The 127,693-nt window shown below is 40.7% G+C and overlaps 2 protein-coding genes across 3 annotated transcripts; one reads left to right on the top strand and one right to left on the bottom strand.

Annotated features, from left to right (window-relative positions):
- Positions 1–3,321: 3,321 nt before the first annotated feature.
- Positions 3,322–89,848, bottom strand: knl1 (kinetochore scaffold 1). 2 transcript variants are annotated; one of them, XM_080203000.1, is made up of 26 exons: positions 89,786–89,848; positions 75,073–75,130; positions 73,498–73,540; positions 71,824–71,883; positions 71,236–71,303; positions 71,066–71,115; positions 68,769–68,811; positions 67,511–67,548; positions 65,167–65,219; positions 59,787–64,832; positions 54,610–54,751; positions 50,782–50,840; positions 49,654–49,752; positions 45,844–45,959; positions 42,717–42,807; positions 42,260–42,376; positions 31,596–31,683; positions 29,723–29,818; positions 28,368–28,407; positions 22,303–22,383; positions 20,151–20,251; positions 17,737–17,805; positions 15,197–15,306; positions 13,077–13,195; positions 11,557–11,679; positions 3,322–4,054 (listed from the first exon to the last, which is right to left on the bottom strand). In XM_080203000.1, exons 2-26 carry the CDS (start codon positions 75,105–75,107, stop codon positions 3,916–3,918), a joined length of 7,026 nt encoding a protein of 2,341 aa, XP_080059126.1. In that variant the 5' UTR covers positions 75,108–75,130; positions 89,786–89,848; the 3' UTR covers positions 3,322–3,915. The 2 variants fall into 2 exon arrangements, with proteins under 2 accessions (XP_080059126.1, XP_080059125.1); XM_080202999.1 differs by lacking the exons at positions 68,769–68,811; positions 71,066–71,115; positions 71,236–71,303; ... (2 more) ...; positions 75,073–75,130; positions 89,786–89,848 and having other exon boundaries at positions 17,737–17,808; positions 67,511–67,551.
- Positions 89,849–90,100: 252 nt separating this feature from the next.
- On the top strand, positions 90,101–119,842 carry knstrn (kinetochore localized astrin (SPAG5) binding protein). The gene is made up of 9 exons (XM_080202036.1): positions 90,101–90,174; positions 94,413–94,524; positions 99,421–99,583; positions 111,878–111,925; positions 113,063–113,162; positions 115,585–115,699; positions 116,566–116,627; positions 117,227–117,301; positions 119,634–119,842. Exons 2-9 carry the CDS (start codon positions 94,431–94,433, stop codon positions 119,790–119,792), a joined length of 816 nt encoding a protein of 271 aa, XP_080058162.1. The 5' UTR covers positions 90,101–90,174; positions 94,413–94,430; the 3' UTR covers positions 119,793–119,842.
- Positions 119,843–127,693: the final 7,851 nt, after the last annotated feature.

Genomic DNA, 127,693 nt, shown 5'->3' on the forward strand with positions numbered 1-127,693 from the left:
CGGAGTTGAGGAAGAACTTCTTCACTCAAAGGGTGGTGACTCTCTGGAATTTTCTGCCCATTGAAGTGGTGGAGGCTACCTCACTAAATATATTTAAGACACAGGTAGATAGGTTTTTGGTAGACAAGGGAATTAAGGGTTATGGGGAGAAAGCGGGAAAGTGGAACTGAGCCACTTCAGATCGGCCATGATCTTATTGAATGGCGGGGCAGACTTGAAGGGCTAGATGGCCTACTCCTGCTCCTACTTCTTATGTTCTTATTTATGTTCTTAGTGTTGCTATCATTGCCCCAGGAACTGAATGGAAGAGATATGGTAATAGCGCAGAAAGGAATTGATGTAGAACTTCAACCCTGGTCGTCCTGAATGATATAGTAGTTATGAGCTTATGGACTTTTCTCCCACACATTTCTTACATTCAATGTAAATCAGATTGACCTAGGTTGATGCCTGGGCTGGATTTGAAAATATTAAATATTGTAGGGCACAGAGAGAGGTAGGGAGATTCACATTTAGGAAGCCCTGGAAAATTGGATTCAGAGGTAATTGCAGTGAATCTTTATTTCCACATAGTTAAGGAGGCTGATATACACCGGGAAAATCCCAGGTAAGATTCAGTATGTTCCAGGATAAAGATCGAAGTACTATTTTGGCCACTGTTCCTGTCAGGAATGAGTCAGAATTTCCACTCTTCATTATTTGTTGATGCCTCCCAGAAGTATGTGTACACATGGCAATTAATGTACAAAGGATTAACTTGGCTGTGATGCTCCTCACTGTTCATCACTGTGGCACAATAGACCAGCAGAGTGGTTAGCACTGCTACCTCAGTGCTAGGGACCCAGGTTCAATTCCCAGCTTGGGTCACTGTCTGTGCTGAGTTTGCATGCTCTCTCCATGTCTGCATGGGTTTTCTCCAGGTGCTCCACTTTCCTCTCATAGTCTGAAAGAAATGCTGGTTAGGTGCATTGGCTATGCTAAATTCTCCCTCAGTGTACCCAAATAGGCACTGGAGTGTGACTACAGATTTTCACAGTAACTTCATTGCAATGTAAGCCTATGTGTGACTAATAAATAAACTTTATTGAGGATGGCTTCTTGGACAACATATCTGTACAATTCTCCTCCAGCAAAATAAAATCAGGAAGAGGGGAATAAAACAGAAAATTTGTGAAACAGCAAAATGAAAACCTAGTTTCATTGTCGCTTGATATGGTAATTGTTGAATTACAGTTTACCCATCAAAAAGCATCAAAACCAAGAACTGCTGGAAGTGTCACCATTCAGAGCAAGTGTTCAGCTAGAAGTCAAGTATCTCAAGATACTATTGAATAAAGTGTAGGGAGCCTGACTGCTGTCCTGTTGGACAATATTTTTCTTTTAACCGATACCAAAAACAAATTTCAACAGCCATTTACAGATTGTGATTCTTTGCTGTACTCAAACTGGCCGGTGCATTTGCCAAATGTAACAATGCCATTTCAAAATTAATTCATTGGATGTGAAATATTTTGAAACATCCTAATAATGTGTCATGGTGCTGAGTGCAATTTCCATTCATAAAATGCATGCTGTTACCAGGATGCAAAGCCATATATAAACAAAAAATATTAAAACAATAAACTGAATTCCAATCAAGGTAAATCTTCTGCTGCCAACTTGAATTCACATCACAAGCTGTGAATTCAAGTTGACAGCAACAGACTTACCTTGATTGGGTTGAATGGGCTTTGAATAGGAAATTGATGGCAGAGTATTCAATTAGTTCATACAGTTAAGTAATAGCTAGTTATCTATGAATACTGGCCTCCTTTTGCACTGTAGGGTTTCTATGAAACCTTATATGAAATTAGAAATGCAAGAAGAAAGGAATGAAGTGCAGTCATTAATGTTTATGCAATGTTTTACACAATGTAGAGTGAGGAAAGCTCCATTTGGTTTTACAGTCTCTGCTAGTGTCTATACTCGACAAATCACCCTACCAGCTTATTTCTTTCATGTATTATCTATCTTTCATAGAATCCTACAGTGCAGGAGGAGGTCATTCAGCCCATCAACCCTGCATCAACAATGGTCCCACCCCAGCTCTAACCCCATAATTATTTTCCCCAGTAATCCCCCTACACTACACATCTTGGGACATCTGAGGGGCATGGCCAATTGACCTAACCTGCACATCATTGGAAAGCTTGCATCGGCACACCATCTTCTCTTGTACAAAATTAACCACGAAAGACATTTCAGCCAAGAATAAGAACAGATCACAACAGAACAGAAATTGAAGCCACCAATGTAAAAGACACCAAGTGAAAATTACCCAAGAAGGAGATATGAAAATAACCAATCACAAAATCAACAACAAGCCTACAACTATTGAAACCAATGGCATGATTCAAGTTCTCGCTTGATAATCGATTTGGTCACCATTTTGTTTTGCCTTTCACTCGACGGTATAGCATCATATCATCCCAGTGTCCATTTGGTTCGATTGGCAGCAACCTTACCAACTCAAAAGTCATGGGTTCAAACATCATTCCAGGACTTTCACAAGGAATTGCAGCAGATACCACTGCGGTGTTGCACAATCACTGATTGAGATATTAAACAGAATCTGCTGTGAAGTTGCATGAATGAAGTAGTGGCATGATGGGAAAATTTGTCAAGTACTGGTACAAAATAAAGAAAACTGACTCTGCATAACCTAAGGCATGAATAAGACTGGAAAAGGTCAAGATCTGATCAGGCTGACTCTGCATAACCTAGGTGTACAGGTATGACAAACGTCAGGGATGAAGGAGTCATCAACCTTCTTCTGTTCCATCAAAAGACAAGATAAAGGTATGACTGATAGACAGAGTTCTAGAAGGTCTGCAGGCTGTACCATGATTTATGACATTGCTTATGATGTTATTACTGATAATGATTATGTATAAATATTGAACTGATTCTTTATGCAAGGGCGGACTTGAGGAAGAATTAGCATGTCGTAACGACGGCTCTCTGAACTCAAGTTTTTGCCAATACTGAATGCAGTATTTTGTAAATAAAGACAAGTTATTTTGTTGGAACAAGCTTTGTTGAGTCTTTCTACCACAGTCAAGAAGCAGGAAAATTTCCACTTCAACACTACCAGTTCATTTTGTTATAAAAAATGTGACAATGGAGGAAAAAGGAATTTCTGCCTGTGCAACTGGGCAACATTCACTGAAACACTATAACATACAGATTAAGTGGCCATTTATATCAATGTCTACATGAGATGAATTTAAAAACACAAGTATCAGAATCAGTAGTTGATATAAAAATTCTTTAATTACAATGAAAGATACAAATTACTGCACAAATACTTCACACACACAATTCCAGAAAAAAAGTATATACTTTGTGCTAGTCTAGGTGAAAGAATCAAGTGCTGAGGAATAGCATATGTTCCACCCACTTCGGTAGTTTGGTCACCAAGGCAAATCTCCCTTTGTGTTGTGTGTAATAAAAAAAAAATACATGTCATTTATATCAGCATTCCAGGGGAAAATAGCTAATTAGCCCCATGGCAGAAGAACACCCATTTCACCAGTGTCATCAAATCTATTCTTGCAGCTTTTCAGAACAAAATGGCCAACTTTGTGAGCAAAATTTGTTCTACAGGCCCATGGCTACTCAGAATTGCCCAAACTCAAACTTATGTAGGCTTCTTGCAGCCAGGGGAGGAAGGTTTTCATTTGTTCAGTCTGAGCCATTCAAAAACAGCTCCCGACTCTCTGAAGATGTTAATTCATGGCAATTTCAAGTTCCCATCCATTGTTGTCTTATATGTACAAAACTCATTGACTCAATAGTACTGACAGAAATGGCAGCTGATGTTGCTCCTGATTGGATCTGGGAAAGATGGCTGAACGCTCAGTCTTTCTTTCCTCGTTAGGGAGATGAATGCTGTAGCTGGAATCGGTGAGCACCGGGAATGATGAGCAGCATCCGGAACAGACTTTTCACAATCCTGGTGAGATACTTGGGTCCTGGTTTTATTGTCAGCAGGACTTCATTAATATGTTCACCACTACAATTTAAAAAAAACAGTTAAAATATCAAATTTATCAGCGGCATTAAATAAGTTAACTTTTACTATAATGAGTTCTTTAATAGATATATTTTATCTGGTTGTCATCACATTGCTGTTCATGGAAGATTGCTGTGCATATTTTTGCTACCATGTTTCAAACACTACAATGATGACTTATCCATCAAAAGTACTTAATCAGCTTTAACACGCTTTGGGACAGCTTCAGACCATGAAAGATGTTGTATAAATGTAAGATCTACATTTATTTTATAATAGCACTATTTTCTATGCTGATTTTCATAAATAAAATGTTGTACAATATGTTTGAAAGTTACAGACATAGGAACTTAAGAAATGAGAGTAGGCTGAACAGGCCCTTAAGCAATTTAGCCATTCAACCAGGCCATGGCTGCTTTGCAACCTCAACTTACTCCTATAAACCTCATTCTTTGATTCCCATAGCAGCCAAAATTCTGATTAATCTTAAATTTAAAAAATACTCAACAACTGAAGTTTTTTCATAGAATCCCTGCAGTGCAGAAGGAGGCCATTCAGCCCATCGAGTCCGCACCCACACCAATCCCATCCAGACCCTATCCCTGCTTAGTTACCCTACTAATCCCTCTAACCTATCACATCCCAGGACACTAAGGGGCAATTTAGCATGTCCGATAAACCCAACCCACACGTCCCTGGACTGTGGGAGGAAACCCACGCAGACATGGGGAGAACATGCAAACTCCACACAGACAGCGACCCAAGCTGGGAACCGAACCCAGGCCCCTGGAGCTGCGAGGCAGCAGCGCCAACCACCGCGCCACTGTGCCGCCTGAAGTTGTCAAGTAAAGTGAATGTAAAAGAGGAGAAAGAGTCATCATCTTTGGGCCTCAGTAAGGGTCACACTCGGGAACAGAGGCCACATGGGAATTTAAAACAGGAACACTGCATTGGAAATAGGGAAAAGAATAACCGCCACAATAACTCTATTTTCCCATTCTGTTAGAAATCAATAGTGAATCAGACCATTGCCTTCAAGCTTAAAGGGATAGGAGATGGTGAAATAAATTCTACTCTTAATTGCAAAATCTATGTACAATCACCTATTGGAACATATTTTGAACCTGTGCCTCTGTACCTGACACATGGCTGAGTTTGAGACTATAAGCTAATCAAGTTGTTCTGATGACACCATGAATTCATTTCCAAATTACAGAAATCTGTTCTTAGTTAATATTTAAGATGTAAGAACATAAGAACATAAGAAATAGGAGCAGGAGTATATAGGAGTAAATAGGAGCCCTCTCCCCATAACCCATAACTGAGCATCTACAATCCTTTAGCCTCTCAGCATTTGCCTTATCAGACCTCCTCAGAATATGTTTCAATGAGATCATCTCTCATTCTTCTACACTTCAAGGGTTGAAGATCCATTCTGCCCACAATCACTTTTCATCATTGTCATTGGCTGTCCCTTGATGCAAGGATATGTACTCAGGGTCATGAGTTTCTGCCATGGGTCTTAATGTGACCAAGCAGGCTTATTCTCAACCTGCAGACCTCCCTTTAGGCAAATAAGAAAGTATATACCACAATATAGTGGAAGTCAGAGTGCAGGCTTTGCTTTGATTTCTTTTATTTGACACCATGGCTCTGCCTTAGTAAGACTCTGGGAATCAAGTATTAGCCATTCTGTACGACTGGTAGCAAGTTCCTCCCAGTCATTATGGTCAATGCCACGTGCTTCAACGGAGCCTCAGATTGTCTTTGAAATGTTTGCTCCCCTGGAAAATTTTCCCCTGGAAAATTAGTTGCAAGAGAAAACAGGACATGGCAGGGGAAGACAGTTTTCAGCCATTCAAGCACAATAGCCAGTCTTGGACTTCTGACTTGTCGAGTTTTCTGGTGCCAAACACTCAATGCAATAGTTTGTCGGAGTATAAACTGGCACAGTTGAGCCAGTATTAAAGTTAAAAAAAAGTTTATTAGTAACAAATAAGGCTTACATTAACACTGCAATGAAGTTACTGTGAAATTCCCATAGTCACTACACTTCGGCACCTGTTCAGGTCAATGCACCCAACCAGCACATTTTTCAAATTGTGGGAGGAAACCTGAGCATCTGGAGGAAACCCACAAAGACACAGGGAGAATGTGCAAACTCCACACAGACAGTGACCCAAGCCAGAATTGAACCAGGGTCCCTGTGAAGCAGCAGTGCTAACCACTGTGGAGGCTTTTTGAGAGAGGTCACAGCTGAGGTATGGAAATGCTTTCAACATATTCCAAGGGACCACCTTCTACATATATGGAAGATGGAACATTTGGCTGACGAGGTGTGGCTTGATATGAATTTTGCTTTGGCAATGTATAAGGATAGACTGAGTTTTTTTGTAAGCAGAATTGGGGCAGTCAAGAGTGGCTTACAAATCTGATGCAGAGTGGGCAACAACTGCTGTCATCCACAAACTGCAGATCAATATATCTATGGTGATCAGTTTACAGTCAACAGAAGCTGAAGAGTTTTCCAACTAAAGAGAATGTAATACCAGAACTAGAGGAATAGCCGCTGTCAGATAATTTGTAAATAACATGGGAACTACTACAGCCTTGCTAAATCCCGGTCTAGATTTTAAAGGCATCAGTTTCAGATCTCCCACTCAAGATAGTTGCAGTCATTTCATCATGAAGCAATTGCAGAATCGTGAGAAGTTTCTTGGACATCCAAATCGTTGGAACACAATCCACAGAGTTCGGTAAGTCACTGAGTCAAATACTTTGTTCAGGTTGATGTTCACAATCTTTATCTTGAATCTGCCTGGCGATATAGACCTCATCAGAAGTTTATTTGAAAGTTCTAAAGTCACACCACCTCTGGGAAGATTTCTTCAGCCACAAGAAGTAGACGATTCAGGAGCGTGCATATCAGGACATTTCCAGTTATGGACAAGAGAGAAATTTGCTAGGAGGGCGGGGGAATGGGAAGAAAGTTATTTTCCTCCAAAATTCATTGGCTAAGTGCCTGGAATATTGATAGGAGCAAAAGTTCACCAGCTTTGAAGACCTCAACTGGAGTACTTTTGGGGCTGAATGCTTTGTTGCTTCTTACATGTTTGCTTGTTACAGCTCTTTCAATGGTGGTTAACCCACAGTTTCTACCAGAGTACTCGGGAGATAGCATTGGACGGTATCAGCTGTCACTCTGAATTTATGGCTGAGTACTTGTTCAAAATATTCTTTCCTGCATTTACAGACGGCATTGTCATTTTTAAGAAGAAAGATGGCATCCTGTGAATGAGGGAATTTTGTCCATTTGACTTGCTCTACTGTTGGTTTGTGGCTTTTGCATGTCATGATGATCAGTTGGATCTCTTGGGCTTTCATTTCTATCATTGTCCTTTATCTTCCAGATTCATCTTTGAGGGACAGCCTCAAGCAGCTGGAATGCTGCCTTCTTGAGGTAAAACCTCGGGTTCTTTTGCTAGCCAATGAAGACTGCTAATTTTTATTGCTGGGGGAGGGGGGGGCCATCACAAATTTGAGCATTATTTTCATCTGAACCAGTTCTGGTGGGAACAATGCACAAACCCAATGGTCTAGGCACAGAAGTCTAACACAACTGACTTTATTTGATTGAGTTACATGTGTGAAGCTTTTCCCAGTTGGCCCTGAGCTGAACTTGAAACTCTTCTCATAGGGCAGGCTGCTTTAGAGCTGAGACATAGGAACACATGAAATACAAGGAGCAGGTCGTTCTGCCCCTGGAGCCTGCTTTGCCATTCAATTAGTCATAGCTCATAGTCTTCCTCAATACTATTTTCCCACACTACCCACACATTCCTTGATGTCTTTACAAGCTAACAGTTTATCACACTCTGTCTTGAGCACACACAATGATTAAGCTCCATAACAATCTTGAGATAGAAAATTAAAGATTCACCACTCAATGAAGCAATTCCTCCTCATCTCAGTCCTAAATGGCTTTCCCTTATTTTGAGACTGTGTTCTCTGGTTCATTGAGCTGGACCTCTTTCCAGGTCAATGTTTATCCACAATTGAAATCTATAAAGTGTCCAACAGGCATCAATCCCCTGCATGAATTGAGTCATACAGACACCATTTGCATTTTTGACATGGACATTCATTAACTCCACAGAGTGCCAATGTTTTGGTCTAGGTTACTTATATATTTTTTTATTTGTCCTTCCAGCAGAAGAGGGTGTTTGTTGTATTGAAGTCATGCTAAGCACACTGCCAGCAGGAGGATGTTTGCACTACTCACCCCATTTTTCTAAAGGTTTCATCCCAGATTTAGAAGTCCCAGTCAACCCTTGCATTAGAATCCACAAGAGAATTATTTTTCTTTGGGGTGACAGTGAGGACTTCATCAAGATCAGAATAGAACTTTTTCTTAACATCTTCAGTGGAGTCAAGGATTGGGGAATAAGTGCTGATGACGATGCGGCTGAGCTGTGGTTGACATGTCATGAGTTTTTCATTTATACAATTGGGTAATTCCAGCCATACAGCCAAGATCCTAATCTGGATAGCAAAGCAAACTTGTCAACACAAGGATCTCTGACGGCCTTTCCTTTCTGGTAGCAAGTACATCCTCCTTCTACTTGTTCCAACAGCTCCAGGACGGTGGGTCTCACTCAGAGTGGTGATATCAGTTTGGAGCTCACACTGGACAATTGCAGCTAGTCATTCTTGAGATTATCCATGAGTTTTCTAACATGCCAAGTTGTAAAAGTTAATATTTTTTCTTTGACTACAAAGATGGCAATCCCACAGGGTGCTTTTTTTCATCCAGGACAAAGTGGGACAGCCTATTTTTATGGCTACTTTTCTAGTTCCCTCCCCTTATGGGGTGGCCGGATGGTATCCTTAAGATGGCTGCTCAGTTACTGTTGCCCAACTCAGCTGCCCAGTGACATTCATGCATCTGTTGCCCATGTGCAGGTTCTTGACCAGGTGCTCCCAAGTTCTCAGATCTGTCCTGTTACCAATTTGCCATCACCACAGGATTTGAGAGATGAACTGTGGTAGAAGCTAATGTGTGACTTTGTTTAATATGGGGACCTTGGGGCTCCATTATCCACATGATCTTGATGGATTGGTGATTGATGTGTCACTGCCGTTGCCTTCTACTTTTGCAGCTGGTGGCAGTTTTCCTTCACCTATTCTACCATTTAGAACTTTTGACTCCTCCTAGGACAATCCTCTAATCTAGGAATCCACCTTTTCACTCCTCTAAATGCAAGTAACGTCCTCCTTGGATAGAATCAAAAACCATACACAATACTCCAGGTACGGTCTCAAAGACCTGTACAACTTCAGTATGACTTTCTTACTCGAGCTCTCCAATCCCTGCCTTTAAGATCAGCATAACATTCAGCTTCCTAACTACTTCTGTACCTACATGTTAATGCTGTTTCAAAGACACATATAAGTGACATTTAATAGTTTCTCACCATTTAAAAATCTCACGTTTTTCTGTATTATAATTAGCTGCCACCTCTTGCCCACTTCTTTAACTTGTTTTATTTTTCTTTGCAGCTTGTGTCCTCCCCACAGCTTACTTTCCCACCTAATTTTGAGCAAATGTGGATACATTACATTCAGTTCCTTCATTCAAGTCATTAATAGCTTACTCCAAACATCTTTGCAGCATCCCAACAGTTAATAACCTGCCAATTTGAAAATGATCAATTTATTCCTATTTTCTGTCCTTTTGTCAATCCTCTATCCATGCTAATACATTACTTACCAAATCCATAAGCCCTTACTTTGCATAACATTTCGATGTATAAACTTTACCTTCTGAAAATCCAAATATATTGAAATCTATTGCTTTCCCTTCATCTACCCTGGTACTTAACATCCTCAGGAATCTCTAATAAATCTGTCAAATGCAATTTACCTTTCATCAAACCATTATGATTCTGTAAATGAGTGATTTTCTAAATACCCGATTACCACTTGCTTCTTGGATTCCATCATTTTACTGATGACAGATTAACTGACGTTCCTGAATAATTGTATTGGACTTACTATCTTCCAATCTACTGGGACCATTCTTGTACTGGAAATTTTGGAAGATCACAACCAATGCATTCTTCATCTCTGCAGCCATCTCTTTAAGAACTCTAAAGTTGTAGGCCATTAGGCTAGGTGGTGTGTTGGTTTTCTCCACTGTTTTTCTTTACTCATTAATTATTTATCCCCCCTCTCTTTAGATCCTTGATTCCCAACAATTTCTGGTAGTGATTTTGAGAGTTTGACTCAACAACTTAAAACCTTTTCTTTTAATTCAATGCCAACCTTACTCTCTTTAGTTAAACATGGATGGATGCCTTTTCCTCTGGAGTTTTTTTTACCACTCAATGGAATATGCATTCATTCGGAATTATTAAATACTTCCAGACAAGTTTGTCATTGTTTATCTCTCATACTTCAGCATTTAGATTCCAATCTGTCCCTTTCACAAGAAGTTATGTTTCCTATTTAAACATTAGAATGTTTACAACACTGTTTACAAGAACTGCAGAAATTAACTTAAGATCACTGTCTGGTCATGTTTTTCATTTTTCTCCTCCTCTCCTAAAGGCACTAATTCTGCTGGAGTATAGTTCCTCAGTTTTCAGCCACCTTGAAATACCTAAAACAAATTGACTATTTTTATTTGGAAAGTGGGACAGCGAATGCAGGAAAGCTAACTACAGGAGGCACACAAAACTCAATTCTGTCCTTGAGCGCGCTTTTCAGCAGGAGATGCAGAGTCAGAAAATCTTGACTGATTGGTCACACTGGATACGATGTTTTCTTGATATGTGGAACATTTTATGGCCATTGCCATATAAACCTAGAACATACAGGCATATGAATCACTGAGCCACACATCCCTGGAGATCCTCTGATTCCTCAATTGGAACAATAGTACAGGTACATTCTAAATGTACCCCAAGTGAAATAAGTCAACATTCCCATGTCTGAGCATTTTTTTCAAGTGACCTTCTGCTGTAAAATGTACATATCATAGAAACCCGACAGTGCAAGAGGCCTGTCGACCCATTGAGCCTGACCAACTGTTTGATGGAGTTTCTTACCCAGGTCCTCCTCCCCACATACCATTGGGTATGGTTACAATTATACTCAGCAATACAGTTCTCAAACTTCATGCAGCTACAAAATCTCTCAGTTATTAAATAATGACCATGAGGTGTAACCCTGATAGCCCAACGAGTTTCCCCAGGTAAGCCACAGTCCAGATTTAATCCTTGGTCTGTGGTCAGAGTGTGAATTTGGAGAGGGAAAGAAAAACATCACAGGCCTTCTGCACCAATACTATTGATATTTTCTCTTGGTCCTGTGGAAAGTCTATGCAGCCTTCTTCCAAGAGCTGCATTCCTATTTCAGGTGTTTAGTTCTACTTGAAAGGCGACACTATTCCAAAGCAAAGCCTAGAACATTAGAAATTGCTACAAAGTACATGAACGCACCTGATGTTTCCGAACCAAGAGTTAAATGTGAACTGCAGAGGGCCCCATGGATAGCTTGGCTTTAAATGAAACGCAAGTTCAAATTTTGACAGTGCATCATAACTCGTGAAAAGAAACTTCACGCTGCAAAAGAGAAACAATGATCATGGAGTGAGACCAATGCAACCATAGCCACAGGACAGACAGACATTAAAATTATCATACAGGATTGTGATCAATTCCTTAATAGTAAACTCAATTTCAAGGTGATTTCTGTGTTTAAGGAGGTGAATTGGATCCAGAACTGATATAACAACCACTTAAACTCAAGGCACTTCACAGAAGCATTGAAAAACAATGCTTCTCAATCTTTTGGCCAAGATCAAGTGTAGTATTGACATGCCTATCTTGGTTAAAGTCATCAGGTTATACTTCACCTTCATTTGAAGCAATTTTAAAAGCAACATCTTGGCCTTTTGGCTAAGATGCAAATGCGATCAAGTGCAATGCCTACTCCAATCAGCTTGGATCGTGTGGATCGGGCCCAAGACGGGAGGTGAGAGCCCGGTCTTGTCAGCCTGAATCGGGAATGTCTCAACTTGTTGAGACTCTGAATTGGACTTGATTTGACTGAATTGGATTACAAAAAACAATAAAGTATGACAATGAGCCATGTGAGGAGGTAGGTTTAAAGGAATGTTAAAGGAGGAAAGTGAGGAGAGCAGTGAAGGCATGGCCACCAATGGTAGAGGAATTATAATGGGGAATGCAAGACGCTAGAATTAGAGCAGGGCAGGTATTGTGGAGGGTTGAGAGGGGGGAGCAGACAATAGAGGTATGAGGGCCACAGCCATGGAGGGATTTGAAAGCAAGGATCAGGATTTTAAAGTCAAGATGTAGCTTGACCAAGAACCAGTGTAGGTTAGTGAGATTGGGGAAAAGAAAGAATAAATCGGCCTCCGAACTGAGAATACTGACCCGACGTATTATGGTCCCACCATGGGGGGCACAGTGGCAAGCACTGCTGCCTCACAGTGCCAGAGACCTGGGTTCAATTCCCGGCTTGGGTCACTGTCTGTGTGGAGTTTGCACATTCTCCCCATGTCTACACGGGTTTCTTCCGGGTGCTCCGGTTTCCTCCCATCAATCCAAGAATGTGCTAGTTAGGTGAATTGGTCATGCTAAATTCTCCCTCAGTGTACCCGAACAGGCACCGGAGTGTGGCGACTTGGGGATTTTCACAATAACTGCATTGCAGAGTTAAGGTAAGCCTACTTGTGATTAATAAATAAAACTTTATCTTCGACTTTAATCGCGTATAATGTTAAAGGCAGACTTAGACCGCACATGGATACAAATTAATCATGTTATAGTCCAGAGCGGCAGATATAAATACAATGCCTGATCACTTTGGAAACAGTGGTTTGAAGATATATAAAAGAAAGGTTACACCGACTTCAAAATCTGGACTCTTACACTCCCATTTCTCCCAGCAGTTCAATACTGGATAATTACAAGCAGTTTTCTATCACTATACTTACTCCGTTGGTTGAATCTCGGTCTTCAGAATGCCAAATTTTGATCCCCAGTTCAGGAAATATTCCAGTTCATCCCCAAGCAATCGGTATCGACTCACCGCTATTGAGACATCTAGTAAAAGCTGGAATGGCAAAGAGAGAATTGGAATTTTATACAAACAGAAAGGACTGCTCAAGCCTTTCAATCTCCAAGAGCATATAATCCTTTACATGCCTAGAAGACCTCAGGAAGTATCTGCTGTATACTGTATTAAAACATATAGACAACTGAAGACAAATCAGTAATATAACAGTTATACTGCAGATTATAGTTTTCCATCTGTATATGGTACTGTGAATCAGATAGTTTCCACTGTTCTGCTGGTCAAGGTTTTCTAACACATAGCTGAAGAAAAAACACGTATGCGGCAACCTGTTCTTGATTAAATTGGATTACATACAAGACTTTCCATCCATATTACAGTTTACAGTACAAATTTTTATTTAACTTGAGAAATCAAGTTAAAGGCTCTGGTGTTTAATTCAAGTAATTTGCTCAATTCGTAATATGATATAAACAGGATTGAGAAATTTCAGAATCACCAAATGTTATATCACAAGAAGAGACCATTTGTCCCATCGTGCCTGAGTCAACTCTCTGAAATAGCTAAACTAAAAGCAGGAAATGCTAGAAAAACTCAGCCAGTCTGGCAGCATCTGTGGAGACATAAATAAAGTTAAATGGGCAGGACTTTTGCCACAAAACATGCCACAAAGTGTGAGAGTGGGAGACAGCTTGCTGCCCACTGGGACCTTATGGTTCTGCTGTTGTCAATGGGATTTCCCATTGAGTGCTTCCCTCACCACTGGGAAACTCACAGGGGGTGCACCACTAGCTGGACCGCAAGATACCATTGGCATGAACGGCAGCAAGATTTTGGTGATAGCTTTGAGTCCCTATGACTTTAAAAGCTCTGAAAAAGCTATTCACTTAGTCTTATTCCATGCCCTTTCTCCATATCTTTAAAGAAACATTCAGTATTTACTCATTTCATTTATAGATAATGCAAGATACATTCAGTTTCTGCTACTGCAGTATACCAGGTTCTAAAATCCTTCATCAAAAGTCACACCTTATTTTGATGAATTTACAAATTATGAACTCCAGTAGGCTCTCTAAAGCATCTCTTTACATCAACACCCATCAGATAATGTAGGACAGTTCAGGGACAGACATCACTGTGCCGGCTAACATGTCACTCTTGTTAGCTGACACCAGGTACGCTTTCACACCAACATTCCAATTGGAACAGTTTTTCTTTCTGCTTGACCAGCAGGACAGTGGAAACTGTCTGATTCACAGCATAGTATACTATTGACAAATTTAAACCAACAACTCTGTCAACAAGCCTGCCCAAGAACTGGGAAAACTCATCCAAAGGAGGTAGTTTAAGGATGAAAATAAGACCACACTGCAATTTCAACCATCAAGCCTGTGCAATTAATTAACAAATTATTCCACTTATTTCATAGAATCCCTGTAGTGCATAAAGAGGTCATTTGGCCCATCAAGTCTGCACCAAGCCTCCGAAGTGCATCCCACTCATGTCCATTTGCGGTTCCAGCCCTGCCATACATCCACTATAGCAAAACCACCTAATCTACACTCCTGGGATAATTTATTATGGCCAGTCCATCAAATCTGTACATCTTTGGGCTGTGGAAGGAAGCCGGAGCACCTGGAAAAAACCTACACAGACATGGGGAGAACCTGCATTTGTCACAGAATTGTACCCACTTCCTGCTCTCGAAAAAAAGGAAGCGATACGTGGTGGTTGTGTCAAAAAGCAGGCGTTAAACTGTAGAACAAAAGCAAAATACTACAGGTGCTGGAAATGTGAAATAAAAACAAAAATACGGGAAGAATTTATGGAGAGAGAAAAAGAGTTGATATTTCAATCAACAACCTTTCATCAAAAATGAAAATTAGGGTAGTCGCTTGGTGATCTATACTCAAGTTTATTCGTAGATACAAAGCCAAGGAAAGAACAAAGAGGAAGACCTGTGATTGGGGGGGCGCGAGGGCAGGTGTGGGGGGGGTGGTGGTTGACATGACGGAAGGAATAATGGTGCAATAAACATACCATGGGGAGCTGCGATTCATTTCTGTAAACATCATGCCAAGTGCCTGGACTCTTCCAGTATGTCATAATCAGGTTATGAACAAGCTTGGAGTGTAAGGGAGCCTCATCCTCTGAAAAATAAAATGAAAACACTTGTGTGTTATATCAGGAAACACTCTTGAATGCAGATCTGACTGGAAATACTGTGTTTAGTTTAAAACTAAGATTAACTGGACAAAGGAATTTAATAAAATTTATCAACTGAATTAACTTGTTTGTTGATTCTTCCCCCTTCCCCCACTTTACAAACTAGGAGTAAATCTAGATTACTGATAAACATTGGAATTTTATTTTGTAATAATTTAAAGATTATTTAAACAGCTCGTATTACTTACATTTCTACTGGAGGTGGTAGGTTGCTAACTGTAAATTGATTCTGTGCTTTTAGAGCAGTGATATTTATCTTTTTTCAATCTTTTATGTATACAGAACATACAGCACAGAAACAACATTTGGACTAATGTTTATGCTCAAAATAAATACATTATAAAGCATGTCAATAACTGGACATTTAGAAGAGTGCTAAAGTTGGACAGAATCAACGTGATTTATGATAGGGAAATCATGTTTGACAAACTTATTTTTGTTACTTGCATCATAGATGCAGGAGAACCAGTGGATGTGGTGTATTTGGATTTTCCAAAGGTTTCTAATTAAGTTCCACACAGGAAGTTAGTAAACAAAATTAGAGCACATGGGATTGAGGGTAATATACTGGTATGGATTGAAAATTGGTTAACAGACAGAAAGCAGAGTGTAGGATCATTCTCAGGATGGCAAGCTGTTATGAATGGGGTATCGCAAGGATCTGTGCTGGGTCCAAAGCTGTTCACAACATAAAATGATTTGGACGTGGGGACAATTGTAATTTCTATAGATTTGATGACACAAAACTAGGTGGGAATGTGTAAATTGTGAGGAGGATGGAAGCAGGCTTCAAGAGGATTTGGATAGGCTAAGTGAATGGGCAGATGGAATAACTTTGAAAGAAAAAACGGAAAGGCAGAATATTTCTTAAATGATTAAACGTTGAGAAATGCAGGTGTCCAAAACAGACCTGGATGTCCTTGCTCATGAGTCACTAAATGCTGGCATGCAGGTACAGCAAGCAATTAGGAAGGCAAACAGTAGATATAAGGAAGGATATACATGCCAAACAGCGATTGCAACAGAGGTTCAACTAATTAACCCCTGGGATTGCCTTTTGAGGAGAGATCCCTAAAGTTGCAATGCGGTCACCCCTTCAAAACTTACAAAATTCTTACAGATGTGACGGATTGGATTTAGATGAGATGTTTCCCCGGTTGGTGAATTTAAAACCACGGACATGATCTCAGGACAAGGAGGTGGCCATTTAAGACTTGAAAGAGAATTTCTTCGCTCAGTGTATGGTGAATCTTTGGAATTTTCTACATCAGAGGGCTGTGGAAGCTCAGGCATTATGTTCAAGACAAAAGTTTCTAGACAATAATAGCATCAAGAAATATGGAGATAGTGCAGGAAAGCAGCATCTTGATAGATGATCAGACATGATCTAATTAAATGGTGGACAGGCCTATTGGCCTACTCCTGTTCCTATGTTCCACACAAGCATATTTGTCTAACCTTAACATAAGTTTCCATTCCTTTCTGCCTCATACGGTTATCTGGCTTCTTCTCAACTCTGTCTGTGCTTTCATTTCAACCACACCTTGTGGTTTGATGACACAAAACTAGGTGGGAATGTGTAAATTGTGAGGAGGATGCAAGCAGGCTTCAAGAGGATTTGGATAGGCTAAGTGGATGGGCAGAAAGAATAACTTTGAAAGAAAAAACGGAAAGGCAGAATATTTCTTAAATGATTAAAGGTTGAGAAATGTAAGTGTCCAAAAGGGACCTAAATGTCCTTGCTCATGAGTCACTAAATGCTGGTAACAAGTTTCACCGTGCCAGTCTTTGGGCAAGAAGTTTCTTCTGAATTCCTTATTAGTAACTATTAATCGCCTTAAGTTTTGGTCTTTCTCTACAATTGGATTTTTTTTCTCTACACCCACACTAGCAAACTCCTTATGACCACTATCCTACTCTGTCCTCAATACAAAATCTGCCAATTGGATCAAAAAGTATATATAACCGTTCCAAATTGTTTCAGCTAAGGTTTTAAAACCAGCTGTATTAGATTCCTACAGTAAATTCTGCAGCCATATCCAAGAACAACTTTCAACTGATGGCAGAATTTCAATGCATCAGCTCTATTTCCATTTTAACCACCAATCTTCTTGTGCTTTTAGTAACCTTCGGTTCTTTTGTCTCAAGCCAACATAGGCATTCTTGAAAAACTAGCCGTTTGTGGCAAATGAAATTTTTTTAATGAAAATAAAACCTGATATTCTTTTAACTGGGTGCCAAGGCACACATTTACATTTATTTTTAAACTAATCAATTTATAGAGAAGTGTTAATAGCAAAAAAAAATCTTTGGGTTGTTAATTCAAGGCCCATATATAGGATCTTTTAACTCACCATCCAAGAGGGATTCAAGATTAATGTCAAGGATTTTCCTGCACTTCTCACCAAGAGAGACACCACTACCTGCTAAAACAAAATTAGATTAGAATTAACAGATCTGGAAATAAACTTATCAGTTAACTTATTAAATAACCCACTGAAAACAATGATCATAAGAAATAAAATTAGGCCTATCAAGCCTGCTCCATCATTCATGATGGTGGATGATTGGACTATAACCTCCATTCAATTTTCCTCCATGCCTTCCATAATCCTGGATTCCCTAGCAGATCAAAAAATCCGTCTAGTTCAAACTGCTCTTGACAGAAAAGAATTCCAAAGACTGATGACTCTCAGAAGAAATTCCTCCTCATCTGCATCTAAAATAGAAGACCCCCTTAGACCCTTTAGTTCTAGACTGCCCCATAAGGGGAAAACATCTTCTCAGTATCTACCCTGTCAAGCTCTTTCTGAAATTTATACATGTGAATAAGATCATTCCTTATTTTCCTATTTTAATGAGTGTAAGCCCAATCTGGTCTATTTTCCTTGGAAGACAAACTCCTTCATTCCAGGAATCAGCTAGGAGAACCTCTTGCTTCTCATGCAAGTATATCCTTCCATAAGTAAGACCAACTCTGCACATGGTACTCAAAACGTGATCTCACCAATACTCTATATGGTTGTAGCAAAACTTTCCTAAAATTATAAAACTTGATATACATTCCCCTACAATAAAGACTAGTAATCCATTGGCCTTCCTAATTACTTGCTTTATCTACAGGCTAACTTTGAGATTCATTTCCAACAGGTTTGCCCAACCTTAGAGTGGGGGCAGGTGTCCACAGCATTTACGTGGCTTGTCCTGTTAAGCTTCTATTCAATGTATGCATCTAAGATATTGATGGTTGAATATCTATGGAAGGTGATTAGACTGGTTTCTTGCTGGAGATAGTCACTGCCTGGGTGCAAACGTTATGTCCATTTTTCAGCCCAAATCTGAACCTTGTCTAAGTCTTGTTGTACGAGGCATGATTCGCTTCATTATTTGAGGAAACGCAAATGGAACTGAAAACCATGTAGTGAGCACTCCCACTTCTGAATTTATCCTGCATTATGTGCATAAATACACCTGAGCAATTTTCCACTTCTTCAGATATATGCCTGTGTTGTAGAAGAAATTAGACAGATACATATGAGTAAGATTTTTAACCATTATGATGTCATCAATATCAAACCTATTACTTCCCATGACACAGATTTATCAATGGACAGATGAAGTTCCACTGCAGAGCTTTGGCACAAAAATCAAGATTGACATTCAGTGTAGCAGAGCGAATGCAACAGTTTCAAGGTTGTCATCTTTCAGATGAGGCTCAAAACCATGCGTCATAGAATCACAGAATCCCTACAGTGCAGAAGGAGGCCATTTGGCCCACTGAGGTCTGCACTGACCACAATCCCACCTAGGCCCTATTCCCATAACCCCACATATTTATCCTGCTAATCCCCCTGACACTATGGTTAATTTAGCATGGCCAATCAACCTAACCTGCACATCTTTGATGTTCTCATCATCTATGTTCTCAGGTGGATACAAAAAATTCTATGGCACTATTTCAAAACAAAGTAGGGGATGTATCACTGGTATTCTAGCCAATATTTATCCCTCAATCAATATCACTGAGAAAACAAATTACACCTCTAACTGCAGATGATCTTATCATTAACACATTACTTTGTTTGTGGTGGACAGATTGGCTGCCGCATTTCCAGAGTGATTGCATTTCAAAGGTACTTTTTTTAAGCGCTAAAGTGCTTTGAGAAGTCTGTCATTGTGAAAGGTGATATATTGAATAGAAAATCTGCCATTTTTATTGCTCTACAGATCAGGCATGAAGCACAACTCTACAACCTTCAGATTCATGAAGGCACGTATGATCAACTAAGCTAAGATGACAACAGAAAACCCCCAATGCTGCTTCTATGCACTTTGGATCAAGAGTCAAATATTGGCACAAAGAAGAAAGTTTTCCTGCAAGTTTCCAATAGCAATTTCAGGGAAAGTACACGAGAGACGATTGGAGAGATTTACCATAGGATTATGTGGAGGTGGCTGGAAGCTCGTACAACAGAAGCCAGTTTGGACAAGTGGCCAGCTTCTTCCTTCCTGTACATTATGTAACAGCAGTACAATTATAGAATTTAACTTTCCAATCTCATATAACATAAATTTGAGGAACTGCTGTTATCTACCTGCAACTGGTAGTACTAAATTGAGATGATAAACTCTGTCACTCAGCATTGTACCTGACACGTTAAATCATAATGGTTTCTGGTAAAATTATACCACAGTAATTACTAATGCACTGGTAAAAGACTAATGCATTTATATTTTGTACCACCAGGCAATTAAATAACACTCTTACATTCAGGCTCTCCAAACTTCAAGGTGAGCTCCAGGGACTCGTACAGAAACTGGTAGACAGCCTGCTCATCCTGGTAGAGAAATAATGTCCATTCTAACAGCCTTAGAAGAGAAATCAAAATGAGTCCATGAAAACAAATATAAATATTCCAAGTTATATTAGCATCATGGTCCCCCCTTGGTACATTATAAAATGCTTCCAAAAGCCTCTCATTTACTATTATTTCTGGCAGCTTCATGAGCCTTTTAAATCCTAACTTCCAGTGAGTCAGTTAAGTGACTTTCATTTTTTGGGTTTTGTACCTTGAAAGAATCTACGTTTTCTGTAAACTAAGTAATAATTCTTTAAAAAGAGTGTCCTTTCAAATGTATTTTCCCAATCCACCTCAGGCAATTTGCCTCTCATACCTTCATAATTTCCTTTATTCAAATTTAACATTCTGGCTTCAGATTGAACTACCTCATTTTCAAATAGAACATAAAATTCTACCATATTATGATCACTCATCCCCAAGATTAATTCATACTTTCTTGTTACATGATACTGGGTTTGTCTGTTTCCCAGTCAGTTCCTCAACATACTGATCTAGAAAATCATTCCTAATACACTCCAGAAACTCATCCTCTGCAACATTACTTCTAATTAGATTCACCCAGTCTACACTTTCCGCTGCCTCAGCAAAGCGGACAGCATAAAGAAGTTATTGGAGATGATTCTTCAAGACAGGACCTACTTCCACTTGGAAATAAGCAGACGTATTAGCAAGAGGCAACATGGTTTTGTGAAGCAGAGGTCGTGTCTCACTAACATGATTAAGCTTTTTGAGAAAGAGATGAAGATGATTGATGAGAGTAGGACAGTGGATGTTGTCTACATGGACTTCAGTAAGACCATTGACAAGGTCCCTCATGGCAGACTAGTACAGAAGGTGAAGTCACTTGGGACCAGAGATGAGCTGGTAAGATACAGAACTGGCTTGGTCTTAGAAGACAGAGGGTAGCAATGGAAGGGTGCATTTCTCAATGGAGGGCTGTGACAAGTGGTGTTCCTCAGGGATCAGTGCTGGAACCTTTGCTGTTTGACTTGGGGGAAAATGTAACTGGTTTGATTAGTAAGTTTGTGGATGACACAAAGGTTGGTGGATTTGCAGATAGTAATGAAGAACATCAGAGGATACAGCAGGATATAGATCGGTAAGAGACTTGGGCGGAGAGATGGCAGATGGAGTTCAATCGGACAAATGTGAGGTAATGCATTTTGGAAGGTCTAATTAAGGCAGGAAATATCCAGTAAGTGGCAGAGCCCTTAAGAGTATTGATAGGCAGAGGGATCTGGGGGTATAGGTACATGGGTCACTGAAAGTGGCAATGCCGGTGGAGAAGGTAGTCAAGAAGGCAAACAGCATGCTTGCCTTCATTGGCCAGGGCACTGATTTTAACAATTGGCAAGTCAAGTTGCAGCTTTACAGAACCTTGGTTAGGCTGCACTTGGAATATGGTGTTCAATTCTGGTCGCCACACTGTCAGAAGGATGTGGAGGCTTTGGAGAGGGTACAGAAAAGATTTACCAAGATGTTGCCTGGTATGGAGGACATTAGATACGAGGAGAGATTGGAGAAACTTGGATTCTTTTCACTGAAATGGCTAATTTGCAACAATTGGTGAAGGTGGGTTTTCAATTTATACTGGGGGAGGGGGAAGGGGAAAGGGGGGGGCGGTCGGGGAAAAGGGGGAGATGGGTACAAGAGGTAGAAGCAAAAAGAGAAGAGAGTTGAAGAGAGAAATGTTATGGAAAGATGCTGACAGCTGTTTTTAATCTTTTTTGGAGTTGTCGCCTGTGTGATGAGAAATCTGCTCAATTGCTAGCAAAGACCCCAATCTCATTTGAAACTTTCTGCAAGTTATTCAACAACAATGCCGCACCCCCCCACCCTTCTGTATCAAACAGCAAGAGGGGTAGCTACACTGGTTTTCTGCCCCACAGCTAGAGGAAAGTGCTCCTCGGATATTTTTCTACCAGTGTGGATAGCTGCCACTCTGTTGTGCTGCCAGAGCGGGGGACACAAGCCTTTGTACCTCGCTATCTAGAACCCCATACTGTTCAGTGCAAAATCAACATCTGAAATGTTCAATTTGCATGCTTCAATACTCACTCCTGGAATTCATCCTTCAAATCCCGCAAGTTGGCAGCTTTTTCCTTCAGCTCTTTTTCAGCAAGAATTTTGGCGAGTTGACTGAGAAAGAAAAAAACTGTGTTAATAAAAACTCAATTTTAGAATGAAAATTAACTGAATTTCTCGATAAACTAAGTTGGAGGTTAACATGAAGTCAGAAAATTAGCAAACATGCAATGGGAACATTTTTATATTCACAATGATCTCTATTTAGGGTATGATCGGCTGAGAAATAACATTTATTTCACATTTCCTTTGGTTTTAGATCCTGCTCCATCTTTGGTTTGGGCTTCGGAGGAGGCTCAAGATCCTGTCTGAGACAAGAACACCTTCACTTGTAGAACAGGGCAGAGAAAAGTGTTGTTGCATTTTCTGTCCAATAATCAGGCCTTCAAATGGCCCATGGGTTTTAAAAGGCCTTTTAAAATATTTCAGATTACCGTTTATGGTCCTCATTTTCTGCCCTGCCCCCCCACCCCACCAACCCAAACTAATATATAGATTCTCTTTTTGCCTTTGAGCTTCTACTGGCACCAGATGGTTTTCCATCAGGAATCCTCAATGTGCTGATACCCAAAAAGGGGAGGTGATGCAGTCAGGTCAAACTGCCCAAAAATTCTCTATGCTTTCCTTGGCACCCAAAATATATCTGCAGAGACAGGTACATACCTTACTGTAGCAAACATTAGTGTTGGTGGAGGCTTTCCCCCTGTGACATTACAATGGGATGAATATTGGAATAATTCTGGAAGAGTCTTTGGAGACACCCCAGTCATAACATTTAATGCTGCACATAAGAAAGCAAGCCAAGATGATCAGTAAGCATCACCACCCTTTTGGTTGCATCAATTAGATGTCACCAATCATTTTTTTAATTTGATTTATTATTGTCACACAAATTGGTATACAATGAAAAGTATTGTTTCTTGCACACTATACAAAGCTTACAGCATAGGGGAGAAGGAAAGACGAGGGCGCAGAATATAGCGTTACAGTCATAGCTAGGGTGTAGAGAAAGATCAACTTAATGTAAGACAGGTCCATTCAAAAGTCTGATGGCAGCAGGGAAGAAGCTATTCTTCAGTTGGTTGGTATATGACCTGAGGCTTTTGTATCTTTTCCTCATGTCAGGAAAGATTATGTCCGGGGGGGGATTGGGGTCCTTGATTATGCTGACTGCTTTTCCAAGGCAACGGGAAATGTAGACAGAGTCAATGGATGAGAGGCTGGTTTGTGTGGTGGACTGGGCTATGTTCACACCCTTTAGTTTCTTGCGGTCTTGGTCAGAACAGGAGCCATAAAAAGCTGTGATACATCCAGAAAGAATTCTTTCTATGGTGCATGTCTGATCTCTGAAGCTTATGACCACGGTAGCCTTGAGCAAATACAACTACAGCTACAATGTAGCATGGTTCTTGTACATGTGCAGGAACATCAAGAGTCAGTTTTGGCCAAAAAAAAGCTCTCTTGCGGGCATGCTCAGTATTGACTTATGCTGCAAAATATCATAAGCAAAATCCTTCTTGCATGTATGCCCTGCATTATTTCAACTTCATCATCTAGGAAATAGAAAATGAGGTGTGGAGATATAGAACACAGAACACAGCGCAGAACAGGCCCTTCGGCCCACGATGTTGCGCCGACCAGTTAAAAAGCAATGACCCTCTAACCTAAACCAAACCCTTTCCATCCATAAACCTATCCACGGATCTCTTAAATGCCCCCAAACTAGGCGCATTTACAACTGCAGCAGGCAGGGCATTCCAATCCCTTACCACCCTCTGGGTAAAGAACCTACCCCTGACATCCGTCCTATAACTACCACCCCTTAATTTAAAGCTATGCCCCCTCGTGCTAGCTTTCTCCATCCGAGGAAAAAGGCTATCACTGTCCACCCTATCTAAACCTCTAATCATCTTATATGTTTCAATAAGGTCCCGTCTTAGCCGCCTTCTTTCTAACAAAAACAACCTCAAATCCCTCAGTCTCTCCTCATAGGACCTCCCCTCCATACCAGGCAACATCCTGGCAAACCTCCTCTGCACCCTCTCCAAAGCCTCCACATCCTTCCTATAATGTGGGGACCAAAACTGCACACAATACTCCAAGTGCGGCCGCACCAGAGTCTTGTACAGTTGCAACATGACGCTGCGGCTCCTAAATTCAATCCCCCTACCAATAAACGCCAAGACACCGTATGCCTTCCTAACAACCCTATCTACTTGATTCCCAACTTTCAGGGATCTATGTACACATACACCTAGATCCCTCAGTTCATCCACACTATTCAGAGTCCTACCATTAGCCCTATACTCTACACATCTGTTATTCCTGCCAAAGTGAATTACCTCACACTTTTCCACATTAAACTCCATCCGCCACCTCTCGGCCCAGCTCTGCAACTTGTCCAAGCCCCCTGTAAACTAAGACACCCTTCCTCACTATCTACCACACCTCCGACTTTGGTGTCATCAGCAAATTTACTAATCCACCCAACTATACCCTCATCCAGATCATTTATAAAAATTACAAACAGCAGTGGCCCCAAAACAGATCCCTGAGGCACACCACTCGTAACTGAACTCCATGACGAATACTTACCATCAACCACCACCCTCTGTCTCCTATCCGCCAGCCAATTCCTGATCCAATTACCTAAATCACCCTCAATCCCATACATCTGCATTTTCTGCAGAAGCCTTCCATGGTGAACCTTATCAAACGCCTTACTAAAGTCCATATATACCACGTCAACTGCCTTACCCCCATCCACCTCTTTGGTCACTTTCTCAAAAAACTCAATAAGGTTAGTAAGGCACAACCTACCCTCCACAAAACCATGCTGACTATCTCCAATCAATTCATTACTCTCCAAATAACTATAAATCCTATCCCTAATAATTTTTTCTAAAACCTTACCCACAACAGAAGTAAGACTCACCGGTCTATAATTCCCGGGGAAGTCTCTGTTCCCCTTCTTAAACAATGGGACAACATTCGCTATCCTCCAATCTTCTGGCACTATACCTGTGACCAACGACGACGTGAAGATCAGAGCCAGAGGCTCTGCAATCGCCTCTCTTGCCTCCCAGAGAATCCTAGGGTAAATCCCGTCTGGCCCAGGGGACTTATCTATTTTCAAACCCTCAAGAATATCTAGCACATCCTCCTTATCAACTGCAATACTGTCCAGTTTACAACCCTGTAACCCAGTGTTCTCCACAGCTACATTTATGTCCCCCTACGTGAACACCGAAGAGAAATATTGGTTCAATGCCTCTCCAATCTCTTCCGGCTCCACACACAAATTCCCACTGCTGTCTCTAACTGGCCCCAATCTTGCCCTAACCAACCTTCTGTTCTTAATGTATCTATAGAACGCCTTAGGATTCTCCTTAATCCTACCAGCCAAAGTCTTCTCATGTCCTCTTTTAGCCCTTCTTAACTCACTCTTTAACTCTCTCCTAGCCAATCTAAAGCTTTCTCGTGCACTACCTGAGCCCTCAAGTCTCATCCGGACATAAGCCTCCTTTTTCTTTTTAACCAGTGAACCAACTTTCTTAGTGCACCACGGTTCCCTAGCTTGACCAATTCCTCCTTGCCTGACAGGGACATGCATTTCAAGGACTCGCAGTAGCTGCTCCTTGAAAAAACTCCACATTTCGGACGTTCTGAGACCCTGTAGTCTCCTAGTCCAACCTATGCTTCCTAATTCTCTCCTAATAGCCTCATAATTACCCTTCCCCCAGCTAAAACTACTGACCCGAGGTTCATGCCTATCCCTTTCCATCACTAAGGTGAACGTAACCGAATTGTGGTCACTATCACCAAAATGCATCCCAACTTCCAAGTCTAGCACCTGGTCTGGCTCATTTCCCAGCACCAAATCCAATATAGCCTCACCTCTAGTTGGCCTATCAACATACTGAGTCAAAAAACCTTCCTGCACGCTTTGCACAAAAACTGACCCCTCTAATGAGCTAGAGCTATAGCTATTCCAATCAATATTAGTAAAGTTAAAGTCCCCCATAACACTTACCCTATTACTTTCACTCCTATCCAGGATCGTCTTCGCAATCCTTTCCTCAACCTCTCTAGAACTTTTAGGAGGTCTATAAAAGACTCCCAACAGGGTGACCTCCCCTCTCCTATTTCTAATCTCAGCCCATACTACCTCAACAGACAAGTCCTCATCAAACTTCCCCTCTGACACTGTGATAAAATCCTTGACTAATAATGCTACCCCTCCCCCCCCCCCACCTCCTTCTCTGTTACCATTTGACTGCAGAGTGGTGCTTCAGAACTAGCTGTGTCCCTAACCAAGCTGTTCCAAGACAGCAACAGCACAAGCATTTACCTGATGAGGTGTAAAATTGTCCAGGTACATCCTGCCACAAAAAGCAGGAAAAATTTAACCTGGCCAACTACCACCCCTACTCTCAATCGTCAGAATGACGGAAGATATCATCAACAATGTTATCAAGCAACACTCATTCCAGCAATAACCTGCTCACTAACCCTCAGTATAGGTTCCAAACCTCATTAAAGTCTTGGTCCAAACATGAATCAAGGAACTGAATTCAAGATAGAAAGTGACTCCATTGACATTACAGCAGCATTTGACAAAGTATTGCATCAGGTAGCCCTACTAAAATTGAAACCAGTCAGGAAGGGTCTCCACTGTTGGAGTCTACCTATCATTAAAGATAGATATTTGTGGCTGTTGGAGGCCAATTATATCAACTATTGGACATTGCTGCAGGAGTTCATCAGGATAATGTTCCAAGTCCAACTGGCTTCAGCTATTTCATCAATGACCTTTCCTCCAACATGAAAGTAGGGATATTCACTGATAATCATAGTGTTCGTTACCATTTACAGCTCCTCAATGAAGCAGTTCATGCCTGCATGCAACAAGATCTGGGCAACATTCAGGCTTCGGTTGATAAGTGGCAAGAAACACGCCACACAAATGCCAGGCAATGCCGATTGCCAACAAGAGAATTTAACCACCACCCCTTGACATTCAAAGACATTACTATTGCAGAATTTCCCTCCATCAACACCAAGAGTTACAATTGACTCGAAATGTAGTTGTCCAGCCATAGAAATGTAGTGGTAAAAGAGGTCAGTAACTCATCTGACTCCCCAAAGCCTGAAAACCATCTACAAGGCGAAAGTCAGAAGAAAGACAGGATACTGTTTAATTGCCTGGATTGGTAGAATTCCAATAACACACAAGATGTTCTCCATATCTAGAACAAAGCAGCCCTCTTGACTAGCAACTCAGCCGCCACCTTAAACATTAACTCGATCCACCAGCAGTGTGTACCGTCTACAAAAAACATAGCAGCAACTATTCAAGGATCCCTCAACTGCATTTTTGCACTCAAATTAACCATCTAGAAGAAAAGGGAGTAAACACATGGAATCAAATCTGCCAGCAAGCTCCCCTCCCAAGTCACATATCATCCTGTTTTGGAACTATAATCACTGATTCTTCACTGTCGCTGGGTCAAAATCCTGGAACTCCCTTTCAACAGTGCAGAGGGTGTACCTACAATACAGCAATTTAAGAAGGTGCTCCTATCACCTTCTTGAGGGCAATAAATGGTGACCATGCCACATCTACATCCTATGACCAAACATAAGAAAACATATCGCAGCACCTCGAGGTAACATTTGCTTCATGCCAACCTGCCATCCATCCAGTATTGATAAAAGACTGCCGGTGTGTTGAGATTTCTTATAATCCTCACCAATTTTCTAACTTCTTGCCCCCGTCTTTATTACACTTCCCTTCAACTGCCCCATCCTTTAGAGTCAACTTGCACTTAAATGTCCTATCATTCCTAGACCTATCTGAATTGGCATCTAGATTTGCAAATAATTATGTTATTGAGGTTAAACTGAAATTGAAGTTGGCCCTAACCAAATGCAAAACAATTTGGAAATTATTTTCATTTAAAAGGTGAAACATCACCCTCTTTTATATTGCAACATAATGAGCAAATAAATACCAAAGTGCATACACATTTATTTACCTTTCCATGTCAGAATGTTCTGCCTGACGTTTCTTCAACTCTGTATAGAAAGGGAAACACTGTTATACATAAAGTTATATGCTAGTTTCACATACCTTTCATCTTGGGGTTGTCAAACCAAAATTATTACTGTGGTAATTAAGAATCCATGCACACCAGAATATAAATCTTAAAGAACCAGTTACAAGAAAAAGGTACAGCTCAATCTGAATGAAAAGTACAACATTGATTTTGATCATTTACAAATCCTTACACAAAGATAATATTTCCCGACGGACTTGATTTGCTTTTTAATTGGTTCTACAACTGACCGAAACCAAACAGATCACTGCACATTAGAGTGCAGTTTTTACACAGCACTAAAATGCATTTTGAATCTGAAGGCTGAAACCAACTCTGCACATTCTCAAGCAACTCTGTACATGCACTTGTGTTTCTCAAATTATGCAAGAATACGACATTCACACAGAACATAATTAAAATTAAAGAAAATCTTATATACGTTTAATATGTTGGCAGATATTACTTGAGAATACAGTTTCTTAAGTTGCTCACAGTCAGCATCAATCAGACTAAAACCAGGAACAAAAGCAGACATTGTATAGCTTCCTCTTATAGCATATCAACAACATGCCTTTATCCCTAACTTAAAAGCATTCCTTCAATCATAGTGTAAACCTTTTGCTTCCAATCTTACTCATTTCTGCAACATTGGATTTAACAGTCCCAAATTAATGCAAAATTAGCAGCAATCTCTTTGGTTTAATGGACCAGCAATTATGAAATTTGTTGTCTAACTAATGGAGAAGACACATAAATCCTATCAGTTTCAACTCCTTTCCAATCTAAATTTTAGATGCAAGAAAAAGCAGTTCACTGCTCAAAGCAAAAAACTGTAGGTGCATGTAGGACAGTGAAGCAGAGGCAGTCAGGGGGATAGGGGGATGGGGGAATGGGGTGCCGGGGGGGGGAGAGAGCGCAGGGGGAGACAGAGGCAGGGGAAGAGACAGAAAAAATTGTCATGTGAAAAATAAGGTTTTTTCAATTGACTAAAAAAGATCTCAGTTTAAAAACAGCAGCTAAATTAACAACAGAAACTAAGCCAATAGCAACTTGAAATCATCTTCAACTTGCTTCCCAATAGAATGACTCCTTGAACACCTCCCCCCCCCACCCCCACACTCCATCTCTGCTTTACTGTCCTACTGGAGCAGAATGTTTTGTACCAATGCCACACTTCAGTTTCTAAGCCAGTTTCCAAACAGTAAATCAGAACATCATAATTATTCTGATAACTGTAAGAATTTCTTGGCAACTTCCTTTACGCCTGGTACTTTTGCCACCCAGTCTCTTACCCTCACGTCTGTTAGCCACAGTTTGCTCCAGCTGTATGATACTCTCATCGTTGTCAATGACATCAGCACTGCACTCTCCCAAATGATCCAAATTTGCTATATTCAAGATAAAATACATAATTCATTTTCAAGACAAGGAATTTAAGGAACTTAAAGGAAGTTAATATATAAAAAGTAAATAACTGATAAAGTAATGAGATACAAGATAGACAAATCTCTAGGATTTAGGGAGGGACGAAGTAACAAGAAACTACAAGCCTCAATTTAATAATGGTAATGGGGAGTTACTGAAATAACCTATTATTAGGACAAAGTAGCTGAGCATTTGAACAACCAAGCTAAGAAAAAAGTTAGCATGGATATTTGCAGAGTAGGTCAAGTTTGACTAATTTAGATCAACAATTGGGAAGGTGTGCCTATGGATGCGCTCCATTTGGGCTTTCAGAGACATTTTAAATAAAAAACAGTAGTCATGATGTGGAGATGCCAGCGTTGGACTGGGGTAAAAACAGAAACAAGTCTCACAACACCAGCTTAAAGTCCAACAGGAACTCCCACCCACCTGATGAAGGAACAGCGTGTTCTGAAAGCTTGTGGCATTTGCTACAAATAAACCTGTTGGACTTTAAGTGTTGAGAGACCTCTTTCTAAATAAGAAACAACAGAGCTTGGAATTGGAAGCTACACATTATGACATGCATTTGCAATTTGGGAACAGACAAAAACGAAGGATAGGTTGCTGGGTTATGACGAGCCCACCAATCTATCTGCACTATGGGGTGGCACAGTGGTTAGCACTGCTACCTCTCAGCACCAGGGACCTGGGTTAAATCCCCAGCTTGGGTCACTGTCTGTGTGGAGTTTGCACATTTTCCCCTTGTCCGTGTGGGTTTTCTCCGGGTGCCCCAGTTTCCTCCCACAGTCCAAAGATGTGTGGGTTAGGTGGATTGGCCATGTTAAATTGCCCCTTAGTGTCAGGGGACTAGCTAGGGTAAATGCATGGGGTTACAAGGATAGAGCCTGGTTGGGACTGTGGTCAGTGCTGACTCGATGGGCCAAATGGCCTCCTTCTGCACTATAGGATTCTATGGACAAATAGTGCTCACCACCGATCTACACAGGATCTGAACTTTCCAGCATTTCCTCTAACATAAGCGTTTAAGAATGGAGAGTTGTAAGTACAAGTTTTCCAATAACACCTACTTAGAAGGTACAGCAAGCTATGGAGGTTAGAGCATGAAGTTGCAATATTCAGTGGGCAAAACTGTATTATGGAGGTCCATGTGGTGAAATGTGAGGTCACTGATTTTGGATCCAAGCATTACCAAATCAGAATATTTTCTAAATAGCAAGAGCCATTTTGGAATCTAGCTTATTGTGTTGAGATTATGGCACCTTGCTTCACAGGAAACAAAAGGTTGGCTAGGACAACAGAAATCCTTCTTCAGATGTGCACTAGGATCATTACATCCATATAACAGTAGATGAGGTTCTTTATTAAAGAAGTGATAGCTCAGAAAATGCAGCATTCCACCAGCATTACATTGAATCATTAGCCTAGATATTACACTCAAATCCTGGAGTAGGAGTTGAACCCACAACCTTCTGACATAGTGAGTACTGTTAATTTGCCAAGCTGACATGCACTACCCAAAAAATTTGACATTGTTCTTGTGTGCTGCTTGACAAATGTTCACAACAATATTGGAGAGCTGAGCCACCTTTCCATTAAATACTTGAAATCATGCACCAAATTATCCTCTCAAGTAATGAACAGTACTTGTTTACTGCTGGAGTGGGAATGGATGGGGAGGAGGGAAGGAGAGAAAAGGAAAGAAAAATGACTCAGTCACTCGAGTATCTATTTACTCACCAAGGTCTAGTGACGCAAGACAGTCATCCATTTTGTGTAGTATATCATCCAAAGAATTCTCATATTCATTCCTCAGCTGTCGCTGTGCCTAAAATGACAAGCAGCAGCGTTTCAATTTGATAGGAAATGTGAAATGCAGCACCAAACGCCATGGTCCTGAAAGTACTTAAAGTGGATAATATCTCTATTTACATTAGTGGAGAGTGGAAATTGTCACCAGTGATGTAATTTCAAAACTTTATTGCATTATTAAACATGCAAACTATGCACAAAGACAGAACAAAAAGATTTTATGCTCATGCTGAGAGTTGAGTGTAGCAGGGAATAGTACCTCCATGTCGATAGACCAACATAGGAATAGCAGTAAACCTTTCAGTCTATTGAGCCTGTTCCATTGTTTAATTAGATCTTGGCTGATCTATATTCCAATTGCATCTACCTGTTTGGTTCCTTAAATAACTCTGTTTAACAAAAATCTAAGTTTTGACTGAGCCTGAACAGCTTTTTGGAGTTCTGGATTTCCTCTATGAAGTGCTTCCTAAATCAAGACCATTCAGAGGTGATGTTAATTTTAAGGTTATATCTCATTGTTCTGGATATCCCCACCAGAGACAGGAAATTGTTTCTATCTATCCTCTCAATTCCTTCAGATTACATTAAATATCTGAATTATATCATCCTTAGTATTCTATACTCCAGTGAATGTAGGCTGAGACTTTGCAACCTGTCCTGATAATTTATCCTTTTTAGCATTGGTATCACCCTAGTGTGTATGCTTTGCATTCATTCCAAGGTCAATATATTCTTACTGAGGTGTGATTTCCAGAACTAAATGCAATCAAACCAGTTTTGTTTTGCTATAACACAACTTCCACCAGTTTGTATTCCAGTCCTCTTAGATTTAAGGCAACATTCTAAAATTATGGTTTTGTACTAATCCATTAGCTTTTAGTGATGTCGATACTTGGACTCAATCTTCCTGCTCATCCACAGTTCCTAACCTCTCATCAGACAAAGTACCTAGAGATCCATCTTTTACATTCAACTGGATGACTCATACATTCCTACATTAAATACCACCTGTCCATTCAGCAAATCCATCATATCCCTCGACAACTTTCTGATCCCATTTACACTATTTTCCAACTTAATATCATAAGATTAGGTACACAAAATCCAATATTCTTATCCAAAAATCTATACATCTCAGGCTTGAAAGTTCCAATTGTCTCAATATCTGCAGTCTTTTGGGACAGTGAATTACAGATTTCTACTACATTTTGTGAAAAGATGCTTCCTGATAACCCTCCTCAAAGGTCTAACTCACGATTATGTTCTCACTCCTGATTTTTCCAAAGGAAAAAGCTTTTCCACAGTTACAGTATCAAAACTTAACTAGATCACCGTCTCATTTCTTTTAAACTCAAGGGAACAAAACAGCATTTGGAAAAAGCAAAACTACATGCTGAGAAAGGAATAGAACTGCAAACTGCAGTTCTTCCTTACCAGTTAGACTAGGTAGTTTTGATCAAAGTAATGAGCATGTTGTTGTACTATTTCATAGGACTGATGACCCCTCCCATCATTTTATTGATGATCAACAGCAGACTAATAAAGTGGCAACTGGTCAGGTTAGATTTGTCGTCTTTTTCGCAACACCAGGTGGATAGCAATGTTGTAGCTACACAGGAACAACTGGACTCAGGGTGCAACAAGCTCTGGAGCACAAGTCTTCAGCACTATTGCTGGAATATTGTTAGGGTCCATAACCTTTGCAGCAACCAGTACCTTCAGCTGTATCCTGATGTTGCCACAGACAGGAGAGGAATCAGTATAAACTGCCCTGATTTTCCCACTCTCAATACATCCTCAAAAAGGTGTCATCTTTTTAAGTTTGGATTTCTCCCTTTGTAAACGGTTGTGTACTTTTCTCCAACTCTAAATTTGTACGTGTTCCAATTCTCCAGCACAGCAAACTTGAGATATGAAAATAGACAGGTTGGTTTAGTTTTGCACACGTGCACAGGTACCACACGTAAGAGGGTTTCACAACATCAACCCCTTTTTACACTCAAAATAAATGCAGGGTAAGGAAAAAGGAAGCAGGTTCAGGGCACAACCACAATAAAATGTATGTATCAGTTTTACATGTGTCCAAGTCTAGAATCATGAGGCAACCGGAATGTTCGTTCTGCGGGGAGACTGGCTGATTGCAGAATGTCCATGCTCTTCCAGAGTGAAATAGGCATGAAAGGGAGAAGGCATGTAGAATGAGTCAGGAGAGCGTTCAGGGATTTCAGCAGTTGGCAGGTTTGATAAAGGGCCGAGTTCTTTCTGTTGTCACCAGCTAAATGTAGGCAGTGCACGCTCTTGCCTAAAGATCCATTCAAACATAATTGTTAATGTTAAAATTCCAACTGATGTTATCACAATGCAGCTTGTGGGAGATCGTGTGACATACCTCCTCTAAGTTGGGCACAGGATGTATTTTCCCAAGGCTGGAATATAGGTGTTTAATTGGAGTCAGGATTCAATTTGTTTTTGGAGAAACTGGCTAAATTTGTTGAACCTGTAGTATTAGGACTGCTAATGCTTTGGCCAACAGCACCATTATGGGGAATTACAACTTGCAAATATTTTCCTTTGTGCAGAGTTAGCTGGACGAAACTCCTCACTGGCCATTGTTACCTTGAAACTGCTGTAAGGTATCAGATGGCTGGCTGAACCATTTGTTAGTTCAACAATTCTCCATTTTTTAAACAGCACAGAACAAGCGATTTTATAAAATAGTGCAGTTGATGGATATATCATGTGTATCTTTTCTGTCATGCCTTGACTTTGACAACGTGGGGAGTGTCAAAATGGCTGAAAACTGGCACCTGAGATGCTGGGATCTCTGACAGAGGCTGAGATGGATCATCTACGCGGACTTCTGGTTGAAGTTTGTTGCAAATGCTTCAGCCTCAACCTTTGCAAAAATTTATCGGGCTCCTCCATCATTCAGGATGGGGATACTTGTGGAGTCTTTTCCTCTAGTGAGTTGTTTAATTGTCCACCACTATACATGACAGATATAAAGGCAAAATACCGCGGATGCTGAAATCTGAAACAAAAGCAGAAAATGCTGGAAAAACTTAGCAGGACTAACAGCAGCTGTAGAGAAAGAATGGAGCCAATCTATCAAATCTAGATTTGCTTTGATTTATTGTCACGTGTATCAGTATACAGTGAAAAGTATTGTTTCTTGCACATTATACAGACAAAGCTTACCATTCATAGAGAAGGAAAGGAGACAGTGCAGAATGTAGTGATACAGTCATAGCTAGGGCGCAGAGAAAGATCAACTTAGTGCAAGGTTGTCCATTAAAAAGTCTGATGGCAACAGAGAAGAAGCTATTCTCGCATTGGTTGATATGTGACTCAGACTTTTGTATCATTTTGCCGACAGAAGGTGGTGAAAGAGTGCCCGAGGTCCTTAATTATGCTGGCTGCTTTTCCGAGGCAGCAGGTGGTGTAGACAGAGCCACAGAGTCATAGAGGTTTACAGCATGGAAACAGGCCCTTCAGCCCAACTTGCCCATGCTATCTTTTTTTTAAACCCCAAAGCTAGTCCCAATTGCCCGCATTTGGTCAATATCCCTCTATATCCATCATACCAATGTAACTATCTAAATGCTTTTTAAAAGACAAAATTTTACCCACCTCTACTACTACTCTGGCAGCTTGTTCCAGACACTCATCACCCTCAATGAAAAAATTGCCTCTCTGGACACTTCTGTATCTCTCCCCTCTCACCTTAAAGCCCTCTAGTTTTAGACTCCCCTACCTTTGGGAAATGGATGGGAGGCTGGTTTGTGATGGATTAGGCTATATTCACAACCTTTTGTAGTTTCTTGCAGTTTCGGGCAAAGCAGAAGCCATATCAAGCTGTGATACAACCAGAAAGAATGCTTTCTATGGTGCATCTATAAAAAATGTGAGAGTCAGAGCTGACATGCCAAATTTCATTTCAAATTTCAATTTGGCTTTCTTAACTATAGTGTCAGCATGGGGGATCAGGACAGGGTGTTGGTGATCTGCTCACCTAAAACCTTGAAGCTCTTGACCATTTCTACTTTGTCAGCACTAATGTAGACAGGGCATGCCCTCCACCAAGGTTCCTGAAGTTGATGACAATCTTCTTTGTTTTGTAAACATTGAGGGAGAGATTATTGTCATTGCACCAGTTCACCAGATTCTCCATCTCATTCCTATACTCTGTCTCGCCATTGTTTGAGATCCGACCCACTATGATGGTGTCATCACCAAACTTGAAAATCAAGTTGGAGGGGAATTTGGTCACACAGTCAGGTGTATAAGGAGTATTGTCGGGGGTTGAGAACTCAGCCTTGTGGGACCTTATTGAGGATGATCATGGAGGAGGTATTGTTATCTTTCCATACTGATTGCGGTCTGTGGGTTAGGGGGTTCAGGATTGAGTCACAGAGGGAGGAGCCAAGGCCCAGGCCATGGGGTTTGGAGATGAGTTTCATAGGAATAACGGTGTTGAAGACTGAACTATAGTCAATAAATAGGAGTTTGACACAGGTTTCTCTGATATCTAGGTGTCCCTGTGGAGACGAAATCCAAATTTCACATTGAGGATACCCTCCACTATCGCTAAGCTAAATAGGATAGACTTCGAATAGAACCAGCGCTCAAGACTGGAAATTCAGTTTGTTATCTAGGGTGACCCTTCAGAGCTATTTGTGACCGGATGTAGCAGGACTGCAGAGTTTAGATCTGACCTGCTTGTTGTGGAATTATTTAGCTCTGTCTATTACTTGGTGCTTATGCTCTTTGGCACACAAGTAGTCTTGTGTTGTAGTTTCACCAGGTTAGCACCTCATTTTTAGGTAACCTGGCATGCTCTCCTGCACTCTTCATTGAGCCAGAGTTGATCCCCAGGCTTAGTAGGTATTGGGGAAATATGCCAGGTCAAACGGTTACAGATTATGGTCGAGCACAATTCCGTTGCTGCTGATGGCCCACAGCGCCTTTTGGATCCCCAGTCTTAAGCTGCTGGTTCTGTTTGAAGTCTATCCTATTTAGCACAGTGATGGTGCCACACAATACTGTGGAAGGTATCCGTAGCAGGTTGATGAGGACGAGGATGTGCTTCCTGTTTGTTGGTTCCCTCACCAATGCAGACCCAATCTAGCAGGTATGGCCTTTAGGATCCAGCCAGCTCAGTCAATGGAGGTGGTATTTTGAAATCCCCACCCAGAGTACATTCTGTGCCACTGCTACCTTCAGTGCTTCTTCCAAGTGTTCAACATGAAGGAGTATTGATTGATCAACTGAAGATGGATAGTACATGGTAATCATGTTTGATTTGAAACCATGAGACTTAATGAGGTCCAGCGTCGATTTTGTGGACAGACAGAACAACATCCTTACAATTGTATACCACTGAGTCCTCACCTCTGCCACGTCTGACAGTGGGACAGGACATAGCCAGGAATAGTAATAATGGTGGCCAGGAAATTACCTAGAATGTATTATTCTGAAAGTACAACTACATCAGACTGTGGAATAGCGCTCCCAATTTTGGCACAAATCCCCAGATGATAGTCAGGAGGGTTGATAGGGCTGGAATTGCCCTTGCCATTTCCCGTGCCTTAGTTGATGACATGGTCTATTAGGTTTCATTCCTCTTTCGTATCTTTGCAACAGTTAGTGGCTTGATAAGCCATTTCAGGGGGCATTTAAGAGTCAACTGCATTGCTGTGGTTCTGGAGTCACACGCAGGCCAAAGCAGGCAAGGTCAGCAGATCTTCTTCTCTAAAAGATATTAGTAAACCAGATGTTTTTTTAACGACGATCATTACGTTGAGTTTTGTTGAATTCAAATTCCAACATCTGTTGTGGTGGGATTCAAATTCAGGTCCCCAAAGCATTTCCATCGGTCTCTAGATTTCTAGTCCAGTGACAATATCACCATACCACTAGCTCCCTTTGGATTGTGGTAAGTGAGACATGGGGAGGATGAGGTAGATCATCAGTTATCTTTCTTTCAGCTCAACGATTGGCCACAGCCTCAGGTGTGGCTGCTCCAATGAGTGCAATCACCATCTCCTCCATTAGGGTGATAACATGCAGCCTGTCCCCCACCAATTAGATGCTGCTGCCTTCGGTTACATACTATTTTACCTTGAGCGAAGTATGTCAATGAGCGTGATGTAACATTTGGGTGATATGACTTCCATTCTCATTGTCTGTCTGAAGGGCCTCCTGCAGATGGAGGACCTGATTTGATTTATTATCACGTGTATTAGTATACAGTGAAAAGTATTGTTTCTTGGGCACTACATAGACAAAGCATATCGCTCATAGAGAAGGAAACAAGAGAGTGCAGAATGTAGTTTACAGTCATAGCTGGGGTGTAGAGAAAGATCAACTTGATGCAAGGTAGGTCCATTCAAAAGTCTGACAATAGCAGAGAAGAAGCTGTTCCTGAGTCAGTTGGTGCGTGACCACAGACTTTTGTATCTTTTTCCCGATGGAAGAGAGAATGTCCGGGGTGCGCGAGGTCCTTAATTATGCTGGTTGCTTTACCGAGACAGTGGGAAGTGTAGAGTCAATGGATGGGAGGCTGGTTTCCATGATGGATTGGGCAACATTCACGACTGTTTGTGGTTTGTTTTACAGTCTTGGGTAAGCAGGAGCCGTACCAAGTTGTAATACGGTGGCACAGTGGTTAGCACTGCTGCCTCACAACGTTAGGGACCTAGATTCAGTTCTCGGCTCGGGTCACTGTCTGTGTGGAGTTTGCATGTTCTCCCTGTCTGCATGGGTTTCCTCCGGGCTCTGGTTTCATCCCAGTCTGAAAGATGTGCTGGTTAGATGTATTGGCACCGAAGTGTGGCAACTAGGAGAATTTCACAGTAACTGCATTGCAGTGTTAATGTAAGCCTTGTTACTAATAAATAAACTTTAAAGCTTTACAACCAAAAAAATTCTATGATGCATCTGTAAAAGTTGGTGAGAGTCGTAGCCATCATGCTAAATTTCCTTAGTCTCCTGAGAAAGTACAGGTGTTGGTGGGCTTTCTTAACTGTGGTGTTGCCATGGGGAGGAACAGGTAGGTTGTTGTTGATCTGGACACCTAAAAACTTAAAGCCCTCGATCCTTTTTACTTTGCCCCCATTTATGTAGACAGGGTTATGTTCTCCTCTATGCTTTCTGAAGTTGATGACCATCTCCTTTGTTTTGTTGCCATTGAGAGGGGGATTATTGTCACTGTCCCAGTTCATCAAATTCTCTAACTCATTCCTATACTCTGTCTTGACATTGTTTGAGATCTGTCCCACTGTGGTGGTGCCATCAGCAAACTTGAAAATTGAATTGGAAGGGAATTTGGCTACACAGTTATGGGTGTATAATAGGGAGCTGAGAACACAGCCTTGTGGGGCACTGGTGTTGAAGATGATCATGGAAGAGGTGTGGTTGCCTATCCTTACTGATAGTGGTCTATGAGTTAGGAAGTTCAGGATCCAGTCATAGATGGAGGAACTGAGGCCCAAGCCACAGAGTTTGGAGATGAGTTAGGAATAATAGTGTTGAAGGCTCAGCTGTAATCAATAAATAGGAGTCTGATGTAAGTGTCTTTGCTACATATCGAGGGCAGGGCCAAGGAGATGGCATCTGCTGTGGACCTATTGCAGTGGTAGGCAAACTGTAGTGGACTCAGGCAGTCCAGGAGACTGGAATTGATTCGTACCATGACTAACCTTTCGAAACACTTCGTAATGATGGATGTCAGAGCCACCGGACGAAAGCCATTAAGGCACGCTGCTTGGCTTTTCTTAGGTACCGGGATGATGGTTGTCTTCTTGAAGTCAATGGGGACCTCAGATTGTTGTAAAGAGAGGTCGAAGATGTTTGTGAAAATCTCCACCAGCCGATCTGTGCAAGATCCGAGTGCTTGTCTAGGCCAGTCGCTTTCTATAGATTGACCTTCAAGAAAGGTGCTCTGATATCTGTAGTGGTGACCCCCAGATTCAGGTTTATCTAGGGCTTCCAGGGTGGAGAGCATGCTCTCGCTGACCTTTTGCTCAAAACGGGCATAGAATGCATTGAGCTTCACTCAAACCTCACGTCCACTCCTGCATTAAGTCACGTGTCAGGAGAACCTCAGAGCCTGTTCTTGCGATCTTGAGTCATTGTTTTTGCCAGGTCCAAGTTAGTTCTGTAGCTAGTTCCAGTCAGAATTAGTTTCCTTTAAGAGGTGCAAATTTGCTTTAAATAGCCCAGGTGAGTCTGAATTCACATTAGCCTCTCAAGATTTGGCATTTCTTATTCAAGTATAAAGCCACTTTGCTGTTTGTGCACTGGCTGCACTCTGTAATTAGGCAGCGCGAGGACTGCATACGTTTCTGCCTGCATTGCAAAGAATTGGCACGTGTTAATCACGCATTGTAATGCTAACATCAGTTTTTGAGCCTTATTATCCAAATTTTTCCCCATAATCTGCAAGATGCTGTTCTGTCCACATACACTTGCTTCTACAAGCTGTTACAAACTGCATCCATATCATAGGATTTATTGGGAATTATTTTCTAACAACAGCCTGTAGTGCAGTCATTATCATACAGCAAAGGAGTAGTTTGTTTAAAGCATTTCAAATCATAGTGGAAAATAATAACAAGATCTTTTCAATAGCTCAAAGGTTGAGTCATACAAATGAGGCCTTGGGTTCAATTTCTGGTGCTGATCTTTCTGATCTCAGCAAGGGTGGTGATAAAGGCTCATAAATTAGAAAGAGAATATGAGTTAGAGAAATAAACGAATAGAGGCGTAGACCATTTTCTAAATGGGGAGAGAATTCAGAAATCAAAAGTGCAAAGGGATTTGGGAGTCCTAGTTCAGGACAACTTGCAGGTTGAATTGGTAGGAAGGCAATTGCAATGTTAGTATTCATTTTGAGGGAACTAGAATAGAAAAGGCTCCAGTCAGCTCACATTTCAGTATTGTGAACATTTCTGGGCACTGTATCTAAGGAGGGATGTGCTGGCTCTTGAAAGGTTTTAGAGGAGATTCACAAGAATGATTCCAGAAATGAAGAGCTTCACATATGAGGAGTGTTTGAGGATTCTGGGTCTGTACTTGGAGTTTAGAAGGATGGAGGGGGGATCTCACTGAAACTTACAGAATACTGAAAGGCTGGAACAGAGTGGACATAAGGGGACAGCCTTAGAATAAAAGGGACAACTCTTTAGAACTCAGATGGGGATGAATTTCTTCAGCTAGAGACTGACAATCTATGAAATTCATTGCCACAGAAGACTATGGAAGCCAGGTCATTGAGTATATTTAAGGCAGAGATAACTAGATTCTTGATTGGTGTGGGGATCAAAGGTTACTGGGAAAAGGCAGGAGAATAGGGTTGAGAAACTTATCAGCCATGATTGAATGGCGGAACAGACTCAGTGGGCCAAACAGCCTAATTCTGCTTCTATATCTGATCATCTTAGTAGTTTCCACTCCCAGTAGCCAAACGATGCAAAGTAACACATATGTGAAGTGAGTAGTGAATTCATTGTATTTCAATACACTGGTGAAAGTCAAGGCTTACACGTGAGAAAATGGTCACAAGAGCAGCACAGCAGTGAAGAGTATTGGATTTAATAAGAAACATAATCTGAAATATTACTGTAGACTGTACAGTTAAAGTGTAATGAACTCTGAGGTAACTTTACCTTCCTCATTATTGTTTGCTCATGTGGTATAGGTTTGAGCCAAAATTATGCCAACTAAAATTGTACAAGTTCCCTACATTTTGAATTTTAAGAATGAATCTGCTGAAAAGAACAATTTTACAAAGTAAGAAATAGAAATTTTCAGTAAAAGAAGTGCAAAGGTTGCGACACTTTGCTGTCTTATAGAGTACATTGAGAACAACTCTTGCAGGAGTAGAGTAGACATGGAGAAGATGTTTCCATTAGTAGGAGAGATTAAGATCTGAAGAAGAAAGGGACAACCCTTCAGAACTGAGATGAGGATGAATTTCTTCAGCCAGAGGGTGGCGTAAGATGCTGTTTTCTGATGGTTATTCTCCTGAACAAGATACTTCAGAGTGTTTGATCCATGACAAAAACATGAGACTCAAATATGCTAAACTAAAGATCAAAGTATCTTGAAATAAATAAATTAGTAGAGAAAATAAGATAATAGAAGAGATTTGAGGATCAGACAAAATGCAAAACTTTGCTCATTGGCATAATAAAATTTAAATATTGTGCACATAATTGAAATAATAACTTATAACCATGCCATGAAGTGAATGGAGTCAACTTTTAGACTTTATCCAAATTGCTGCAAAACAAAACAAATCAGCATACACCAGTTAATGGCCACATTAATAATTATTAAACCAGGAATTATATTCCTTCAAAAAATTTCTAGAAGCCTAAACTGTCACTTAACAATCTATGCCTTGAAACCCAACTTGCCAATGAAAACCCAAGCTATGTGCTACCTTAAGTGTTGAGCAGAAAATCTAGTTTAAGAGTTTGAGATCAAGAGTCGTTCAGTTGCAATTAACCTAAGAATCAAACTTTACTTTGCATTCCCAGATCCCCGCACCAATGTTGCGGAAACAGAGTCCCATAAAGCAAACTTACCTTCAACATATTTAACTGCGCTGAATACAGTTTAACCTTTTGTTCATGGCAGATGATTTTGGTTCTTTTCACAAAAGTGCTTTTCTTGGCATTCAGGCAAGAACGAAACTGTTGCAACTGGAAAAATGATTTTACAGTAAGCTAATTATAAGTTCTTCCAAGGTACGTACGCGCACACACAAACACAAAGATTGTGAATTTAACAAAGTGAAGTAAATAAGCTCATCTTAAAGCACAGCAAAAAACATTGTGAATTCTATTAATGTAATTTGGGGCAATTATGAGTACTTAAAATCAAATATGCCAGAGATCAGTCATGGAAAGAAACTTCAACACAAGTTACCTTCAGAATGGAAGAAAAACTACTACCACACAGCAATTACAAATTTTAATTAGGAAAGAATAATAACTGAACACAGACCCACATAGGCAACGTTAACACGGATTCATTTCTTACCTCCTCTTCTGTCATTTGCATCACGTTTTTCCACAGTGGAAGGTTGATCTCTGACAGGAGCTTATCAAGATCTAACAACTGGTCCTTCAGCCTTCAAAGGTAAAGGAAAACCACAATGTTAATGTTATTGAAAACAATGCTAACATCATCCAGATTAATTTTTCCCTCACTCTCCCCCACACAAATCCTCATTTCTAACTTTGGTAATTTTCAAATTTGAAAGTGTATTTTCTTAAAAATTACTTAATTTGTTCTTATCGAATGACAAACTTAGACAGAACTGCAACTTACAAATCCATTCTTTAAATGCTTTTAACAAAGTTTTAGCTTCGCCATAATGCACAAATTAAATAAACTTTAGGATCAATGCATTTTGATTAGCTATTCAGTTTTCCCCAATCAGGGGAGCAAGATTACAGTAAATAGTTCCAGTTGAAAAGTCACACACACTTGCGTAGCATGCCATGTAAACTGTTACAGTATAGAGAAGATTATGTTTTATATCACTGCTACAACCAATGGAATGAAGGCTAGAAGAATCTGTGTATACAGTGAACTAAAACAATCCATTTACTGGATAATGGACTTAAACACAGTGAGAAGTCTCACAACATCAGGTTAAAGTCCAACAGATTTATTTGGTAGCAAAATCCACAGGCTTTCGGAGTGCTGCTCCTTCATCAGATAAGTGGGAGTTCTGTTCACAAATAGGGCATATAAAGACACAAATTCAATTTACAAAATAATGGTTGGGACGCGAGTCTTTACAGATAATCAAGCCTTAAAAGGTACAGACAATGTGAGTGGAGAGGGTTAAGCACAGATTAAAGAGTTGTGTATTGTCTCCAGCCAGGACAATTAGTGAGATTTTACAAGCCGAGACAAGTCACGGAGGTTACAGATAGTGTGACACGAGCCCAAGATCCTGGTTGAGGCCATCCTCACGTGTGTGGAACTTGGCTGTCAGGGTTTGCTCAGCGACTCTGCGCTGTCGTGTGTTGTGAAAGCCACCTTGGAGAACGCTTATCTGAAGATCAGAGGCCAAATACCCGTGACTGCTGAAGTGTTTCCCAACAGGAAGAGAACACTCTTGGCTGGTGATTGTTCAGTGTTCATTCATTCACTGTCATAGAGGCTACATGGTCTCCAGAATGTAGCATGCCTCAGGACATCCTTTCCTGCAGCGTATCAGGTAAACAACTTTGGTCAAGTTGCAAGAATATGTACTGTGTACCTGGTGTATACATGCAGAGTCACTGAGCAGAGACTGATCGCCAGCTTCAGCACATTTGAGGACGGCCTCAAACGGGATCTTGGGTTCATGTCACACTATTTGCAACCCCCATGACTTGCCTGGGCTTGTAAAATCTCACTAACTGTCCCGGCTGGAGACAATACACATATCCTTAGCCTGTGCTTAACCCTCTCTTTACTCACATTGTCCATACCTTTAAGACTCGATTACCTGTAAAGACTCGCATTCCAACCATTATTTTGTATGTTGAGTTTGTGTCTTTATATGTCCTGTTTGTGAACAGAACTCCCACTTACCTGACGAAGGAGCAGCACTCCAAAAGCTAGTGGCTTTTGCTACCAAATAAACCTGTTGGACTTTAACCTGGTATTGTGAGACTTCCTACTATGCTTATCTCAGTCCAGTGCTGGAATCTCCACATAATGGACTTGAAGCCAGCTTAGGCCAGTAAGGCAAAGATCTAAAAAATTAAAGCAAATTACTGTGGATGCTGGAATCTGAAATCAAAATAGAAAATGCTGGAAAATCTCAGCAGATCTGGCAGCATTTGTAAGGCGAGAAAAGAGCGGGCGTTTCAAGTCCAGATAACCCTTTGGCAAAGCTTTAATAAAGGGTCACCTGGACTCGAAATGTCAGCCTTTTCTCTCCTTACAAATGCTGCCAGACCTGTTGAGATTTTCCAGCATTTTCTCTTTTGGATAGGGCAAAGGTCCCCTCCGTTACCTGGCTGCAAAGTGCCCAACATAAAATAACTTTGCAGTGCCTTCAGGGTGTGCGCTGAATCAATCTGCATTTATATAGCAACTTTAATGCAGCGAAATGCTTGAAGCCATTGCACAGAAGTGTTATCAAGAAAAAAAATACACCAAACTCTGATATTAGGACAGCTAACCAACTTTTTGGGCAAAAAAAAGAGCAACTTTGATGAAAATGGAAATGAAGAGTCAGATGTTTAGGAAGTGAATTCCAGAGCTTAGGCAAGCCCCTCCCTGGAATATTCCATCATCTGTATCATTTTGAGAGCCAACACCCTCATTCTCAGATGCAACCACTATTCAATAAAGTCCTATTAGCAAAATTTGTCTTATAATCAAAAATGGTTTAAAATTAACGACCTCTGTACAAGGGATAACATGACAAGATTATTCAACTTTCAATGAACCTATAAATCCAGTGACCAACAGGAAACAGATGTTATTAAATATCCTTCATCTTGTAAGGCAATCTTTACGAAAATATATAGTTAATTGGATCAAAACACAAACTAGTTTAACGCAATCTCTATCACTCACAGAAGGCTACATTAATGGGAGTATAATTTGCCTACTATTTACAGGATGCATGTGAAACATGGTAGGCTATTACAGTTGTGAAAGACATAATAAATATGTATTAAAATACATCTTCCTTAAAACCACCAATTCTTGTAATGTGGGCTGTTGTGATATCTGAGAATATGGATATGATGTACATGCGTTAGAGGAACCAGGATATAAAGCAGCTTGTGATCAGTCATCAGTTAATGCATCTGTTGCTGCGGGTAACAGTCACTGTCAAATCCTGAGAGCAGAGTTCCAGGCTGAGCTTAATGCGTATATTTATTGTAGAGTTTAAATAAATCAAACCTATTTATAGTCTAACACTGTTTGCTCAGTTATCATAAAGAAACCAGAAATGCAACATGGCATTTCAATTGTTTTTAACAATTAGATGTTTCTTCTCTGGTAACTATTAAAAAAAAATCGCAAAATAAAACCAATTCTCCTGGAGTTTATTAACTTTATCTTACTAAAGCCCACCCCTGTAGAAATAATATACAAGTCACTGACTGCAGTTTATAGCCTTCATCTGATTAAACATCAAGGATCTTACTCAGCTATGGCTGCAGAGAGAGCACTGCTGTCCTCTTCATAGGCTTCCCGTTTAGGTCGGTGAACAAACTTCACTGCCAGCCAATTTTCAAAGGCTGAGGACTTGTCCAATTCAATCTGACCAAAATATGAACAAACAGCAATAATAAAGTGTCTTGAAACACAATTTCAATTGTCTCACAGAATTAGTAAAATAGTATTAGTAAAACAGTTCAGAGGAGTTCGGTCCATTCGACTGATGTAACACAAGGACACTCAGCCTACTTAAAAGATGTATCAATTCAAAGAAACAATGTTACATTCGATTAAAGGATCCACATTTTATTATTTTCTCTATGCATGAAGACATAATTTTCCTGGCAAGCCAAGTAAGTTAGGTATAATAGTATGCTTTTTACTTCCACCTCATCTCAGGAACAGAAGGTTCAAATCCTGGTTGTCTAATAGGAGGTAGAGAGATGGTATCAATGGGTGCTATTCTGATTCTCTGCCCGTTGAAGTGGTGGAGGCTGCCTCGATAAATATTTTTAAGACGCGGGTTGATGGGTTTTTGATAAGAGAGGGGATTAAGGGTTATGGGGAGAAAGCGGGAAAGTGGAACTGAGCAGCGACAGATCAGCCATGATCTTATTGAATGGCGGGGCAGGCTCGAAGGGCTAGATGGCCTACTCCTGCTCCTATTTCTTATGTTCTTATGATTGGCGGTTGGTGACTAGTGGAGTGCCACAGGGATCGGTGCTGGGGCCTCAGCTATTTACCATTTATATAGATGATCTGGAGGAGGGGGCTGAGCGTAGGGTGACGAAATTTGCTGAGGCCATGAAGATGAGTGGAAAAGCAAATTGTGCGTACGGTGTGGAAAGTCTGCAGAGGGATCTGGATAGGCTGAGTGAGTGGGCGAGGACCTGGCAGATGGAATACAATGTTAGCAAGTGTGAGGTTATCCACTTTGGCAGGAATAATAGTAGGAGGGATTACTATTTAAAGGGTGAAAAGCTGCAGCATGCTACAGTGCAAAGGGACCTGGGGGTCCTTGTGCATGAGTCGCAAAAACCCAGTCTGCAGGTGCAGCAGGTGATCAAGAAGGTAAATGGGATGCTGGCCTTTATAGCGAGGGGGATAGAATATAAAAGCAGGGAGGTCTTGCTGCAACTGTACAGGGCACTGGTGAGGCCGCAGCTGGAGTACTATGTGCAGTTTTGGTCGCCACACTTGCGCAAGGATATTTTGGCGAGGGAGTGCAGAGGTTCACTAGGCTGATACCGGAGATGAGGGGGTTAGACTATGAAGAGAGATTGAATAGACTGGGTCTGTACTCGGAGTTTAGAAGGATGAGGGGGGATCTTATAGAGACGTATAAGATAATGAAAGGGATGGATAGGGTAGAGGTTGAGAGATTCTTCCCACTCAGAAAGGACAGCAGGACTAGAGGGCACAGCCTCAAGATAAGGGGGGGGTGCAGTTTAGAACAGAGTTCAGGAGGAACTTCTTCACTCAGAGGGTGGTGAATCTCTGGAATTCTCTGCCCGTTGAAGTGGTGGAGGCTACCTCGCTAAATATATTTAAGTCACGGGTAGATAGGTTTTTGACAGACATGGGAATTAAGGGTTATGGAGAGAAAGCAGGAAAGTGGAACTGATCCACTTCAGATCAGCCAAGATCTTATTGAATGGCAGGGCAGGCTCAAAGGGCTAGATGGCCTACTCCTGCTCCTATTTCTTATGTTCTTATATCCAATTCCAGGGATTTCAGTACAGGCTGATATTCCAGTCCAGTACTAAGGGAGTGATGCATGATCAAAAGTGCCATTACTCGGAAGAGATGGCAAATTGCTCAGTGAATGGAACAAGATCACAACACAATTCAAATGAAACATAAGAAACTTCTTAAATTGTTGATTATGGGATGTTGCCATGCTTCCTGCATTGCACTCTTAAGTACTTCATTGGTAGTAAAGCTCTTTGGGATATCTTGAGGTTATAAAAGACATTAAGGTATTTCTTTCCTGCAAAAAAATCCAACAATAAATTTATATTTTTCAATCTTGGATTGTGATGGAGAGCTCTTGAGCTGTGTAAAATGGTGATTAAAAGTCTACCATTATTGGCAAGGGTAATTTCAATTAACGAATTGAGAACGTCACCCAAATACACTTTCTCCAACAGTAATTGGTATTAACACAACAGTGACAAGACTATATTCAAATTTGCTGTCCATTTGATTTCTTTGGAAAGAAACAAGCACAGTTTGCTTGAATGTGACATGATGAGGAAATATAATGTTGTATAATTTTGTGGCCTTAATAAAATATTTTACAAGTACAGTTTTGAGGAGGGTTTGAAGCACCATTTATAGAAGCTGCTACAAACTGCTTACTGTTTTGAGATACTTTCCATCAAGAAACCACCAGGTTTTTTAAAATTAATTTATGAGATGTAGGCATGCTGGCTGGCCAGCATTTATTGCACATCCCTTGTTTCCCTTGCTCATGGGCAGTTGAGAGTCAGCCACATAACCGGGGCTGTGGAGTCACATGTAGGCCAGACAAGGAAAGGACAGCAGATTTCCTTCCCTAAAGGGCATTAGTGAACCAGATGGGCTTTTCCGACAATCAAGAATGGTTCCATAGTTATCAGTAGATTCTTAATTCCAGATTTTTTTTTATTGAATTCAAACTCTACCATTTGCCATGGTGGAATTCGAACCTAGGCTCCCAGAACATTAGCTGAGTTTCTGGATTAATAATCTAGGGATAATACCACTAGGCCATTGCCTCCCCAGCATTTGTTCTGGTTGTTTGTCTGACTAGAGGATTCCCAAGGTGTTGATACTCGGGCCATTGAGTTTCTTGATCTGTACTGATAAAGTAAACTAGGATATGCAGGGCATTGTTTAAAAATTTGCATGATACCAAACTTGGAATTACGAACTTTGAGGACATAAACTGGCTTAAGGTATGGGAAGACATGTGACAGAAGAAACTTAATGCAGAGGAACGTGATATGATACACTTTTGTAGGAAGAACACCGAGATGCAATCTAAAACAAAAGGATAAAATTCTATAGGAACATATAAACCAAATTGTTGAAGGTGGCAGGGCTGCTTAAGAAAACTGGCAAAAAGACACAAGGGATCCTGGGCTTCATAAATAGAATCATAAAGTACATAAGCAAGGAAGTTAAAGTGAACCTTCATAGGACACCATTTTGGCCCCAAATGGAATACTGTGCCCAATTCTGGGCACCATACATGATCAGACAGAGCTATTCAAAATGGCAAGAGAACCAATGAATACAAGAAGAAACTCTTCTATTAAATAAACAGTAAGTGATTAGGGATGCATTGATGAACTGTGATGCATTGCCTGCATGCAGAGGAGGCAAATGCAATTGTGGCTTTATGAAGGGAATTGGATTGGCTAAAAAAAAAAGCAGAAAATTTGCTGGGCACTCAGATACTGCTCAATTTCAACTCTCACTAGCTGCTGATAAACAAGACTGATGCTGTTTATATTTCAATTGTGCAACTTGGTTCCTTTTTTAATTCTTGAAAACAACAAAACCGTAGAAACCTTGCAATATTTATCAATTTTAAGCTGCAGCTGAATGTCAAATTTTCTGCAATGCGTTTAAAAAGGAACATCCACAAAGTCAAAACCAAACAAAAATACATTTAAAAGATTTATAAAACACAAAAAATGCATCTCATTGGTTGGCATTTTAATTGTGATATACAGCTTGACGTGGATTTTCTGTATACTGTTGAATGGAAAGAATTCAAGAGTCTGGACATCTGTAGCCATATTCTTACGTTAACTTGTAGCTCACTCTGGCGAGATTTCTGTGCATGGGTTTGAACTTTCAAGAGTTTGAAAAATTCTCGGACTGTGATCTGGCCATCCATCAATTTCTAAAAAACAAAATTCTTAAGTCAGCTTGTGTAGAATCACACTGCAAGAGATTCTATATGTAAATACATATGTTATCCAGCCATTATAGGAAATTGTACCTTTCCCATAGCACTTAACCATTACATTCTTTCCATATGTAAATACCAAATTTCGATTTCCAGGTTTGCAACCAAATTACACATCTTTCCACTCTGTAAATCATGTTACAATACTTAAATATGCTCTTATACTCCATTAAACTGCAGTAAGTTAAAAAGTGCACGCAATCACTATTGCGTTTTGCAAGATGCCCTTAAGATACATAAAGTAGCTTATTATTGTTAAGTATATAGTTTGCAACTTTCTGCATAAATGAAGTTTTACAAACATCTGAATTAAGAGCAGAGATATGCCACAGCCCCTCAAGCCTGCTCCGCCATTCAATACGATCATGGTTAAACTGATTGCACCTTCCCACACATCCCCAATAACCTTTCACCCTCTTGCTTATCAATCTCTGCTTCAAAATTATTCAAAGACTTTGCTTCCACTGCCTTTTGAGGGAAAGAGTTTCAATTTACGACCCTCAAAGAAAATCTCCTAATGTCTGTCTAAATATAAGGGGCACACCAATATAAAAATATAAACCAGTGACCCCCTAGGTCTAGATTCTCCAGTAAGAGTTAACATCTTCTGCACAAACACACCATCAAGTCCTCTCAAGATTTTAAAAGGTTTTGATCAAGTCACCTCTTAGTCTTCAAAACTCCAATGGATTCAATTTTTCCTCATAATATAACCCTCCCATTCCACAACTTAGTCTAGTAAACTTTCTCATGCATTTACATCCTTCCTTAAATAAGGAAATACTGTATAGAGTACAGAGTACTCCAGATGTGATCTCATCAGTGCCCTGTACAACTGAAGCACAACTTTCCTAGCTTTAAATACAGGAATTGACACACTAGGCTGATAATCAAATCAAGTCCCCTTCCCAGATCATGAAATTGTAAACCATGGATTAAACAGAAGAATTAAAATGACCATACCTCATGCAACTCAGACTCTTCAATAATCATTAAGGATGTATTCAGGTTACATTTTGGAGCTATAAAGCAAAAGAAATGCAGAGTGAAATTCCACAAGTCATTTAATTTTCTGGCAGTTCTTCAATGTTCCTTTAAAACAACTATCCCCCATCACTTGCTTACACGGCCTCCCAAAGTTTCTAGCTGGCTGCCATTATCTGAATTGATACTTAATCATTTTGCTCCACCCACACTTGCCCATTGTCAAATTGACTGTATGCAGTGATGACACATGGGTTTTAGAACCATCTGTACAGCCAATCCAATCTGACTTAGAAGTAAAAAAAGGTGTTTTAAATGTACAAGAGTCTGCAAACTCAGACTTTTGCTAGTCTGATCAAATCTACAGATCTGCATCACTGTTAGGCAAAAATGATTTTACATGGATTAAAATATTAAAAGCAGCAATTTTGGAATTGTACCAACAAAACAAACTAGATTTTTAAAAAATGGAAATATACTCAACGGTCTCAAAACCGGCAGCCTCAGGACCACATCCATGCCAGATTTTGGATTTTGCTGGTTTTCAGTTCAGGTGGTTTGGGTTGGTATATATAGTGTTGGGGGTATGTTTTTAAGTAAGAATTGCAAAAGGCAGTTTTGAGAGAAGCAGAGTCAATGCTGCAAGTCAGCCAGCTGTTTCAGATACATCAGTGTCACTTTGCAGCAGAAGCTCTGTTTATGCATGTAAATGAGTTGCCAATAGACTTCAGTGAAGTGGGCAGAACTTCAAGAAATTTTGCAGCCAAACAGTTAAACAAAAGATGTGGGTGAGGAGGGAAAGTCAGGTGAAGGCTACTAGGAAAAAAGTCTGATTTTCAGATAGCCAGTTTAACTCATATGCATAATGACCATTTATTGAGATAGAAGAGAATATTGGCGTAACAGAGTAAGAGGTCAGTGGAGTGTTTTATGATATTATTTATTAATGCTCTGCCTAAAACCACATGAAAAACAGTCCTGTGATGAAATGTAGCACTATGTACATATTAATTAATTAAGATAATTAAACTAGGACAGAGGGCAGAATCCTTATGTGTTGAAAACTAAACAATGGCCAGCCACTCTCACCAACAGAATCCTCTGGTCCCACCAAAAGCAAACTCCCATCTCGGAACTTCAAAGATTTGGCGGGGGGGGGGGGGGGGGGGGGGGGGTAAGAGAATGGCATAGGTTGGGAAACCCCAGTGACAACGTGCCTTTGGAAGGTCCTGCTGCCGGCCTTTACCTTTCTTTTGATCAAATCTCTGCTGGCAACTACAAAGTTTTTAGAAAGATCCATTCTCCCAAAAACTAAAGCAATTCTTATTTCTCTGCCTCTGCAAACTTGCAGGGATCATTTGACTGAGTCACAGGAAGTGTGGAATGCCTTGCAGCATTTGATTCTGAAAATTTGAGAATTAGCAGGCCCAACTCTCTTCAGTTGCTTCATCAAATGACATTCCTTCCATCACAAGGTCAGAATTGGGGATGTTCACTGATGATTGCACTATTTGCAACTCCTTCAATACTGAAACAGTCCATGTCCAAATGCAGCAATATTTGGAGAACATCTAGGCTTGGGCTGATAAATGGTATGAAACATTCATGCCGCACAAATGCAGACCATTGACCATATCCAACAAGAGAATCTAATCGTCACACCTTGACATTCAATGGCATTACCATCACTTAGTCAGAGGGAGGGATACCATCAATCAAAAACTGAACTGGACTAGCCATATAGATGCTGCAGTTATAAAAGCAGGTCAGAGGCTAGGAATCCTGGCAGGTAACTCACTTTCCCCAAAGTCCGTCCACAATCTACAAGGCAGAAATCACTAGTGTGATGGAATACTCTTCTTTATCTAGATGACTGCAGCTCTAACAACATTCAAGAAGTTTGACACTATCGAGGAAAAAGCAGTCCACTTGAGTGGCACCACAAACATACACTCCTTCCACTACTGACTCAGATTAGTAGTAGTGTGTCATCTACAAGATGCACTGCAGGAATTCACCAAGGCTCTCAGACAGAATCTTCCAAACCCTTGACCACTACCATCTAGAAGGTTAAAGGCTGCACATACATGGGAACACCACCACCTGGAAGTTTCCCTCCAAACCATTCACTATTCTGACCTGGAAACATATCACCATTCTTTCATTGTCGCTGGGTCAAAATCCTGGAACAGTACTGTGGGTATACAAGCACCACATAGACTGCAGCAGTTCAAAATGACAATTCACCACCACCTGCTCAAGGGCAATAAATGCTGGCCTACCAGCAAAGTCCACATTCCTTGAATGAGTGAAAAAAAAAGTAGTACTGATGACACTTTTTCCTGGTGAAATAGGGCGTAATACGTCACAGGCTGCAAAGGATCAGCTGTCGGCTACTCAGTTGCTCAAGATTATTCTATCATTTAATTAAGTCATGGACGATCTATACCTCAACTTCATATTCAATGATACCCTACCCATCAATCTCAAAACTTAGAAGTTTCAACTGATCCTTTTGAAAGAAAAATCCAGATTTCTACTATTCTTTGTATGAAGACACATTTCTTGATGCCATGCCTGAATGGCTCAACTCTAATTTTAAGATAATGCCTGCTTGTTCCAAATTCCCTTAACAGAGAAAGTATTTCCCATCTACCCTGTGGAATCAGTTTATTTAAAACCCTATGACCTTTTAGATTATGCAGCACTGTATAGTTCAAATTCCTTTTTATTACATGGGATTTAGAGATTTTGGAGATTGCATTCCACAGCCTGGTCTCTTCTCTGCATGGAAATGTTAAACCAATGGCCTATTTCACAGGCTCAGGCTATAAAAACTGCTCTTCTGTGACTTGTAAAAATTTTGAATTGTTTATTCAGTAAACAGAAAAAAGTAGTCTTCCAGCTCTTGAAACCATTGTTGAAGTCTATTAGGAAAATTCACTAAAGTATAAATCAAATTACTTCAAAACATCTTAAGTCAAGTTAAGTTCTGGAGTCAAGTACATTCAAATAAATTGGTAGCAACAGTGAAACAGAAACAGATTGGTGTAGCAACATAAAAAACAGCATTATAAAGGTTTCTTAATATAAATGTTTTCCAGTAGAACTTCTGCCTCGAATACTACCCACATTAATTCTTTGTATATGAAAGACCTGATAGGAGACAAAGTTTAATAAATTGGTTTCCAGCCCTGACTGGCCAAAACACACTTTCTCCAATCACAATCAGCACATACTGCAGTACTGTACAACAGTTACAAGCCGCTACTCTTCATACATGATCATCAAGCTATTTAATCACAGAGGATATGATCAGCAATCATGGATGATCCAATGTCTACCTGGTTTTATGCTTGGGACATGGGCAATATTAGGAAGGTAGTTCTTAAAAAAAAACTTTTTCTTAAAGTCAGTTTTGAGATGCAACTGTTACTAGCAAAACCAGCATTTATTGCCCAACTCCAACTGCCCTTAAAAAGATGTTCAGCACCTTCCTCAACTGCTGCAATCCATATGGTGTAGTCCCACCTACAGTGCTGTTAGGTAGGGAGTTCCAGGATTTTGACCCAGTGAAAGAACGGAATATAGTTCCAAGTTGGATGGTGTGCGACTTGCAGAGGAGTATGCAGGTGGTGGTGTATTGATTGCCAATGCATGGTTGCCCTGAGAGCATTAGAAGTCAACCACTTGGTCTGGGAATGGATCCATAGGTAGGCCAGACCATTTGTTCAAACTCATTTTTTTTTCTCCTTTAATTAAGAACCTTTGCTGTTCAAATTGATAAAGTGATAAGCCACAACTTACTGATAGCAATTGCAGAGGTTCCATCTCCTTTGGTTGAATCTAAGGAACTGTTACTATCCATGCTTTTTGTTGTCATACTGGGTAGGGTTTCTTCCATGCTTTTATGCCCCAGAATTTCCCACTGTACGACAGCAGCACCAGCCTATGTTAAAAATACTTTCAAAATTACAACAATTGCTTTTTAAGCACTTGAATAAGACTCAACTTGTTGCTACGAATATGAAGAAACATCAGTCTCATAAACAGCAGAAATTCTATTATTGAAGAGTAAAGTTGAATAAGTTTGACAAAAAGGAACTCGCTCGTAAAAGCGCACATCTCATCTCCATCATGTGGAACTTAAGGAAATTATTTCACATTTGAGTTTTGGAGCCGACGAGGGAGCGAGCTATCTTGGATCTGGTGCTATGTAATGAGGCGGGTAGAATTAGGGACCTTGAGGTGAAGGATCCTCTTGGAGAGAGTGATCATTGTATGGTGGAGTTTCTGTTGCAGATGGAGGAGGAGAAAGTGGGTTCCCGGACACGTGTCCTTTGTTTGAATAGAGGGGAGTATGGTAGGATGAGAGAAGAATTGGCGAATGTGGACTGGGGGAGCGCGTTGGAAGGTAGGTCTGCTGAGGAGCAGTGGAGGATCTTTAAGGAGATCTTTCTTGGTGCTCAGCAGAAATTTATTCCGATGGTTAAAAAGGACAGTAGGAAGAGAGGTAATAAGCCGTGGATAACGAAGGAGGTGAAGGAAAGTGTTAAATTAAAAGCGGAGGAATTTAGAGTAGCTAAGAGCAGTGGGCGAGAAGAGGATTGGGAAAGGTTTAAATGTCAACAAAGATTGACAAAAAAGTTGATAAAGGAGGGTAGAAGAAGCTATGAAGCTGGGCTAGCGCTTAATATAAAAAAGGATAGCAAGAGTTTTTATAAATATATAAAAAGGAAGAGGCTGGCTAGGGTGAACGTTGGTCCCTTAGCGGATGAGAAAGGGGACCTAGTGGTAGGGGATGGGGATATGGCTAAGGTCTTGAATAACTTTTTTGTTTCTGTCTTCACGGAGGAGGACGTGAATAATTTGCCGGGTGTTAGCGATGGAAAGGTGGTAGGACTGGAGGGTCTTAATGACATTACTGTTACTAGAGAGGTGGTGCGCGACAGACTGGAGGGGCTGATTGTGGACAAGTCCCCAGGACCGGATGGAATGCATCCGAGGGTTCTGAAAGAAATGGCGGAGGTGATAGTGGATGCCTTGGTGGTTATTTTCCAGACGTCGCTGGATTCCGGGGAAGTGCCGGAGGATTGGAAAACAGCTAATGTTACGCCGTTGTTTAAGAAGGGTGCCAGGCAAAAGGCGGGGAATTACAGGCCGGTTAGTTTAACGTCTGTGGTAGGTAAAATGTTAGAATCCGTCATTAAGGAGGAAATTGCGAGGCATCTTGAAGGGAATTGCTTGATAGGGCAGACGCAACACGGTTTCATTAAAGGGAAGTCGTGTCTGACAAATTTACTGGAGTTCTATGAGGATGTGTCTAGGGCGGTGGATAGAGGAGAGCCGGTGGATGTGGTCTTTCTGGATTTTCAGAAGGCGTTTGATAAGGTACCTCACAAGAGGTTACTGCAGAAGGTCAGAGGACATGGAGTTGGGGGTAGGGTGTTAGCGTGGATAGAGGATTGGTTGTCAAATAGGAGGCAGAGAGTGGGGGTCAATGGGTGCTATTCGGATTGGCGGTTGGTGACTAGTGGGGTGCCCCAGGGGTCGGTGCTGGGGCCTCAGCTATTTACCATTTATATAGATGATCTGGAGGAGGGAACCGAGTGTAGGGTGTCGAAATTTGCTGATGACACCAAGATTGGGGGAAAGGCAAATTGTGCGGAGGGTGTGGAGAGTCTGCAGAAGGATCTAGATAGGCTGGGCGAATGGGCCAGGAAATGGCAAATGGAATTTAATGTTGGCAAGTGTGAGGTGGTCCACTTTGGTAGGAAGAATGGTAGGAAGGACTATTACTTACGTGGCGAAAAACTGCAGCAGGCGACGGTGCAGAGGGACCTCGGGGTCCTTGTGCATGAGTCGCAAAAACCCAGCCTGCAAGTGCAGCAGGTGGTCAGGAAGGCGAATGGGATGCTGGCCTTCATAGCGAGGGGGATTGAATATAAAAGTAGGGAGGTCTTGCTGCAGCTGTATAGGGCATTGGTGAGGCCGCAGCTGGAGTACTGTGTGCAGTTTTGGGCGCCGCACCTGCGCAAGGATATTTTGGCCCTGGAGGGAGTGCAGAGGAGGTTTACTAGGCTGATACCGGAGTTGAGGGGGTTGAGCTATGAGGAGAGGCTGAATAAACTAGGCTTGTACTCGTTAGAGTTTAGAAGAATGAGGGGAGATCTCATTGAGACGTATAAGATGATGAATGGGATGGATAGGATAGAGGTGGAAAGACTCTTCCCGCTCAAAAAAGACAGTAGGACTAGGGGGAACAGCCTCAAGATAAAGGGGGGGGCGGTTCAGAACGGAGTTGAGGAGGAACTTCTTCACTCAAAGGGTGGTGAATCTCTGGAATTCTCTGCCCGTTGAAGTGGTGGAGGCTGCCTCGCTAAATATTTTTAAGAAGCGGGTTGATGGGTTTTTGATAAGAGAGGGGATTAAGGGTTATGGGGAGAGGGCGGGAAAGTGGAACTGAGCCACGACAGATCAGCCATGATCTTATTGAATGGCGGGGCAGGCTCGAAGGGCCAGATGGCCTACTCCTGCTCCTATTTCTTATGAGAGTGAGTTCACAAAACAAAGTTACGTGCATGGGAAAATAAACAATCCAAGACAAGTCAAAGTTAGCTGTTTAAAGATTCATTCAAATAAGGATGACTCTAATAAGTACCACAACACTATGGGTGGAATTTTACCGGCATGTTTGCCCAAGTTTCACACGATCCCGCCCGAGGACATATGAGAATGCCATTCTCCAAGCTAAGCCCGCTCCCGGAATCGGGGCTGGCATGCCGGTAAAATTCTGGCCAACATCTCATGCTACTTTATTGAGGGATAGGTAAGATGACAGGAGATAGGATGAACTATTATTCAAGTTGCAGACAGCATCATAAAAGGAACTTTTGGAATCGCATTCCAAATTTGCAGATCACGCCAAAGTAAGTGGGATAGCAAGTTGCAATGAGGAAATCAGAAATGATTGTAGATATGTTAGATGAGTGGCCAAAATGTGACTGGAGTTTATGTGGATAAGGGTGAGATTATCCATTTTGGTCACAAAAATGGAAAGGCAATTTATTATTTAAATGGAGAGGCACATCAGGGTGCTTCGGTGCAGAGGGATTCGGGTGCCCTCATGCACGAGTCGCAGAACACTGGTATGCAGGTACAGCTGGTAATAAGGGAAGTAAATGGAATTTTGATATTTATAGCTAAAGGAATAGAGTATAAAAAGAAGTGTTGCTGTAACTGTACAAGGCATTGGTGAGACCACACCTGGAGTAGTGTGTACAGTTTTGGTCCCTTTATTTGAGTAAGGATGTGGTGGCATTAGGGGCAGTTCAGAGGAAGTTCACTAGATTGATTCCAGAGATGAGGGGTTTGTCTTATGAAGGGAGATTAGAGAATATTGGCCTACATTGCTCAGAGTTAAGAAGAACGAGGGGAGATCTAATTGAGATATATAAGATGATAAAAGGTATTGACAAAGCAACGTGAAGCAAATACTTGTGGGGCAAAGAACAAGAGGTCATAGTTTTCTGATAAAACAGGAGATGAGTCATAGAGGTTTACAGCATGGAAACAGGCCCTTTGGCCCAACTTGTCCACATCGCCCTTATTTTTTTTTGAAACCCCTAAGCTAATCCCAATTGCCTGCATTTGGCCCATATCCCTCTATACTCACCATACCCATGTAACTAGCTAAATGCTTTTTAACCGATAAAATTGTACCCGCCTCTACTACCACCTCAGGCAGCTTGTTCCTGACATTCACTGCCCTCTGTGTGAAAAAAATTGCCCCTCTGGACACTTTTGTATCTCTCCCCCCCTCACCTTTAGTTTTAAACTCCCCTACTTTTGGGAAAACATATTAACTATCACCTTGTCTATGCCCCTCATTATTTTATAGACCCTTATAAGGTCATCCCTCAGCATCCTACATTCCAGAGAAAAAAGTCCCAGTCTATTCAGCCTCTCCTTATAACTCAATCCATCAAGTCCCGGTAGCATCCTGGTAAATCTTTTCTGCACTCTTTCTACTTTAATAATATCCTTTCTATAATAGGGTGAACAGAATTGCACACAGTATTCCAAGTGTGGCCTTACCAATGACTTGTACAACTTCAACAAGACGTCCCAACTCCTGTATTCAATGTTCTGACTGATGACAGGAGAAACTACCTTCCTCAAAGAGTCGTGAACCTGTGGAATTCACTACCCCCGAGCATGGTGCATGCCGGGGCATCAAGTAACATTGAGGAGATAGGCAGATTTTTAATTAGCAATGGATTGAAGAGTTATGGAGAACGGGCAAGAAAGTGAAGTTGAGGCCAAGGTGAGATCAGCCATCATTGTATTAAATGCTGGAGCAGGCTCGAAGGGCTGAATTGCCTACTCCTGCTCTTAGTTCTTATACCTCCTGTTTTCACAGAGGTCCAGACATCCATGGTATTCAGTTATGAACTGTTCCAGATAGCTTTTTTACAAATATAATCCAAATGCCAACTTGATAAATTGAGTCCTCAGTGTTGAATGTTTTAGACTAAAATACACTAATTTAGGGAAAAACATACAATAACCCCTTGTCCAGAAGGCAAAATTTTGCCACCACAAGCGATGGGAGTGGTCTGGATTTCTTAGAATCAAAATCACATTTAATTATTCAATTTATTATAATTAGATGGATTCCGTGTCCCACCTCAAATTTGCTTAAAGACAAGGTGGACGAAATGATAACTCCCTAGATCAAATTGATCATTGCTATAATCATTTATACCAAAACATTAATTTTCAGTTCAGCAGCTTCAGAAGGGTAAGAGGTCAATCGACTTCCAGTCAAGTTTAAACACTTTTGCCCTTTCACCTAATTTAATCAACTGACAAAGCCAACTCTAAATATATACTGTACAAACAAAACAATCAGTTTTAAGCTACTTTATGAACACATTCACAATCACCTAGGATACTTAACATATATACTTTATTTCACTTACCTTTTGTCTTGAAGATTTAGTGTCTTCAGATCCCAAATTCCTCATTTTCCTTTTACTGCACACATTTTCATTTTCCTCCTCTTCACTCCATGCCCGTTTTTGGTAAAGCCTCTGTTCCACTGATTTAATCATTTTCGAATCCCCAAGAACTTGATCTTGACAACCTGTAACATTTTCATGTGATTCGGGTGAAGATTCTTTTCCACGCTGTTCAGGGATGGTGAGGCAGGGCACGTTGTTGGACTTCAAGCAGTGAGATGACTCCATTTGATCAAACATTTTATTTTCTATTTGATCGTGATCAGCCATTTGGCTTTCAATCTCAATATCTAAGCTTTTTTTAGGGTCAACATTAGATTCAAATAGATTTGAATTTTCCTCAAGTTTGTTTGATTTATGCATGACATTCTGAAGTGAACTAGAGCAGAGACGTTCTCCTGATGTTTTTACATCCTGGTGATTTGAATTCTTAGCTTTGTATAAATTTTCTTTACTAGGCAGTTTAGGAGGAAAGGTGCCTAGAGAGATTTTGTATTTAAATATGTCCCTAACAAGTGAATTTTGTTTTGAGAGCCGTGTCTTTGCATCCTTTGTTTGGCCATTTGCAGGACCTTCATCACCTACAGGAAGTCTTTCTAATACATTGGTCATAGAGTTCAGTTTCGGGAGTGATGGCATACTAGCAAGACTTGACTTTCTGGATTGATTATATTGCAGCTCTTTGTTTGTTGTACTCTTAGATTTGCTGATTGCATTGTTCACTGTATCTTCGGATTGAGGATGACTAACTTCATGTCGAACAAATTCTTCAGAACCTGCTTCAATACCTTGAACAACCAGAGATCTCTTTGCCTGAGCTTTAAGATTTGAATCCAAAGAGTCCTCTGTGTGTAGTACATATTTTTTGATTCCTTTCCCATTCATTTTTTCATGAACCTCAGTTATACATGTTGAACTAACAGATTCGCCTTCTTGCTTTGTCCCACCATCCATGTTAAGGGTGGTGCTCTCCATGCATTGGGTAGAAGGATCAGAATCAGGACCAAATGTACGGACAGCACAATTGGCATTACAAATTGTATTTTCAACTGTATTTTGAATATTGGCAAATTCAACATTACTTGAACGGTTACCGTAACAATTTTTTCCCTTTTCAGGCACCAACTGGGAAATTTTATGAATACTGGATACATCATGCTTATTGCAAATGGGCACTGTATCAATTTTTGTAACTGGTGTAACTTGCTCAGAAGCCTGGATCTTACCTTTGGGGAGGGATGACAAAACAGACCCAGGAGCACTGAATTTGGAAGCCATTTTATCTGACCCTAATGACTCATTTGTAGCTAACCCAAGGCTGTTGCTCTTAATGGCAATGGTATGACTTTTAATTATGTCCATATCATTTGCTTCTGCAAACACCAGGGCATCCTCACCGGGAAAAGATGACAGCATTGATCTAGCAATACTCCGTCTGGAGGTCACTTTATTTGAATCCATTGTAGGATTTGCATCTGGCATAATATTTCCACTCTTAATAGCAACAGTATGGCTTTTAGTTATGTCCATATCATTTGCTTCTGAAAACACCATGGTCTTATCTCTGGGAAAGGATAATCGAGAAAAGCTAACGTCTGTCAATCTGGGGATCATTCCAGTTAAACCAAAAGCTTCATTTGTAACTTTTCCAAGACTTTCACTGTCAATTGGAACTGTATGGCTTTTAGTTATGTCCATATCATTGGCTTCTGAAAACACCAGGGTTTTATCATCAGGAAAATATGACAACGTTGATCCAGCAATGTTCTGTCTGGAAGTCATCCTATTCAAATCTATGGTACAATTTGCATCTGGCCTAATATTTTCACTTTCAATAGCAACTGTATGGCTTTTAGTTATGTCCATATCATTTGCTTCTGAAAACACCACAGTTTTATCACTGGAAAATGATGGCAGTATTGATCTAGGTACATTCAATTTGGAGGTCATCCTAGTAAAATCCAATGCCTCATTTGTAAACTGTGCCGCACTTTTACTGGGAATTGTAACCGTGTAACTTTTGGTTATGCCTCGATCATTTGCTTCTGGAAGCGCTCTGGTCTTATCACCAGGAAAAGATGATAGAACCAAACCGGCAGTACTCTCAATGGAGGTCTGTTTCATGGAACCTTTCATGTCATTTGTAATTTGTCCAAGATTTCCACTCTCAATGGCAACAGTATAGCTTCTAGTTATGTCCATATCATTTGCTTCTGAAAACACCTGTGTCTTATCACTGGGAAAGGATGATGGAATAGATCTAGCAGTATTCAAAATGGAGGATTTTTTATCTAAATCCACAGTATGATTTGCAACTGACCTAAGGTTTTCGCTCTCAATTGAGACTGTATGGCTTTTGGTGATGTCCATATCATCTGGTTCTGAAAAGACTGTGGTCTTATCACTAGGAAAGGATGTTCTTGAACCCACTGTCCAAGTTACAACTGATCCAAGGTTTCCACTCTCAATTGGAACTGTGTGACTTTTAGTTATGTCCATATCATTTGCTTCTGAAAACACCATTGTCTTATTAGTGGGAAAGGATAATGAAGTAGATCCATCAGTACACCCAATAGAAGTCAGTTTCTTCAAACTGAACGTTTCATTTGTAACTTGTCCAAGGTTTCCACTGTTAATTGTGACTGTATGACTCTTTGTTATGTCCATATCATTTGCTTCTGAAAACATCACCGTCTTATCACTGGAAAAGGATGGCAACATTGATCTAGGTGCATTAAATTTGGAGGTCATCCTAGTAAAATCCAATGCCTCATTTGTAAACTGTGCAACACTTCTACTTGGATTTGTAACTGTGAAACTTTCGGTTATGCCTCTATCACTTGCTTCTGTAAGCACTGTGGTCTTATCACCAGGAAAAGATAATGGAACCGACCTGGCAGTAATCTCAATGGAGGTCTGTTTCATTGAATCTTTCATTTTATTTGTAATTTGTCCAAGATTTCCACTCTCAATGGCAACAGTATGGCTTCTAGTTATGTCCATATCATTTGCTTCTGAAAAGACTGTGGTCTTATCACTAGGAAAGGATGTTCTTGAACCCACTGTCCAAGTTACAACTGACTCAAGGTTTTCACTGTCAATTGCAACTGTGTGGCTTTTGGTGATGTCCATATCATCTGCTTCTGAGAAGACTGTGGTCTTATCACTGGGAAAGGATGTTCTTGGATCCACTGTCCTAGTTACGACTGACCCAAGGTTTTCACTGTCAATTGCAACTGTATGACTTTTGGTTATGTCCATATCATTTGCTTCTGAAAACACCAGGGTCTTATCACTGGTAAAGGATGATGGAACAGACCCAACAATATTCACAATGGGGTTTTTTTTATCTAAATCCACAGTATGGTTTGCAACTGACCTAAGATTTTCACTGTCAATTGCAACTGTATGACTTTTGGTGATGTCCATATCATCTGCTTCTGAGAAGACTGTGGTCTTATCACTGGGAAAGGATGTTCTTGAACCCACTGTCCTAGTTACGACTGAATCAAGGTTTCCACTGTCAATTGGAACTGTGAGACTTTTGGTTATGTCCATATCATTTGCTTCTGAAAACACCATTGTCTTATCAGTGGGAAAGGATAATGAAGTAGATTCATCAGTACTCCCAATAGGGATCAATTTCATCAAACTGAATGTTTCATTTGTAACTTGTCCAAGGTTTCCACTGTTAATTGTGGCTGAATGACTCTTTGTTATGTCCATATCATTTGCTTCTGAAAACACCATCGTGTTATCACTGTGAAAAGATTGCATTGATCCAGGTACACCCAGTTTATAAGGCATTCTAGTAAAAGCCGTTGTTTCATTTCTAACTTGCCCTAGGCTTACATTATCAATGACAACAGTATGGCTTTTAGTTATATCCATATCATTTGTATTGGAAAACACAATGGTATTTTCAGTGGGTAAAGATGACTGAATAGATCCAACAATACTCTGTCTCGAGGTCAGTTTCGTCGAAGCCAATGTTTTGTTTGCAACTTGTCCAAGGTTTCCACTGTCAATTGTGAGTGCATGACTTTTTGTTATGTCCATATCATTTGCTTCTGAAAATATGATAGTCTTATCACTGGGCAAAGATGACAGAATAGAATCAGACCTGGAGGTCAATTTACTTGCATCCAAAGCTTCACTTCGGTTAATCTTAGTGCAATACCCATTATCTGAGAATAGTATGTGATCATTAGGGGTTGAGGGCAATTCTGGTCTATCAGTTTTTTGAATAGCAACAGCTGTTAGTTGATTTTGATTTGTTAGGTGCTCTACCTCCCCAACATCAATTGGTACAGTGTGACTTCTGGTCATATCCATATAATCTTCTCCAGAAAATACAATAGTCTTATCTTGAAGAAAGGAAGAATGAGTTGACCTTTCAGTACATAGTCTCTCCACATTTTTAGGCACTGTTAATGAATGAGAAGTGCTAGTATCTCCCAACGCAAAATGGTTAATAGAAATAGTGTGGCTTTTGGTGAACTCCATTTCATCGTCCTGATCCTGAAATAGTACAGTCCTGTTTGGATCCTGATTTTTGTTAGAATTAATTTGCAATAGTACGTCATTTGTTATCTCACCGTCTTCAACTGCTTTATAAGCTGAAGGAACATCAAAAACTGCCTGTTTCAATACCTGTTCTTCAAAGATGGAGGACATTGACACTATCTTATTTTCATCTTTATCACTCTGTTTTATGCTATTCAAGAACATTTTAAAATCAATTGTCTTTTGCTGTTTATGAATCTCATTTTGTCTTATATAGTTGAAGGACTTATTAGCACCCTCTTCCCCAGTGTGAACGTACTCATTGGTATATATTGGTTCTGTAGAATCAAATCCAATCAAGAAAGATTTGAAGTCAATTTTTTTAGGAAGCTTAGATTCAACTTTTGTTTCTGAAGATTCGACTGGATTTTCTCTTTGTGCTTGAATGCCAGAATTGGGGAAGATTTGATGCTTATTGACAGTCTCAATGTGATCACAAGGCTGTTTAAAAAAAAAATACTTTAAGATTTACCATGAAGATTAGATATTTTGCTTTAATTGCTTTTCATATATTTAAAAATACTAAAATGTAAATGGAACACATAATTCGCTGTAAAAAAAATTACTTTCCAGAAAACTGATGTATGCAACTTCAGCATAGCAGAAACATGCTTCCGTTGAATCCATTTGGAAATACAATCACTGATATAAAACATATCAGAATTCTTCCAACTGACATGAATGGAGAGAAAGTCTTACTATTCATAATTTAACAAAACCCCAATTATTTGTAAGAACTGGATGCACTCACATCAAGAGACTTACGCTGAATTACCTCAAATTGTTGCAAAGGGGTTCGGAGAGGTGCATGAAGCAGTGCATCCATTCCTTTGAGCAGAAAGAATACAAATTAGTATCATCTCTTAGGGTTAGTCTGATGAACTAGATATATCCATCCTGATAGAAGAACACAGACACAAATAAGTCCTAGTCCTATCTGTACTCCCTCCACTTAAGTCTCAAAATCGCTGGTCATGGAGAACTCAGATCCAGGCCTGACCTCATAGCAGAACAAGTTAACTCTATGGGGTTGCAAAATTTTCAATAGGGGTGGAGAAGATGGCAGAACATATAACAAGATCAAAGAATTTCAGAGGCATTAATCTGCTTAGTGTGCCAAAGAGATGATGTTCGCTTGAGTGAAGGCCATTCCCAATAGAAGGATAAAGAAAACTCCATGTATATTCAGAGTCAACTTGGGTATACTGATCAAATATTCATGCCACGATGCAATTCAGATGTGTTGTGGCAGTGATTTAAAAAGAACGGTAGGGATATTTTGTAGACCTTGAGTAAGCATACAATTCAGGTTGGAATGACTGTGTCAAAGATATTAGAAAAATTAAAAGTCAGCTATAAGAGAGAGGAACATAAGCTTGTATTCATATAGCCAAGAAATGAAATAAATGACAAGATAATTTGCACTTCTTTAAATAAAAATGTGTTGTTTGAATGGTAAATGTTGGCTAGAACACCAAAATATTTGCTCTCCAAATGACTGAGGTTATATACAGCAGTTATGTTACTGAATTAATAATAGAGGCCTAGACTAATTACATGAAAAAATTTGTTCAAATCCCACCATGGCTTTTGTGGAGTTTCAATTAAAATATAGAATTAAAAAAAAAGTACCACAAAACTACTGGATTGTTGTAAATGCCCATTAATCTCTTTGGGAAAGGCAATCTGCCATCGTTACCTGGTCTGACCTTTATGCAATTGCAGGTTCCCAGTAATGTGGTTGACTTTTATCCTCTGAAATCATTGAGCAAGCCACTCTGTTGTATAGGTGGTGTTTCACTACCATTTTCTCACAAGCAACAATTCCACATTGCGCAGGGGGTACAAACCCGCAAAATCTCGCAAGTGAAAACATGAAGGGCATGCTTTTGAATAAGTCTCAATTATAGCCCAGCCATACAAGGGCAGCATTGGTTTGGGCAGATACTCACCAGTAAAACTATGATGCAGAATCTGTATATAACAAATGCAGGAGCCTTTCAGCAATACATCAGTGAAGGTTTAAAATTGCACAGAGCTATTATTGCATGGACAAGGTAAACACTTGAAGGAAGAATATCAGAATGATTTGAAGTGAGGATAAAAATATTGTAAGGGCTCTGTCGCAAGTTCTAAAAAGGGGTATTTTGAAACTTTAGACTGTTCGAAATTGTCCTTTTATAAATGTTTAAATTCGACAGATATAGCCATCAGGCAAGGCTCAGACAACAAATCAGTAAATAGTATCAAAGATGATTGATTACAAGCCAATTTTAGAAACCAATCAACTAAGAGGCAGAATATAAGTAAAGTACCTTTCTCAAATGAAACTCTACCAGCTCCACCTCCATAAAGCACCACAACGTCCTGGGATTTCAGTTGGAAGGGAATTAATTGCTGAATCAGTCCCAGTACTAACTGCACTCATTACTCCTTCCCCTGAAGTTTATTAAAAATAACTTTTGCACTGATAGAAGAACACGAGAACCCTCACCTATCCACAAAAATTTAGTTAAACCACATTTTATGTACACAAAGATAGTTCCTGCAACCCTTCATCTTATACTCAAATGATGTGGTACACCCACCTTAGGCAAATTGCTGAAAATGGCAAATAGTTAATATCACCGATTTTAGCTAATTATGCCTTAAATGTAGGACAATTTCTTCAAACTATGTGTCCTATCCTGATGTTTTTACATGAGTTCCATTCACTAAGACAGCCTCAACAATCAAGGACAGCGTATGTTTCTGATACAGTGGGAGTCCAAGGCTTGTGCCATTTTTTTCCAGTTATTAAACAACTTGAATTCTCTCATAAGAAAAGCTAATGGAGAAACATCGAAATAATAGTGACTTCCAATTTACTACTGATTAATTACTTATCCTTCAATTACCAGAGTGATCGAGTTACTTCCTCCCAATGAAATCATCTCTTGCCAGTCAGTGACTGCTTCATAATACGATTTTGGATTAGTTTATTGTAAAAGGTTAACAACATCAGAATGGCTTCTCATCCCAGGTACTTTGTTATAATGAATGTAATGTGAAATTAACCAGGAATTTATTAAAAAGTATACAGCACAAAGGAATGAGTAAAAGCAGAAGTTCTCACTCACCAGCAATGCTGAAATTTGTATTTAGTGACATCATGTCCCTGTGAAATAAAAACATGCTCCTTTTGTATTACTTCACATACCTTGAGCATTATTTTTATGCAATCAAGTTTAATTTTAGCTCTAATTGTTGCACTTGATAAAGAATGTCTTCAACATTCTATATTTTAAATTGTCAAATTGCTCAGCATCAAGCAACAAGAAAACGCAGAACTGAGTTGTGTTTGAAGAAATATGCATTGCCTACATCTTTCAATGTAGTTAATCTATTAGGATGGACGAAAGAGGCTATTGGACTCTGGAATTCAAGAAAAAGGAAACCTTGGGGCGTCCTGAAGCAGCAGTCTGCCAAAATCAATTCCTGCTTCAGTCACAATCCACAATTCTCAGAACAGATAGAAAGAGATTTGTGGTTTTGCAGGAAGCTGCTAGGTTAATTCCTTGGATAGTGCTACACATATCTGATTGTGGCAACATGCAGATGTTTTAATGGTTAATATGAGACCAAAGGTACATCCATTCTCCCACAAAGCCAAGCATAACACAGAATTTCATTAACTTATGATGTGCACAAAGTATTTGGCTATTTTGAAGCAGACATCCTTAAATTTAGCTGCATCCAGTTTGTACACATGAATATTCTGAGACAGAATAACCAGCCACCAGTTAAACTATAACCTAGTAATAACAGTTTACAATCACAGAATGATGCAGCATCAGGGCCCATTCAGTCAAATGAATCCATATTATTTGAAAATTCTCCAATCAGACCTATTCTTTTCTCCTTAACCCTGCAAATGTTTTAGCTATTCACCCAATTCCACGTTGACATTTATTACTGAATTTGCTTTCAGCATGTTTTCAGGAAGTGTATTCAATAAATGAAAATTTCCCTTCACTTTTGGTTCTTTTGCCAATTACCTTAAATCTGTGCTCTCTCCAAACATTTTTATAATTTTGCATAATCTGTTCAGTGCATAATATTTTCACCATGCACATACAAGTTGTGACCACTAAGAAACTGTTGAGGGGCCCACATGGTGCCTTGAATTGATGCCGACTTCCCAAAGGCACAAGTCAAGAGTGGGCTGAAACACTCTTCACTTGCTTGGATCAATGCAGTTCCGACAAAGTTCAAGAAACTTAACACCCAACTGCCACCAGTGCAATGTAGGATATTGTAAAACTGCCAGTGTTGACTTCGTCAGCAACACCCACAACCCAAAAAAGTTTTTAAAAATTGAACAAAAGTGACACTTGCCTTTCCAATTCATTCTGCTGGTTCTCCTTTTGGCAGTCTTTCCCTAAAAATTAAAGTAATTACAACACGACCAATGACAATGAATTTTTTACCAGTTGCCTCAATTTTAAATATTAAACAGCAAATATTACAAAAGAGCACAAGAACTTAAGAAATAGGAGGAAAAGGCCAGCCTGCTCCACCATTTAATAAGGTAATGGATATCTGAATGGAGCCTTCACTTCCCCACTGGCTCCCAGTCAAGCAACACCTTGATTTTAAAATTATCCTCATCTTCAAATCACTCCAGGGCTTTGACGCACCCCCATCTCCATAACCCTCAGACATCTGCACTCCTCTAATTCTGGCCTCAAGTGGTGTAGTCCCAATCAAAATTCCTTGACCATTGGAAGCCTGTCCTCAGTTGGCTAAGCTCCAGGCTCTTGAATTTGCTCTACACCTCTGTCCTTTTCCGACATTCCTCCTTTAATTACAGATGTGAGGCTAGGTGGCCAACAGTCTTCTCCTTTCTTGGATAAGAGTGTCAAATTTGCAATTTTCCAATCCATTGGGACCTTTCAGCCAATGCATCCAATATCCCTGCAACCGTTTTAAAAAGATCCTAGGGTGCAGGCCATCAGATCCAAGAGACATTTTAATCTTTAGACCTGTGTGCTTTCCCCAGTACTTTTTCCTCTAGTGATCACAATTGTTTTAAATTCCTTTTTTAAAATTCATTTGTGGGGTTATGGGCATTGCTGGCTGGCCAGCATTTATTGCCATCCTTATGTTGCCCTTGAACTGAGTGGCTTGCTAGGCCATTTTAAGAGGGCAGTTGAGAGTCAACCACATTGCTGTGGCTCTGGAATCACATGTAGACCAGACTGGCTAAGGACAGCAGATTTCCTTCCCTAAAGGACATTAGCGAACCGGACGGGGTTTTTTTTGACAATCAACAATGGTTTCATGGTCATCAGTAGGCTTTTAATTCCAGATATTTTTTATTGAATTCAAGTCCTATCATTTGCTGTGGCAGGATATGAACCTAGGTTCACATTAGCTGAGTTTCTGGATTAATATCCACCGATAATACCACAATGCCATTGCCTCCCCTCTCCTTTGCCTCTTGATTTTCTATGACTCTTGGGATGCTTTTTGTGCCTTCTACTGTGAAGACAGGCACGAAAACAAAATTTTCTTGATTCCCATTATTAATTCCCCAGTCTCATTTCCCAAAGGATGAATGTTTAGAATAGTTTGAGACCCTAGTTTGTCTTCGTATCTTTGTAACTTAAACTTAAGAGTAGTTTGAGACCCTAGTTTCTCATACTGAAATGGAATTTGAATTTCTGTCATGTTATGATCACTCTTGCCTAGAGCATTCTTTACAATGAAATCACTATTAATCCAATTACACATTGACATTAAAGTATTAAAATAGCCCATTCTTAATTGGTTCCATAACATATTATTCTAAGAAACCAACCATAATACGTATCTATAAACTCTTACTCAAAGCTCTCTTTGGCAATTTGATTCGTCTAATTTATAAGATTTCTTTTTAAAAATTCAATTATTTAAGTACCTTTCTCACAGCCCTCATTAGTTCTTGTTTATACTGTCTTAGAATGTAGCTAGTTCGGGGATGTATAAATTTCCCACCAGTCACTTTTACCGTCGCCATTCCCACAAACTGATTCTACCTGACCTTTCAAGCCAAGACTATTTGTCACTAATGAACTGAACTCAGAGCTATTCCACCACCTTTACCTTTCTTTCAATCCTTCCGAAATATCCAATACTCTTAAAATACAGTTCTCATTTCGCAACCATGTTTATATAATGGCTATCAGACTCATGGACTCCTATTTGTCCTAGTAATTCATCCATTGTGTTACCAATGCTGCATGGATTTAATTAAAAGCTTTTAATTTTATCTTTTTAACCAGTTTTACCTACTCTGACTATATATTGCTGCTCCACTTGTGTTTGTACACTCTTTCAGTCAGTCTGGTTATCATTACTCGAATTAACTCGTACTATTAACTTTCAAAATCTCTGATGTAAACCCTTCTCCCCAACTATTTAGTTTAAGACCCTTTCTACACTCAAATGAAATGATTTGCTAGCACACTGATCCAAGTGCATCCAATACAGCACATCCGAACAGCACAGGTTCCTCCTTCCCCAAAGCGTAGCAGACCATTGATGCTAATGATTTTCTAAGAATTGTTATTTTGTAAAAAGAGAAAAATCAACCAACACACATACTTGAACCTATATGTTACATCTGTATTCTGACATGAAAATATATTTACCATTCTCCACATCTTGCATTATCATCATCATTTTATCAGTCACAAACTCCCTGAAAAGAAAAATAAAGTGAGATCCACAATACATAAATCTGCACTTCATACTTCGGTCAGTAACTGATCTAACTGTACAAAACATTTTAATGCATAAAAGCTACACATCCTTCACTTACTTGACTTCTTTGGTCTCTGCAAAGCTGACTCTTCGAGAGCTCCTGCGAAGTTTTCCCACCTGCTCCATCTCCAACCAAAACAAAAAGAAAACTCATCAGAATGTAGAGTTTGTAACATCCCTGTATTTGGCATTTCTACATATTAACACGTTGGTATATTTGAGCACTGCAAATGTTGCTCACCATTCTCATTTTCTAAACAAAATAATCAAAAAAAACTCCATCAGCAAATATACCCAGTCAACCTTCCTACCTGTTACTTAAACCCTACGTCTCACACCAGCTAAATTAAACCATGCTTACATTTGTATTTCAATGCCAGTTACAGTTGCTATAGACAGGTTTCTTTAATCCACACCCACTGTTGCTTACAATCAATTGATCAGTTAATCAGTACATCAGCTGACAGATTTCTCTCCTTTACCAATTTACCAATGATGTTATTATTTGCACAAAGCTAGGAGTTGCCTAGAATCAATGCATTGTTTAGTGTTAATTCATTAGACACATGAACGAACTACAGAGCTTCATATTATTTGCAATCGGAACAGTTCTACAATGTTGCTTATTTTAATAATTCCTTGTTACCTTCTGGGTGACCTCAGCTTCTTTCAAAGTTCGAAGTGGGCTCCGTGAAACTTTCAAAATCTTGGGTGGAAAAGAATGGTTATTTAAGTATAAACGTTATAATACACAAGGAGTAACTTTCCATAAGGTCAATAAAGTTTTTAAAAACAATACAGTATTACTTCATAATCCTTTGATGTAGAGAGGCTTTCAGTAATTGCACATCCTATATCAGAGTTCCCAAACTGAGTTCCACAAACATTTGTAGGAGGCACCCAGGGGTTCTACGGTATGTCCACCCACTTTAAATTGAAAGAAGCGGACCTCATGTTTGTCAATCAAAGGAGGTTTAGCACTGTGTTGACAAGGGAGAGCAGGGGCAAAAAGAGAAGAAGGGAGAGAGAGAAAATAAAGGGGATTCATTAGAAGACAATTGAAACAAATAATCAAATCAAAGTGTAGCCTGTTGTATCTGTCCAATTCAGATACTTCAACAAGCTTCTTAATCAAAGTTTTACCCTGGTGCCTTTATTTGTGAGAATAGAGTATGGACACAGATAAAACGCAACAAACTTTATTCAATATTATTAACCTGTAAATTACCCACAACGTATACAGGAAAACACCCAGGATTCAACTACACTACCCATAAAGATGGCTTGGTAGGCGTAGATCCGATCCGTGAGTCCCTTTGTTTTGTCTTTGTGAAGGTGATTCTCACTGGCCATTTCTTCTCCGCTTGCTTCCTTTCTTCTTTGGTCTGGCCTCGGTCGTCTCTGGTCTTTGCTTCCAAGGTGTCCAGACTGCCTATTTTTATTCCCTGTGGCCTTGCACTTTTTCCACCTTGACCTTCTGCCAATGGGGTCTCAGGAGAATAGTCTAATTGATGACCTGTTGACAGGACACCTGAGCCTACCCGGGCACCTTGGAGTCTGGCCCTATCTGGGCTGTGGACAGTGAATATCAAATAGGAGCAATGATCACTTGATGGGTAATCGGGGACAGATCTAGATAGGCCGCAGCAATCTGAGTTCTGTATATTCGAACTTTGGCCAGGAGCGATTTGTCGTGTTATTTGCTGGAACTGACTGTAGCTTAATTTAGAGTGCTCAATTCTTTGATTTCAAATGTCCAAATTTATTTTGGGCTCAGCACCACCAAATACCCTGAATGCATGTGTCACAAAGAACATGCTTATCCATCAATGAGGAAACATTCTTAAACCTTTTCAAACCTTTGGGTTTGTGATATTCAAATAGGAGAAAACAACACAAATATGGATTGAATCAGGGTTGCCAGAACTCTTTTTGGCCACAATTTTGGTATTCCACTACTAAATTGTCAATTGCCTGTGGACTGCTTTTTATGCCATTGTCCAAAATTAGAACTATTGAGATTTCAAATTGCATTCACCATGATCAAATTGTGTTCACTGCATCAGGATGTAATAAAAGAGGCATTACAGATAAATATAAAATTAGAAATCTGGAAATGCATAGCAGGTCAGTCAGCATCTATTTCAGGTGGGATTCTATATTTCGATGATGACCATTAACTACAGATGCACCATTCAAATAAGTGAGCAAGACAAAAAATACATTTGAAATTTCATGTCAACATTTTTAAAAGCTTTTCAAATGCACTTTGTAAGCCTTTGGTCATGCAAAAGAGAACCAACAGTTAATCAAAACTTACACCCGACTGCCGTCTCTTGCATTTCCCTTCCCCGTTTTCAACACTGAGAAAAAAATGAAAGCAATATTATTAGACTTACTTCTAATTCAACACCTCTCTATTCCTGGTAATCTTTGAAGTCTATTCATTTGACGAAACTTTGATTTTACAGTGCTGAAAATTGGAATTCTGTTTTGAGAATGTACAATTAATGATATGCAAGGGCCAACATTTGATAATGCAATTCTATCAGATTGATTTTGAGAAGCGTGGAATAATTTGAAGAGGATATAAAATATGAATAGGCATAATCTCCAAGACTGTTGAAGCATTGGGATATATCTGATGGCAATGCCTTCTCATCAGGATTGAACACCAGGATAATACAGTTTAACTAAGCTGGCAAGTATTGGATGCACTGTTCTTGCTGCAACTGTACAGGGTACTGGTGAGGCCGCAGCTGGAGTACTGTGTGCAGTTTTGGTCGCCACACTTGCGGAAGGATATGTTGGCTTGGAGGGAGTGCAGAGGAGGTTCACTAGGCTGATACCGGAGATGAGGGGATTGGACTATGAGGAGAGACTAAACAGACTGGGTCTGTACTCGTTGGAGTTTAGAAGGATGAGGGGGGATCTCATAGAGACATATAAGATAAGGAAGGGGATGGACAGGGTAGAGGTAGAGAGAGTCTTCCCGCTTAGAAAGGATAGTAGGACTAGAGGACACAGCCTCAAGATGGGGGGGGTGGGGGGGGGGGGCAGTTTAGATCAGAGTTGAGGAGCAACTTCTTCACTCAAAGGGTGGTGAATCTCTGGAATTCTCTGCCCATTGAAGTGGTGGAGGCTACCTCGCTAAATATATTTAAGTCACGGGTAGATAGGTTTTTGATAGACAGGGGAATTAAGGGTTATGGGGAGAAAGCAGGAAAGTGGAACTGATCCACTTCAGATCAGCCATGATCTTATTGAATGGCGGGGCGGGCTCGAAGGGCTAGATGGCCTACTCCTGCTCCTATTTCTTATGTTCTTATATATACACTCTGAACCAGATTCAAATTCTGCTGCATAAAATGTAATTTCTGCTTGGCAAAAATATAGTCAAAAAGTTACAAAACTGCTGGAAACTGAATAGTTTACTGTAGTAATTCTGGCAGTTCTAAATACTTTATGCCACATCAATTTATATCAAGAACAAATGGTTGACTCCACTGGCTCCATTTCAATAAAATACAGAGCTGCAGATTTTCCATCCTTCAAATTGTTTCACAGATTGCCCCAATTTTTCCAAACAAAAATAGATATTTGGGTTTGGCTCTTGCTTAGTGCATTTGATTGCAAATACAGTGGGTCCAACAGGTACTGTCATCAAATGGGAGCCAAATATGAAATGAATCCCAGCCATATCAGAGCCAGGCAGAGGAAAACAGCATGTGAGATATTCCATCAGTATCCATGCCACAGAAATTTGGTCACAGTAACAAAAGAATGATTACTGTTGAGTTTCATGTACTATTAAGAACGCTACTAGTACATTATACACCTAAATAATAGCAAAGTTAAAACAGTTTGAGGTGCTATTCATCACAGAAGTACATACTTAGCCTCTGGAAACACAGGATAATTTTCATCCATGGTTTAAACCAACAATTGAAAACCTGTAGAAGAAAAATAAAAAAATTACAACTCAATAGGGAAAATGTTAGCCTCAGAGCCCTCTAACCTTCAAATAATACAAACTGCATAGTTTAACATACACAAGAAATGGTAGAAAAGGAACCAGAAATGAAGTCTCAGTGGCAAACATTTTTGTTGCAGGCCTGTTCAATTCAGCAAGAACATTACAGTCCCTTACATCACTCACCTGTTTACTTACTGAAGTCTCCTGGAGATTTGTTTTATTCTTTCACAGGATGTGGATCTCACTGGCAAGGCAGAGGAGATACCTATGGAGCAATATTAGTGCCATTAGAACATTCAAATCCATGCCAATTTCTACAAGATTGGAACTTTTTCTGATGAAACATTAATGGGTTACTACCAAAAGCAGCACAAATTAAGGCCCACAGCTGGCTCTTACTTGTTTCTTCACTGAAAATCACAGAAATTTGTGCTACTGCATCAACCAATTCCTCATCTTGTAGTATAATGAAGAATGTTCAGCCAAGCCCCATAAAGTTAACTGTAAGTCTGTAATGTCACACAAAGATTGAGAATACGCTAATCTGAAAAAGGAGCTAATCCTTAATAGAATAGCTTTTGGAGTAATGCATGATGCATTCTCAGATAATTATTTTCAGAGAAGATATGATGTGAGCAAAGGCAATTTAATTAAAGTAGGGAAGCTAAGATCTGGAGGCAGAACCAGTCAGTAGTCAGAGGAGAGGAACAGATAGTCTAAATCCCAAAATAACATACAGTTGAATTCAACAAAGGAAAAAGAGAGGAGGACACATACAGCATGAGGGGAGGCAACCAGACTAGTTGTGGTGGAAGGGACAAACACTGACATAAGAATGGTGCCACCAAAAACATGCAATGCCACAGGTGGAAAAAAAAAGGCACTTTCAGGCAGTATTTCACATTGGAAAGAAAACAAGCAGAACACAATTTCATTAAGTTGAAGATTCCCAAGACGTCAAGTGGAGATTATTTGATCGCAGAGATCCTGAAGAGAACAGGACACATGCTAAATTAAATGTTGGAGCACCAGTTTCAGCTCTTTCAGCTGCTGCACCTAACAAGGGAATTCTTCAATCAGCCTACAAAAAACTACATGGACTAGGAGGACCAAAGCTGAAGGTTCTGGAAGAATTAATAGCTAACTTAAAACAGAGAAAGTAATTACTGAAATACTATGCACAATTCAAGATCAGGATTGTTCACTTTCAAGTCGAAAGGCATGTACGATACTCAGATAGAAAAGGTAAAGAATAACGAAAGTCAATCAAGACAATTCAAAGCAGAATTTTTGAAGTTATTAACTGGGAGAGCTAAAAACAGTGCATCATATAACACTAAGCCCAGAAACTAAACCAATATTCTTATGTACACCCAAAAAGGTTCCACACTCTTTACTTCCAAAGGTTAAAACAAAATCAACTCAATAGTATTACAAGGAGTGATTTTTGTCACACAAGTGCCATCAAGTGGGTGCTTACGGATGATACCGATTCTGAATCACAAGAATGTGTGTTGATCGCCCACAACTCAATAAAGCCATGAAAAAGTCCATCCAATGGTATCGGCAGACAAGAGTTTAGCAAAGTTTGGAAAGATCTCAATATTTTCTAAAATAGATGCCAACAGTGGATTCTAGCAAGTACGACAAGGAGTCCAAGCTTCTCAGAATTTTCATAACACCATTTGGAAAGTTTTTTTTAAACAAGTTATCCTTTGGAATAACATCAGCACCAGAGAACTTTCAAAGAACCACGACAAATCTTCTTGAGGGCTTACATGAAGTTGTTTGCCACATAGATAATATGTTAATACATGGATCCACTCAAGCTGAGCATGATGCGAGAATGAGGGCAATGCTAAGAAAAGGCAGGATAGACACTCAACAGTAAGTGCAAGTTTTCACAGCCATCAATCAAGATTCTTGGTCACAAAGTGAGTGCATCAGGAATAAAGGTTGATGCACTGAAAAACAGAGACATAAAAGAATTTCCAGCTGTAAGGAGCATTACAGTTAAAGATCAAATAAAGTGATAACATTTGTTAAAAACTGCTTAACATCTCTGCAAGCTACTTATGCCAAGACAATGAATGATGTTGGGAAGAAGCGCATCAGGAAATCATTCAAACAAAAAACAGAGAAGTAATCCCTTAAAGTTGTAGTTGCGCTCTTGAAAAATCACAACTGCTGAAAAGAATTATAGGTTCCTACAAGAATCAATGTTAAAGCCAGAGTTGGGTGCCTTCATACATTTCTCACCTGGCAAAACAATATACAAGTTGTTATAAATTCAGGTCAGAAACTCCAAAGTGTTTTAACGAAGGCCACATGGATCATAAGTTTTGCACTTTTGAATTTGGCCAGGATAAGCATGGTATTTTTAACTTCAAGTGATTCGAATGATCCACTGGGAGCTTTTATCAAACAAAGCTTAAGAATAAAGTTAACATGTAGGGAAAGAAAATTAGCAATTTTTTTATCAATTATAAACCAAAACAACCACAATAATGTGTATTATACATACATTAACAATGTATATATAACAAATATATCTAAACTATTCCAATCAAACAAAATCTCCCATAGACAAGAACCCTTTTCACAGGTTTAACACAGCAAAGACGAATGCTCACATGATTATGGAACTGAGTCCTTCGGTTGGAGAACTGAAACCATGATTTCTCAGCTTTCTAACTTCTAGCAGCCCTCTGAATATACTCAGAACACTTTGAAGTCAGAACAGCTTCCCAGAACACCAAGACAACACTCTGGTCAAGCCACCAACAGTAGATTGTCTACTCCATGAAGGCAAGAAGCCTTGCTTTCAGCTAACAAAAATAATTTCCAAGACCAGGGAGAGAGAAATACTTCTTCTCAGCTTGTTGTCCCTTCTAATACTGAAGTGCAGCCAGCCAAAACAGAAAATGAAACCTTGAATTCACTGTGAACAGGGAAAAAACTGTCCAAAATACATGATCTGCCAATCAGTCTTTTTCCTAACTATGCAAAGTAAAAATAAACAAACCCCATTTAAACCACAGAAGGAGCAATAAAAAGACATCAGCTGAGGCTGGGAGAGCTAGAGAGTAACAAGTCTTACAACACCAGGTTAAAGTCCAACAGGTTTATTTAGTAGCAAATACCACTAGCTTTCAGAGCGCTGCTCGTTCATCAGGTGAGTGGGGAGTTCTGATCACAAACACGGCACAAAGGCAGACACTCAGTTTACAGAATACTGATTAGAATGTGAGTCTTTACAGCTAATCAAGTCTTAAATGGTGCAGATAATGTGAGCAGAGATTGCATTAAGCATAAGTTAAAGTGATGTGTATTGTCTCCAGGCAGGACAGTAAGTGAGATGTTAGAAGCCCAGGCAAGACATGGGGGTTACAAATAGTGTGACATGAATCCAAGATCCCACTTGAGGCCGTCCTCATGTGTGCAGAACTTGGCTATCAGTCTCTGCTCAGCTACCTCTGCACTGTCATGTGCCGTGAAGGCCGCCTTGGAGAACGTTTACCCAAAGATCAGAGGCTGAATGCCTGTTCGCCAACAGGAAAAGAACAGTCTCACCTGGTGATTGTTCAGCTGTATTCATTCATCCGTTGTCATAGCATGGTCTCCCTGGTCTCCCCAATCTACCATGCCTCAGGACATCCTGCAGCGTATGACGTAGACAACGTTGGCCGACTTGCAAGAGAATGTACCGTGTACCGGGTGGATGGCATTCTCACATGAAATGATGGTATCCGTGTCAGTGATCCAGCAGTGCCAGTGTTGTGGTGTCGTGTTCACTGTCCTCCTGAAGGCTGGGTAGATTGCTGCAGACAATGGTCTGTTTGAGGTTATGTGGTTGTCTGAAGACAAGACGTGGGGGTGTGGGAATGGCCTTGGCGAGATGTTTGTCCTCAATGACATGTTGAAGATTCCAGAGAAGGCGTCATAGCTTTTCTGCTCCGGGGAAGTACTGGACGACGAAGGATAGTCTGTCCACCGGTGTCCCATGTTTGTCTTATGAGGTGGTCAGTGCAGCTTTTCGCTGTGGCGCGTTGGAACTGTCGATGAGTCAAGCACTATATCCTGTTCTTATGAGGGCATCTTTCAGCATCTGGGGGTGTCTGTTGTGATCCTCCTCATCTAAGCAGATCCTGTGTATATGGAGGGCTTGTCCATAGGGAATGGCTTCTTTAACATGCTTAGGGCGAAAGCTGGAGAAGTGGAGTATCGTTAGGTTATCTGTGGGCTTGCAGTATAGTGTGGCGCTGAGGTGAGCACCCTTAATGGAGATGCACGTGTCCAAGAATACAACCGATTCTGGAGAGTACTGTGTGGTGAGTCTGATGCTGGGATGGAACTTGTTGATGTCATCATATATTTGTTTCAGTGATTGTTCACCATGAGTCCAAAAGAAGAAAATATCATCGATGTATCTAGTGTATAGCATCAGTTGAAGGTCCTGTGTGGTGAAAAAGTCTTGTTCAAGCCTGTGCATAAAGATGTTGGCATATTGAAGTGCGAATTTGGTCCCCACAGCTGTTCCATGTGTCTGGATGAAGAACTGGTTGTTGAAGGTGAAGGCATTGTGGTCCAGGATGAAACAGATGAGTTGTAAAATTGCATCTGGAAACTGGCAGTTGTCGACGTTGAGCACATGCATCTCCATTAAGGACGGTCACCTCAGCACCTCACTGTAGCGCAAGCCCACAGATAACCTCACGATGCTCCACTTCTCCAGCCTCCACCCTAAACACATTAAAGAAGCCATCCCCTACGGACAAGCCCTCCAGAACAGTTCATATGAGGAGGATCGCAACAAACACCTCCAGACACTGAAAGATGCCCTCATAAGAACAGGATATGGCGCTGGACTCATCGATCGACAGTTCCGACGCACCACAGCGAAACATCACACTGACCTCCTCAGAAGACAAACACGGGACACGGTGGACAGGGTACCCTTCATCGTCCAGCACTTACCCGGAATGAAGCAGCTACGACATCTTCTCCAGAATCTCCAACATGTCATTGACGAAGACGAACATCTCACCAAGGCCATCCCCACACCCCGACTTCTTGCCTCCAAACAACTGCACAATCTCAAACAGACCATTGTCCGCTGCAAACTACCCAGCCTTCAGGAGAACAGTGACCACGGCACCACACAACCCTGCCACACCAACCTCTGCAAGGCATGCTGGATCATCGACACAGATCTCACATGAGAACATCATCCACCAGGTACATGGTACATATTCTTGCAAGTCGGCCAATGTTGTCTACCTGATATGCTGCAGGAAAGGACATCCCAAGGCATGGTACACTGGGGAGACCATGCAGACGCTATGACAATGGAATGAATGCACACCGCTCGACAATCACCAGGTAAAATTGTTCTCTTCCTGTTGGCGAACACTTCAGCAGTCATGGACATTCGGCTTCTGATCTTCGGATAAGCGTTCTCTAAGGCGGCCCTTCATGGCACGCGATAGCCAAGTTCTGCACACGAGGACGGCCTCAACTGGGATCTTGGTTCATGTCACACTACATGTACCCCCCATGTCTTGCCTGGGATTGCAACATCTCACTTACTGTCCTGTCCGGAGACAGCACACATACCTTTATCCTATGCTTAACGCTATCTCCACTCACATTACAGCTAATCAAGTCTTAAAGATGCAGACAAAGACTTGCATTCTAATCAATATTCTGTAAACTGAGTGTGCGCCTTTATATGCCCTGTTTGTGATCAGAACTCCCCACTCACCTGACGAAGGAGCAGTGCTCCGAAAGCTAGTGGTGTTTGCTACCAAATAAACCTGGTGCTGCGAGACTTCTTACCGTGTTTACCCCAGTCCAACGCTAGCGTCTCCACATCAGAGCTAGAGAGAACATGTTTAAAAAATCATTTCTTAAAGGTACACTAATGTCACAAAGTTGAAATACTGGACCATACAAGAGCAGAACTGTACATCCCTTGAAATAATTTGCAAAATACATTGATAAATATGAAATATACAATTCAATTTTAAATTACATTATTCATTTCAATTGACCAGGCTCCACATAGTGGCAGAGATTGGACAGTGCCAGTAGCAGCTAAAGTCTGACTATTTCACTGCCACTAGGTGGAGGCTGACACCAGTGAGAGTTCAGGAACAAACACAGTAAGAAGTCTCACAACACCAGGTTAAAGTCCAACAGGTTTATTTGGTAGCACAAGCCACTAGCTCTTGGAGCACTGCTCCTTCATCAGGTGAGTGGGAGTTTGTTCACAAACAGGGCACATAAAGACACAAACTCAATAATAATGGTTGGAATGCATGTCTTCACAGGTAATCAAGTCTTAAAGATAATTGTAAGTGGAGAGAGGGTTAAGCACAGGTTAAAGAGATGTGTATAATCTCCAGCCAGGACAGTTAGTGAGATTTTGCAAGCCTAGGCAAATCATGGGGGTTACAGATAGTGTGAAATAAACCAAGATCCCAGTTGAGGCCATCCTCATGTGTGCGGAATTTGGCTATCAGTCTCTGCTCAATGACTCTGTGCTGTCGTTGTCGTGAAGGACGCCTTGGAGAACACTTATCCAAAAGAGCGGAGGCCGAATGCCCGAGACTGCTGAAGTGTTTCCCAACAGGGAGAGAACACTCTTGCCTGGTGATTGTTGAGTGGTGTTCATTCATCCGTTATCATAGCATCTGCATGGTCTCCCCAATGTACCATGCCTCAGGACATCCTTTCCTGCAGTACTACGGACTTCCTACAGAAACTCAGCACACATGGAGCAGTTGAACAGGAGCATTCCTCGTCACAATGGATGTCTCAGCACTCTACACCAGCACCCCCCCACGACGATGGCATTGCTGCAACTGCCTCAGTACTCAACACCGACAACTGCCAGTCTCCAGAGGCAATTTTACAACTCATCTGCTTCATCCTGGACCACAATGTCTTCACCTTCAACCATCAGTTCTTCATCCAGACACAAGGAACAATCAATGGGGACCAAATTCGCACCTCAATATGCCAACATCTTCATGCACAGGTTCGAAGACCTCTTCACCATACAGGAACTTCAACTGATGCTATACATTAGATACATTGATGACATTTTCTTCCTTTGGACTCATGGTAAACAAATCACTGAAACAAATATATGACGACATCAACAAGTTCCAACCCACCATCAGACTCACCATGGACTATCCTCTGGAATCAGTTGCATTCTTGGACACATGCATCTCCATCAAGGACTGTCACCTTAGCACTTCACTGTAGTGCAAGCCCACGGATAACCTCATGATACTACACATCTCCAGCCTCCACGCTAAACACGTTAAAGAAGCCATCCCCTACGGAGAAACCCTCCATATACACAGGAACTGCTCAGATGAGGAGGATCGCAACATACACCTCCAGACGCTGAAAGATGCCCTCACAAGAACAGGATATGGCACTCAACTTATCGAATGACAGTTCCAACACGCCACAGCGAAAAACTGCACTGACCTCCTCAGAAGACAAACACGGGACACGGTGGACAGAGTACCCTTCATCATCTAGTACTTCCCCAGAGCAGACAGGCTACATCATCTCCTCCGGAGCTTTCAAGATGTCATTGATGAAGACGAACATCTCGCCAAGGCCAGCCCCACACCCCCACTTCTTAAATTCAAACAATCGCACAACCTCAAACAGACCATTGTCCACAGCAAATTACCCAGCCTTCAGGAGAACAGTGACCACGACACCACACAACCCTTCCACAACAACCTCTGCAAGACGTGCTGGGTCATCGACACAGATGCCATCATCTCATTTGAGAACACCATCCACCACAAACAAGGTGCATACACTTGCAACTCGGTCAATGTTGTCAACCTGATACGCTGCAGGAAAGGATGTCCCAAGGCATGGTATATGGGGAGACCATGCAGAGGCTACGACAACAAATGAATGCACGCTGCTCAACAATCACTAAGCAAGAGTGTTCTCTTCCTGCTGAGAAACACTTCAGCAGTCACGGGCATTCAGCCTCTGATCTTTGGGTAAGCATTCTCCAAGGAGGCCTTCACGACACATGACAATGCAGAGTCACTGAGCAGAGACTGATAGCCAAGTTCCGCACACATGAGGACAGCCTCAACCGGGGTCTTGGGTTCATGTCACACTGTTTCCTCCACGAATTGCCTGGGCTTGCAAAATCTCAGTAACTGTCCTAGCTGGAGGCAATATACATCTCTTTAACCTGTGCTTTATCCACTCTCCACTCACACTGTCTGCACCTTTAAGATTTGATTACCTGTAAAAACTCGCATTCCAACCATTATTTTGTAAACTGAGTTTGCTTTTTTAATATGCTCTGTTTGTGAACAGAACTCCCACTCACCTGATGAAGGGGCAGCGCTCCAAAAGCTAGTGGCTTGTGTTACCAAATAAACCTATTGGACTTTAACCTGGTGTTGTGAGACTTCTTACTGTGTTTAGTCCAAGTGGCATCACTACTTCAGGAACAAAGCAAGCAAGTTACCCAAAGAAGTCAGGAACCAGAGTTCAGGAGCCTCTGAAGAACTGACCCAAGGACCTAATAAAGAAAGGAGGCTGGGAGCCAGCAAGGCTGGTAGTGGGAGGAAGATGGATCAAGGGAGAGACTAGAAACATTATGGGAAAAGTCGTGAACAGACAAGCCATAGAAAAGAAAGTATGTGAGAAACAGCATTAAAGTGACACTGAAACAGTAAATGGATATATTTACACTATTGTTAACATTGTTAGTGAAAAAAACATTTAATGCATCGTTAAGCAAGGATTGGCACATTATGATTAGGAATTACCTGAAATAATAACATTGGGCACTGCCCAGGATGAGGTACAGTACTTTTTCAGGGACAAAGGTGGAAAATGTAGATCAGTCTATTACTCATCACATTCACAACAAACACGATACATAGTGATCAAAAAAGGAAGCAGTAGTAGCAATGTGTGCATGAAAGAAATTCGCTATGACTCAAGCCTCCACATTATGATAGAAATAGACCACAAACCTTGAGCTAAACTATTGAATTAGAAAGAACTTGCAGTGATGCTATTAAGAGTTCAAAAGGTTTAAATTAGGTGAGATGTGATACTCATAAGTATATTTTCATGGGAAACAACAGAGCACAGAAGATGTATTAGCAGGCATTGTAACAGAATCCAGAAAAATGCCATATTGAATTTGTGGCTGAAGTTGAGTTTTCTGTAACGACAGTCCATTTATTACACAAAGATTGAGTAAAATCAAAATGGCTCAAAAATCAGATAAGGAGCATTAGCAGATCAGAAAATTTTGCATTAGAAAGCCAACATATTTGCCATATCCTAAGACTGTAGTTCAGGCAGAGAGCCCACTTGACAGCGATCAAGGATTTACTGGAATATAATAATAAAAAAAATCCCGAGAGCATTGGCATCTTACAACACCTATATCGGTCATTTAGTCATTACAAGTTCATAAATCTGAAAATGAAACATCCAAAAACTACACTTCTTTTGAACTTCAACGATCTTTAATGTGGGCAGTCTAGTTGTTAATCTGCACTGTTTACTTTTCAATTTTGCTGTAGTGAACGTGTCAAAAAGATCACAAGTATCCTGTATTTATTATTCAATCATACAACTTATTTTTGTAGCTATTTTCTCAACTTTAGACTGCAACTAACCTAGGTTTAGGCTATTGTAAAGCAAGTTTATATGCCATATTCAAAAACTGAAATACTCTGAAATCCAAAACACTATTGGCCCTGAGAGTTTCAGATAAAGAATAGTCAACCTGTACCAAGTGCAAAGCTAGGGCACAATATTCAGTTTAGTCACAGACTCTTTCAAAGTCATTGGAAGAAATTATATCCAGAAATCAATTCACAGACAGAAATCAAAAGAATCACCAAGTCATCTTGTTTTCCCACAAGGCCTTGGGAACATCTAGGAATGAATTTATTTGACATAAAGAGAAATGTTCAAAAAAGTATTACAGCTTGAGATGGATTGAAGTGAAAAGGTTACTTGATCACAAATCAAAATCAGTAATATTATCCAAAAAAGATGTTGTTATAGCCTATCAGATTCCTGATATTGTGATATCAAACAACTCAATGTTTGCAAATTGTGGTCTGTTAAGAGATTACAGGATTACTTGGATTCATTCAAGCAAGTTGACAAAACACCAATAAGACCACCCTATGACAAATAATGGTGTTATAATCACTGAATCCCCCACTGTAAACATCCTTGGGGTTACCATTGATCAGAAACTCAACTGGACTCACCCCATAACCAGTGGCTACAAGAGCAGGTCAGAGACTGGGAATACTGCAGCAAGTGACTCACCTCCTGACTGCCCAGAGTTTATCCACCATCAAGGCACAAGTCAGGAATGTGATAATGACTCTCCACTTGCCTGGCTGGGCACAGCTCCAACAACACAGGAAGCTTGACACCAACCAGGACAAAGCAGCCTGCTCAGTTGGCACCGCATCTACAAACATCCATTCCCTCCACCATCAACGCTCAGTAGCAGCAGTGTGTATTATCTACAAGATGCACTGCAACAATTCACCAAAGATCCTTAGAACAGCACCTTCCAAACCCACAACCACTTCCATCTAGAAGGACAAAGGCAGCAGATACATGGGAACACCACCACTTGTAAGTTCTCCTCCAAGCTACTAACTGTCCTGACTTTGAAATATATTGCCATTCCTTCACAGTCGCGAAAGATCAAAATCCAGGAATTCCCTCCATAATAGCATTGTGGGTCAATCCACAGCACATGGATTGCAGTAACTTAACACCACCTTCTCAAGGGCAACTAGGGATAGGCAATAAATGCCAGCCAGCAACACCCAAGTCCCACAAATGAATTTTAAAAGTGGCAAACAGAGGAGCTGAGAACTGTAAAGGCATTGCTGAAAAAAAAACAAGATTTTCAACTAGCACTCAAGTTATAGATCCTCACTCTTGTACAATAGATTGGCTCCATGTGTGTTACTCATGGAAAGAAAGTTGCTGACACTGATTCTTACCCATCCATACTGATACCACAAGTCAAAGATGCAGATTTAGAACAAGTACGGCAAAAAGGAAATTTACCAAAGTAATACTGATTCTGAGCAAAAGCATTATCAGATCTTCGACAAGGAGAACAGGTTAGATCAGGGATCAATCAAGATTTGGAGAAATAGTGGTGAAATCACCGCAGTTGATGTTGTATATTGTCCAGAGAGAAAAGGGCACAGTACAAAGAAACTGAAGAGCTTTGACTGCAGTTGAGCAAGAAAATGAAAAACAGAGACCAGAGCAGTCAGACATCAGAAATGAAAGAAGCCACTGACCCAGCTGATCCCAAACCATCTAATTCCCCCTCCGTATCTAAAAAGCAGAAGGAACAGCATCCAGCACACATGCACGGCCCTTTGCCATCCCAGTTCCAGTGGTGTGGCAGAAAGAGCACTACAAACTTTCAAAGCATCAACGAGGAAACAGTCTAATAGACCACTGGCAATTTCCTACTCTCCATTAAACCACCCATCAAACTACTACAGGGGTTAAGCTGACTGAATTACTGATGAATCAATGCCAGAATACCCAACTTGACCTCATTTTCCTAAATTTGGCTGCGAAGGTGGAGGCAAAGCAAGCCTCGCAGAAGGACAATCATGATTCTGTTAGGGGTGATAGGTCATTTAACCTGAACAATTTGGTTTTTGTCTGCAACTTTGGCAGCGAGGGCAACAATTTGGGTACCTGGGAAGATCATTCGGAAGACTAGCTCAACCTGCACGGTCGCAAATGCAGAAATATATCAATAACATCTGAAGGCAGGAAATTATAGTCCCCACTGCCAGTCGTCAAGATGCCACAAAAGAGTTCAGTATGTCAGCAGCCAAGTCGGTGCTAGCTGGACCGAGTGTTCTCCAGGAAGAATCTCGACAGACAGCAAAAGACAGCTGGGGAAGAGGGCTCCGGTTCTAGCTCAACTCGGAATCTCTTGGTGCACCACCTACTGCTATGGAAGATTCAGTTACCTCTAGCTTAGAGAACGCAGGTGTAGAGTTGCACTGCTCCGAAAGAGGCAAGGAGACCCCAGAGCAACCAACTTTGTGAAGTTTGCCGAGTGACCTCTCTTGGCTATATCTGTACATATGTTTATATTATGGTAAAATAACTTAGGGGGAGAGGAATGTGATAGCATGACCCCTTTAAGGGGCAGCTGTTCATGGGTTACGAGACCTTCCGGGGCCAGTCAGGAGGAAGTGTGCAAACTGGTAAAAATTTGGCAGATGGAATGTAATGTGGAAAAATGGGGTTGTCCACTTTAGTGGGAAAAATAGAATTGCAGAATATCATTTAAATAAAGGGAATGCAGAATGCAATGGTAGAAAAATCTGCTTGTCCTCACACATGAATCACAGAAAGTTGGCATGCAGCACAGGCAAATTTAATGTTGACTTTTATTGTAAGGGAGAAGTAATCACAAAATTGTCATGGTGCAGGAAACCTTTGGCCATTGTGCCTGCATCTGCATGTCTCCAGCCTCTTCCCTGTATCCGTGTATGTTGTTTTGATTCAAACAATCATCTAATACCCTCTTGCATGCCTTGATTGAAACTGCTTCCACCACACTTCCAGGTAGTGCAACCCAGACTCGAATTACTCACTGTGAAATAGTTTCTCACGCAATGCATTTGCTTCTGATGCAAATCACCTTAAATCTGTGCCCTCTCATTCTCAATGCTTTTATGAGCAGGAATCATTTGTCATCATCTACTCTGCCCAGCCCCCTCATGATTTTGAATACCTCCATCAAATCTTCTCAGGTTTCTCCTCTCCAGAGAGAGCAGTACCAACTTCTTCAAACTATCTTCATAAGTGAAGATTTTCATCCCTGGAGCCATTCTTCTAACAATTTCCAACACATTCACAGGCTTCTGGCACCCAGAACTGCACATAATACTCCAGCTGAGGTCTAACTACTGTCTTGCATAACTAGTGTCTTGCATAAACTCAGGAGTGTAAAAGTGGGGGAGCCTTGTGACAACTGTACACAGTATTGGAGACTTACTCAAGGAAGGACATAATTACATTCAGAGAAGGTTTACTAGGCTGATTCCTGGGATTAAAAATCTTCTTACATGGGAAAGTTGAGCAGATTGGGCCTATATTCATTTGAGTTTAGAAGAACAAGAGATGATTTTATTGAAGCATACAAGATTCAGAGGGGCTTTGACAGGCCAAACATTGCAAGAACATTTCCCTCATTGGGGATTCAAAAACTAGAGTACTCAGTTTCAAAATAAGATAAAGTTAAGATGAAAGAGGAGGAATTTCTTCTGAAAGTAATTAATCTTTGAAGTTTGATTTTTAACCATATGACTCTTACAATCAGCAATGTTGAAAATAAGAATAATTAAGAGGGGGAAGATGTTCAAAAACACATATGGATTTTTATTTCCCAGGGAAAAGAATTTAATCATCGATCTTGAGCTGGAAGTTGGAATCATTAAATATATTCAAGACTGAGTTAAGACAGATTTTTGATCAATAAGGAAGTCAATGGGAGGCAGGAAAAGTGGAGTGAAGCCCACCATCAGATAGTCATAATGTTATTGAAAGGCAAAGTTGATCCCAGGGTCAATTGCCCTAACTCCTGCTCCTATTTCTTATTGCCTTATATTCAAGGTGGTGTGCCAGAAAATTCATGAAACAAAACATTGGAGGAAGAGGTGGGGGGGGGTCAAAAATTTGCTGCTTAAGACTTAGTAATCAGGACATCTCAAAGTGTTTTACAACCAACGAGGAATGATGCAATTACTATGACAAGATGGGAAAACAGGATAGTTAAATTGGCATACAACAGGCCACAGTGGTTAGCACTGTTGCCTTACAACGGCAAGGACCCAGGTTTGATTCCCAGCTCATGTCACAGTCAATGCAGAATCTGCACGTTTTCCCCATGTCTGCATGGGTTTCTCCCCATAGTCCAAAAAAAAAACATGCTGGTTAGGTGCATTGCTAAAGTCTCCCTCAGTTACCCTAACAAGCACCAGAGTGTGCAAATAGGGGATTTTCACAGTAACTTCATTGGTGTTATTGTAAGCCTTAAATCAAAGTACTGCAGATGATGGAATCTGAAAAGAACAGAAAATGCCAATAGGTCTGACAGTATCCGTGGACAGAACACAGCCAACTTGTGACACTAATAAATAAACTTTAAGGCTACCACCAACCCGGCAAGCGAGTGTACAAGTGGAGGGGACGGATCCGTCAGGATTGAAGCGAACCCATAAGGCTTGAAAGTCCCCCCTGAAGAGAAAATAGTGACAGGCGGATGTTTTTGCGAGATGACAGAAGGGCACTCAAATAATTGGGAAGAACTGACGAACCAGTGTTACTTAAAATGGAGGCGGGTGGTTTAATATTCGGTCCCCTCAGTCAGTCACCTTGCAGCCTGGAATTGTCCACCCCGCCAACACAAAGCGGACATTTTATGCGCCTTTTCCTACAGGAGAGCGACCCATCCACCAAGCAGAAATTGCAGTGACAAGAGGCTGAACACATCACAAGACATTCTATTAATCACATCTCCATTCCTTACCTGGTTTCTAACAGTATTTACAGGGCGAACGCCACCACCAGCCAATCCCCGCGCGCGCCTCCCAGCCCCAGAATTTTAAACTCAACCGCCTCTGGCTGCGCAAGCCGCCGCGCCTGCGCACTAACGGCTCGACGACTGCCTGCGGCTTGAAGAATTTTCATCAACCGTCTGTAAAAAGGGGAGATGTCGAAAATAATAATTGTTATTAACAAAGGGAAGACTTTCGACACCGCAAGTAAATTTTTATTTCCCAGGAAAATAATTTAATCGTCGATTTGCGAGCTGGAAGTGACGGCACGACAGAGGCGGTGCCTGGTTTGAATTGTGAGGCGGCGATTCACTTTTCCCCACTGAAGACAAGAGTGGAATTAGAGTGGTGAGGAGAAGAGGTAATGGTGTGGGTTAATATTTGTATCTATGAATGCCAGAGTGGACCTCGAGTGGCAAGGAGAGGAAGTAATGATGTGGGTTAGTGGAGGTACTCCTCTGTGGGGTGGGGCAATGGTATGGATTAGGTTTGTCAGTGACAACAGGTAGTTAGTTGTGGGCTATTAATAATGTAATAACAGTGAGTGCAACCACTGACAGCAGAATTTTGAGTGTGGGAACATTAGAGATTATTGGTAATAGTGAGCAATTAACTGTGAGGGGCATTAATGCCTGCAAGTGAAAGTAAATTACTGGGTTTAGGTGGGGGCTACATTTAATGCTGGGGATTGACTCTGTGGTGTGTCTGTGAATGTGGATGATGGGTTATTATCAGTTGAGGACATTTGTGACTATAGGTAATGGTGGATTATTGGTTACAGGGGCATTGGTGGCTGCAGGTAATGATGGGTCACTGTCATTTGCATAAGGATATATTGGCCTTGGAGGGAGTACAGACTAAGGGTCACCAGGCTGATACTGGAGATGAGGGGGTTAACTTAGGAGAGATTAAATAGACTGGGCCTGTACTTCTTGGAGTTTAGAAGGCTGAGGGGGAATCTTATAGAGACTTACAAGATAATGAAGGGGCTAGATGAGGTAGAGAGATTCTTTTTCCTTAGAAAGGAAAACAGAACTAGAGGGCACAGCCTCAAAATAAGGGGGAGGGGGACAGTTTACAATGGAGTTGAGAAGGAACTTCTTCACTCAAAGGGTGGTGAATCTCTGGAATTCTCTGCCCATTGAAGTGGTGGAGGCTACCTCGTTGAATGTATTTAAGTCATGGGTAGATAGGCTTCTGATAGGGGAATTAAGGGTTATGGGGGGAAAGTGGAACTGAGCTACTTCAGATCAGCCATGATCTTATTAAATGGCAGGGCAGGCTTGAAGGGCTAGATGGTCTACTCCTCCTATTTCTTATGTTCTTATGTCAGTAACTGGGACATTAATGACCAAAGTAACTGGTTTATTAAATGTGGAGGTATTAGTGAGTTACAGGTAATTTGAATTATTGTCAAAAGTGAAGTGTTAGTGACTAGAGATAATGGTGGCTTGTCAAGTTTATGCAAGAGTGACCAGTGATGCACGTGAATGGGGTTTGTTGGCTGTTTGGGATCTGTGCATGGTAGTTAGCTGTAGAATTACTGTCTTAATGATTAGGTTTATTGGCTGTGAGGGCTGATTAGTGGCTGCAAGCCTCACATCTGTGGTGGGTAAATTGTTGCAAGGTATTTTGAGAGTCAGGATCTACAGGCGTTTTGAGATGCAAGTGCTGATTAGGGATGGTCAGCATGGCTTTGAGGGGAAAATCATGTCCCACAAATTTGGCTGAGTTTTTTTGAAGGGGAAACCAAGAAGATAGATGAGGGCAGTGCAGTTGATGTTGTCCACATGGACTTTAGCAAGGCCTTTGACACGGTAGGTTGTTGCATAAGTTTAAATCTCACGGGATCCAGGGTGAGTTATCTAAATGGATACAAAATTGGCTTTTTGAGAGAATAAGAAGTTTCTCAACACCAGGTTAAAGTCCAACAGGTTTGTTTCATAGCAAACGCCACCTGACGAAGGGGCAGAGCCCCGAAAGCTTGTGGCATTTTCTACCAAATAAACCTGCTGGACTTTAACCTGGTGTTGTGAGACTTCCTACTGTGTTTACCCCACTCTAATGCAGCATCTCCACATCTTGACAGAAGCCAGAGGGTGATTGTAGAGAGTTGTTTTTCAAACTGGAGGCCTGTGACCAGTGGTGTACCTCAAGGATCAGTGCTGGGTCCACTATTATTTATATTAGTGATTTGGATGAGAATGTAGGAGGCATGGTTAGTAAGATTGCAGATGACACTAAGATTGGTGGCATACTGGACAGTGAAGGAAGTTATCTCCAATTGCAACAAGATCTTGATCAATTGGGTCACTGGGCTGATGAATGGCAGGCGGAGTTTAATTTAGACAAATGTGAGGTGATGCATTTTGATTAAGTCCTGCCCTGGTCCAATTAACGGTAGGTTGCTGGGGACAGTTACAGAACAAAGAGATCTAGGGGTACACGTTCATAGTTCCTTGAAAGTGGAATCACAGGTAACCCGAAAGACTGACAGAGTGGTGAAGAAGGTATTCGGCATGCTCGGTTTCATTGGTCAGAACATTGAATACAAGAATTGGAATGTTTTGTTGAAGTTGGACAAAACATTGGTAAGGCCACAATTGGAATACTGTGTGCAATTCTAGTCACCCTATTATAAAAAGGATATTATTAAACTAGAAAGAGTGCAGAAAAGATTTACCAAGATGCTACCGGAACTTGATGGATTGAGTTATAAGAAAAGGCTGGATAGACTGGGACTTTTTTCTCTGGAGCATAGGAGGCTGAGGAGTGACCTTATGGAGGTCTATAAAATAATGAGGGGCACAGAACAGCTAGTTGGTCACATCGTTTACCAAAGGTAGGGGAGTCTAAAACTAGAAGGCATAGGTTTAAGGGAAGAGATACAAAATGGTCCAGAGGGACAATTTTTTCACACAGGGTGGTGAGTGTCTGGAATAAACTGCCAGAGGTGGTAGTAGAGCAGGTACAATTGTCTTTCTAAAAGCATTTAGACAGTTACATGGGTATGATGGGTATAGAGGATTATGGGCCAAATGCAGGCAATTGGGATTAGTTTAGGGTTTTTTAAGAAAAGGGCAGCATGGACAAGTTGTGCCAAAGGGCCTGTTTCCATACTGTAAGCCTTTATGACTCTGTGAAGGTGGTTTGAACTCTGAAAGTGGGAGTCCAAATTATTTTACAAGAAAATGAGGGATTATCAACTGCAATGGTAGACGTAGTTATTTAAGTAACTGGTTTGTCTGTCTTGTGTAGTTGGTGAGGTGTTGATTATACCAGATAGTTATTGTGGAACTTATTGGGTGAACTAATGATTGCAGAAAATGAAGGTTAATCAGCCATGAAGAGATGTTAGTAACACTGCATAAGGAGGTTTTTGGCTATTAAGCTAATGCAAACAATTTGGCAAACCTTCTTCGACTGCACCTTCTAAACCTGCAAATGATACATTTGCTATCTTGTGCCTCTGGGTGGTATGGGAATGCTAGCAACTGCAATCTGCAAGTTCCCCTCCAAGCTACGCAACATTCTGACTTGGAGCTATATTGCTGTTCTTTTGTCAGCGATGGCCTGATCTGAGATTAATATAAAAAGACTAGATAAGAGGAGGTTGTTGTGAATATGGGTGTGGAGTTACTAGTTAAAGTTGGAAATCTCACAGAGAACTGGTTCAGGCAATTCTGCTACAATTGTCTCAGGTGGGAAGTGTGCTGATTTTAACATTTACTTTGAGAATTGACCTGGAGTTACGTTCTTTAGATTTTTGTTTAGGTATTTAGATAAATGGTTCAGAAAATCTTTCTTCTCCATGTATCTGAACACATCTAATTTATTGGGCCACGAAACATTGCAGAAATTCAGATTAACTGAATAGATCAAAGTGACACCATCCCACAGGTTTCGTTGAATTGTGCACATATGTTTGTATTGCTTTTAGGGAGGCTTTGGCCAAGTGAATACTGCTAAGTATGACGCTGTTATTCACCCACGTGTATTCCAGGTTCAATACATGCAGTGTGTTGGGCAGGTACTAAAACTTTGTAGTACTAAAATTGGCTTCACATAGAGGGAGGGACCATGTTTTCCACTCCTGATTTTGCCTGATTATGGAACTGAGTTGCATTGTGATCCTCATGGTCACAGTTAATTTTTAATGCTTGCACGTGGAGTGTTGTTTGAACAAATAACTAGAGGACAGTGGGAATCATACCCCAATGGATTCTGCACCTGCAGTGTGTAATTATATGCCTGTGGCAAGGAGTGTTTCACAGGCAGGATAATTGGTGCAAAGCTTTGCTCACATCCTGTGTAGATTTTGGGTTAATAAATTTTCTGGGGTATTTTAGAAATGCTTTGCACAGCATCATCTCTCACCTATATTCATGTACAAATGTGGCTTCCCCCTGGGAATGTGGAATTGCAGCTGACCTCTCCTCCAACCACAGCAAACGTTGACAAGTAAGTCAGCTTGTGAAGTGGTGCAATCTGTGCCCCACGATATGGGAGCAGATCAGATTTAAAGTTGGAAGTGAATATACAATTGTTTGGGTCTTTGTTCCATATGTCCTTCTCCTTCACAATATTATATTTCTACAGTATTATCTGCCTGAAGAGATGCAGCGATCCAGATTACCTGTTTACCAACCAAGGCACACACATGCTGTTCTGCCTCCGCTGGAGGCCCCGATTGCCAAGATATTCAGAACAGGTAAATTCCATGTAAATGACTTTTGAAGTTCTATGGCCTACCACACTCATAACTGCTTGATAAAACAGAGTTGAGGCAGAAGCTGTTTTACCCACCATGTGGAAGTGTAAGGAGTGTACAGCTGAAATTGAGTGGATTTTGATAGCTGTAGGAGAGCCAATTGCTGTAAGAAACAGAGAATAATTAAAACTTCAATCTGCAACTTTGTACAGGATATTGACTGCTTGGTGAGGCCAAATAGCTTTGAATATTCTAGTACCACCTTCTATGGAGATTAAGGAAGATTTGAGAATGTATTGGAAATTCTTCCATCTCAATGACAGAACTAAAGTTGTCCGTTAAATAAAATCTGAATAACTAAGAGTAACCACTCTTTATCAGTGCTGGGGACCTCACTAAAGAGCAGAAAAGCCAATCTTGTGAAATTTGAGGGCTTGAAAACCCACTGAGCCTCTATATTCTTACTATTGAATATATGGCTTCAATGCCAGTGCTCAGAAAGAGGGCTAGAATGATCAGTATATGACTGCATCAAGATGTCTAACTAAATCTTGAGTTTGAGCAACTGAAGGATGATCTGATCAGAGGGATAGGATTATGTTAGGAGCAAGAAATCCTGCAGTGGGAGCATGTCTGTTGAAAAGAAAAGCTTTATCTCAAAGCTATTGACGTGCAGAAGGTTTGACATGATTAATGATGATAAAGTGAAAAGTATCGATGGTGAGTCTTTACGACGTCTGAGAGGCCGTTCAGGCCTACAAAGTGCAAGATGGGGAAGAGGCAGAGCTACTTGTAGAAACTCAAGACCAAGAGGACTGGACATAAATATTGCTGAGGACACCACAAAAAAGAAAAGTTTTCCGGTGTGTTGAAAGCAATGGTCTAACTGCAAAGTGAATCACTTTGCATGCAGGTGTTTTTCTGAGAAGTAGTGAAGCAAGCTATAAAAAAATTGGGTGCCGAGATGTTAGATGACCTTTTCTGACAGATTGCTCAACAACCTGGTGTTGTCTCAAGATGAAAAAAATGCTCTGTGACTGTGAGAATGACTGCAGAATGACAGCATTAAAATAAGATGAAGTGTCAGACACTGGTGCAATACACATCTGCTTTCAAATAACTATGAAGCTGCTCAAGATGGTGACCTGAAAATCATCCCTTGTGGAGGTAAAGTTGAGGCTGAATGGTAGAACAGTGCTCACCCAAGCAGGAGAAACTAAACTGAGCCAAATGCAACGGGAAGAAAGAAATATGCAGTTCTAGTTGGAAGATATGAAGAAGAATTCCCTATCTTAGCTGAAACAATTCCAAAGTTTGGACCGGTAATCTTGCATGTAACAAAATGAATTTAGTGTTTTGCATAGCAGCAAACCAGTGACTACTGAACAGATCCTGACAGGTTGCAAAGATGTCTTCCCAGTGAATATCATCTTGAAGTAGATGAGTGGGAGATCAACCCAGCACCTTCCAAGATGTCTAACCTGAAAGACAAGATAGAGGAGAGTGATCAAGAAAATAACAACTGCTGCAGTCCAGATTGGCTGCATGGCAGAAGTGAAAGATTTTGGGAAGCTGAGTGCATAGATCCAAAATACTTCAATAAATATTACCCCTGCCAACTATTAAAGAAATTTGCCGTAACAATGTGCTCTAGATGTGAAGGATGAATGCCGGCAAGGGTGATATGATGGTTAGCACTACTGCTTCAGCGCAAGGGACCTGGATTTGATTCTGGCATTGGGTGATTCTGTTTGTGTGGAGTTTGCACATTCTCTCTCTGCTGGTATGGGGGGAATGCAAGACCATGAAATGTTTTGAATATGAGGTGCTGATGAACCAGTTGTAGATGTAGGTCAGTCAGCTTACTGAATCTAGTGGAACCAAGCTGATTTTTAAATGCTAAGGTATTCCAAATCCTAGAAGGGAGATTTGAATGAGGTTTCTTTTTTTTTGTTATTGTTATTGTTGTTTTTTGTTACAAAGAACAACACAGCACGTGAAACAGGCCCTTCGGCCCAACAAGCCCATGCTGCCATTTCAACATTGTGAGTCCCCTCTTCCACCCATGACCCCTGTCTGTGCTTATGGCGCTCCAAATTGGAAACCAGATTGAGGGGAGACTAATTTTAGGGACGATTTGTCACACCAATCAGCCTAAGAGCACATCGTTGAGGTATGGGAGGAAACCAGAGCACCTGGAGAAAACCCACAAAGCACGGGGAGAATGTGCAAACTCCCACAGACGCTGGCCCAAATCCATGTATCTGCACAGCAAACTGTGATAGTCACTGAGCTGTCGTGTTGCCCGTCAGCTGGTCCAGTTTAAGTGTACACTAACGACATGAATCACTAGGCTACTCTCGAAACATCCAAGAGCAGCCCTCGCACGACCCACAGTGTGTACATCCCTTGTTAGACAGCAAGGCGGACCGAAGCACCTGTAGATTAAAAGAGGAAAGACATCAATAACATGCACATCTTATGCAAACATTCAAGGGCATCCCCAGAAGCTCAAAAGTAAAACAAGTGAGCCAGAAAATATGTTGGAAGGTCCATAGGAATCAATTGATTCCCAGGGACGTCCCAAGGCTCTTGATCCTTATTTAAAACAACCTCCTATATCTCTCCATCTCTATTCCACTCATATACCTATCTAAGTATCCCTTAATCAACTCCAGTGTGCCTGCCTCCACCAGCTTACTTGGCAGTGCATTCCATACCCCCACAACCCTCTGTGTAAAAAAAAAAAACCTCCCTCTAACATCCGAATTATACCTCGCCCCCTCGCCCTAAGCCCGTGGCCCCTTGTAATATTTGTTTCCAATCTAGGAAAAAGCTTACCACTGTTTACTCTATCTATACCTTTTCATAATCTTATACACCTCTATTAGATCTCCCCTCATTCTCCGCCTTTCTAAGGAAAACAGCCCCAGTTTGCCCAATCTTTCCTCATAACTCAGTCCTTCCATACCAGGCAGCATCCTGGTAAACCTCCTCTGCACTCCCTCCAGGATCTCTACGTCCTTCCGGTAGTAAGGCAACCAGAACTGGACGCAGTACTTCAAATGCAGCCTAACCAACGTTCTATACAACTGCAACATTAGAAGTCAGCTGTTGTACTCTATACCCCTTCCTATAAAGGCTAGCATACCATAAGCTTTCTTTGCAACCTTCTCCACCTGTATTACCACCTTCAAAGACTTGTGCACTTGCACTCCCCCCCGGTCCCTCTGCGTTTCTATACTCTTAATAGGTCAGCCCTTTATCATATAACTTCCCCCTACATTATTTCTTCCAAAATGCTTCACCTTGCATTTATCAGGATTAAATTCCATCTGCCATTTATCTGCCCAATATACCAGCCTATCTAAATCCTGCTGTGTTGCTTGACACTGCTCCTCGCTGTCTGCCAGTCCAGCCATCTTAGTGTCATCTGCAAACTTGCAAACCCTCTTCCAAGTCATTTATGTATATTACAAATAGAAGAGGTCCCAGTACTGAGCCCTGTGGCACACCACTAGTGACAGACCTCCAGCTAGAAAAAGACCCTTCCGCTCCTACTTGTCTCCTATTACCAAGCCAGTTATCAATCCATCTAGATACCTGTCCGTGTATTCCATGAGCCTTAACCTTTTCAACCAACCTACCATGAAGGACTTTGTCAAACATCTTACTGAAATCCATATAGACGACATCAACGGCTTGTCCTTTGTCGACTGTTTTTGTCACCACCTCAAAAAATTCTACCAGATTCATAAGGCACGACCTCCTCTTAAAGCCATGCTGCATATCCCTAATCAGATCGCAACGCTCTAAATGCGTATGTATCCTATCTAAGAATCCTCTCCAACAACTTCCCTACCACTGACATCAAACTCACCGGCCTATAATTACCAGGGTTATCCCTCCTACCCTTGTTAAACAATGGTACCACGCTCGCTATCCTCCAGTCCTCTGGGACCTCACCTGTGTCCAAAGAAGAGACAAAGATTTGCATCAGAGGCCCAGCAGTTTCATCTCTCGCTTCCCGAAGCAGCCTATGATAAATGCCATCAGGGCCCAGAGATTTATCACTTTTAATGCTACCTAAAAGCCCTAACGTTCCTCCCTCGTTATGGATATTTCCTTCAACTGGTCTACAGCTCCCTCCGAGACAGCACCGGACATCAAGCCCCTCTCCTTCGTGAATACTGACACAAAGTATTCGTTCTGTAATTTGGTATATTGTGAAGACAAGGGCAATACATTCCAATCTTGTTGTATTAATTAAACAAAAGACAACTTTAAAAAAAAAATACTCACCTACATTAATGGCTATACACAATACATTAATATTGACCCCAGTTCTAAATCCCTCTACTTTCCTAACATCAGAGCTAAACCTTCTCAAATAACATCCCATAGGTTTTAAACCATAAGCAAGATCCAGCAACTGTCACCACATTTGACATTATATATTTTGAGGTTGCTTCTGGCTTCAATAGACAAAATGACTGTTCAAACACTTTATCCAGGCACTTACTAGGTTGGCGTGAACACAGCTTCTCATGGACCTGCTTCTGTAGGGTGAACTCTGCAAATGATGCACTGATTTTTTTTTTCTTTTAACTCCTGAACTTCTATGCCCTATTGTTATCCACTTTCTCTAATCCGCATAGCAAAGACTTCAATTCCTTTTCATTAATCCGTCGGTCTTCCTAATCAATTGCTATTTTAAAATTAGTTTGCTCTCTCAATTCTACAACCGCCAAGACACATTCCCCATAATTAGATTTATTATTTTTCTTTGTATTGCAACTTCTTGACACAAGTGATTCATTTTTCACACTTTTAATATATGCCAACAACTGGATGATCTTCCTGTTTACCTAATTTACAATTTCTTTCCCAATTTAGATAAAGTCTTGCAGCCTTCAATGAGAAATCTCCCCGTGAAGCCAATGCTCCCAGAATTTGAGAGAGATTTACCTCGGGCATTTAATTTTTCACAGAAAATGTTGTCTAATGCTGTCCGGTTTGAGGCAACTTCAAAGCCTTGTAAAGCTACAGTAAACAAAAGGTAAAGTTTTTATCCTGTATCTGACCTAATTGGTGTAAATGACATGATCTTTGAATACACTTGAGTATTTGAATACAAGTTTTCACTTGGCAGGTTAAATGAGAAACTGGTGTCTTTATGCTAACAGTGATTTTTATCAGTGGGATGGATGCTGCTGTATTGTTTTGGTTACAATGATTTTTTATTTGCGCCCATTTAATTTTATGTATCCTAAAACAATAAAGGGAATCTGAAACCAAAAGGGAAAATGCTGGAAAATCTCAGCAGATCTGGCAGCATCTGTAAGGAGGGAGAAGAGCTGAAGTTCCAAGTCCAGATGACCCTTTGCCAAAGCTTTGACAAAGGATCATGTGGACTTAACATCAACTCTCTTTTCTCTGTACAGATGTTGTCAGATATGCAGAAATTTTCCAATGTTTTCTCTTTTGGTTTTAGATTCCAGCATCTGCAGTAATTTGCCTTTATTAAAGGGGAAAGTGATGAGGAAGAAAAGTGTAATTATGCATACAGAATTATTCTTTAACTGTAGGGAATTCATCTGTTTCCCTTTTAAAGCATTTTCCAACACTAAGTCCTATTTTATACAAAATGTTTGTGTTTTTAGTGCAGTTATATGGTATGCATGTGTATTGGTACGTGTGTACTCTATTGAATTTGTTGCACTAAAATAGTCATGATAATGTGGTGTTTTATTCATTCACATCACTAGTAGGTGCTCTATGCTGGCGAGCAGTGTTGTCCCAGCTATCCAGATAATAATCCGTGACATCTTAAAGCAAAATGCCAATCCTGGAGATCTGAAATAAAAACTCATGCTGGAAAAATTTGGCAGCATCTGTGGAGAGAGAAATATAGAGGATGATTTTCTAGCTTCATGCTTGACACATCATAGTTAACTGGGAAAATTTTGTGTGCAAAAACCAGGTTTTGCGCCTGGTGCCAAATAGTTTGTAATCATCCCAATTCCCTTGCTACTGATGCAAACAGATCTCACCCAGAAAGGGTGTGAGGCTAACTTAGTGTATTTAAAGTAGCATTTAAATATATTTAACCTGTTAAAGGCTGGATTCTCCCAGGATCTCCCGACCCTCTGGCCCTGCAATAATCACTGCTGGTCTCTGCTAGTGGAGACCAGTTGTGATGGCCAAGCTGGGGGGCTTGGAAGCCATTGAAACCCCTCAGTGGTCAAGGACATGACTAGGCAGTGTCCACCAATCATACTGACAGTGCCTGGTAGGCATAGCTGTTGTGCCAGAGTGCCAAGGGAATTGGGGCCCGTTGAGGGGATGAGGCACACGGTGGAGGTGTGGGGCATGATGGGGTTCAGCCACAGAAAGGGAACCTGATGCCAGCAATCCGTGTTGGGGAGGTGGTGAGAAAAAATGCTGTTGAGTTGGAGGTGGAGGTGAGCCAGTGTCCCTTGGTCCACTGAAATTGTGGTGCTCTTTCAAAACTGTGCCTGATCGCTTTGCAGCCACTGGCATGCTGGGGCCCGTCCTCTTCAAATTAGCCCACAACTCAACACTCTCCCAAAAGAATGACAAAATGGGGACGATTGTGGCCCGGTCTGCACTGGATGGAATAGAGTGGATCAGTCCAGTTTCCTTGCAGTTATGACATCAGTAATTTTTTGGGAAAATTCTACCAATAGTTAACAATTTGAGTCCAATATGGCCTTCTTGAGAACAATTCAAATTGGACTAATTTAAAAGTATAAATTGCCTGAAAAGGAAAGTGAAATTTAGTTGTTTTTTTCTAATCATTTGTTGCAATGTGAAATCTTGTTGTGTTATCAAATTTGAATTTCTTTTTAGACTTTGATCCAAATGGGGATCATAACAGCACGTTTCCACCTATGCCAATCTTAGTATGTGTGAGCTTACCCAATGTTGGCTGGCAATTTACTGAGAAATTTGTTGGGGGAATATCACAGCTAACCTTGGTCCTGTCTTCACCTGATGGCACAGGTGTGTGTTTTACACTAGAGGTCATAGTTAGAATAGGAATCTCAGTTTTAATTTATCCATGCACTCTTGAAAGTGAGCCTATGTTTTAATGTCAGCATTTCCACTTGCGTGTCAAAAGTTGAGGGGCTAAAATCCCAGTACATAGAGTTTAGACTATGGGCTCCAATATTAAATTGGCAGCTGACTGGGTACTCTTCCAGGTTGATTTGACCACTGGCTCAGAAAATTCAACAGAATTCAATTTAAGTTGGAAGGGTTGGGTTTAGATCCCACTCATAGAAACATAGAAGCTAGAAACAGGAGTAGGTCATTTGGCCCTTTGAGTCTGCTCTGCCATTCATTTGGAGCATGGCTGATTATCAAATTCAATATCCTGATTTCTCCCCACTCCCATCCCTTGATTCCTTTAGCCCTAAAGCTGTATCTAATCTCTTCTTGAAATCAAACAATGCTTTGCTCTTCACTACCTGCAGTAGTGAATTCCACACATTCGTCACTGGGTGAAGGAATTTCTTTTTGCGTCAGTTCCAAAAGATTTATCCCCTATCCTCAAACTATGGTCCCTCGTTCTAGATACCCCCATCATTGGAAACATTCTTTCTGAATCTACCCTGTTAGAATTTTATAAGTTTTCTAATGAGATCCTTTCTCACTCTTTAAACTCCAGTGAATGTAATCCTAACTGGCTTAATCTCTCCTCATCTGACAACCCTGCCATCTCGGGGATCAGCTTGATAAACCTTCGCTGTACCCCCTCTATAGGAAGGACACCCTTCCTTAGATAAGGACACCAAAACTGCGCGCATTACTCCAGGTGTGGCCTCACCAACACACTATAAAATTGCAGTAAAACATCCCTATCCCAATACTCAAATTCTTCACTATGATGGCCAGTATACCATTGTCTTCTTTACTGCCTGCTGTACATGCAATTACTTTCAGTGACTGATGCACGAGGACACCAAGATCTCGTTGAGTACGTCTCAGATTATATGCATTCAAGTAATAATGTATCACCCTATTATTGCTCCCAAAGTGGATGAACTCAATTTATACACATACTGCATATGCCCACACACTTAGCCTGTCCAAATCACACAAATATTTCTGCATCCTCCTCACAGCTCACCCTCCCACCCAACTTTGTATCATCTGCAAATGTGGAGATAATGTATTAATGATTTGAAAGAGGAAACTGAATACATGATGTGAACAATTGGGGTCCTAGCACAGATTCCTAAAGAACCCTACTAGTCACTGACTTCCAATCAGAAAAAAAAACAGTTTATGCCAACTCTTTGCTTCCTATCTGCTAACCAGCTTTATATCCATCTCGACATACCTGCAATCCCATGCACTTTAACTTGACGTAGTAGCCTGTTATGTGAGATCTTGTCTGACGGTCTAAAACTACATCCACTGGTTCTCCTTGGTCAACTCCACTACTTATATCCTTAAAGAATTCCATTAGATTTGTCAATTTCCCTTTTGTAAATCTATGCTAACTTTATCTGATTATACCACAGTCTTCCAAGTGCTGAGTTATGAAATCCTTGATGATTGACTCTAGCAACTTCTCCAGTACTGACATTAGGCTCACTGTTTTCTCTACCTCCCTTTTTTGAATAATGGGCTTGCGTTAGCTACCCTCCATACAGTAGGAACCAGTCCAGAGTCCAAAGAACTTTGGAAAATAACCACCAACACATCTGCTATTTCCAGGACCACTTCCTTAAGTACTCTGGGATGAAGATTATCAGGAGCTGGTGATTTATCTACCTTCAATCCCATCAATTTCCTCAAAATAATTTCTCTACAGATGTTGATTTCCTTCAGCTCACTAAAATTTTGTTTCTCTCAGAACTTTTGGTACATTATTCATGTTTTTTTTGTGAAGACAGAAACAAAGTATGAATTTAGTTACTTGGCCCTCATTCTCTTATGAATTCTCCCATTTCTGACTGTAAGGGACCTACATTCGTTTTTGTCAATCTTCTATTTTTTACATACCTGACACTTAGTCAGTTTTATATTCCCCACTAGTTAACTCTCATACTCTAGTTTTCTCCTCTTAATTAATCCCTTGATCCTCCTTTCAATTTTAAACTGCTTCCGATCCTCAGGCCTACTGCTCGCTCTTGCCAATTTGTATGCTTTAACCTTGAATCTGATACTATTTCTAATTTCACTTGTAAGCCATGGTTTGGCCACAATTCCCTTACCACTCTTGTGCCAAAAGGTGAATAAACAACTTCTGGAGTTCACTTATTCACTTTTTTAAATGTCTGCCATTGCTGTGCATGACCTTTTCTTTAAGTAATGTTTCCCAGTCCATCATGGCCAATTCAAAGAACAGTACAGCATAGGAACAGGCCTGTGCTGATCACGTTGTCCTACCAACTAATCGGCTGTATCCTTCTATTCCCTGCCTGTTTATGTGTCTATCCAGATAAGTCTTAAATGTCATTTAATGTGTCTGCCTCAACCACTTAACTTGGCAGTGCATTCCAGGTCCCAACCACCCTCTGTTTTTTAAAAAAAAACTTCCCTTGCACATCCCTACTGAACCTTCCTACCCCCCAGTGCGTGCACACAAACTTACCTTGAATTTGTGCCCCCTTGTAATTGTCATTTCTGCCCTAGGAAAAAAGCTTCCAACTGTCCAAACAAAGAGAGCTAATATTTGTACTAAGTTCAGAGAAACCTTTTGTACTCAGTTTCAGAATTGGTTAATTCCACCTTTTCAGAGCAATCAAGGGAACTACAGCACTGATGTAGCTATATTCCTTACATGATTTGAGTCTTCAATTTTCAGTGCCCATAATTTAGGAATTGTTTATTGGTTTTGAATTAAGATATAATTTTAATTTTACAATACCTTTTTAATATGCTGCTGAATTTTTGTCACTCACGATTGTTACATGTTTGTTTATTAACGTGATCCATGTTAATTGTAAGCTACATTGCAATTTAGGTGTTTTGTGTGAACTTGTTTCCTGAATAAAATAATATTATCATGTGCATTTAATAAACTAATATAAGGACTTTGGAAAAGGGTTTTGTTTGGCTAGAGAGCCTAGAAAATTTGAGAAGGTTGTGCTTAAACAGGAGGTTGAGTGTTCAGAATTGGGAGGTTTTGATAGATTAGATAGGGAGGAACAGTTTCAAATGATGGCAGGTGGGTTGATCACTTGAGGATGCAGATTTAAAATAATTAGCAAGAATTTCAGGGGAAGATGAGAAATACTGAATGCAATGAGTTATGATCTGAAATGCACTGCTTGAAAGAATGGGGGAATGCAGATTCAATACTAACTTCTAAATGGGAATTGAATGACTACTTAAAATTGGTTGTGGGAAAGATGGGGAAGGGGCTTAAGAGTAGCTGTTTGAAAGCTGGCACAGATGGACCAAATCATAGAATTCCTATGGTACAGAAGGTGACCATTCGGCCCATCAAGTCTGCACCACCCACAATCCCAATTCCCATCACTCCTCATATTTACCCTGCTAATCGCTCGACACTAGGGTTAATTTAGTGTGGCCAATCAACCCAACCCGCACATCTTTGGAATAGCCTCCTTCTGTTTTGTTGAATTTTATGAAAGGTTTTCATGTGCATTTTAGTAAACTGATTTAAAACGTGTTTTTAACTGGCATCCTGACTATCTTTGCTAAGGATTTGAGATTTCCGTTCTTGTTTGCATTAACGGACATTAGGTAAAGTATGCTTGTTCTGTGCTGGGTCACTATGGGAGCATTTTGTGAGATTATCTTCTGGTTGGAAAAACTGAGGATCTAGTCTGCCTGGCATAAGACACCTTGGATAACTGTGGGGTGGTTACGTGGATGTCTTCTATTAGTGGCATAAGGAACTATTATGTTTAAGTTGTTTCCAAATAGACATTCATGCCTTATATATCATAGTTATCTTTATTGAGATTCAGAACTCTGGTGTCGGAATCAACAACAAGACTATCCACCTTGACAAAAGAATTCTACCGTATTATGGTCACGCCTCCCAAGGGTTCTTTCACAACCAGATTGCCAACTAATCCATTATCATTGCATTATACCTAGTTCAAGATGATTTCCTGTCTAATGCTTTTCCCAACATTACCACGACAGTTTGGTCTGTATAACCACCCCTACCAATGTTCTTGCCCCTTGTTTCTTAACCCAGCCCATACAGATTCCACAATATCTATGCTAATATCTTTCCTCATCATATCAATATTATCTCTGATCAACAATGCAACAGCACCATCTATTCCTTTGTCTGTCTTTCCTAAACACTGAATAGCCTCAATGTTTAGTTTCCGTCCTTGGCCACCTTGGAACTACATCTCTGTAATGCCAACTATATCAGACTCTTATGTTTATCAGTTCAACCATTTTGTTTTGAATTCTCCAAGCATTCAAAACCTTTAAGATAAGCACTAGTAACATTTCTTTACCCTTTCCAACTATCGTTTACTCAGTCCTTAATTGATTCTGATTCTTGATTTCTCTGCCAATCGCTTTCCTTATTCTCCTTGCCTTTTCCTCTTAATTTCTCCTGCTTTGAATCCTTGAAAAGGTTCCCATCCCCCTGCCATGTTAGTTTAATGTCTCTCCTTAAAAAATCAATCATCTTCAATACACAAATCAACAATAATACCTGCCATATACTTTAGCCAATCGCATCTTACTCTCTGGCATAATGGCATGTTATTAGTCTGTAAAATCTGGAAGCTAACTCCTGTCTTGGCTGACCCCACTTCCCATGTTGCTTTGACCTCAGATGCCAGCCCAAATTTCAAATGAACGTCCCCATGGATTTTCTTAAAGGTCACTGCCAAACCAGATTTAACACGTGACTCCATGTCCAGGCATGCACCCATCTTGTCTGGCCAATGAGTAAACCCTATTCATGAAATGTGATTAGGTGTTCTAAATGTTCTTTCCATTCAAAACTTTACTGGTAAAGCTTGCATATCCTCAAGGTTCACACATTCTCTTGGAATATGGCTTTGCCTTAATGACTTTCACCATGAAGTTTTGTGGCAAATTGTCTTTGAACTGAACAATACATCTTAAAAATACATTAATGCATTCAAAATGTGAGGTTATCCACTTTGGTAGAAATAATAGTAGGAGGGAATACTATTTAAAGGGTGAAAAGCTGTAGCATGCTACTGTGCAGAGGGACCTGGGGGTCTTGTGCACGAATTGCAAAAACTCAGTCTGCTGGTGCAGCAGGTGATCAAGAACGCGAATGGAATGTTGGCCTTTATAGCGAGGGAGATAGAATATAAAAGCAGGGAGGTCTAGCTGCAACTGGAGCACTGTGTGCAGTTTTGGTCCCCTTATTTGCGTAAGGATACATTGGCCTTGGAGGGAGTACAGAGAAGGTTCACCAGACTGATACTGGAGATGAGGGGATTAGCTTATAAGGAAAGATTAAATAGACTGGGCCTGTACTCGTTAGAGTTTAGAAGATTGGGGGGGGAATCTTGCAAGATAGGGTAGAGGTAGAGAGATTCTTTCCCCTTAGAAAGGAAAACAGAACTAGAAGGCACAGCCTCAAAATAAGGGGGGAGGGGTGCAGTTTAGAACAGAGTTGAGAAGGAACTTCTTCACGGTGAATCTCTGGAATTCTCTGCCCATTGAAGTGGTGGAAGCTACCTCGTTGAATGTATTTAAGTCACGGATAGATAGATTTCTGATAGACAAGGGAATTAAGGGTTATGGGGAGAAAGGGAGAAAGCAGGAAAGTGGAACTGATCCACTTCAGATCAGCCATGATCTTATTGAATGGTGGGGCAGGCTCGACGGGCTAGATGGCCTACTCCTGCTCCCATTTCTTATGTTCTTATAAAAGATCAGCATGTGTGTTTTAAAATGATCTCTTACTTAAATCTCTTACTGCATCTCATGAGCGTAACCTGCTTTCTTGTTAGCTTATAAGCTTGTTTTATAGTCATTTAACTGAATACTGGTGGTTCTGTCAGTGTTTTAATGCCTAAGTTTAAAAGTCTTATTAACCTGTTAGCGTTCTCCCATTTGCAATTTGGCACAGGTAGTAATCCTGAGGTTACTACCTTTTTGAGGCCTGACTTTTAGCTTGCTTCCTCGCTCCCTAATATTCTGCTTTTAGGACCACATCCTTTTTGAAACTTATGTCCTTTGTACCAATGTGTATTACGACCGCTGGCTCTTCACCCACTCCCTTCAGAATGTCCTGTAGCCATTCCAAGATATCCTTAACCCTAGCACCAGGAGGCAACAAACATCCTGGAGTCTCGTTTGTGGCTGTAGAAACAGCCCCTTGCATTTGAATCCCCTATTGCTTTTGCATCCTACACGTTTTACTCCTCTCTGCAGCAGAACCAACTTTGGTACAACAGATTTGGCTGTTGCTTTCCCCTGAAAGACCATACTCTTCAATGTTATCCAAAACGCTGTATCGGTTTTACAGAGGAATAGTCACAGGAGATTCCTCCTGCACTGCCTATCTAGATCTCTTGCTCTGTCTGGTGGTCACTCATTCCCTCCTTGCCTGTGAAGTCCGAGCCTGCAGTGTGACCACCTCTTTATACGTGCTATCCACAATACACTCCACCTTGGGATGCTCCAGTGTTCCCAGAAATGCAGGTTTCCAAGAGTTGCAGCACTTCCAGCATACGTGTTAGCCCTAGGCACTGGAAATGTGCCAGCCTCCCACCTGGAGCACAAAGCAGACGCAGCTTGGAGCTCTCCTGTCATATCTTACTCCTTTAAGTTAAACTCTTGAAAGATATTCTGTTTCAGATTATATCCGAGTCAGTCCAGATACCCCAGCAAATTGAGATTGATGCCCTGGTTCTGAATGTTGATTTGATGTGCATTGCAAGTATTTGTGTCCAGTGGATTAGGGTAGCAGTCACTATACAAGTTGAGGGTCTTCAGACTTACTGCAACCCATCTATGAGACAATACTTTGCAGATAAAATCCACAAAGTGGGCAATGGAAAACCATTTGCTCCTTATAAATTGCTCACAAATTTTGAAGTGATTTGTTTTACCAAAAAATCAAGTGAGGCAATATGAAAATAAAGTATGCAATTCTAAAGGGTTTTCAGGGGCAGAAGGGAATCTCTGGGAATGATATGCAAATCATTGCAGGGCAACTCAAAAAGAGTGTGGTTTTAAAAAAGCATATGGTATCCTGGGCTTCTAAATGTGAGCATAAACACAAAAGCAAGGAAGTTGTGATGATCATTGGTTTGTCCTCAACTGGAGTATTGCAGTGCTGGGCACCACATTTCAGAAAGAATGTGAAGGTTTTAAAACAGAAAAACTACAGCACAAACGGGCCCTTCGGCCCACAAGTTGCACCAAACATATCCCTACTTAATAGGTTTGCCTATAACCCTCTATCTTACTAAATCCCATGTACTGATCCAAAAGTCTCTTAAAAGACCCTATCGAATCCGTCTCCATCTGGTTTTGGCGTGAGTGCAGAAAATATTCACAAGAATAGTTAGTGATGCGTGAACTAAATTATGTAGATTGAAGAAGCTGGAGATTTTCTCTCTAGAGCAGGTGAGGTTGAGTGGAGATATGATAAATGCGCTCCTTCTGGGTTTGATGGAGACAGATTCAGTTATGCCTTTCAGAAGAGAATCAGACCATCTGAGGAGGAGAGATTTCCAGCACTATTGGGAAAAGGCAGGGGATTGGAACCAGGTGATTTGCTCTATTAGAAAGTTAACACTGACCTGCTGGCCAAATGGCTACCTCCTGTGCTGTAACCATTCTATTTTTCTAATGTGGTTCTGAACTAAGTTCAGATCATGACACATCAACCCTGTTTCTTCTTAACCACCTCATCCAGCATCACTGATTAGAGACTGAAATAGAACCATAAATATTTACTGTCATAATAAGATCATCTAACAGCAAGACTATGAACTTCTGGTGGTTGAAAATACTATTATCCATAATAAAATCTGAACAAGCCCATGAAAATTTTATTTTCCGAATGACAACTTAAAAGAGCAGAAAAAACTAGCTTTGATTTCCTGACTCGATTAATTGTATGGCCTCTTAGGAAAGGTTGAGCAGAAGTGTTATCCTTGTATTAGGAGAAGAGAAAATGACGGATTGCTGAGCATCTCCCAAATACTGGCTAATGAATTACTACACCCTTGTTTAGGAATAAATCACACATTCTCCTACTCTTGCTGTGGCCCATAAAGTGGGAATTTAGAGATTCAGTTAACTTATTCCAAAAAAAACTGTAGATTTCTCTATTAAGTAAAAGATCTGCAAGTCTTCATTATAGATTCAAATGTATTACAAATAAATTCCCATCACTTTGGAGAAGTGCAATAATTTTCTCTCCTAAAGTCCTTGATCATTTGAGATGTGTGCACTGATGTTGGTTTCCCTCTGGCTCTTTGCTGAGCTGATTATTCTCCAGACTGAGTTTTGGCAAGTACCCGAAGTTGTCATTATTGTAGCAGGGCCTGTCTGACCTAGTTTTGTGTTCACGCACACTTGTAGCAGGAGATGACCATTACTGCTGTTCTCATTCACTGTTTTCTTTATGCCAGGGAATTCTGGCCTATTGCATCAGTACTTTTGCTGAAAGTTAACTTGACACAGATCGCCATTTAAAACTGTGACAAGCTGATATGTCATTTAGTTGCTCATTGCCCTGTTTTCACTAGCTTCGGCCCTTGTTTATATGCCAGAAATGAGGTTTCTGGACGCAGGAGTCAAATGCTTTCAAGTTTAGTGTTAAAGGAATATACTTGGAAGTTGGTGTGTCATTGTTGTATTTTGAGATAAGGACAAATCTAGACCCTCTCTTCCCTAACACGAGTTTAGTCACAAAATTACTGGGCACAGCCAGACTCCCTCCTTTTTTCTCTCTCTCTCTCTCTCTCTCTCTCTGTCCCCACCCTAAAAAACACTGGTATAATTCCATTCGCATTAGAGTATATCTTTCCGAATTAGTAACAGCTGCCCTCACTTACTTTGTGTAACAGGATTCCAGCATTTACAATCCACATCCTGAAATGCTCTGCAATGCTTTGCTGTGGAAGGTTGCATGTAACAGTCACTGAACTTTCTAGATTACCTCTTTCTGCTTCATCTTCTAACCTTGCCCTTTTGATGTCTTTTAACTGCTATTTCATGTTCTTTGAAGTAATCTGAACTGCTGTTTTTTGCAAAAAAAAAACTTTATTCATAAAATGTCTTTAAAAACATTTAAAAATGGCCGTCAGTCTCATAATATTCAGATTTTCTACATAGATCAAGTCAAACTCTGAGGTGCTTCAATGTAGTCAGAACATTAGACACTTCAAAATAGTCATTATAAATGATGCAATTGTATTTAACTTATCTACATAGATCAAGTTGCACTCTTGAGGGGCTTCAGTACAGTTACATGTAGTATTCACTGTACACAATCAATGTGTCATACAGTCTTAGGGGTTCTATACAATTCTCCTCCCTTACTGCACTGCGGCTGAAATGTGTTAGACTGCAATTCTTTTTTCCCACTGCACCTCTGCGACAGCTGCCCCAAGCTTTAGTGTATCTCTCGGCACATAGTCTTGGGCTTTGGAATCTCTGCAATGCTCGTTCGGGGACAACTCTTTGCATTGAGGTCAACAAGTTTCAGGCAGACCAAAGAGTGTCTTTCACTGAGTCAATGATCTTCCAGCCACAGCTGATTTTGTCAGCCAAGTTCTTTGTCTTCATGCATGATCCCTTGATCCAACAGAAGCTACGGATATTGAGATTAAGCAAACTTGGAGTGTACCCACTATAGTTGTATTAAAATATTTAATGTGGGAATTAAGAAAATTAAAATTTTGTGTTTAACCGTCATTCTGTTTGATGCAAACAGAAGTCACAGTTCCACTGGTTTTTATTCTTGGAGCTAAATTAATTCCTCACTTGCTCTGGATGCTTTAAAGCAAGAATTATAATGCACATGCATTTCTGATTTCCTTACTCCCCCAAAGCATTTGTGCTACAGATTTCTATTTTAAAGAAATTGCATGATCATATGGCTACTGATGCAAATACCTTGTCATACATTATTTATTTGTTGCTTGCTCATCTCGGGTGCAATTTAACCACTTTAAAATCACTGCCAAAATCCCCCTTTTTGGTTAATAAATAGCTGTGGATTAGGTTAGTGTTTGCATTTTGGAAAGTAACTTACTGATAAGCAAGGTATATTTGTTTTCTCATTTCTGAAGTACATTTTGACTAAAATTCTGAGTGTAGTGAACAATCTATCACTGTTTTGGATGGGTTTTTAACCTTTTAAATTCTTTTTCAGAAAGAAAATGCCCCCATTATCTAGGATGACTCGGGCTGACATGGAAAAGTGAGTCTTTGGCTATTAATGCACTTGAACTGTGTGCATTTCAAGGGGGTTGGACTATCGAGAGAGACTAAATAGATTGGGTCTGTACTCGTTGGAGTTTAGAAGGATGAGGGGGGATCTTATAGAGACGTATAAGATAATGAAAGGGATGAATAGGGTAGAGGTAGAGAGATTCTTCCTGCTCAAAGGACAGCAGGACTAGAGGGCACAGCCTCAAGATAAAGGGGGTGGGGGAAGCAGTTTAGAACGGAATTGAGGGGGAACTTCTTCACTCAAACGATGGTGAATCTCTGGAATTCTCTGCCCGTTGAAGTGGTGGAGGCTACCTCGCTAAATATATTTAAGTCACGGGTAGATAGGTTTTTGACAGACAAGGGAATTAAGGGTTATGGGGAGAAAGCGGGAAAGTGGAACTGATCCACTTCAGATCAGCCATGATCTTATTGAATGGCGGGGCAGGCTCGAAGGGCTAGATGGCCTACTCCTCCTCTTTCTTATGTTCTTATTTAATACATGTCTACTTGGCACCCTCCAGTTGCGAAACTGTTGTTACAGGGAAATTAGGTGGGTTAAAAGTTTGTAGGGCCACTGGCAGTGCAACTGATTGGTCTTGTTGGAAGACCCTCTGAGGAGAAGAATGGGTGGGGTTTGTATTTTTTTGGCCAGTTTTAGTGAGACCTTGTGCTATTTTTCCACACTTTATTTTAACTAAAAAAATCTTGCATTTACATTGTGCTTTTCATAACTACATGTTGTCATGTATTTTGTAGTCAATGAAGTACTATATTGAAGTGCGAGATGTATTAATTTGAAGATCTAGGTAATTTATTGTGTGCTGTTGATTGTGGAGTAAATTGGCCAGTTTATGGGAGATAATACACTTGCTATTCTTTGATTATAGTGCCATGAAATCTCTTGTGCCATCTGAGAGACCAAGCTGAACTTCAATTGAGTGAAACTTAACGAAAGTAATTCCATTATGTATAATGAACCAGACTGAAAATTATTGCAAAATTTGTTTGTTACAAGCTAAACAAGCTATACCAATATGGAGTTGTTGGCCTGGCACCTTGGCCTGAGATCCCATTGGTGTATGTTCAAGAAATTTCTGCATTCCTCACTATGATCTTTCTTCAGATACATGGCCTTGAAAATGGTTGAAGCAGAACTCCGAGACCAAAACCAACTATTAGAAGTTGCCCAGCAACAGCTACAACAGGAACTGAAATTGACAAAGGTAAAATTTTCTCCTAGTTGAGTATAATTACTGCCAATTAAATGTTGAAGCATTTGTGAAACATGACCTGAATTCAGGAAATAAATCATTCCCTTTAGCACCAGCATGTGACATCATGGGTTTGATCAATTTCTGAAGCTGTCAATGACAGTGTATGTTGCAACATTGAGTTGACCTTTGAAAGTGTAGTTCTGAGACACAAAAGCGGCTTGTCGATCATGGGGAGATAGTGGTATTGTCATAGGACTGGCAATCCAGAAACCTGAGGTGATGCTCTCAGGACTCTGGTTTGAATCCCACCACGGCAAATGGCAAAATTTTAAATTCAATAAAACCTGGAATTAAAAGTCTAATGATGACTGTGAACCCCATATTGATTGTCTGGTTCATTAGTATCCTTGAGGGAAAGAAATCTGCTGTTCTTACCTGGTCTGGCTTTGTATATAATTCACAGCAATGTGGCTGACTCTTGAATGAAGTGGCCCAGCAGCCACTCAGTTCACAGGCAGTTAGGAGTGGGGCAATAAATGCTGACCAAGACAGCAATGTCCACATCTCATGAATGAATAATTGAGTACTTACCGTATGTACCTGCCTATATTTACTGTAAGACATCAACCAATGTTATAAAATTTTCAAATTGCTTCTCTTAAAGGGTTACATGAAGGAAGATTGTTTGTAAAATGTGATCTGTACCTATCTAGTCATTTATACTCCAATAGTGCTTTGTAAAGGTCATATCATTGTCAAAAATTACACCTTTTATTCGTACAACAAAAAAAAAGCTTGCAAGTTTCAACAAGCAAAGCAAGTTAAACGTCAGTATGCTCAAAATCGATCTGCAGTTTGAGGCTCCAAGGGGGAAGTAACGTGGGAGTTACCAGTACTGAAAAATGTCCCATGGATGAAAAAAATTGCAAAAATGAAAGAAAACTACCAACTGACCAGTTCAGCTCATGCTGTCTGGCTTGGTTTCCCTGGCATGGACAAGGCAAAGGAGGGGGAACATTGGTAGGGGGTTGGTAGCAAAAGAGACTCGCAATGTCAATTTAGGAAATTCTTCTAAGCCTGAAGCAAGTCAGCAACCGGAGATGCACTGCACCTACGTTCTAGAAATGTGTGCTGCCTTCTCGGAAACTTCACCCAGCAGCTTATTGTGTGACTGTTATCGTAGTCACTCTGCAAATCAATATGTACAATATCAGTAGATTGCCCTTGTCAAACATCCTTTCATTTCAAAAATGCAGCTTAATAATGCAGAACCTCCACTTTCTGAAGTGATGTTTCAGTTCTTATAATGGTTAGTGTCTGGAGGTGGCAGAGAAAACTGATGCCATATAATGCTCATGTCAAATGAGCCAAGCCGGCAAGGTAGCACAGTGATTAGCACTGCTGCCTCACAGAACCTGGATTCAATTCCTGGCTTAGGTGATTCTGTGTGGGGTTTGCACATTCATCCCATGTCTGTATAGGTTTCCTCTAGGTGCTCTGGTCCAGAGATGTGTGAGTTAAGTTGATTGGTAATGCTAAATTGCTCCTTAGTGTCAGTGGGTTAGCAGGGTAAGTAAGTGGGGTTATGGGGATCTAGCCTTGGAGGGATTGTGAGCAGTGTAGACCCAATGGGCCAAATGGCCTCTTTCTGCACTGTAGGGATTCTACTGTCTCCCCTTAACTTCAAAGGTAGGTATTGCCAAGCACTGTAGGACTCCAATGACCATGTCTTTCTGATGCCAATGAGAATGGGTGTGTGTATGTGCCAATGGGATGCCACAATTGTGAGCCATTGGAGCGACCTGCCATGGGATCCTGGGAGGGGACTAGAATGCGTAGCTGTGGCAACAATAATGTAGTCGACCATGCTATAAGCTGTAATGGAGTTGTGTGGCGGTGGGGGGGGGTGGGGGGGGGGGGTAGGAATGAGAATGGACTGAGCACATGGCATGAATGATGTCATTTGTGACTGAGGGGGCTTTGTCCTATAACAGAAATAGTAACCTATATCAAACCTGGAACTGCAATACAAAACTTTCAGGAAGTTGCAGGACGTCCATGAACATAATGGTGCTTGCTTCAGAAAATTTCTTCAGTTCTATTTGGAGTGTTCTTGATCAAGATATAAAACCAAAATGTAGTCAATAGAAACAGAAAATGCTTAAAATATATTTGCTTTCTACCCTATTGCAGACTAGCACAGTTTTGTTCTGTTCTTTTTGAAATCTGGATAACTTGTTTATCTCAAGTTCTGCTAGAGCATTTAGTGTTATTTCAAATCTGTAGTATTTTAATATTGTACGGTAGTGAAGAGTTTTTAGTTAAATTTTGAATTTGTTTAAAAATCCATGTGACCAAAGTGCCAAATTGCCCATATCTCATCTCATCTGTACAATTTCTATTTAACTGTCATCCCACTTCTAATTACTAGAACCAGACAGATGAGTTGATGGTTAAGATTGAGAACTTGCAATCTGAGAAGGAAGCAATGAGCAAAAGGCTACAGAATTGCATAATCATACTGGAGAACAACCTTATTGATCCTGGTAAGTTTAATATCATTGTTACGCTGCACAATCTTTACTTGTGTCAATAATGATAATCATAAAGCTAACAATTTTTTTTAAAAGAAGTCCATCTGGTTCACCGATGGCCATTCTTAACTGTTCTGGCCTACATGTGTCTTCAGGCCCACAGCAATGTGGTTGACTCTTAACTCCCTTCTGAAATGGCGTAGCAAGCCACTCCATTCAAGGGCAATTAGGACAAGGTAACAAAATCAGAACACCAACATCCCAGGGATGAATAGAGAAGGGAAAAAAACACACTTTTCTATTAAAATTATTGGACAACGATAACTGCCATTTGGTATGAAATACAGATGAGTGTCCAAAATCTATGATTTTAGTTTATAACTTCTGAATTTGCAGGTAGTTGCACTCTTCAGCAAAATGATTGCTTGGTTGCTAGGGGACACAATTAAAATCAGAGCAGCTTGTTTTATCCTCTAAAAACATTCTTTGGTGGACGGTGGTTTAATCTGTTTCATTTTGTCTTGGTGCTAAAGTATATGTAAATTTCAAGTCTGCTTTCTTTTCTTAATATAGCCATTGTGGATTTGTATCACAGATACTTAAGCACAATCTTGTTGTTATTACTGCCCCTCTGCATGCATCTCCAAACAGAACATGATTAAGCAAAAAATCTCTACCAATACATGTTCTACAGATAGCTATCATTCACTCATTCCCTTCCAGAGTGAAACTGGTGATTTGCACTTTCTTGTATTGATTCTTTTCTTCAACTGGGACATGTTCATAGCTAAATTTTCTGTTAATGCAAAAGACCTAGGATTTTGAGTTCCAGTTCAGAGTGTGCCGTACATCTGTTCTCTTTGCTTATTTTTTCTTAGTTTCAGCCAATAAAATAATTGAAGACCATGAACTGAAGAATGCATGTCAAAGGGACACTACGGTAAGATGGATTTTTTTTGTGCTTGATTTTTAGTTTGTAGGCAACAAAACTTGAAAATAGTCCACAGCAAAAGTTGGGCTGGGGGGAAGACAGGATCAACTTTGATCTACTTCGCAGTTTGCCAATGCTGTCTGTTTAAATAATTGAGGGCAACTTGCCATGTATGGAACTGTATCCCAGGAAGGGATTTTGGAAGGAAGGAGAATATCAAAAAATAAATGCGAACAAGTCTGGAAACATAATTGTCAGAACATATGCCACACAGACTTTATGGCCAGACTGTGATTCTCAGTTTTAAATGTAATAAATGAGTAGCTAGTTCTCCAGTGAACCAAACAACTTTGTAGGTTTTTAATAAGGCATGCAGCACATTTGAACTAAAAGTTTAGATTCTTTTCCACATGGGAATTGAGCACATGCAATGCAAAGAAAAGGGGTAATTTTCAAATTTCCTGCTCCAAAATTGGATTGTTTTGTTCCCACCCACCCATTATTGCAACTCAACTTGTCAAAACATTTCCCATCTCGCCCATCTTTTTTTTAACGTCCCTTTTGCTATTGAGTAAATTGAGTGTTGATGTGCGATGTGTCTATTGCAGGTACTTGTAAAGAATCTCCAGGCAGAACTAGAAACATGGGGAAAATACACAGTTGAGAAGAGAGAGAAGCTCCAGGTAAGAATCTGCTCAAGACTATGTAGTAGAGTTTCTCCAGTAAAAGCTTATCACTTGCATTGATTTAGTGAATTGCTCGAGTCGCTTCTGACCAGCACCTAATTAAGAACATGCTGCAAATGTACTGAAGAGACAATCTTGATGCACGTACATTTAAGCTCGCATTATGAGCAAACTTACAAGGGACTATAAATCTATGAGCTCTGATCTTCTGTAGCAGATGACAAGGTGTATTTCAATACTAAAATTAGGTGTGGGGTTGCACAGTGGAATGAATGGATATGTGGGACTTGTTTTCAGAGGTTACTACTTTCCTGTTTGCAACTGGTAATGTCCAGCAACATCTGAGTGAACAGCAATGAATCATTATTCATTGGGATTTCTACATTATTTTACATAATCAGAGGAAAGATCTTTGTCTCAGTCTTGTGCAGTCTTGTGAAATCTGTCAATGATAACGTGAAGTGGGTTGGACTGCAGTACATAATGTCTTTGAAATGGAGACATATACAGTTCTTTAGCTATTTCTGACGTGAAACAATTGCTAAACATGAGGCCATTTATGCTAGGACTTTTCAGTAAAGTGATGGTTTGATTAACTGTTACCTAATTTCAATACTGAATTAATATGATGGGGTAATTTATTAAATTTTTGAATGCAGATCTCTGGTTGCATATTTTGGGACTTGGGACTAATTTTATTTCCAAAATAGTGCATAACTTAGTTTATTCTGAGTTGTCTGCGCTGTGTTACAATTGAGGTTTCTAAGATTGGCCTATAATGCTGCGAGATTAGAGAGTGAAATCTTCATGGTGTTGACTATGTATATTGCAAAAGATTCTGCAATAAGGGATTTAGGCGGTACAGTTTTAAAAATGTGTTCTCCCATGTGGGTCAGAGATGTTGTGTTGAATGGCCTACTCATGCCTCTAATTCATATGTTCATATGTATTTTATAATGGAATCAAAATGGGGAAAATGTGTTGCAGATCTTTTTTTTTCCCCCCCAGGGAAATTTAGGGAGGAAATGAAGTGAATTGGTACCTTGAACTACTGCAGTCAGTGTTACGTAGGTATAACCACAGTATTCTTAAAGCAGGGAATTCAGGATTTTGATCCAGCAGTGACAGTGGTGATAAACTTCCAAGTCAGAATGGCATGGGTGATGGAACCTCTGTATACCTTCTACCCTTGTCCTTCCTGGTGCTGGAGATTGTACATTGGTCAATGGTGTTGTTGAAGAAGACTGTGAACGCAGACCAGGGCTTGTCTTATGTGGAACAGCTCTCCTAATCTTGACACGTGTTCCCAAATGTTAATGAGGACTTTGGGCTAGGAATGCATTTGTTCCTTACAAGTCCGGTACCTAAGTTGTTGTCAGCTGGTCCATAACGTTTTCTCTTGTAGTGGTTTTGATAGACTAAATTTTGGAGGGTAGTCAAGTGTCAACCATGTATCTTTTAGGACTGGAGATATAGGCCAGACCAGGTAAGGATGGCTGATTTCCTTCCCAAAGAATATTAGTGAGTCAGATTTTTTTTTGACAACAATGTGGTGTTTCTATTTTTATGTACTTCTGGGTTTTGAATTTGTCTCTGATAATTAATTCAAGGTGCTAGATTACTTGTGCAATAACAGTCCGAATGCTACCATGCCTTCTGTGTTTGGTCACTTTTCATTTTCAATCTTCATATAATGTTGAAATGTTTGTTACTGTTCCTTTGAGTTCACAAGCTAAATAAAATAAACTTTTTAGAAAAATCAGCTGAAAATGTGCCCCAATACATTTTTTTGTAATTTTAGAATCCTCACATGTTTATACCAAAATAATTTTTTGGCCATTCCTCCTTACTCCTCATTTCTGACCTTTCTCACTGCCCCCAAACCCCCTCCAACTCTTGGGCAGAATAGCCATTATGTTGACGTTTCAGCAGCAAGTAGGCATTTTGACTGCATGGAATATCAGCCCTGTCCCTATCTGATTTCAACCATTGGACTGTCATCATTAGCTCACTGGTACCATTAGCAAGAGGAGGGGCAATTGAATTTGTATCTTGCCACCCTCTAGCACCACAGTAAATCTGGCACAGTAATATTACCAATGTGCTATGTCCTTGCTTGAAATTGAACTCCGTGTTTGATTTGAGAGTGAGGGCTTGCTGATGCATTTGCTCTACTCACTCTTTATAAACTGACCAAGCCCTGCAGCACCCACATGCATCTCTTTAAAAATAAACAAAATTCAGAAATATTCATGGTTGCTTGACACTTAAAACAGCAAAATCAATTGGAGTTCAAACTTGCACTGTTTCTTTTAATTCCTATGACTAGGAGGTGAGGCTTAAGTTGCAGAACACGGAGGAGGAGAGTAATAAAATTGAAGAAGAGACAGACTTGATGCAGAAGGAGCTGGAAGAATGGAGAATATCCTTAAATCAATCCAAGCAACTTTTAGATTTGGACTTCAAATGCTCTGAATCTTGCAATTAAAATTAATCATTTTACACTGTATATAAATTGTATATGTTTAAATGAGTTGCACAAAATAAATGAGAAAATAAAATGGGTTTTTCATTTTCTTTTTGTGCTGTTGACCAGTAAGTATCTTTTGAATGCAAGTGCTTTCTATTGAGCCATTTAACTAACTTAAATCACAGATGAAGGTGCTTTTCAGCAATGCCTGATGGACCCTTGACTGAAATGAACATTAGCATGTTGCTAACTACAATGATAACGCTGCAGAGAGGAACTTTTAGAATACTTGAGCAGTGTTTATATGATTATATAGACAGCATAGTAACTGACCATTTAGTCTAAACTGTTGCCTGGTTGTTAGCATTTGTGCAATCTGTATCGCTTTCTTGCCTGAGTCCTATTACTATACGTGTGAGTGTTATGACTCTAACGAGTTTCCAGGGTGAAAATGGAAACCTTTCTCATGCTTTTAGCTCACTTCAGATATTGCCTGCCCTTACCTGAAAGCATTGTCTTAATTTCATTCTAATAAAGATGGAGCAGTACTTTGCTAATTATACAACATGACTTTATTCAAACATATAGAATCCTGAGGGAGCTTGACAGGGTAGGTGGTGAGATTTTTTTCATTTGTGGGAGTGTCTCGAACAAGAGGACATAGCAACAAGACAAAGGGCTGGTCATTTAAAATTGAGGTGCAGAAATTCCTTTTTGCAGAGGGTGGTGAACGTCTGGAATTCTCTGCCCCAAAGTGTAGTGGAGGCTGGATCATTAGAAGTATTAAAAGTTGGAGGTGGATAAATATTTGACCGATCAAGGATTAAGGTGCTGTGGAGAAATGGTGCAGAAAAAGAGCTGAGCCCAGCATAGATCAGCCATCATATTGAATGGTGGGACAGGCTTGATGGACCTATTCCTATTTCTATTTCTTGTGTTCACATCAGTGGACATATTGAACCAGAGAAGACTCATTTAAGGTGATTGCAAAGAGATGCCATGGGGAACAACATTTTGTACATAGCAAGTGCCCTGCCAGAATGTGCAGTAGAAGCAGACTAAACCATTGCTTTCAAAAGAGAATTTTATCATTCTCTAAAGATGCTATGGGGAAAAAGCAGGGGGCTAGCATTTAGTGAATTGCTTTTACCAAGAACTGGTATAAATGTGAGAGGCTGAACAGTGTCATTCCCTGTTGCAAACATTATAAATCTCCTCCCACTACAACTCCCCAATCTTTCAACAGCAACTTGCCAATCTTCCTGCAGAAACAAGCCAGTCCTCCTTTAGCGTGCATCATTACACTGCCACAGAATTCGTCAGGAACACAAATTATTAAAAAGGGAAAAACTCCAGAGGCTGGCTGCCCCACCCTCTATCATGCCTAGAATGATTATCTACTCTTGGTCCCAATTGGTCCTTCAAGCCAGGTGACCACCACCTGCTATGTTGCCTTAGAAGGAAATCCCTTTAACTCCTTTATACAATCTTCAATAACTTGCTCAGCCCTAAACATTCTAACTAAACATGTTGGACAATAGTAAGTTGAGCCTTTGAGATAGTTGTCTGTTTCTTGTAGAACGGTGTAATTCTGCAATCTGAAATGCTTCCAATGGATCCTTAACAGGAACTGCAAGTAACAGGTACCACTTCTGGCACAGACAGTTCATTACTTTCACAAAGAAGAATCATCAGTTATGTCTATAACAGGTCAATCTTGGTGCTTAAAAGTTCAAAAACATTTCTTGATGGCAACACTGACTGCTGGAGTGTCTTTTTACTCCTCCAATGATCCATACCTTTTATGAATGAGACAATAATTCCAGAGATTTGATTTGATCAGCTACTGAAGTATGTATGGCACCATGTCATATTGTGTACTTGATGAGTATTTTATGTGGCTCATTGGCTGAGAGCTGTGTTGGTAGTGTCTCTCATGCTGCCCATACAAGATGGCTTCTTACAACCTCCTTTATATAGTTCAAAAATAGACTGTCAAATCATGCATTCACATCAAGTCCAGATCTGGGGGCAGATTCCTTTTTACTGTCTTTTAGTCTTTTAAATGTAAAAGTCATTAACTTGAATAGCTAACCCTTCAGGTTTGGTGAAATAAGAAAGGGTATCCACACCTTCAGGGAAGCCATTTCCAAATACTTTAAGATAAAGGCAAAGTATTACAGTTGATAGAATCTGAAACAAAAATAGAAAAATGCTGGAAAATTTCAACAGCGGTCTTACAGCACCTGTGGAGAGAGAATAGAGCCAACATTTCAAAGGGTTAGCCAGACTCAAAACATGGGTTCTATTCTCTTTGAAAAACCTGCTGTATTTTGTGTCAATTATTTTCTATTTATCCTTGTGAAAATGAGAGCTTCAATGGCCTCTGATCTCATCGGCAAAGCTATCACATCTGGTCTCCTGCTCTTTTGATGTGATTTGATTTGTCATGTACTAACATACAGTGAAAAATATTGTTTCTTGTGCACTACACAGACAAAGCATACCATTCATAAAGAAGGAAAAAAGAGTGCAGAATGTAGTGTTACAGTCATAGTTAGTGGAGACTAGCTGTGATTCTCGCGGCAAAGTCTGACCGGCAAGGAGTAAGTGCAAGTGAGCCCAGACGATACTGTCCTGAGTGTGCTAAGCATATCAAATTGGCTTAAGCCCATTTGTGGTCTCTGGAAGCTGATCCTGCTGGCAAACCAGTGCTGGCATCTCTACAGGTAGTGAGGAAACCAGAAGGAACCCCAATTTTTCTTTTTTATTCTGCACACAATGTTATCAGCTCACTGCGTTGATTGACTGGCATAGCAACCCAATAAGACCAAGCCTGTGGTTTGTTTTACAAAGTCTATATAGTCAGATCTACATGTTTGTTATACAAGGCTCAGTGGAGACCCATTTCAACCATGTTGCAGATTGTCTCTTCCCAATACAGAAGTGCATTGTATAGAAAATTTGTTAGTTTTATGTGTCTGTGCAATTCATTGAGGAAAAAGTGGAGAAATAACAAAGAACAACACAGCACAGGAAACAGGCCCTTTGGCCCAACAAGCCCGCGCTGCCATTTTAACATTCAGTGAGCGCCTCGTTCCAATTCTCCTTCTACCTATAACAAATCAAATGGGCCAGCCTCTCTCTTTCAAAATACTTTAGGTGATGATATTAACTAGTGGTTGCTCAAAGCAGTTGTCCTGAATAAAGTCTGGTAGTAAGAACCCACTAAAATAAAGAAATTTAATTCTAATTAAGCTTTTACCAAAAAAGAATTAAATGCTTTTTTTGTGTTTCTGAAGAAGGCCAATATTGATCCCACAAACAACATCACAGAAACATTATTTGATTGCTGTTTGTGGGAGTTTGCTATCTGCAATTGGCTACTGTGTTTCCTACATTACAAAACTGATTACACTTCCAACTTTGTTGGTTGTAAAGTACTTTGAGACAACCAGTATTCCAAAAAGGGTATATAAATGCAAGTCTATTTTCAGGCTATTGGGCCAGTATTGGCAATGGTTGTGGTGATATGAGGGGTGGCATGATGGCAGACCTCACAGCAGCAGGGACACAGGTTCAGTTCCAGCCTTGGGTCACTATCTGTGTGAAGTTTGCACATTTTCCCTGTGTCTATGTGGGTTTACTCCAAGTGCTCCAGTTTCCTTCCACAGTCCAAAGATGTGTGGGTTAGGTTGATTAGCCATGCAAAATTGCCCCTTAGTGGCAAGGGGATTAGAGGGGGTAAATATCTGGGGACAGGACTTGGGCAGGACTATTGTTGGTGGAGGTTTGATAGGCTGAATGGCCTCTTTCTGCACTGTAGGGATTCTATATTCAAGGAAAGCATTGGCAGCTAGCGTGGTTTTAAAGAGAGCCTTTTGCAGCACATGTGGTGATCTTAATTGGAAGATTTTTTGCAATAATACATCATTGGATAAATTATGACATGTGGCATGAAACAGTTCTGTGTAAGTATCAGAAATTAAGACTTTTTCATGGAGCAGGATGTCTTTGTTACATCTCTGAAGTTGGCAGTGTGAAGGCTCCATTAATGAGGTTGCACGTTGGCCCTGTTGATGACATTTGGTTCTTCTGCAACTGAGGAAAATGTTAAATTAGACCTACCTGATCTTGCCAATTTGTCTGCTGAATCAAAAGATGTCAGCCTATTTCTCTCACTCTGAGCACTGAAGTTGATTAAACTTGTAATTAATGATGGAGGAGATACATGAGACTCGGTGGATTCAAAACGCAAAGAGGATGGCTTGAACTGTTAACCTCTTTTCTGGGAACATGTTCAATACCTTATCTGAGGAGAGTGAACTTTACAGATTTGGAAACAACCTTATGTTCGTTTTGCATTGGATTTGTAGCCTGTACGCTGTGCCAGGGATTGATGTAGAGATGCCAGTGCTGGACTGGGGTAAACACAGTAAGAAGTCTCACAACACCAGGTTTAAATCCAACCAGTTTATTTGATAGTAATCCCACTAGCTTTCGGAAATGGTGTTTCTTTGTCAGGTGAACATGGCTCCATCAAGCCTCATGCCAGAATTTGAAGCAGTTTATTTTATTTTTAGAGTCACGCATTGTCTAAACATGGTTTAAGAAAGTGATTATAGATATTAGTTAATGGCAAAACCTCAATTTCAACACAAATTTTAGATTGGGGGCTGATTAATGGTTGCAGATTAATGTTAAAGTCAATAAGAACTGACATAACTGCAATAGGTGTAGTGAGCGAACATTGAGAATCAGCTAAGGAAAGTCATATCTGATAAAGCTAGAGTAAAAACCTTCAAAAAAAGGTCTACATATAGAAACATAGAAAAACCACAGCACAATACAGACTCTTCGGCCCACAAAGTTGTGCCGAACATGTCCCTACCTTAGAGGGTTATAGATAAGCCTAGTAATCTCTATCTTACTAAGCTCCATGTACTTATCTAAAAGTCTCTTCAAAGACCCTATGGAATCCGCCTCCACCACCGTTGCCGGCAGCCCATTCCACACACTCACCACCCTCTAAGTGAAAAATTTACCCCGACATCTCTGTACCTACTCCCCAGCACCTTAAACCTGTGTCCTCTTGTGGCAACCATTTCAGCCCTGGGAAAAAGCGTCTTGACTATCCATTCGATCAATACCTCTCAACATCTCATACACTTCTATCAGGTCACCCCCTCATCCTTCGTTCTCCAAGGAGAAAAGGCCAAGCTCCCTCAACCTATCCTCATAAGGCATGATCGAATGGGATGCTGGCCTGCTGGCCTTCATAGCGAGGGGGATTGAATATAAAAGTAGGGAGGTCTTGCTGCAGCTGTATAGGGCATTGGTGAGGCCGCAGCTGGAGTACTGTGTGCAGTTTTGGGCGCCGTACTTGCGCAAGGATATTTTGGCCTTGGAAGGAGTGCAGAGGAGGTTTACTAGGCTGATGCCGGAGTTGAGGGGGTTGAGCTATGAGGAGAGGCTGAATAAATTAGGCTTGTACTCGTTAGAGTTTAGAAGAATGAGGGGAGATCTCATTGAGACGTATAAGATGATGAATGGGATGGATAGGATAGAGGTGGAGAGACTCTTCCCGCTCAGAAAGGATAGTAGGACTAGGGGGCACAGCCTCAAGATAAGGGGGGGGTGGTTTAGAACGGAGTTGAGGAGGAACTTCTTCACTCAAAGGGTGGTGAATCTCTGGAATTCTCTGCCCGTTGAAGTGGTGGAGGCTACCTCGCTGAATATTTTTAAGACGCGGGTTGATGGGTTTTTGATAAGAGAGGGGATTAAGGGTTATGGGGAGAGGGCGGGAATGTGGAACTGAGCCACGATAGATCAGCCATGATCTTATTGAATGGCGGGGCAGGCTCGAAGGGCTAGATGGCCTACTCCTGCTCCTATTTCTTATGTTCTTATGTTCTTATCCCCAATCCAGGCAACATCCTTGTAAATCTCCTCTGCACTCTTACTATGGCTTCCACATCCTTTCTGTAATGAGGCAACCAGAACTGAGCACAGTACTCCAAGTGGGGTCTGACCAGGGTCCTATATAGCTGCAACATTATCTCTTGACTCCTAAACTCAATTCCTCGATTGATGAAGGCCAGTACAACATACGCCTTCTTAACAACAGCTTCAACCTGCGCAGCTGCTTTGAGCGTCCTATGAACTCAGACCCCAAGATCCTTCTGATCTGCTACACTGCCAAGAATCCTACCATCAATATCTGCCATCCTATTTGACCTGCCAAAATGAAGCTCTTCATACTTATCTGGGTTGAACTCCATCTGCAACTTCTCTGCCCAGTCTTGCATCCTATCAATGTCTCGCTGCAACTTCTGGCATCCCTCCACCCTATCCACAACACCTTCAACCTGTGTGTCATCAGCAAACTTACCAACCCATCCCTCCAAAAAACAAAGAACAACACAGCACAGGAAACAAGCCCTTCAGCCCAACGAGCCCGTGCCGCCATTTTAACATTATGAGATCCCCCTTTCACCCATGATCTTTGTCCACACTTATGGCACTCCACATCGGAAACCAAATTGAAGGGAGACTAATTTAGGGACAATTTGTTACACCAATCAGCCTAAGAGCGCATCTTTGGGGTGTGGGAGGAAACCGGAGCACCCGGAGAAAACCCACGCAAGCACGGGGAGAATGTGTAAACTCTTACAGACGCTGGCCCAAATCCATGTATCTGCACAGCAAACAGTGATAGTCACGGAGCTGTCGTGTTGTTTATCAGCTGGTCCAGTTTAAGTGTACACTAACTGTGTGAAGCACTAGGCTACTCTCGAAACATCCAAGAGCAGCCCTCACATGACCCACTGCGTGTATGCCCCTTGTTGGACAACAAGGCAGACCGAAGCACCTATGGATTAAAAGGGAAAAACATCAATAACATGCACATCTTATGCAACCATTCAAGGGAATCCCCAGAAGCTCAAAAGTAAAACAAGTGAGCCAGAAAATATGTTGGAATGTCCATAGGAATCAATTGATTCCCAGGAACGTCCCAAGGCTCTTGATCCTTATTTAAAACAGTCTCCTACATCCCTCCATCTCTATTCCACTCATGTGCCTATCTAAGTATCCCTTAAACAACTCCAGCGTGCCTGCCTCCACCACTTTACTTGGCAGTGCATTCCATACCCCCACAACCCTCTGTGTGAAAAACCTCCCTCTAGCATCCGAATTATACCTCACCACCCACTCCCCCCCGCCCCCCCCCCCCCCCCCCCCCCCCCCCCAAGCCCAAGGCCCCTCGTAATATTTGTTTCCAATCTAGGAAAAAGCTTACCACTTCCTCATCCAGGTCATTTATAAAAAATCACAAAGAGTAAGGGTCCCGGAACAAATCCCTGGGGCACGCCACTGGTGACCGACCTCCATGCAGCATGTGACCCATCTATCATCACTCTTTGCCTTCTGTGGGCAAGCCAGTTCGGGATCCACAAAGCAATGTCCTCTTGGATCCCATGCCCCCTCACTTTCTCAATAAGGCTTGCAGGGGGCACCTTATCAAATGCCTTGCTGAAGTCCATATATATTACATCTACTGCTCTTCATTCATCAATATGTTCAGTCATATCTTCAAAAAAATTCAATCAGACTCGTAAAGCATGACCTGCCTTTGACAAAGCCATGCTGACTATTCTTAATCATATTATACCTCTTCAAATGTTCATAAATCCTGCCTTTCAGGATCTTCTCCATCAACTTATCAACCACTGAGGTTAGACTCACTGGTCTATAATTTCCAGGGCTATCTCTACTCCCTTTCTTGACTAAAGGAACACCATCCACAATCCTGCAATCCTCCAGAACCGCTCCGGTCTCCATTGATGATGCAAAGTTCATTGCCAGAGGCTCAGCAATCTCCTACCTCGTCTCCCACAGTAGCCTGAGGTATATCCCAT

The sequence above is a fragment of the Carcharhinus amblyrhynchos genome, chromosome 14, assembly GCF_965287045.1.
Source record: "Carcharhinus amblyrhynchos chromosome 14, sCarAmb.v2.hapA, whole genome shotgun sequence".
NCBI lineage: Eukaryota > Metazoa > Chordata > Chondrichthyes > Carcharhiniformes > Carcharhinidae > Carcharhinus > Carcharhinus amblyrhynchos.

What these genes read in the sequence shown, in the direction of transcription:
- knl1 (XM_080203000.1), bottom strand. Translation starts at nt 75,107, where the DNA reads ATGGATGAAAATTATCCTGTGTTTCCAGAGGCTAA. An exon ending in GCAAGAGACGGCAGTCGGGT is followed by an intron (nt 71,884 to 73,497) that starts GTAAGTTTTGAT and finishes TTTCCACCCAAG; the next exon opens with ATTTTGAAAGTTTCACGGAG. An exon ending in AACCTCTGCAATTGCTATCA is followed by an intron (nt 50,841 to 54,609) that starts GTAAGTTGTGGC and finishes TTTGCTTTATAG; the next exon opens with CTCCAAAATGTAACCTGAAT.
- knstrn (XM_080202036.1), top strand. Translation starts at nt 94,431, where the DNA reads ATGCAGCGATCCAGATTACCTGTTTACCAACCAAGGCACACACATGCT. An exon ending in ACTCGGGCTGACATGGAAAA is followed by an intron (nt 111,926 to 113,062) that starts GTGAGTCTTTGG and finishes ATCTTTCTTCAG; the next exon opens with ATACATGGCCTTGAAAATGG. An exon ending in GAACAACCTTATTGATCCTG is followed by an intron (nt 115,700 to 116,565) that starts GTAAGTTTAATA and finishes ATTTTTTCTTAG; the next exon opens with TTTCAGCCAATAAAATAATT.